The 105,542-nt window shown below is 43.0% G+C and overlaps 3 protein-coding genes across 7 annotated transcripts; all 3 read right to left on the reverse strand.

Moving 5' to 3' along the window:
- Positions 1 to 2,215: 2,215 nt before the first annotated feature.
- On the reverse strand, positions 2,216 to 62,787 carry smurf2 (SMAD specific E3 ubiquitin protein ligase 2). 2 transcript variants are annotated; one of them, XM_083932020.1, is made up of 19 exons: positions 62,450 to 62,787; positions 38,079 to 38,117; positions 34,910 to 35,018; positions 29,568 to 29,701; positions 26,202 to 26,267; positions 25,032 to 25,116; positions 24,720 to 24,803; positions 24,044 to 24,258; positions 22,118 to 22,202; positions 20,679 to 20,837; positions 20,497 to 20,550; positions 14,423 to 14,624; positions 12,658 to 12,761; positions 12,267 to 12,381; positions 11,055 to 11,233; positions 8,951 to 9,209; positions 8,631 to 8,832; positions 4,640 to 4,715; positions 2,216 to 4,534 (listed from the first exon to the last, which is right to left on the reverse strand). In XM_083932020.1, the coding sequence occupies exons 1-19, from the start codon at positions 62,499 to 62,501 to the stop codon at positions 4,435 to 4,437; spliced, it is 2,319 nt and encodes a 772-aa protein (XP_083788146.1). In that variant the 5' UTR covers positions 62,502 to 62,787; the 3' UTR covers positions 2,216 to 4,434. The 2 variants fall into 2 exon arrangements, with proteins under 2 accessions (XP_083788146.1, XP_083788145.1); XM_083932019.1 differs by having other exon boundaries at positions 29,562 to 29,701; positions 62,450 to 62,671.
- Positions 62,788 to 65,260: 2,473 nt separating this feature from the next.
- kpna2 (karyopherin alpha 2 (RAG cohort 1, importin alpha 1)) lies at positions 65,261 to 68,870 on the reverse strand. Its single transcript, XM_083930825.1, has 11 exons — positions 68,859 to 68,870; positions 68,511 to 68,622; positions 68,266 to 68,406; positions 67,784 to 67,872; positions 67,404 to 67,672; positions 67,209 to 67,303; positions 66,790 to 67,053; positions 66,195 to 66,428; positions 65,870 to 66,052; positions 65,602 to 65,751; positions 65,261 to 65,506 (listed from the first exon to the last, which is right to left on the reverse strand). The coding sequence occupies exons 2-11, from the start codon at positions 68,565 to 68,567 to the stop codon at positions 65,417 to 65,419; spliced, it is 1,572 nt and encodes a 523-aa protein (XP_083786951.1). The 5' UTR covers positions 68,568 to 68,622; positions 68,859 to 68,870; the 3' UTR covers positions 65,261 to 65,416.
- A 774-nt stretch (positions 68,871 to 69,644) lies between these two features.
- On the reverse strand, positions 69,645 to 103,215 carry bptf (bromodomain PHD finger transcription factor). 4 transcript variants are annotated; one of them, XM_083930697.1, is made up of 32 exons: positions 102,491 to 103,215; positions 100,517 to 101,339; positions 98,703 to 98,923; positions 95,533 to 95,694; positions 94,427 to 94,609; positions 92,455 to 92,646; positions 92,232 to 92,317; positions 91,032 to 91,387; positions 88,828 to 88,959; positions 88,578 to 88,707; positions 87,802 to 87,937; positions 87,418 to 87,705; positions 85,480 to 87,307; positions 84,598 to 84,722; positions 83,999 to 84,127; positions 83,699 to 83,849; positions 82,644 to 82,767; positions 82,265 to 82,517; positions 80,730 to 80,897; positions 80,221 to 80,354; positions 80,014 to 80,119; positions 79,734 to 79,912; positions 78,530 to 79,565; positions 76,915 to 78,425; positions 76,229 to 76,311; positions 75,887 to 76,112; positions 75,257 to 75,780; positions 74,992 to 75,168; positions 74,618 to 74,810; positions 73,453 to 73,537; positions 73,172 to 73,358; positions 69,645 to 70,484 (listed from the first exon to the last, which is right to left on the reverse strand). In XM_083930697.1, exons 1-32 carry the CDS (start codon positions 103,002 to 103,004, stop codon positions 70,445 to 70,447), a joined length of 10,482 nt encoding a protein of 3,493 aa, XP_083786823.1. In that variant the 5' UTR covers positions 103,005 to 103,215; the 3' UTR covers positions 69,645 to 70,444. The 4 variants fall into 4 exon arrangements, with proteins under 4 accessions (XP_083786823.1, XP_083786824.1, XP_083786826.1 ...); XM_083930698.1 differs by having other exon boundaries at positions 69,645 to 71,390; XM_083930700.1 differs by lacking the exon at positions 94,427 to 94,609.
- Positions 103,216 to 105,542: the final 2,327 nt, after the last annotated feature.

The following is a 105,542-nucleotide window of genomic DNA, read 5'->3' on the forward strand; positions in this document are numbered from 1 at the left end:
AACATCTGTGCAGAGTTTTATATATACGTACAAAGGTGCAGTTTGAATGTAAACATCTGTGCAGAGTTTTATATATACGTACAAAGGTGCAGTTAGAATATAAACATCTGTGCAGAGTTTTATATATACGTACAAAGGTGCAGTTTGAATGTAAACATCTGTGCAGTGTTTTATAAATACGTACAAAGGTGCAGTTAGAATATAAACATGTGTGCAGAGTTTTATATATACGTACAAAGGTGCAGTTTGAATGTAAACATCTGTGCAGAGTTTTATATATACGTACAAAGGTGCAGTTTGAATGTAAACATCTGTGCAGAGTTTTATATATACTTTCAAAGGTGCAGTTGAAATGTCAACAGGTAGGTTGGTATAAAGGCTTGGTATAAAACATTATACTGTATATCATCTATGTGTAAACACCTGTGCAGTATTCTATATATACATACAAAGGTTAGACTGTAGCTGTAACTGTGAGTTTTTTAGTGCTGATACTCAGTGTAGACAGTCGGTGTCAGTGTTTGGCAGTGTTCACTCCTCATAAGGCTCTGGGGTAGAAGTTGTGTTTGTGTTTGTGGTTTTTCTATGATTTGATGGACCTGATGGACCGTCTAACAGAGGGCAGCCGGTCACACGTTAGGGTCCAGGGTGCGATGGGTCTATTGAGACAGCGAAGGCTGAATAGATCTTCCAAAGGGGGCAGGGAGCAGCTGATGATCTTTTCGGCAGTTTGGTGACCCTCTGAAGGGCCCTCCGGCCCGCTGCCGCAGCAATACAGTACGCCAGTCTTCCTTGTACCAGGTTCCCTGTAGGTTGTCTCATCTCCTCTTGAGGCGAGTCAAGCCACAAACTTGATGATGGTGGAAATGAGCAAAGGTGCAGTCGTGAGTCTCGATTACTTAGAAAATGGGGTTCAACATAGCCTTGTGGGGAGCTGGCGCTGAGTGGGTGGAGGAGAGACAAAGGCCCACTAGTCTAGCAGTCTGGGACTGGTTTGGTTGCCTGGGATGATGGTGTTAAAGGCAGAGCTCAAGCCCATGAAAAGCATCCTCACATAGCTCCTCTGGTGCTCAAGGTGAGCCAGTGCACTGTGAAGCTCCTGGTGGTGGCGATGGCGTCCTCTTGCTCTGTAGGCAAACTGGTTTGGGTCGAAGGTGGGCGGGAGGCTGGCTTTGACGTGCTGCAGGTCCAGCCTCTCGAAGCATTTAATGATGATTGGTGTGAGTGCTACCGGACAGTGGTTTAGGACACCGTTGGCAGTGGAATAATTGTGGCTCGTGTGATGAATTTCACTTAACTTCTGTTGTAATTAGTGTACAAGCAAACGTAAAGGAATGACTGCTTCTTTTAACTTGGATATGAAAGCTAAACGGTGCACCAAACAGACTAAACTTCCAGTGAGGGCAAGGTTTACTCACCCACTGAATTTTTAAAAGGCATTTTGTCTTACACAGATACAGCACGACAATATAAAACATAACATAGGGATCTTTTGATCATTGTACAGCTGTGCTGTGCAAGAAAACAATACAACTAAATTGTTCATAGGTGTGTTGCAATTGTTGCATTGTCTAGTTGCCTAGGACAAAATACACACACATTGTATCTTTGATATGTGTATTTTCTTAGCTTTGACATACTTATTCCTTATCCAGATAATGTAGGGAACCCTCAAAATATGAACCATTATTGTCCTGAAGTCTAACCTTCCATCCTCCTCTCAGTCCTACGGACACTTTTCTTCTCTGTAACATGATGCAGTTGCATATCTACAAAACGAGACAATTTGTACTTAACACCTATTTTCCAACAGCTTTATCCATTGTCCTTTCACCTCCTTTCCCTGCCCCCCTTTGAGCCGTCTGCCAGACGTTTTAATCCAGAGTATCAGTGGTCAGGGACGGGAGACATTCAGATGTAAAGTACAAGTCTTTGCATCCCCCACTTTACATGTACATACTCAGATCAATCTAATAGGGGCTTGGTAGTAGCACACTGGCTAATGTAAATAATTGCTGTATCAAAAGGACTTGTCAAAGCCCTCCTCTGTTGTGAATAACATCATTCAAACAGGAAAAAGGACAGGACATATCTTTGTACAAGGCCTTACATTGTTAGACAAAGGCAAGTTTAATTAGAACTAATTGCACACAAAAATAAAATACTCTTACAAAATGATAGTGTTAACATACATCAAATTGCATCAGTCAGCTATGAGAGATATAGTCCTGCTAGTGGATCATGCTATTAAAAAAACAAAAAAAAAAACAATAGCCGCATCTCTCAACTTTGACTTGTGTAATAAAAAGTTCTTCAATGAGAGGCAGCTGCGGGGCAATGCTGAGCAGTTTAGTGTAGGAGCACACAGTCGGGCCATCAGCTTGTGCACTGGACTTAAAGGCGGATGAATGTCTGGTAGAGAAGTCACCATTAAATACACATGAGACCTCTTCTTTCTGTTTGTGTGCAATTCCTCTTTTCATTTCTCTACTTAAGTTAAAGATAAATTACAGGTTGTTTGATCCACATATATGAACAATATCTTATTACTGTACAAAGCACCATCTGAGGACACTTCACTTTGCATACACTTGTCCACGTAGAAGAATGACAATGAACAGTTCAGTTCTTTTTTTTTGTGTGTGTGTGTATGCACATGTTTAAGAACAGTCCACGGTCATGGAGATTGCTAGACAGGCAGCATCTTTTGAAAACATTCAAGGATTTCATTTTTGAGTCGTAGAAAACAATCCCTCTTTCTCTGGAAAAAAAAAAAAACCCACGTCACCAACAGGACTGTGTAGCAGGCTAAAACAGGATTCATCGCATTCAGATCCCTTTCAACCAAAAGCACATATGTACACATGCAACGGTTACTGTGGGTTAATGGTCAGCTGTGGGCAAAACTATTTAAACAAGAGGACTTTTTAACCCCTTAACATTCAAGAAATCGAGACAAGGGATCAGTTTCTCTTCAGTCGTCAAATCAAAGGACGTTACAAACTACATGTGACATCTCCTGAGAATGTGGCTAGCTACAGCTCTTGATGACTTGGAAAGGTTTTGTGGCCACAGACAGGTATGAGCATGAGTAGTGTAGTGTGCACTTTAAGCAGTAGTATGTCAATGAGTAAGGTTGCCAATATAAGACTAACATTAATGCTATTTAGCACCACGCGGCTATAAGGTAGTAGAGGTTCTTATTTTTTTTAACAACGATGTGGAGGCAGCACAGAATAGATGATGATGTACTTTGGATGAGAAAAAAGGCGTAATAGTAGGGAAACATCACACTGTCATATGTAGCTCCAGAATGAAATCAGTAGAATTTAAAGGGTCCACTCAATATAAGCGAAGATTGATTCATTCAAAAAAATGATTATGGCACTCAGAGGATATTGTGTTTAAGGTTTTTTGCTCTTTAAGATACGCCTCTCCTCGTAAACAGTGTGAGAGAGGATGTCAAGAATAAACCACAGCGTTCTTAAGTGAAAATCACTCCTGTCTTCTCGAAAGGTCTCCGATCGTTTAAACGCTTAACAATTAGAGATCTTATTGTTCTGAAACAATGGATAGGGGCTTTCGGAAATATGACAGCAATAAATTATATATATTATATAGAATGTTAATGTTTTCAATTTCCCCTGTTATATAAAAATAACACATTTCAAGCTATTCATTTGTTTATTCACTTTCAAACAAAACTAGCTGTCAAATGTGGGAAATAGGTTTGTGGGAATGCAGCGCTACTTGTTGGGCAGCGACTCCGGACTCTGGAGCAGAGGTCCCTGCTGCTGTCGTCTTTGGAGAGGGTTGTAAACAGTCGGGCTCTGCCTAATTCAGTCTCTCGTCTTGCCTTCTCATCCCGTTTTCCAGCCTTTGCATTTCTGATAGCCCCAATGTGATCACTCTGAGGCACGAGTCATGCAAACTCTGCATACAAATGTAGTGTTTCCAAGTAGCTGTGGGAACCATGAATAACCCTGTGCTCTAGCAAACAAACCAGGCTTGTTAATGTCATTTCAGAGTGGGCTGACCGTGTGTTCTGCTTGGTGAGGTGGAGCATTGCTACATGGAATACAGTCTATTTTTTAAAAATGCTAAAATGAACTTAGAAAAAAGGGAAGAGCCAGTAAATTGTTCAGGTTCCACAAGTTAGTAAATAGTCTGAGTTATTAGCAGCTGAAGAGATCCTTTTCAGAGATAAAAAGACATAAAGGAGGACTGGAGGGCTTTAAAAAGACCTAGAGTCCGGTGACATTTTCTGCCCACCCTCCCGTAGCTTGGCCACATGTCCCTGGGAAGTATGGGCATCCCTGGGTGAAGCAACCGTGGATGACCCCCGTCTGAGTGGAGTGATTTGTAAAGGGGAGGTTCATCATGGCCAAACCATGTTGCTTCTGGTTGTTGCTGAGCTCTGCCCGCGTCAATGACTCACTCTACAGCAAAGCCGCACGTCTCCTCGATGGCAGTGAGCAACTTGTCGTACAGTTTGTCATAGTGCTCGTAGGGAGGAATGTCAATCCGGTTGAAACTGGGAAAACAGGAGGGGAGAACAGATTTTAGAAAACGTTTATGAATGACTGCACTGCTGCAGTACACACACTTTGGAAAGGTTACAACTTTGACAATGTCTCACCATGTGTGGGCTTTGGGCAGGTTGTTGGTACTGGCATCAATCTGGTGGATGGTAAAGAGCCGTGGGCCAGCAGCTCCTGTATAAACACAACGAGTTCAGTACAAATGGACCTTCACACACCTTTCATATTTCCAGGTCCCAGAATTCAAAATTGTTTTCAAGTTGTTCAGATACAGTTGGTCATTGTTGGATCTAGATTCAGAGGAGGAGAAAAGTAACATATGATAGATCAATTCCTCAGATTCTGTCTTAAATGGACAGCTGCTTAGTCCTGTTTAGACTTCAGGGTTTCCACTCCTTTCAAGAGATCATTTTCCAGGATCTGTCCAGGAGTTTTTCTGGAAAATACAGGACAGCACTTGCTCTTTAAATGGTCGTATAATCTATCGGTAGGTCTTGTATTGACACATTTAAGCCCAAACTCCTCTGATAATTCTCCTCGCAGCTCCGGTAAAATAGAGACTTGACACCGAAAAGATTGTTGCGCGTCCACTCTACAGATTGACTGACATGGGAGCTGAAAAAAGAAAAAGGAGCCTCCTGGTAAAGCTGCTTTGAAGTGATACACTGTGCAGACGATCCTACCAACAGTTGAGTTTCAAACTAAATACACACCTATGTTTACAAAGGCAATCTGAGCGAAGGTGTTCCAGGACACATGGGGACCCTTATGTATTGTGCTCAAGGGACTCGGTTTGTATCTTTTTCGGGATAACAACAGTATTTGTGCAATGTTTATGTTTGGCTAATGTGTATGTTTGGTTCATACTAACTTGTTGTGCCAAAATGTTTGGTTTATTGTGTATCAATGTGTCTGAATAAGCCTATGAGGGCTGGGCCACGTAAATGACCTTACAACAATCAAATATTCATTCATATGCAAAAACTCCACCCTAAAAATCCAGGTTAGGAAGGATGATCACACAAGTCTGGAACACAGGAGACATCTGCATTTGACTGCTACTTGGTGCGCTTTTGGTGAGAGAAGTCGATCCGACCTCTGTCCCATCCCCAAAAATGAAAAGTTGATTCGCAGAGGCCCTGAATTTTCCACTGAATTTAAACAACATCAATTCAGACATATTGTTATCTAAGTAAAACATTACAGTGGTATCTACTCTAAATGTAGACATTAAATTCAGTTTATTCAGTCATGGTTAAATTAGGATTTTCAGTTGCTCATAAATGATAATCAATATGGCCCTCATTTGATTCCATAAGAGACAAAAACAGCAGGTATAAGCTGCTTCAGAAGGAATCTAGACTGAGTTGTGTCATTTGTAACACATCTTTTTTCAGTTGACCTACATGCTGATGGTTGTTTTTCAACTACAACCAAACGATAAAGAAACAAAATCAATCAGTGATAGACTCATTACTTATTATTCCATTAAATGTTCAGATGCTTCTGAGAAGGATCCAACAATATGTACAGTTGTACTGTACAACATTTAGATACCAACAACACAAACTGAGTGGACTTTGTCCCTTAACTGTCACGTGTTCAGCTTTTTAATGTTTTGACCAAGAAAGGGAGGCTGTGTTATATAAGGTGTGTAAGGGCGCTGTCTGCTTGTGGATTATGGTGTACTCCTCATGCCTGGGTGCTCTGTCTCTGGGCAGCACTGCCTGCCAGGATGGACCCACTGAACCGCTGCACCACACGCACACTCAGGGTTCATCTCGGGTCGGAGGAACCCTGAGACACAGACAAGCAAAGAATCCAAAACACACTCCCTGCATCAGGGCTGTTCAAATGGCGGCCCGCGGGCCAACTCTGGTCGCCAATCAGTTCTGTTTACAAATGAAACTTCAAACCCAGAGGAAGAAAAAAAAATCATGCGAATAATGGCATTTGTCAGAAGAAATCCATCAAACGCTCCTGTGCCGTCAGTAACAGGCCTATAGCCCTTTTCACATAGAGATTCTGCAACAGCACCGCAATGAGGTAGCTGCATGTATGTGAGAGAGAGAGAGAGAGAGAGAGAGAGAGAGAGAGAGAGAGAGAGAGAGAGAGAGAGAGAGAGAGAGAGAGAGAGAGAGAGAGAGAGAGAGAGAGAGAGAGAGAGAGAGAGAGAGAGAGAGAGAGAGAGAGAGAGAGAGAGAGAGAGAGAGAGAGAGAGAGAGAGAGAGAGAGAGAGAGAAGAGGAGGTGGACTATTGCACGCAATGTTTCTGTAAGTTATTAATAACTTTGGCTAATCTGAATTCTGTTTTCCAATTTCTTGACCCTTCTGTGGGTCAACTTGTCATCACTACTGTGTCTTTCCGCTCTGCAAGCTTTCCCTTTCACACAGACTTCAGCTTGGTGCTGTTGCAGCTCTATGACTACCTCCACTGATGGCCATTCTGGTGTAAAGAAACAAGCACAACAACGAACAGGCTGTGTGAAAGGGGCTACTGACAAGATGCATTATTGATGATGAAAGCCGTCCTTTGCATGCTGCTGGCAGGCAGGGATGAAGATCTGACGTCAGGATTGGAGAGGGACACAAAAGTGTTTGTTTTTTGCCTGTATGCCACTCATACCATGAAACAATAAATCCCAACTTGGTAGAGGCTCACCATATCATGAAAAAAGTACTGCACATGGAATCATTGACTGTTCTTACCTTTCTTGTTCATTTGTCCTAAACAGCCAACATTGATCACTGCTTACTTCACTGTTTCTATATTAGTAATATTAGTAAATCATCATTTTAAGGGTCTCAGACATGTAACATCTACTCACTCTCTTCCTTGACTCCCAGTGTATGGGACTATTTAATGCATGATCAACTGATATGGTTGAATATGAAAATATGAAGCCCTTTTTTAAAAGCCTGCTGATCTTCAGTGTCTGTGTAAGAAACTATCGTTCGTTTGTGTTAAAGTGGAGCAGAGCAGAGGTGGAACATTATTTTTTCCACCATTTCAATCATTTCTTTTTAGATGTGAAGAAAAATGTGAAGTCTGAAATTTGTTCAATTTTGAATAATTTAGGGTATTTTTATGGGGGGGGGGGCAATTCATGTTTTTCAGAAATTGGGGAGACATGTCCCCCCTGTCCCCCCAGGATCTGCACCCATGGACGCAGGCTTAGTCCTCCCTGCAGGGAAATGAGCTGGCTGTTTAAAATATGTGAAAATAGTTAATTGAAGATGGATAAGTAGACAGAACACAAAAAATACGCCTATAAATATTTAAAGGAAATGCTGTGATAAAGTTAGGTAAGAGATGTCAGAATTGACTGTTTTAAATATGTGTTTACTTTTGTGGCGATACACATGCAGCTTGTGTTTCAAAGAAAATCAAATTGAGCATTTGGCCTAAAAAAAGTAGCAAGACCGTGCCCGCCTGTGAGTGCTTTGGGATGGGGAAGGGCTCACAGCAGCACCCGCTACTCAAGTCTCCACAAAAGTCTCCACTAACACCAGAAACAGTCGACAGATTTCTCTCTAGGATAGAGAAGGGTTTGGGAAGTTGCCAGATTTGGCAATAAATTCTCTGGTGTTTGTATTACGATTCTATACAACAGCGTCTCTCCCGTTGTTCTTCTCCTTGTTGGTGTATTTCTGTGGCAGTTACAGCGCCACATCCAGGCCTGGCATGTGTACTACAGCGTTTTTAGCGGGTTTCACTGGTTTCGTGTGACATTTAGATAGACAGCAGATATTTCTGTGTGGATGGAAAGCTTTTTAAGAACGATGGAGGAAAAAAAAGGTTGTTTTCAATCATGTGGACGCACCCTGAGCCCGTGAATGTAGAACACACAACAAATAACAGTGAAGACTGCACTACCACACCTATGTACATTATGTATCGGACATCGCATTAACATTCATTTGGTTCTCCTTTCAACTGCATGACCCTGGCTGATCTCACAAAGAGAGGCCATTCTCACCAAGCTGCTTCAGGAGTGGTTTCACACATGGGACTTTCTTGCAGAACAATACAGACATTTGCATAACAACACATTAAGCATGCACAGGTTTCATGCTGGGTGTCATTACCTTGGAGGGCCTTGAATCCTTGCAGGGGAACTCTGGATGAGCCGGTGACAAACTGCAGCAGCCGGGCTCTGCGCTCCTCATCAAAGGACTCTACAGCTTTCCAAAACCATTTGACAGAGTTGCTGTCTGAAGTGCAGTGTTTGAGCCGCGTGTTAGACTTCCAGTCGTTGATGTCGATTTTACCCAGACCACATACAATCAGCTACAGGTCGAGGGAAGAAGCAGATGTTTTTTTAACAGTGTGAAATCATTTCAATAAGTCGTACTTGCATCACTTTATCTATCTGGATGATTTGATAATGGGAAATGAATGAAAGTACCTCTAGCTCCTTCTCATCGAAGGCCTTAAGCAGGTGTTGGGGGATGACCTCATTGAAGCCCTTCTGCAGAGCCAGGAATTGGGCCTCGATGCCTCGCAGAAAACGCCAGTTGACGTAGAGCCGTACATATTCTTTCTTGGTGTCCTGGGTGACAGGGATGCTCTTACCGTTGGGCTTGAGCTCATGTTGGATGATCTCTCCATAGGCATTGTGTTCGACGCAGAAGGTGTGGTCCAGCACACCTGTGATATCATTGTCCCTGAAAATGGAGAGACATTGAATGACTTTTTGGGGACAACAACAGACTTTTGCACACTGTTGGTAAAAAGTAAAAAGTGCATGTCATTCTAATAAACCCTGGTAAGAAAGCTTTTGCTGTATGTGTGCTGGTTAGTGAAACCAGACGTACAGTGAAGCTGCGGTATAACAGTCAAAAAAAATTGTCCTATGTATTTTTCGAAACGCTTGTCTGTTTCCCATAGAGGTAAAGGAAACGTGGAAACATTAGATAAGAAGGGGATGAGCAAACTATTTCCTGAGGAAGCTGAGATCTTTCAACATGTGCAGCAAGATGATCTTCTTTCAGTCTAAAGTCAGTGCACTGTACTTTGCTGTTTCCTGCTGGAGGAGCTGAACTGATTAAGAAGGCTGGCTCCGTCATCGGCTGCAAACCAAACACATTTGGAGTTGTGGTTAAGAGGAGAACACTGAACAAACTGTTATCCATTATGGACAACCCTGACCACCCTCTTCACCACCTACTGGACAGACACAAAGCTGGTACAAGGACTGCTACAGGAAATCTTTCCGGCCCAAAGCCATAACTCTCTCTAAAACCTCACCTCTGTCTGGAAGATAATATCAGAAATCTCATCTATAGTTTCTGTCTGAACCACCCCACTCTGATTCTGCTCATTCAAAATCACTATGTGCATGTTGCACATAGTGATTTTACACATATTTATATTTCCACCCCTCCGTATTTGTTAAATATACAGTATATAATATATTATCTGTATATATTTTTAGAAGTGTTAGTTCAGTATAGTCAGAGTATAGTCATTTCTTATAATAGTAATTCTGTAGATGTACTGTATACCTTACATTTATAGAGTTTGCTATGCTATTGTACTGAGCTATTTTATTTATTTATTATTATTTGTTGTGTTTTTTCCTCCTTTTGATTATATACAGTATATTATCCTCTATGTATACATGTCTACTGTTTCTGCTGCTGTGACCAAAGAATTTCCCAATTTGGGATCAATAGAGTACATCCATCCATCTTTCTAAAAGACAACTGCGGTACTCAGAGAATCTCACTGCACTTACACTTGGCGCATCGGATGTTATTTAAATGGTTTCATGCAGGCTATATAAACGTGGACAACCCGGTGAACAATATTACTTCATTACAAAGGTTGGAATAAAAAAGGTAAACAGGCTTGTTGTCATTGTTGTCAAATTGAGAATGGGTTCTCGCGTTCACCCTCCTGTCCACTCATATTTATCCATGTGAATCCAAATTAGAACGATGGTGTGAAAATAACTGTTACATTTATGAAAAATATAGCAGGCATATCCTTTGTCATGAGCTGCTGAATGGAAACTTTAAATGCAGCCACGAGGATTTGTCCTCTCCTGGAAAAGGACGGTCCGGTGTATCCTATGCTACAGGAGATAAGAAAGGAAGCCTTGAAGCACCTTTCCTTATCATTTAAAGAGCTCTTATCATGGCTGTCACTTATACACTTCCACGTTATTCCACTCAGTAAGAAACCTTCCTAAGCGAGAGAGAGAAAAAAAAACACTATTCAACCACAGCCATGGTCTGAAAACATGTGCTTAGGGACCACTTATGTAAGATTTATTTAAAAACCCCAGGGGGCGCTGTAATCAAAGTACTGTTTTTCATATTAAATTTACACTAATAAATACTAATAACTAAAAAAATTGCATATTGTTCTTTGCAAGAAGACACAGCACATTCAGATTGTGAACAGGAATACAGAACACTTTGTTCGATGTGTTGTAATTCATGATCCATTTGCACAGAAAAGTCAATACTGTTATTGATCTCTGTAAAAACGTGTCATGTACGTACAGGATCCACACGAGGCTGTTGTGCAGGTCAGGGTCAACAGACTCCATGTCATCCAGAGTGATGGGTTTACCCAGCAGCTGCTTGTAGAAGGGCAGAGTAAAGCCTCCGTCTATGTAGTGGCCATGGAACACTGCCATCCCCATGATACGGCCCACAAAGTGAAAGTATGACAAGTGCTCCTGGGGGGGGAGACAAAACAGCTTTAGTTCCAAATGAAGACACAGTGGTGAGTTACCAGCAGAACAGATTGTGTAAAGTTGGTTAGATTGAAGAGGTTTAAACTGTGATCCGTCAGTCCATAGTAAGTTCAACCATCTTGACATTGAAACAGGAACCTCTTCCCGTTTAAATCGGAATACATTTTAAAGCTAAGCTATATATAAATTTTTTTCCAATTCATGATTTCTCCCTTTTTATTCAATTGTTGCCCTTTCAGTTGTCAGTCTGGTTGAACCATTGCAGTGTTTTGTATTTGTAAATCAGACTTTCTACAACCTAAACACACCAAAGACAGAGAGAGAGAGAGAGAGAGAAGAGAGAGAGAAAGAGAGAGAGAGAGAGAGAGAGAGAGAGAGAGAGAGAGAGAGAGAGAGAGAGAGAGAGAGAGAGAGAGAGAGAGAAGCGAGAGAGAGAGAGAGAGGAAGAAAGGGAGAGGGAGTTGTGTAAGATAAGACACCATGATGCGTTTACATGCACAGCAGCAACTGGAATATGGTCTTTGCCAGGTTAAGTGAAAAATTGGTTTATGCCACGTAGAATGCAAGTATGTTGAAATCCAGTAGAAATGAGTTCAAGTTCATGTAATTCATTGAAATTCATGTCACATTTTTGTCAGTGCTGTATGTAACAATAACTCCTAGAAATAGAATTAAATCAATCAACACGACCTGGTGCCTTTTAAGTTGCAGAAATAGGATGGATGAAATAACCCATTAAAAATATTTTTAATATTTAATAACTAAAATGGCACTTGTGCTTTGTGAACTGCTTCCCTATATAGTTCACTATTTAATAAACAACTATAAAGGGAAAAGAGAGTGAGTAAGTGAAGGAACTATTTTGTGTATTATTCAAATATTTGATTTATTTGGGATTTGATGCTTTGGGCAAATTTGAAATTGAAACGGCATATCATTTTTGAGTCAGGATGTCAATTACCATTGCAATACAATTTGAGTTTTGTTGTGTTGTCAGCAATGACTGTGACTTACAAGGGTTGACTGCAGAGTCTGGGTTTATCTGCAGTGTGTAGATGTCATCCCGGGAGTACTGGAACAGACCGTAGTACGGGTTCAGCATCTCATGAGACAGCAGATAGAGCCACTCCCTGCACACAGCAGCATACCGAGGTCAGCCAGGAGATCGAAGGGGAGTAAAAAGACTTCCAATACAGAGGATATAACTTGCTATCTCTGAGTTCAGAACATGCCTTACTAAACTTGTCAGAAATGAAACAAAAGCAGACAAAATGATTGTGAGTGAGTTGTGCTCTTTGGCTCCTCCACTAGGGGGGCAGACTGCTGTATAAACAAGTGACAGTATGTACAGAAAACAAAGTCTGTATGTTCCATGAACCATGCCCTTCTTGCTTTTGACTTCTTACCTGGCCACTCCTCCATAGTCGAGCCCCTCCTCTCCTCTGAACTTCACCATGAGCCTTTTCCACAGGTCCTTCGGCCTCATCTTCATCACCTGGCGATACGACTCCTAGAAAACAGACGCAAAAAAATAGACATGCCTCGTCAAAGACAGTGACATCATCAGTTAGACAGCTGTTTACTGTGTTTGCACTGCTAGCTGCTGATGCTGCAGAGGGGTCCTCGGTGGAGAATGACTTAAAGAGAAGCCCTTTATCAATTTATCACTGATTAGTTCTTAACTACTAAATGAATCTGCAAATATATTTGAAAAACGATCATTTTGCACAATTTTTTTGAAAAGAAAAATAAGTCAAAATTCTGATTCCAGCTCCTTAGAGGTGAATATTTTCTGCTTCCTTTCCTTCTCTTCGAAAGTAAACTGAATATATTTGAGTTGAGGATGACTCTTTATAGGCCCAACAACTAATCGACAGATTTATCAACAATGAAATTAATCTGTAGTTGGAGCCCTAACTGTCTCCAGGAAAACTGGATTTTTCTGACAAAGACTGTGCAGAAAAATGAAAATTTGCTCAAGAATCAATTAAGAAACAGAGTGCTGAGCAGATTTGATACTGGTATTGGTATCAATAAGATCTTATCAGTTTCTATCCTAAGTTACAGAGGTATTTTCAAATGGGTTCTCTGAGGCTGAGCTCTCTCCGCCTTAATGAGTGTTCATCCCACGTGCAGACAGCTCACAGCGTCAGGGGGAGGGTTCATTTAAAGTGGATTAGGGGCAGTTATAATAAACACAGCCATAAGACTATAATAACACAGCCAGGCTCCTCTATGCCCTGCAGAAACAGCAGACAACACAGAGGTGCTGTGGGAGAAATGGGAATGTCTTATCTACACCGAAAAGTACACATAAAGACAGGTCTGACAGCCCTCCAGCTAACACTTGCCTGTTCAGTCATAATGTAATGCTTCAGCTGGTCTGAGACGCTATCCAGTTATGTCTTAACCTCAAGACGTCCTCTGCACCCCCCCCCCCCCCCCCCAACGTTGAGATCAGCCAACAAAAATGTCTTCGTTCAGATTAACAGACGTGGCTGTTCCAGCACATTCCAGTGCATATTTTATGAGAGTCATGCAGTCTGTTGCAGGTGTTGTTGCTCTGATGAAGGCGCTGTGCCTCCAAGATGCATTAAAAAAAACTTCCCCAGCTGAGAAAACTTATTCCTCCTCCTCTTAAACAAGAGGTCTGCTTCAGATTTTAAACACAGTATCTTTGCACATCCCAGATAACTGTGTGTGAGAGAAACCATTGTCACGGTCAAACTGCTACGGACAATGAACTTTTTGGGAGTAGAAAAGAAAAACCTTCAGGGCATCTTTGACATGTGTACATTATTGTATTATTATATTATTGCATTAGAAGCAGATCTGCAGATACAACAAAACAAGATATTTTGAGGGTATAAGTGCACTGGCATTGTTTGTAAATTGGGGGACAGAATTGCTATTGTACTGTATTATATTATATATATTGCTGACGGTGGCAAATGTAGATTTATAAAATAAAACATTAGGGCAACTGGTTTTGCAGCGAGGAAATGTTAAATAATTTCCATGCTTTTCTAACATTTTGTCATGATTTATAATTAGTTTCGCGCATGCTCTGGCTGTGACGACTGAATATCCCTCTGGTCTAAATCATGTCCCCCCTTGTGAGCTTCGGATGATACGGTGACATGACTGAGCTTGTTTCTTTTCCATCCTTACCTCGAAGATCTCCTCACGGGACACCTCAATGCGGCAGTGGCCAGCCTGAGGCTGCTGCTGGGACAGTTCCTGGCGGAGGATCTTGAGCTTCTGAACAAGGTCTCTCTTGTACTTGGGCACTGTGAGGCACTCTGCCTCCTCTGGGAGCTGACCCGGGGACACCAGAGCCTGCTGTGCCTGATCCTTTAACTGGTTCTGACGACTGGAGGCGACAGGGAGAAGTAGAGTGGCATGGGATAGAGGTGGGTGAGAGAGAGAGAGAGAGAGAGAGTGAGAGAGAGAGAGGACAAGATGAAGGACAAAAACTGTAAGTCTTAGATGTACCAATCCTAAACACAAACAAGCTTACCAGTGAGAAAACAAGTAAGCAAGCACTTGCACAAAAACAACAAGAGGAATGCCAAGAAACTCAAAATACAGCTTTCCGAGAGTAAGAGTTCTTTCTCTGTCCTTTGCTGACTGCAGAGCACAAGGAGGAAGCACATTGAGGTCATCTGGGAAGCGCATCAAGTCAAACAGCTGCCTCAGCCCCTCACAGACAGACAGACATAAATGGAGGTGGGATTAGTGGTGGTAAAAAGTCTCACTCACTCACTGCCCCTCTAACGAACTCACACACACACACACACACACACACACCTTCCTCTCTCCACATGGCACGGAGCCCTGCTCTCACACAGAGATGAACTAAATAAAGGCTTTCTACGGGGGGAGCAGCAGAATATGACTGAAGGAGAGAACATTCTGCAAATAAATCTTCTGTTGATTTTGACTCATCATGTACTCTTGAGGTAATGAAGGGTCATCTAGGCCAGATGCATGCTAGTGCATTTTACAAGTCCAACAGTTTTCTTAACAGAGTGAGAGAGAAGAAAGGACAGGCACTGTCATAGACACACATAAATGCTGTAACTACATGCAGTATTTGGTCAATATTGAGTTACAACAGGAATCTGATTTATCATCTGTTTTACCAGATAATATAATATGAGGCTATATAATGTATAATTTTGTGAAACTAAAACAACTGCTCTGTGGTGGTATGACTCCAAGTCCAAGTTGCAGTTTAAATCCAAACTGTCCAGACTATGTACATAAACTATGTAGTGAAGACATTGAAGGAATTCAATAAAAAAGTAATAAGTGTATTTTTGGTGAAACGTGGATGCTTCAGACAGAAGATCTCTACAATCCGCACAGTTGGAAGATTACTGTCACCAATTTAGTATCTGACCAAATGTTTCCGCTTCTGTTCCTAAGTTATGGAGTTGAGTAATGGACAGAAACCTTATGATGGCACAGTGAAGTTGACCTATTGGACATTAAATGTCATCACTTCATTATTTTATCCTATCAGACATTTGTGTGAAATATTGTCAGCACTTTCGTAGGAATTCTTGAGTGTTGCCCGAAAACCTCGACCTCCAAAATCTCAAGTTCATCCTTGAGTCCAAGTTGCAGTGAATGTGAACGACATTAGCTGACAGGAAGTAAACAAGGAACAAGGCTGTTGCCTAGCAATTGAATTCCATTTAAAAAGGTATAGACCCTCTTAATGGAATTCCATTGCTGTATTTCATTCTGCTCTGAACTCTGGGCTGGCGGCCTTGTTCTGGCCGGCTTTAGTCTGTGCGAGTAGTAGGATGTGCGTGTCGTTTGGTCAACATTTTATTATTTTTTCCTTTATTCCATTTATGGAACTTTCAGTCACAGTGAAGGCCAGGGACAGGTCACTGAAAACAGGGACTGTCCTCAGAAACCCGGAACGTCTGGTCACCCTGACATAAGGCCTCCAGCAAAGGTTGTTGTCGGCGTGGAGGCATAAAAGAAAACTGTCACAGGGAGACAGACAACTAGACAGGAGAGCTGCACCAAGTGAAAGCTAGCTGGTGAGAAGGTCATTGACATTAGCTAAATGCTATCATTACTTAAACTCCTACTAAAAGCTAAAAGTTACCAAGCTTAGCAGGGCAACAGTATCCGCAGTATCTTAAATTTTGACTGCATTGGGATCCATGTCAATTGACCTAATATGAAATCAAATAAGGCTGTGTGATGAATTAACATCCAATATTCTCGACTAACACTCTTGTTCGTTCAATACTGTCTTTTAGCTCTTTTGGTTTCTGCCAAATCCTGAGAGAAATATTTGGCTCTTTAGCTGCTAAATGCTCCACGATGTTCCCTGTGTGATATGTCAGTTCTGTGCTACAAGGGATCCCTTTCACAGTGTCATTTGATACATTATTATAAAAGAACATTATAGCCAACTTAAATTAAATAAACAGTATATCAATTTGTTGTTCAATGTACCGTATGTATTAACAGTAGACAGACCAGCAGAATAGGGCTACATTTACTCCCTATTAACTGTGGACTGTAAATGATCCATTTTCTTTTCTTTTAAAGAAAAAAATCAACTAAATTCAAAGGGACCGAGTACAGTGAGTTTTCTGTTACTGCTCTCTGCCTTTTTAGATTAGTCTACTTTACTTCAAGCAAATAATTGAAACTGTTCAAACATTGCTGCCTTTCGTATCATTTCTTGTAACTGCCTTTTCACTTTATTGGCTACTCCAAAAGCCAAAAGTGCTACAAACAAAAGAAGGGAAGAAAGCAGCATTTGATGAAACATTTTAAAACACCAAAAAAGAAGCGGTTAACACAGTATCAATAGTGTGGCTGTGAACATCATCTGCGGTTAATGACAGAGGTCTCCACTCTGGCATTGGATGGGGAATATGAGTTTTGAACTAGGCGCTGTGTTTGGGAAGACAGCCTCAGAGGGTGGCACAGTAGAGAGGCACACAACACACACAGAATCAAAAGAGCCTTTATGGTGCCGGCACTAAAGGATTATTTGCACAGTGGCCTTTTGCACTCCAGTGGGGGGTAGCAGGCATGCTTGGCCCTGAGCGGGGTCATAAACACCACTCTAGAGCCGAGCACAGAGGGTGGTGGAAGCCATACTCACGTCAGTCTGTGTGCATGCGGTATGGACGTGTAGGCTACAACACTCTGAGGCTACATCCACACTACTACGTTTTCACTCCAAGAAGCTTCATCAGTTCATGTACGCACTGACCAGACTGGGTCCAAGCCTGGTCAGTGCGTACATGATGTTTTTGACTGAAATTGCTATGGCGATGTTTCAAAAACTAAAACTGTTTGACCTCTGTATCAGAAATCATCTCCATTCAATGTTACTCTGCGGTCAAAGATGATGGATGTATAAGTTGAAAATACAGAAAGTACTTTGGAGAAAAAACAATGGTGAAAACTAAGAGCAGAGATTTATTTGCATTAACCACCGACTACAATCCAACCCTTGAGTTTCCAAACTAAAACGGGCTCATGAGTGTTTCCAAACGTCTGCCTTTTAGGAGCTCAGCATTGTGGATGTTAGGCTGAATGTAACAAAAGATCTACGTTTTTTAAACAAAAATGTAGTAGTAAATACAAATGTAGTAGTGTGGATGTAGCTGAAGTGATGTCAGGGTTAAAATAAATAAATGAAATGGAGCATCCGGAGAAACTGTAACTGTCTGTCAGTTGGCCTAATGACAGAATCCAGTCTAAAATGTGTTGCTACTCTCCAGTATCTGCCCAACAACTTACATTCTCCTCTACCACAATGACAACTTCTCCTCAACTAAGTGACTGAGTTTGGTTTATGGTGTCTACTCAGTAGAATCCAGTTTGGCTTTTCAATCACTTCCTGCTATCCCAGAAAGCCACAGGGCCCCAAAGGACACTCGAGACCTCATCTTGAATCCCTTTATTTCCTGCAGACTAGACTCAGAGGGAGGGAAGGTAAGGGAGGGAGAGGAGACAGGAAGGGCACTCTCCTGACAGCACCCAAACACTGGAGACAACTCAGAGGGTGGGAGAGGAGGAAGGAGGGGGCATGGAGCATCTCTTCCTGCACTATCCGCCATAAATCAAACATTCCTGCTCCGTCTCTCTGTTGCTCTTTCTCTCGTGTTTGCCGGCCCCAGCGTTCTCTCTTCTCTTTCCAACTCCTGACTGATGAGCACGACTCTGGTGCATGTTACCTGAAGATGCTCACTGCAGGGACAAGTCGCCATAATAAAAGCAATGTTTTCGCTATGCAACAAATCAGAAGCGTCTGGGAAATGTCATATATATTTCTCATGCAACTGTACAGAGGGCAGTCCTTCAGCCAGGTCTTAAAACCAGACAAGGATTCAGTTACCTATTGAACAGTGATCAGTCAGGGGGCTTAAATTCAGGAGAAGATTACAACATCATATAACCAAAAACCCTGCTCTGGATGCTTAGGCAGTGTCTTTAGCAAATAAAAAAGGCAATAAACTGTAAGTTTGATGGACATATATATATATATATATCAAACATTTTTGTGGGATGACCGCACAAGGGTTGAATATTTCTAAAATCCCTGACTTGATAAAAGGCAGATGTCTTGATGGAAATCCATGACGACTGATATGTTTTCCAGAGTTTTGTCACGAGTGAGAAAGTCAATCCAAAGTTTATTCTATTAGCAAGAGTACAGCAGCTTCAGTTAGTACAGAAACGGAACCAAACCAATCATCCACTACAGGGTCAGTGTAATTAGAATGGATCGAGGTAGACTCATTAAACATTACTCATGCTAAACAAGTTATTTCATAAATCCAAGGCCAAAGTCCATGTGTCCTTGAACAGCCAGGATGTAGGCTACAGCACTCCACAGCTCAACTCTAACACTTTGTGTTGGTTCACTTTTATATAAATGAAACCACATAACAAAAATGGGCCGTCTACACGACATTAATAACACTAATAGAGACGCCAATGTTTTTGCCTGTGTAAAAAGTAATTCCTGTGATATTAACTTAAAAAAAAAACATGCCCACCTCCTGGCTTTGATGTGCACTAATTATACTACCAGAATACATATACAATAGGAATCTATGCATGAGATTTTCACACATCTGGGCATAGTCATGAAATGATTCCTACATCAAAAACAAATGTGGCATGCCAGGCTTAATTTTTATAAGACGTTTCAGAGGACCATAGATGAAAAAAGCAAAAGGAATACAAAATCCCAAACACGTTCTTTGATCCATCAGAACAGGAAAAAAAAGGAAACCTGATCTCTCCATCGACGCATTCCGTCGCTCTCTGCACGGAGGAGGAATGAGGTCAGGCGGAGGAGGCCCACCAAGGCACCCTTACACTGCTCCACCTTTGTGGAGCAAGAACCTATTGGTAATTCTATGGCTATCGCCGCACACTATGTGTTTGAACAGCTGCACAGGGGAAGAAATTCTGAAAACGTGCATCCATGCACGCAGGCATGTACCAAGCACAGAAGCATGAACTAACACACACGAACCCACACACACACACACACACACACACACACACACACACACACACACACACACACACACACACACACACACACACACACACACACACACACACACACACACACACACACACACACACACACACACACACACACACACACACACACACACACACACACACACACACACACACACACACACACACACACACACACACACACACACACACACACACACACACACACACACACACACACACACACACACACACACACACACACACACACACACACACACTTCATTGACTTGGGCATCAAATTTATGCGCCGTTTCCTGAATGTAAGACGCTCCTCAGCCACAGACACAGCAGCCTTGGTTTCCACTCAGCTATCTGATGTCTGGCCAAAGCCAGCTTTGTGACGGATTGTGTGCTAAAACGCCTTTATGATCAAAACCTCTGCGGGGCTGAGGAATCTGAATTTTTGTGTGGAAAGAAAGTCTGTGGATGAATGCACTGTGTATATATTTCTGTGTGTGTGTGCGTGCACGCACAAACGTCTGCTCAGCAGACGGTTTACTGTGAACCTCTACAGGTGGTGAACACACCTTGGCACAGGATCCCATTGTAAAACATCGACTGAGGGGGAGGCAAATTGAGTGAGTCTGTGAATGTCTGAGAGAGTGCGCTGCTTGTGTGTGTTCCAGTCTACTGGCATGCAGCCCAAAGCTTACCTGACATTCTGACTTTCGATGCCTCCTCGAGAACCATTGGGGCTCGGGCTTGGACTACAGACGCAAGAAAAAATGAAGACAGAAAATAAATCTCTCTACTTTTATACACTGGTTTTTTTATGTACCGTCTTATTTCTTTTACTTTTACATTTTTTCTGGCTCAAGATTACTGCAGTACTCACTTTAGAACTAGATGCAGGTTGGCGGAAAGGCGTGGGTCGGTGAACTGCGTGGTTCGGTTGTTGTGGTCGACAAAATAAACCCTCCCGGTGGCAGTGTTCCGTATCTCCCATCCAGGAGGTAGGGGTCCCAGTTCCTCGCAGTTCACATTACTCAGATCTCTGAAATGCAGCACACAATAAAACATTAGTGCGCAGGAATTTAAGAAAAATAGAGGCAGCGTAGGGTGGGAAAGGGGAAAAGAGAGCACACACATCAAATTCTAGGTATAAAACATACCAAAGCACTGACTAACTGGACTCAAGCGGACAGCAAGATTCCGAGATGTCTGAGAAATCACTTTTATTCTATTTTTCTTCTTCCTCCCATCTAAATTATTTACTGCTGCCCTGCAACCCCTTTCAGCTGGACTCCGTGGAGACAAAAAGATTTAGAAATTACAGCAGGCTCGCTATGCTGGCGCTGAAGTTTCTGTTCTGCAGGGTTAAAGCCAAAAGAGGACCAGAGCCTCACAAGTGATGAGAGCTTGGCAGCTAAGCCATCTGCTAATGTTGGAGCTGTCTAAGGAGCACCCGGTGAGGTGTGGCGTGACCAATAGCCTCCTATCAAGAGCAATAAAAATATCATGTATCACTCATATACTGATAGAATGCAAGCAGTGGCCAGGTATTATAATATGTTTTATTGATAGCGTCTGGAGTGCACTGAAGCCTGTCTGTGCACATGTAGACCTGTGTGCATGTGCATCTCTTTTGCAATATGGTAATCCAGAGGACACACATGCCCGTCTCTCTGGTATGGCTGATTGAGACCCATGTGCTGTTTGCCATGTGTCCCAGACTGAGGCCTTTCAGCACTCATGCCGAGGACCGAATCGCTCAGAGCCCCGTGACATGGGTCTTCTCACAGCATGTCAGGCCCATAATCAGCTGCAGGTTTATGGCAGACTACAAGGAGACCAGGACTAAGAGACCATGAAACAGGTTATATGTCAGTTGTCAGTGACGGTTGGTGTATTCAGGAGGACCGTAAGGAATAATAACTGATGTAAGCATCTGTGGACAGCTCAATTTCTCATGTACACATTTTATTATTCTTGTGTTTTATATGTTTTGCCATTTATATGGTGGATAGTAAAGCAGCAAAGCAAAACAGTGAAAATGGAGAACATCATGTTGGGATGTTGTCTGCCTGAGGCCACAGACTTGGTTCCCAAAATTTTTCCCATGACTTTTCAAAAACTCATTGTGAAATGTACATGACCGCTCACAGCGTATAAGACAAACACAACTGTATAATATAATTTAATACAAATATTAATTAGTAAGCATTCATATCTGGCACCTACTTTCATGCATGAGGGGAAACAGATCTAATTGTTCTATCAGTGTATTTGATTGTTACACGGAGAGACCCTCCAAAGATCCCGTTGAGGACGTACCTTGGTACTCTGGGGTCATGCCACGTGCTTACACCTGTCTGAGTGTGGAGAAAGTACACTTGGCCTTGCTGTGTGGTCCTCTGCTCTGTAGGAAGACATTAAAAACTGAATTAATTAATGCAAGATCAGGAGATACTACTTGGTAATATGTTGATTTGACTCCGTAAATGGCAGAGCTACAACACTGTGTCAACAAGGGTCAAATGTTTCAATTATATGGGAACTGCGTTGAATTTGGAAGCCACACACAGAAAGATTGTGTCTGTGCTCTGTCTGTGAAAAAGAGAGATCACACAGATGGAGATAAAAGGACTGTCTGAGTCAGTAGAGATCCCAAAAGACAGCCAGGAAGAGGCGGAGGAGGGGAGGTGAGAGATGGGGTGAAGAACATTGGAGAGGAAAGGAGAGGAGAGATGGGGTTGTCTGACTTTTGAGTTGGTGAGCTCATTCATCAGTGCCTGACAGAGATATTTCCATGAAACGGCCTGCCAGAACTCTTTTCTGGCATCCCTTTGGATCTGCCGCCCTGCTTCAACATGCATGTACACATAACCTTCTAAACCCGCCCCGATGAGTGCACGATATACGATCGACACACAGGGTGACACATCTTGGCTGCTGACATGAGGAGAATCAGAAGTGCTGATGGGTTTATAGGAACTGCAGAGAATTAAAAAAGTATGGACAGAGAGAGATAGAGCAGCGTAGTTCTATGGCTCTGCTCAAATCCTACAAATGATTTTACTATGAGGTTGAACAAAACTCCCTTGGGCAGTGTGAGGGATCGAAGCTTGTGTGTCTGTGTGTGTTTGCTTTTAAATGAATGTGTCTGATTGTTTGATTGTGCGCAGAAAGGACAATAGAAGGGGGAGTAGATGGCCCCGCCAGCCTTTAACAGCCAGATCAACTCAACTAGATTGTCTGAAATGGAGCCAGTATTTCAGGCTCATCAGAGGGCCCTCAATAAGAACACAGATTATCAGGGTTACTGAGCTCAGTGTTGAGCAGGGAGGACAGCAGAGGCGAAGCAATTAGCATGGCAGCATTAAATTGTATGCACTTTATCCTTGATATTTGTGTTTTCTTTGGTTTTTACTGATGTTGATGTAAAGCACTTTGTAACCTGTGTTACAAAAGCTATATAAATGAAGTTTTATCGTCTAATTAAAATCAGTAGTAGTAGGGCTGAAACAATTCTTCGAGTAACTTGATCACTTAAAATCATAAAAATTCTTTGCAGAGATGTGATGGTGTTGATTACAAAGTGGAAGAAGAGAGAGAAAATAGCGAAAGAATAGAGAAAAGATAAGCCAGAGAAAACGACAGAAAAGTGTCCAAAGTTTGGGATAATTTCAAGCTGAAACTTAAAAAAACAACAACTCTGTAGTGTGTCTACTAAAACAACTATTAGCACAACATCAATGTTACAGCAGATCAGCAGAAGGTCCATACAGTCTCCACGGAGCAAACCGACAGAAGGTAACCTTAACAACGTTACAAGGTAACGACATTTTTAACTTTCAAAGTGTCATTACTTTCAATTGGCTCCACCTGGGCAGCACATGTAGATGATGTGGAGCTCCACTGAACTAAAGTCTGATGCAGCGGACCATATATGGCACTTTGCTTGCTTGAATATGACACTTAAATGCACTAAATGAGTTTATTTTGCTGACATATAATATTATATTATTGTAAATTTTTCAAAAAGGAAACCAATCAGCTCTTTAATAAAGCAAAACTATTTCTTATCCGATTATTTGATTAATCGATAGAATAATTGGTAGAATACTCGATTATTCACATAATCAACAGCTGCAGCCTTAGTTGCCTTATTTTGATGAGGGCTGAGCAATAAACGTTCATTCATATACACAGTATACTCTGTACTATAGGTGCACTCTGTGGTGCTGGCTTCACACTAACCATATCCCTCGGGGAGGTCTGGGGGTGTGTGCAGATGTGTTCGGCTCATGTAGTTGCGGTGCCTCTGGGAGCGGACCCGTCTCTCCTGGGCCCGCTGGTCACAGTCAATGGGTGGCAATACTGTGGTAGGCGTGGCACCGTTTGTGCTGACAGGTGTGTTCTCATCCACTATGCAGCTGAGGGGCCGGCCAGGGCTGGAGTACTCTGAGGCAGGCCTGAGGGGGGCGAGAGGGAAGGACAGAACCACAGAGGAGATCAAGAGGAAAAAGGTAAGGTAATGGTACATCAATGTAAAAAATGGAAGTGGGAAATCCATATAAGGGAGCACACAAAGACAATCAAACAAAAGTACTGGGACTGCCTGAAGTAAAGCTTGGTAAGCAGTGAGTGATTAATAGAAACATAAGTACAAAAGACGGAGTCAGAGACGAGGGAAGAGATGCCTCTGTTTCCTCTCCTGTCAACTCTGTAACTTCCCTGGCTCTTCCACATCATTAAACACCACTGTCTGGAGCAGTCTGTCTGTCACCTTTTTTTCGAGGAGCCCACCCCAGTTCTGGACAGACTCCCCCAGTTTGGGAGCACTGTGGCCAGAGTTGCGGTCTTCCATCGGCCTGCTCCTGTTTGATTTAAGCGGTCTGGGTTTGAGTTTCTGTGGGCTGCAGAGTGTACTCACCTGGTAGGCCTCTCCCACTGTGTGGTGCGTGTGATGTGGTTCAAGTACTGGATTCGTCCAGACGCTGTCCTCCTCTCCTCCCAGCTGGCAGCAGAAACATACACAGACGCAGCAGTGAGCGGACATGGTTAAGCAGCCGCAGAACCATCTAGTAGTGTTCTGTCTCGCTGCTCTGTCTCACCACATGCATATATCATGTTCCGTACATCTTTACCCGTGGAGTTGACGGCTGCATTTATTGTTTAGGCTTTGCTACAGCCTCTCCAAAAAACTCCTGCTGAGATGATAAGAGATTTCCCAAAACTCACTCACCCATCTGGGAGATCATTGTCAAACAGCCGACTGCAGTCCACCACAGGGCCTCCTGTGCCTATCCGGTCCCTTGACTGCAGGCTCACTGCAGCAACACATGGCAGACAGATGCACACACTGTTACTAGCCAGCAGATTACGGTGCAGGCACAGATATTCTATCAAAGCACAACATTGAGCTATATATCTTTATGAGTAGCAGGGATGGGGTTCAATTTTATCAGTATCCTGGAGGGTCTGGTTAAAGGAAGTTGCATTTTCATATTTTCCCTCTGCAGGGAGGGTCTGGCATTATGAAATCTAATACGAAACTTTATATGAAGCCTGTGATAAATTTGACAGCTTTTTCAGCAACGAGAAACAAGACATTTGGTGGACTAGAGCTTTAGAACACTTTCTCACACTCAAGAGGAGTATTTCTGATATACACTGTATGTATGGCCTTTAGCTGCCATTGGTGGTTACCACTTTTCAACATATAAAAACATGGACAGCAAACAGAAATATGTTCCGGCCAAAATGAATGCATTTTTAATATTGTTTGACTGTGGGGTTAAAAAGACACACACACACACACACACACACACACACACACACACACACACACACACACACACACACACACACACACACACACACACACACACACACACACACACACACACACACACACACACACACACACACACACACACACACACACACACACACACACACACACACACACACACACACACACACACACACACACACACACACACACACACACACACACACACACACACACACACACACACACACACACACACACACACACACACACACACACCTCCATGATTACTACAACAACGGTCACGTAATGACAAGATAATTTTAAGGAAAATACAGAAATGGATTTTAAATAGTTAACCTTGGCTTTAACCTTGTTTTTGTACTCTAAATGCTGCGCATTAGTGGTTAGTATGCCACCCTCCTTCAATATGTAATTCATAACGAATGAAGGACAACTTGCTGTACATCTGACCTCATGGTGAAGAAGAGTCAGTGGAAAACACCCCAGACGGACTATTTTATGTTTCTGTGTAACTTCTATTTACTTTCTAATTAAAGCGACCCCACACTATTTGTGCTACCAAATGCCTCCTTGTTATGCGTGTCCATCTGTACTCACCCACTATCTGGCCTCTGACTGTGTCACTGTCATTGGGACTCAGCTTGTTCAAGTCTAGTCTCTGGTCTGTGGAGAGAAAGAAAGAAGAAGTGGAGTGCAGAAGTAAAGAGAAAGAGACAAACAGGAAATGAGAATAAAGAAGAAAGAGTAGAAAAGACAGGATTCGTCAGTGTCAAGCATTTACATGTAAACTAGCATGTGCAGGGATGCATTCTTTTCCTCCTTGGACAAGTCCCATTGCTGTGTATCATTTACATCACAGTCAATTCCTCTCTCCCTCATTATCTGTCTTTCATTCTTCTGTCTGCAGACCACAGCTTGGCTGTGCCCTGGAACAGATGGTCTGGTCTGTGGAACAGCCACGGGCTGTAAAAGTCTCCCTGAGCATCGGTACAGAGCAGGCTTGAGTTCAAATGCAGAGGTCAAACATTTGACAAATTTCAGTACAAAGCCTGCACTATTCCACCAAGTCTTAGCATGGACATGAACTTCTGCCAAAGTCTGGAAACTCTTTGTCTGAACTTCTTAAAGTCTGCGGAATTTGAGAGTGAGGGAGAAAGAGAGAGATCAGGCGGAAAAAAAAAGAACAGACAAAAAAAAAATGTCCAAGTTGCCTGCAGACAAGTGAAATGCCACTATCTGCTCTCTGTTGTCTGGTTGTCATGCAGATCAGCTCAGGATATCTGTCTAGACTAAACAGGGACCAAAACAGGCAATGGTCAAACTGTTACAAGGCTGGCCGGAGGTCAGCAACCACAGAGAAAACAGAAAACACACACACCCACAGACAGTAAAATGCAGAGAAGAGCACTCACTTTGAGATGCATGAAAGTACATATATTTCAATGCAGTCATATACAGAATGATGCAGACTCTGCAATTACATATAAACGTTACAGTCAACCCAAGACACTCAATTATATACAAATGTTTTTGTCAAGCCAGTGCCCTCTCTAAGGCCTGTGGAGGGGACAAAGCTGAAACCGCTGGTAAATGCACACAAAAAACAAAAGAATGACAAATACTCACAAGGGGGAGAGTGACCACAACAGAGTGAACGCAACAAATCTTACACTTTAATAGCTCTACAATTATGCACGTCTGCTTAAAATGACCAGTTGTCTAGATCGGCAGACGGAGATAGAGGGAGTTAGTCACAATGGCATTTGTGTGTGTGTGTGTGTGTGTGTGTGCACATGCTGCCAGTCTATGGAGGAGACTGAAGGGGAAACTGAGGGGTGAGGAGGAGGCCAGGAGAGAAAAGGAAATGCAGAGGCAAACCACTCACAGCTGTGGCACGCTGTTCAGGTTTCCTGTGTCGCTCCAGGAAAACAACAGTTGTCAAAGGCTTCTAGGAAAAGCAGTGGGATTCTTTTCTGCGTCTGCCCTACGAGGCTGCGGGCCCGGCGAACAGGTAACAGCTCGCCATGTAGAAACATCAATGCAGAGGGCTTTGCTGAAGCTCCAACTGTCTGGGAATGCCTTTTTACTAAGGAGCCATTTACTAAAGCCTCCATCTCATTTATCCAGTTAGCTCCCGACATGAGACTTGTTTTTTTACTGTAATTACAGGGTGATGGTGATTGGCTCTTCCTGTTCTGGCAGGGGCAGAGTGTTGACCCCTCTCACACACAGGTCTGACAGAGGCCAGGACACTAAAAAGGAGCTACTCTATGTTCTGTCACTTTGGCCTGACAGCAGCACTGTGGTATTAACTTTGGCTTCTTATCATACTATAGGTATGAGGCTGGCCTTATGAATACAGCCTCATTTTACCATTAGAGTCCGAATAGCTGCAATTAATAACTCAAAAGAGTTATTCTCCACCGCAGTAGACCGAATAATGAACTGAGTAAAGTACACGACAAATAAATAGCTTGCTAAAGTAAAACAAACAAGTCATATGTGTAGTTTGGCAACAAAAGCTGTGCTGCAACTAAACTACAATTTAATTTTCAGAACAAGACAAAAGAGCATCTGGAAGAAAAATAGTCTGGGCGTCAGCACTCTATTACAGCTGACTCTCTCCACAGTGATTTAATCATCAGTACAATAACATACAGTCCAGCTGTAAAACAGCATCTTTGGAGTGTAAAAGCTCAAACTCTGAGTGTGTTATCTAAAAGAAATACAATTACAGCATTTTCATGTACTTTTTCATGCCCAGAATTTTAGGCTTTTTAAGAATCCAAAAGGAGGGTAATAGATGGGACACAAACTTTGAACAATTTACTCTATTTATGTTCTCCCCGTGTCTGCGTGGGTTTTCTCCTGGTTCTCCGGTTTCCTCCCACAGTCCAAAGACATGCAGGTGTTCGGTTCATTGATGACTCTAAATTGTCCGTAGGTGTGAATGGTTGTCTGTCTTGAATTGAATTGAATTGAATTGAATTGTCTCTGTTCGTCTCTATGTGCCCTGTGATAAACTGGCGTCCTGTCCAGGGTGTACCCCGCCTCACGCCCGATGTCAGCTGGGATTGGCTCCAGCCCCCCGCGACCACGACAGGGACAATCGGTTGAAGATGAATGAATGAATGAAAATGGTACAAGAATGTACTGGCTCTCCAAAAAATATTCATTCATCATTCATTCATTAACATGCAAACTCCACTAAGAAGGGCCCCGAGGGCTGGGATTCGAACCAAGAATCGGTCATGGTTGAGTTATTTGATTTCTGATACGGGCATCTTATTTAAAGTAGTGTCGTTATAAATTGATTTTGTTTGTACCTTTCTTTGACAATAGCTGACTGTAGGCTATATTTAGAACTGTAGTTTCACTTATACCTTCACGGGGGATTGTGCATCTATAATGAGCATTTATAATATGTAGATTTCCTTGAATTGCGTTATCTTTAGTCAAGAGAATCTTTGATTTACATAGACAGAACTCCCTGGCCAATGACAACCAAGTTAGTTAAACGTGGTAATGTCATAAGCTTTGCCGTGCTCCGCTGTAGCTACCATACAGTCTACGGTCGCTAGTGCAGTTAGATAAATTGTTGAGAATCCCAACCTTCACGATATGATTACATTAGTTTCACTGTCAGTATAGGATCAATTTGGTCCTGATAACATTTTGGTCAAGAAGAGCTAAACGCAAACCCCCCCGATTCCATGGAAATCAATGCAATGTTAGCAACAAAGTAACTAATTGAAAATTCTCTCTGATATCAGGCAAGGTACTACCAGAAAAGTGAGTCGAGTCGTGCAGAGTCGTACCATACAGTGGAAACACATTGCTCATTGCAGTGCTATTGGTCCAAAACTTTAATACGCAACATGGCTCCTTCCACTACTAACAAGAGTCATATTCAGCTTAGAAATGTGAAAAAATGATAATAAATGGGGTAATACTGACACTTACAGCCTGTGTCTTTAAGGCGGTTGATAGCGTTGGACAGAAGGCGGACACAGCCCAGGAACCCAGCCCCTTGCTTCTTGTGAATCTTCTTGTGATTCCACACGCTGATGGTGATAGAATCTGATTTTCCGATGTATCTGAGGGGATAAGGGAGAAGGAGGAGACATAATATTTAATAATGCTCTCTCATAGATACCATGACAATCACTGTGTGAAACACAATTGCTCATCTAGTTAAAGCTGACGTACTGGTAATGTCAACTTAAAACAGCTCATGTGACATGAAGAGACTCACTCAGGATGCCCACAGTGACGCAGGGGAGACACACATCCGCAACAGAGGCTACCACTAAGTTGCCTTGTCAAGGACACAAGGCGACACAATTGGGACATGGAGGTGGAAGAGGAAGAGGAAGGTGGGGCAGAAAAGAGGGATTTTCCAGCCAGTGTGTGTGAATGTGTAAATCTGACCCTGAGCGTCTGAGAATGAGACAGAGCACCACAAGCAGACTGTGATCCTGTGATTCATTTATTCACAGCAGCCCTCCCCACATACCAGCAGGAGTGAGAGAGGAGACACACAGTAGAGGGATATGAAATGTAGCTACAGTGACGGGATATGCAGCAATGAAAAGCAACTATGAAATTACTCTAAAATCATCTATCAGACTGTACAAAATGAATTACCATTTGTTCTAAAAGATGGCTATTTATATTAGGCCAGAGCTCAGCTCTCGAGCCCCTCTTGGTGTGTTTATTAAAGTTACATTTTAAGGGAAATAAAGGTAGCTATTTCTATCTAATATATGAAAAACACAAATGACCACTCTGATTAAATCAGCTTAATTAAAAATGTAATTGTGTACGAACAGTCATCAATTATGCTCTGAAATGTGGAGGGTTTTAATATTAGTTATATAATTCAAGGTTTATTTGCCCCTGAGTAAACTATTTTGAAGCTGTTTAGGATAAGTTTCTAAACTACACTGTGAACATATGAGACAAACTGCATGCACGTCATCGGCTGGAAGTTCTTTTTTTAAATCACACTTTGTGCTACATAACAGGGCTCAATAGGGATTGCTTGATTGTCTGCAGTAAGTAAAACTACACGTTTACCACAACTAACAAATATAGCAAATTAATTACTCAATCAGGCAAGTGATAAAAATTATTAAATACATAGTTTTTTTCAAGGGCTGATGATGAAAGTAGCTAAAGAGAGAGCCACCCTTCCCCTTCTCATCTCTTTTGAGAGCTGCACATACGCAGCACCAATTGGAAACTAATTCGAAAATGGGGTCAAAAGTCACCGCCGCGGAGCGGGGAGCATGCGCTGATGAGACACCCAATAATAACCCGAGGAAGTTGTTTACATGCGTGAATAATCAGGGAACTGAAGGAGTCATCTAGGTCTGTTAACCTGGGTATGAGAACTCATGTTTACATGGTGTTTGAGAAACCGGTGTATGCCCTTAACCTGAATATAAACTGCATGTAAACGAGTGTTTGTTGCTTCGCATTTTTGACACACTGTGTACTTGTTCTGATAAAGATTGAAACATGACAATTAATGTACACCTTTGTTGTTATTTGATAACAACACTTATGTTATTTTGTAAGGGGGCAAATTCATATTGAGGTCCATGTACCCAAATTTCAAAGGTGTACCTTAGCCACTATATACTTACTGTTGCAAATTCACAGTTGTTTATCATTAAAACCATTAACCGTTTCATCCCTGGTCATTAGTTTCGCAGGTATTTGTTCATATATCAAGTTTTACTAGAGGAAAAGGGATCACTAAAGTACGTATGACTCATCCTCTGGGGACCACGAATATCTATATATTATTTATTCTATTTCAGTCTGGACCAAAGTGTTGGAGCAACCGACTAACAGAGCAACATTGTCATTCCTTGAGCTGTCGTAGTGCTCACATGGTAAAAAACAACAATGTTAAGGGAATAACGTACTCTTATTTTAAGAACATGGTCAGCTGACTATACTGTATTCGGACAGCCAAAGATGTATAGTGAATAAGATGAGACAGATATATTATTCCCTGACTGCCTGTGTCTCCTCCATCCTCTCAGGCAGGGCCAAGGGTGTGATAAAATCTCACCATGTGAACCTGTTGTGGCACATCTGCTCGGGTGGGCTCCCTCCCTCAGTCTAAAAACTAATCATCTGTATAGTTCACAGAACTGCATCCCACCGTAATTATCATGCTGCTTACCAAAAGGGATATGAAACAATGGGGCTGTGAGTAAGACGTCTGGACATTTTGAGTCAATGCCAAATGCCTGTCTGGGGTGCGATGTGAGAGAGCTGCAATGTCAGACAGACGTGACGGGAGGGAAGTATTACAACCAAACCCCAGTCATCTGGATCATCCTCCATGTAATAAAATTCATTAGTCTGGCTCAGATTTTTAATGCCAGTTATAGGCGCACTCACACGCACATGCACACACACATGCACACACACATGCACATGCGCGAGACAAAAGGCCAATGGCAAAAAAAGGAAAAAGCAGCAGAGTTAAAGAGTCAGATGTGCTTTCTAAATACATCTTTTACTTGGAAGTCTGTATTCATACATGAGGCATCTTTGGCAGTGTTTGTACTAGCTTTTTCCTGCAAGTCCCTACCAAGAACATACGGTCAAAGTAGGAGAAAAAACACTTTATTACAGCAAAACTGAAGTCAAAACCTGATATATAAACTGAACAAAAGCTAAGGCCTGATAGTCAATTTGAGGACATCAGCAGGTTCCAGTCCCAAGTAGTGAATGTTATTGAGAGAGGCTTCCTCTGCATCGTTTTTCCTGATTCTACTACACAGTAACACTAAGCATCTAATAAAGCCATTAATAGTGGCACTGGTTAACTGGGTGCTTGGATGGTGGGAAGAAAATGGCTGGATGAGTGGGCGTAAATAATTTGAGTCTAGACTGGGTACTTAATATTGCACATGGACAATTTAATAATGTAATATTTTAGGAACTCCTAATTAACCAAATGCGATTAAGTGCACACTGGAGGGAGACTCAGAATACGCTTGAAAAGACTTCATAACACTTATGAAGGTCCTCTAAAAACATTATTTTATCCCTACTGTGAATATTCTCATTTGTCCAGGTAGTCAATGGTAGTCATTTAATCATTAATAATCACTGTGTTCTTAGGGCTAACGTTTCCTTAATTTCAACTCTATCCTGCAGTTGTTAATCATTGTCTGTTTTAAACACTTGGTGCCGGGCAGAATAAGCGCGAGAGGCAGGCAGCCAGATGGACTGTCTGCAATCCCTGGCATGCCGACCGCGTCCTGCAACAATGCTGAAGGGTCACAGTTCATAGGCCAATTTGCTGACTGTGACCAAAGAAACCCTGGACATACACAAACACACACACACGGGATGTCACAAATTTTAATATCCCGATTATTGTCAGAGGAAATTTCCCGGTTTACCTTATTTTCATGATTAATGAGGGAATTTATTATTTGACACTACTTTATATTGAAAATAGAGGGCTATCCACAAACTCATAGAACTGACTTTACATCCAGGTAACTACTAATCTCGGAATCTGCAGCAAACATTTGGAAAAGGAAGACTTCATAATTCCTAGAAGAGCTTCTAACCTAAAGAAGACGCGCTTGAAGAAGAATGCAGAGTGCAGCAACTGACTACGGATAGACTGGAGGTAAAGATATTTAAGCAAACTTACATAAAACACAATGTTTCCGTGTTTTGCAAGAATAAATCATCAATGGGCTCTCTCCCTTTGGATTGTATTTGTAATTTACTTGAATGGACTTTACTCTGAAAGGAGCCGGTCGAGTAGGTAAGTCTTTCAAAACACAATAAACTCTGATGTCACGAACTATCTTGTTGGTGCTTCGTTTAATGTGTAAGGACTCTTCTCATGCTACTGTAGAGGTTTGGTGTTATTTGAAGCAGTGTTAGTGGTCAAAAAAGACGTTTGAAGCGTTCAACTCAACGCCCCGAGCTAATCCGTGTTAGCCGGATTTCTCTGTTCGTGCACAGGAAAAATTGTCTCGATGGCTTCTTTGATGAGTGTATTTGCCTAAAAAGAGCCTGGGATGATTTTACACCTGAATTTCACTTAAAGTGAGCCACACACACAAGCACGCACGCGCACACACACACGCGGCAACAATGCAGGAATCAGGACAGTATAGATATCGCAGCTTTAATCGGTTATTCTCGACATCCCTAACCCAACCTGAAACATTATTTCTACGTACACCCTCAAATGGAAAAAAAGATTCAGTGCCAACAGCTTTAATGCAACAGGCTGTAGTGAGAACACCAGGTGTTGCAGGCCCTATTTTAATAAGTGTGACCCAGAAAGACGGCTCTCTAGCCTGCTCAATTAAAACCTCTCTCCTCCAACACACCACCTGTGAATCCTTCTGCTGGCCTTGAGGATAAATACTACAGACAGTAAAGGGGGCACACTGTTAAATTTATCACTGGCACAGAAACACCAGTAATTTGCACAGAAACTGCAGTCAACCACGTCGGCGGGCTCTTGGGGCAAATTAGCGCAGAGAAGCTCCACTGAGCCACGAGTCTGGGTTCTCCTCTCCATTGATCCATCTTTAAAAAAGGTGTGCGCACACACACACACATGTGACTTTTTCCTCTCTTGTCAAATGTGACCCGAGCAGCGAATTTAACAGCCATGTAGAGAGAGGGTCCTGTATCCCCAGCAACCAAACAAACGGAGACATGTGCTTCCTCTCGCTGTTGGCTATGCATGACCGTTGGATAAACACCGGGGCAAATACTGGAAACTTTCACTCTCACATTTTCACTCACGCGCTCCGTCTCGGTTTTTTTCCAGGTTACTTCCACAGGACAAACCATCTTTGGGAAAGGCCATCAGGGTACAACAAGACATGCACGTGTTTCAGTCAACGAAAGAAAATACTATTGGAGACGCCCGCCTTTTTGGTTTCTTTAAACACTGCTCCAAGTGACGTTTTTAGACTCTTTGCTGGTGCAGAGGGGTTATGTCATTACAGAGTATCAAGATGAGTGAGACCAGCTGCAAGAGCTGTTTACATCTGTTACTGTTTAGGTTCTGTTAATGACAGCCTGACACTTCTCACTGTGCTCACTTATCGAGGTTAAATACAGAAAGACATCAAAATTGTGAGGCATTGAAATATCCCGAGCAGTTCCCCAAATTACTGTTTTTAATCAGATTAAATCTTTAAGAAGGTGGGAGGTATTCAAAAAACCCTAGAAGGAATCTCATTTTCTTTTGCCTTTGAAAATAGATGAGAGATGTTAAAGTGTCTGGGACTCACAGGTCATAGTGTTGATTCCACTTGGGGTCAAGTGTGTTCCTCACAGTGTCTGTGGAGTGGCATTGCCCTGAACCGTCCACAACAACCTTGGCAAAGGGATCAGGGAGGCCTGCGGGGAGAGAGGAAAACAGCATGCTCAACCTCAGCCACGTTCACCAAGATTAATAACACATTACAAACTATTTCACAAGACACAAATGACAACATTACTCAGCGGTGTTAGCTTGCTACATGGCAGATGGTGATGTATACAGCTGACACAGATGCTTAGTGGTGTCTACAACACTGTTGTTGTGCTATGGGACCATTCAGAGATTAGTTTTGTGTATGTTGCTTCCAAAATGAGGTCCTTTGAGACAAAGGACAGTTGTGGATAATTGAAGACGAATTTCATTTGTTGCTCTCTATATATTAAGCCGGTCTGGTGTGAAAATACACCTCATGATTATTCAATTTAGTAGCAAATTAATTGATTAGTAACATGAAAATGTGGCATCATGCAGTATGAGTTGACTTAGAGTATTGTGTAAAGGCGTTTGCTAGTCACAGTTTTATATTATTAGAAGCAGAATCGCTGACACAAACATACAAGCGAATTTTAGTTCACAAATAATGACACACAAATCCCTATGGTTTCAGTGATGCTCTCCACCAACTCCCTAACTGAATGTTTGCTCAGCTCCTGAGCGTTGGAATGGCAGGAATGGGCACCACAGAAACCACCTGAGTGAGCAGAAGACCTTTACATGCTCATTCACCATGACAGCCTGACCCAAACACACCAAAACACTCACAGCACTCAAGACACCCACACATGAGTTATTAAGTCTTAAGTGGAGAAAGTTAACTGGCTGTTTTATGCAAAGTGGTTGCAGAAATGCTGTCCCAAATGGAAATTTACTCACAGAATCTTAGTGACATTTTACAGAATCGTATTATAGACACAGTAGAGTGTACAGTGTGGTTAAAAGGCCTTATCAGGCTTCCCCTTTCAAAATCTCCGCTTTCCATTTTGCATTGGCACCATCGCTGCATCCTGGGCTTTACACCGCCCAAGCCGATTGTGATTGGTTTAAAGAAATTCCTATCCCAGAATAACTCATACAACCAGAAAATACGCTCCAGGTGCTATGCCCAGGATGAAGCGATGGTGCCCTTGCAAATACACAAAATAAAATACAAATACACACTGGAGATAGTGTAAGGGAAGGAGAGTGCCTGACATCATGTCAGGCTTTATCTGCGCACTCTACATCCAAGTAAGCCAGACAAGGCAATACAAGACTTTAAAGTGATGGGGAACTATGTAAACAATTCTGTCCTACTTCCAAGGCCATATGTAGTAAACCAACCACATCTGTTGAAATGGCTAAATCAGCGACTCGCAGTGTGTCGTTGAAGGGAGGCAGCAGCTCGTTCTAGAATACACCGTCTAGTGCTACTTGTTAATGGCTCCAGTGATGAGCATGGGGTCATGGGGGGGTTTGCATCTTTAATCATCTGACACCCTTGCTCAGGCGACCCAGCAGGGGTTAATCACCCCCTGACTCTCCAATGACAAGGCCCTTCAGAAGCCTCCACTGTTCTTGGCGACTTTCTGCACTGTAGTCTTTTGACTCCAGGGAGTTTGAGGGCGCACTCACACTGTCCGTCTGTACTGTGCCCCATGCTTTAGGGTACTTGTCCCCCCCCCCCCCTCCCCCCGCGGCCCAGGCCTGTTTGTACTGACACTACCTGGGCCTTGCGCGAATGCTTCTTGCCTGTCCACGTCATCACACCGTAACACGTCAAACGCATTGATGACATCATCGCGATGCGTCGCTTTGTTTACAAATCTTTCCACAGACCTCTGAGTTTTTGTGCGTCTTGTCGACCGTTTTGGAATATTTTCATCCGCCCAAATCTGCAGTACACACTCCAACGTGAACCTTTCGCCGCCATTGTTTGAAATGTTCCCGCATGGTCAGTCTTTTTTTTTTTCCCTATGTCCGAATAGGCGCACACAAAATGACGTCAGAGCCGCCGTAGACCTCGTGCTCGTACATGTGCGCACTCGTGCTCGTACATGTGTAAACGCGCTTACAAAAGCCCACCTCTCCCAAACAGTAAGCAAGCTAGCTTCAGCTAGGTGCGGTGCGGTTGCACTCAGCCTGGTCAAACAAACTAGACTTGTAGACTTTAAAACCTGTTTGGGTACGGTACGGATGGACAGTGTGAGTGCGCCCTGAGAGTCATTTCTCCAGCACTCTGCACTACTGTGGCTGTATTTAGCCATTTTGTGCTTGTTGGCTTCTTCAATCCAGTCATCCCAGAGGATAGTAAGGGCGTGATCACACTGTCCTTTTGGCCGCGGCCAAAACCGGTTTTTCAGCTAAAGTCTAGTACCTTTAAGTAGTGTGAGCGCACCCGTTCCACGCTCAACTGCGGCCAGCGGACCGTCCACGGCCCACTTGAAAGAGGTGGGCTTTAGCGGAGCCGTTTGCACATGTACGAGCACGAGCGTGCGCACGTGTACGAGCAGGAGCCCTACGGCAGTAGCGTTATGTCCGCCTGTTCGGACATGTAAATAGAAGGACGGACCATGCGCGGACATTTAACAACAACAACAATGGTGGTGAAAGGTTCACGTTGGTGTGGTGCGGAGGTGGAGTGTTTACTGCAGATTTGGTCGGATGAAAATATTCAAAAACAGTCGACAAGACGCACAAAAACTCCGAGGTCTATGGAAAGATTTGTAAACAAAGCCACACACACGCGATCAATGCGTGTGACGTGTTACGGCGTGATGGCGTATGGACAGCAAGAAGCATTGGCCGAGGCCCAGGTAGTGTGAGTACAAACGGGGCTGGGGCGCGGGGGGGAGAGGGAGGGGGGACAAGTACCCTAAAGTCCGGGTCGTGGTCCGGGAGGACAGTGTGAGCACGCTCTAAGTTAAAGTAGGACCACTTGCGTCGTTGACTCTGATGTTAACAACATGTCTGGTCGGAGAGAAGTGGTTGCGTTGTCTTTGCCAACTTGAGCTGCCATTATGAGTCGACTTGGGGCTCCCAGTCCCTCGCCCCTAGCTCAACTTTATCAGTGACCCACATTTCTCAGTCTCAATAGGTGCATCATATACCACAAACACACATAGGTTCATCATAAACAGCTGTGATTGGCAGATACTTACGGAAGAAGTCCTTCTTCACCAGGTTTTTGGCGCAGAGGACTGAAAGAAAGGAAGAAATTAGTGTAAATTTAACATAAACGTTAAAATCAAGTCAGGGTTTTATTTATGATTTGTTAACCTTTTACTTATTAGAAGACTGGTGGGGGTGTACATGGGTAGGCAGCAGGAAACAATTTGTCCAGTTCATTATTCAAGTAGAAAAAAACAACTGCATTGCAGCCAACTTTGGAACAGATTACACGAACCATCTCTTACCTACAATTAGATAGCATTTAATAGAACACAATGTTTATCAAGACCTCATCAGCAGCAGTAGAGCCAGCAACTCCTTAGCTATTGGTTTAAAGTAGAAGCTTTACAGTAATTAACACTTATGTACAATTAAAATAAAAGCACTTGGATATAAAGCACATCACTGATTAGCCTTTGAGCTAGAGGAGGGGATGTTGTGTCTCTCTCCTTCACAAAGCAGCCAAGAGGTGGACCCTGTTGGTCTACTCTGACAGCCATGGAGGTGGTTGCTGAGGTGATGAGGCAGAGCCACTCACACCCTCCTTCTGTGTATGTGTGGATGGATGAGGAAGCTCAGTCACCACCTGAGCGTCTGGAATTACAGTTACAGCCCATGAGTCAGGCACATGGAAATCGAGTTTCGGCTTAGCTTATCTCTGTGATAACATTTTCTGAGGAACAGAGACTAATTGATCTAGATATTGATTTGCCTGACTCATTGGTTTGAATAGAGAGACTAGAATTGTGACTTTACTGTGTATAAAACAATGAATTATAGTAGAGTTTCACATTTAACACTGATTCTGTTTCTAATAATATTAAGATGTAATAGAGATATACTGTAATGGGCAACATCTGCCTGACTTGTACTTGCATGCCTATAAATAGTCAATGAAATGCCCCAAAATTAGTATTCATTCATACGGAAATCATGACAAACGCAGAGAGGAAAAAAAAAAGAAGCCATAACCCTCAATGTGAAGTTGACGTTCTTGTTGGAGAGGTGGAAAAAAATCATTGATCACAGTGTGTAAACATTATTTGTAGTGTTCCATTATTAATGAGAATAAACTCCATAACATTTCCCCCCGGGGATTATTAAAGTGAAATCAAATCAAACATGCAAGTATTGTTTAATAATATCCGAACATGTTTATGAGTTTGTATTATATTATATGAGATCTATTATATTTATAAAGGAAAACCGGCTTAGGATGGCGTGTGCACTGTTTTATTCATCTGAATATTTTTGTGCGCACACATGTCTTGTGTTTCGTCCGTAAGCCACCTTTTGAAGTGAATCCTATGCACAGTTTTATAAATAAGGCAGGCAGGCCAGTCTAGTACCTGCACTCTTTTACTAAAAAGCCACACTGTTGAAACAGGTGCAGAATGTAGTTTGGCATTGTCTTGCTGAAACAAAAACAAAAAAGACGTTGCTTGGACTGCATGTTGCTCCAAAACCTGTATGAACCTTTCAGCATCAGGTGCCTTCACAGATGTACAAGTTACCCATGATGACTGCAAAACAAATGTCTAACTACAGAGACGACCAGATTTAGGAACTTCTGTCATTAGGTGCGTTTCCACTATGGTCGACTACCCTGAACGAGGCGGGTCTATCTCGCCAAAAACAGCCCTAATTTAAATGCGATTCGCTCAGGGGGCCTTTTGACCGAGTAGAAAATGGCCCTGTCGGAGAGCAGGGCCTCTTTTGTCACCTGAGATTTACCCGATTGCTGATTGGATAACTTTAAGCGGGATGTGACCTGCAAAGCAGGATGTGAGGTGGTACTCATGCCACAACACTCTGCGCCATTTTGAAAAGCTGCTGAAGCAGTAGCAAGCACACTTTTTTTCAAGAATATGGAGCAGCAAAAATCAACGAGCAGAGTTATCGATAGGAGGACCGACGAAGAGGTCCGGGCCATGTTGGTATGCTCTGCTACTGATCAGTGATCGAAACCCATTCAGAGTGCTATGTCACCTCCGGAGTCTCGTAAATCGAAACACGGCGAGTGAACGGCCGCTTGAGGCGGAAACTTTCCGAGTGGCCACTCTATAGGGTTAATGGAAACATGACTATTGAGGACCGACGCTGAAATCATCAGACAAATTCAAAGAATGGCAAGAGACTCTGTTGTTTTTGACCAAATTATGAAACGGTTACATGAACGAGGTGACCCCTCGCCTCGCTCAAACTGCGTATTTCCAGTAACTGAAAACACATCTGACAGAGAATCTCTTTGTGTGCTGTGTGTGGAAAGGGAAATGCTGGACTATCTCCCGAACTGATTCTGCTGACACTGTCTGGAGTCTGAAAACTGAATCTCTTTTTCGGATCAAATAGTAATAATAACGTAGCAATTGTTTAGAGGCATTTTTCACAATTTTATGACATTTTAAAAGACCAGAAAATAATGATTATTAAAGAAAATAATGTGCAGATTGGCCGCTGATGAAAACAAATGGAAGTTGCAGCCCTGTCTGGCTGTTGTCCTGGTTTGCCCACTTCCCTTATGTGCAGGTGAGAATGCTCAGACTTCACTTTGCTAACACAAATAGACAAAGCCATACCGTCAGTGGTAGACTGCAGCTATTCAATCTGCCCCCACACCCCCACCACCACCCCATGCCACACATACTCAGACACACACACAGCATGTCAATTATCACCCTGAATCGCTTTAGGTCTGAGCTGAAACAGTTTTGCCCACCAGGAAACCGTGCCGTGTCGCAGAAATTAAAAACACAAATCATCAGCTTCACCGGTGTAGAACACACCAACATCTACATAGTGTTAACAGATGCACAAGGGACGCACACATATGCACATGAGTTTGTGGGTTTAATGACAAGAACCCCATTAAAAAAGACGGAGGGAGCAGTGAAAATCTAGTACATTGGATGCATACTCTTCTGGGGGGATGAGGGTGCAGAACATGCTCGACAGATGAGGAAGAATGTCTTTCCGCAAACATCCCTGGGAATGTGTTACGTTCCAGTGAAACCCACCTCATTTCGAAAACATCTGGTATGCATCCCTTTTGGTCGCGCATGCACACGCACACACACACACACGCACACACAATTAATTATTAATGAGGTGCAGAGGAATAAGTGTGGACATTTGAGCGCACTTTGAAGCTTTGAAGAAGGTGCAGTAAGGTAACAGGTGACCGTTGTCTTTGTTTGCACAATGCTTCTGCCCTCACGCCACAGACAACATGTACATAATGTGCAGAAGAGCTTGACAGTGATTTGATGGTGTTTCCAGAGGGGGAAAAACACTGAGCACTATGTTCCCCAGTCTAGAAGTCACAATGCAATAAATCCACAGGAGGTAAAGAGAAAGAACAGTGAAGCACTGGGAATATGACCCTGAAGCAAGGTAAGACCACGGCAGCAAACGATGAGATTTTGATCATGATTATAGCAGAGGAAAAATCAGGGTTTCACTATTGTCCCAATTATTAATCAGGGAATTTATTATTGGACACTATGGAAGTAAAAAGACAGAGCATTCTTTTGGTTCTGCACATAAAACACGGCAGTCTACTTATTTAAAACAGAGGGTTCAACACAAACTTATAGAACTGGAGTTACATCTAAGTAACTACTGCATATCATTGCATTGGAAACCTTGTATGTCCATCATTTTACAGGAATGTGAGGTTTGGCTGACAGAATGATCTTGAAAGAGAAATCTTGTAACCCCATTGGATCGATAGAGTGACAAGATTTAGTCACAAGCTCTTTTAATACTTTTCATTTGATTTTAGTTTCTTTTTACCTTGACTTGAGCATAAATGGGTGGATGATTATCTTGAAGACTTTGGAAAAGATTTGAAGTGTTGAAACTCTTTGCACACTTACTTGTGTGAAGAAGAAGAAAAATATCACCTTTTGGGACTTTAGGGGCTCTGTAAGAATTCTGTCTAACATTTTTACAGTTCTTCTAAGTGCTTTAGGTAAGCGGCGAGTTTCTCTCACACACTTGTTATGTGACTTGCGAGAGGAGATTTCACCGCACACAAACAACGTGACTACGTTTTTGCAGGAATCGGGACACCCCAGATATTGTAGCTTCTACAATTCTTATTGTTATGAAACCATGACGTCATGAAAGCTCGGCTACAGAAAAATGGGTTAATCTCAACGTCCCTAGTCCAGACAGGAACAAAGAAATTACAATGAGACCAACTGAAGAGTAAGGCAAGACTTGACATGGCCCACACTACGGCCAGATCAGCTTAAAGCAAACTAAGCGGGGTAAAACCTGCAGACCCTCCTGCGAGTGCATAAGCACTCCTCAGCTAGCCACAAAGCAGGAAGGCAACACTACAATTATACCCATATAGGCTCCTTATGAAAACATACAAGGGGCCGGATTACAGCTGAAAATGGAGAAAATGGAGAGCAAACCGCTGGAATGGTACGTGCAGGGAGACAATGATGGCAGGGAAGCCAATTAGGAGTCTGAGGCTGCAGAGCAGGAAGAAGGAGAACATAAGGACAGCAATCGGGACGCAGTGGAATCGAACCATCACAATACAGCTGTCATTACACACTGACAAAATGGTCATTATAAAATGTTAGGATGATATACATAAACTTGAGTTGAGCTTTAGCCTATTTTAAACAAAAGATGACATTTGTAGGAAACCGTCAGAGCTCGGTAAAGCTTTACACTACCATTTCAGCAGGCTTACCCTTCAAGGACAGACATGAAGATGCAAATGTGTCATTATATACGCACGCAAAACAGCAGCTTGAAAGCAACTTGCCAAAGTAAAAGGTCGCTTTTACCACAGCTATGTGAACCCCGGGACAGCATTATGTAGCACAGAGCAATTCAACTGTTTGTTTGGGGAGGACACAACGTCCACTCTGTCTGTAAGACACTTCCATATATGAAGGATAACACCGTACCTATGCCACATGCGCATATGTGCACGTGCATTATTAAAATGTAACACCTTTTCTAAGGTTGTGTAACCTACTGTGACAAGTCTACATAGACCCAATATGAGTCAACTGTATAAAGGCCTTTACACACCGGGGGAGTCTTTTTCTTGCGATTATTTTGCACTTTAATATATTTTTTAATTTGTTTTTCTCATGAGTACTTTAACACAGAACATGAAAAATACACTGCGAAAAAGTGATTATTTACAGATCAAGGACAATTTTACGGGGCATTCCACCGTGAATAAAGTCATAAAACAATCAGGTTGGTTTTTTTTTTACTTATGAGGATTATAAAACAACAACACAAGTCTGCTGCTAGACCTCATTCATCTATGGATCAGATGGAAAACTACTACTTACTTTCAACCTCGACAAAGGCAAAGCAGATAGCTTTATTTCTTCTGTTCTTATCTTTCACAACAAAAGCTCTAAACACACATTAAGTAGTTAACTGTTTACTTTATGGAACTTAAATTTCTCTAAAAGGAAACTCAATTAAATATCTTACAGTAGCTCCATTTTATCTTTTCTGGCATCACATGAGGGGACACTCAATTTTTCCTCTGGCCGATACTCAGAAGCAGAACACATGCCACTCCTCCTTCAGACCTTTAACATTTGCATTGCTGCCGGTGTGAATAAAGCCACTGTCATACAGTCTTTCCCCGCTATCGTTCAGACTTTTCCCGCTCTTTGACAGCTACCAGAAATTTTAAGGTGGAATGTTTTCATTCATGTTAGTTTATGAGTTGAGGTCTTGAATAAAATCGCAACACCTTAAATGTCAAAATGACAAAAAGCCATTTGTTTTCATCATCTTTCTTGAACGACATTAATAATGGTCGGATCTTGAAGTGCTCAAAAAACCTCTATGAATGTCACCCAGATTATTCACACTGCAACTATTTTGTTTTTCTCACTTGGAGAAAAAAGTGCCAGAGCGCTCCGGCAGCACTACACCACACGTCCGGACCACCAGGCTTTTTTGGAATTTGACAAAATGCCCATTTTTTTTCATTTTCTGTTAGTCTAATTTCCCATTTCCTTATGTAAAGGGAGACATGGAAAATACAAATAAGTCATAAAAATAAATTAATTCATAATTTACAGGCATATTTTGAAAAAAAGAATCCACTTTTTTACTTAAACAGTGAAAGAAAAAAAGCTTAATGTTTTGATGAAATCATGGCACCAAAATACTTTACTTTAATCCCCATGAATGAGTTGAGCACAGCCAACAGACTTCAGTGAAATGTCGAACCCCTTGCAGTGATAAATTATCAGTAACTTAATAACCCAACATAAAATAAAGGGCATCAAAGTTTGACACAAATGCTTTATAGAACGGTCTTAATAGAATTGGTGGGGCCTCTTTGCCCGCCAGTACGCAGACATGCCCCAAAATGTACCCCGTTATGGGAATTGGAGTCGTGATGACAGAAGAAAAAGGGAAGTGGGCGAGCTTGCACCTACAGGGCAGCATCATAAATCTGTTGTTTTATTGGTCACCCTGGAACGCCTCTAACATGCTCACACACCGACAAATATAATTATGTGCTCTCTCTCTCTTTCCTCATGCATTTAAAATGGAAGAGAGACACATACGTCAGTCAGCCCTGCAACATACACATGGCCCTAAGATTAAACAAATGATGGGAAACGTAGAAACATTAAAAGCTCATTTCAGACGCCAACTAGAATCACCTCATTTCTGTTCCATGGCTACACCGTACACAATGCTGTTCTCAGGGAGAGGCGACCAAATAATGGATCTGGTTTCCAGAGTGGATATGAGGTGAGGGGTTAGACGGGACAGATTCAGAGCTTGGATCTGAACTGCAGGGCTAACCTTTATGAAATAAATGTGCGTGATAAATTGACTTATTATCCCATGAAAATGCGGTGGTGATGATGGAGGTATTATCCTGTCGTCAACATAAAAGCACTTTAGCTCAAACAAATTTTCCAAAGTATTTCACACTTAATACCATGGCACAATATTTCACAATACATAATATCAAAAGCCAGAAAGGGGCTGCATTTTATAGTTATGTTTTCCTTGGTGGGAAATATAAAAACCTTCTTTGAGCGGGTTTCAGCCTCGCCAAATAAGGCTACATCCACACCACTATGTCTTCATTCTAAAACAGGAATAATCTCCATCTTCCATTATCCATATTAACACAACTGAAAACACGTCACGTGACCATTAATGTCCACTGAGCATGTGAGTGCCGGTATAAACAGGAAGCAGATAGTCTAACGTTACTCTGAAATCATGGATGTAGAAGTTGAAAATATAATGGTGAAAAGTAAAACCAGTGGTTTATTCGATCGGACCGATGACGAGGTGGAACTGTTACTAAAGCAACATGAGTAGAAGGCTGTAACGGAGGTGAAAAACACATTGCAAAACAAATAAAGTGACATATTATCCATCACCAGAGGAAGCAATGGTAAATCAAATCAAATCAAACTTTATTTATAGAGCACAGGGAAAGGAGCACCCACACAAGAATAATGAAATCACAAAAGGTCTGTCAGCCTACTTAGTAAGTGACAGATCATCACAGAGAGAAGTCGGGCTCCGTGGATTAGTCCACTATAGGGTGATATGCCCAAAACCTAATATATAGCACGATATCCCGTGATGCCAATACACAGCCCTAAACAAAACAGTTGCTCATTTATTTTCTTCAGATCGACTCATTGATTAATCGACTTATCATTGCAGCTCTAATCTAGCAATTTTTCCCCTTTTACATTCGCTTGATATTTTCATTTGAGTGATTTGATGCATTTTGCACCAAAATCTAGGAGGAAAAAACACATTTAAACTTTTAACCATAAGAAATAAATATTTTTTTAAGAGTGTACTGGACAACAAAGTCTGTATGAGATATTGTAATCATTATATCATTACCCCCCTGATAGGCTTCAAACTTTCTCCTTCTCTGTCACAAAAAACCCAGAGACACTCCGGAAAAGCATAACCCTCTGCATCTCAGCCCATAAAAAAAATCCTCTGTCGTCATAGCGACGGCGGGTATCGAGGCGAAGCTGAGAGAAGGGTTTCTCTGTGTCGCCTGTGTTTCTCATTCCGGTCGCACTGCCTCACACAGCCGGGGAGTGCAGTGCTGAGACGGGGATAGACATCAAAAAAGACAATAAACAAAGAAAGCAACATTCGAGGCCTCTTCCACTTTGAGCCATACTTTAGAGCAGGATAGACTTTTGATTACAAAGCAGTTAGGTAGGTATCTGAAGTTGTCACTGAGTAATACTATTAACTACTTCAAATCGCAGCTACACTGAAAGTACATCTTTGCACACAACACTTCTGAGCAGGAACAAGTATCACATACTATTACCTCCATCTGATAAATGACCAAAACCTTTTAGGCTGAAGGCCCACTTCTATTTCACTTTAGTACTGTTAGTTTAATCGGACCACAGAAGAAGGGTAAGGTATTTGAGGATGGCAGACAGACAGCCTCACCCACACAAAAGGTTTAAACATATCAAAACATTGTTGAAAAAAAATGCAGCAGCATATAACAACCATTTGCAGCCTCACACACTACCACTGCTAGAAACAAATACTTGGCAAATGGGTCAGTGACTCAGTGGAAACATAACCTGCCTGGTGGCTCGCATAAGGAGCAGGGTGTCGTGTGTATGCTCTCGGTGGCTGCTCGGCTGACTGAAGCATATTAGTCACATAATGGCTTTCCACATTGCTGCCCAAACAGGGCTGCCTCCCAGAGGACAGCAGGGAAAGCTAAAACAAACACCACACAAAACTGATTATCAGCTCCGATTTGCTTAGCTCCTTCTTTTTGCCGGCCTGTCTCTTAATAAAAATCAATTCCTGTGAGTGGTGACAGCAGCTCTGTGCGGGCAGAGACTGAGACCTTTGGGTGAAGCTAAAGTTCCACCTGTGGGGAGAGGATGGGCCCAGTTTCTCACAAGCTGGCACACAAAGAGCCCTACTGTGCAGGCGAATCAATGAAGACCACCAGACGCAAGCCAAACACCTGGGGAGGGAGAGGTCACGTGGCGTCTAGGGGAGGGAGAGTAGGGGTCGTTGCCATGGTAGCAATCGCTAGTCGAGACAAGATGGAACTGGGAGTCTACTTTTGTCTGTTGTGGAGCGAAAGAGCCACTTTCATACACAGTGACATAATGAAGCATGGGAAAAGAAAAGAGCACCGTGGGGAAAAGAGGGTTCACAGTGCCTGTAGTCTGATGCTCTGTGGTTAACCATTACACTGGAGCCTATGAGGTGGAGGAAATGGGGGTGTGGGAACAGAGACAACCGCCTGGTAATATTCCACCATTACCCAAGTCAAAACTGTCTGGAAACACAGCCTATTAAGAGGGAGGGGGAGAGGAGGAGGCATTTCAAAAGAACAGTCGATCTACTCCTTGCTTGAAATCATAACTGCGTGTGAATCTAAACAAATCTCTTCAGACCTAGTAGCTCAGGTTGACCCCATTCTGAACCTTCCTTCCTGTCCACCTGGTTCCTCCAGTCCAGTGCACTGACCCAACCCGCCAGACAGTCTGACACATCTTCACGGAACAGTACTCCCCCCCACGTCCTCCCCACTCTTTCAGACCCCAACCTTTCCTCTGCCTGTCTGCCTGTTTGTCTGTCTGGCCTGTTTTGACTCCAGGCTCAGGACCGTGCATTCTCATGTGCAGCATTGTTCTTCTATAAACAAAAGGCTTCCTTTTCCCCTCTCCACTCCTCCCTTAACCTCTGTGGGACTTGAAACCTAAAGGGGGGAGAAAAGCACAGATTGCGACTGACAAGTGCTGATGGTTGTGCTGGCTAACCTGTTCTTTAACCGTCTACTGCTAATCTCTGAGCCATCTCCTAATCAATCTCCGATGACAGTATGTTGGGTAATGTTTTGTCTTGAACACTGCTTCCTGTAGGCTCCTGTCACCGGGGCTGCAGCAAAGGGAGCCTGACAGTAGCTGGGTGCTGAAGCTTACATGCATGGCAACCTCACAGACAAGCAGGCATTCAGGCTGACACAGAAAGGAAATAAGGCACAGTTTCCAAGTTCATTTTGCACTGAATTAAAAAAACAAAAGTGATACTCAAGACAGTATATAAATTAGAGTATAAGTAGATTCTTGCATCAGTAAACAGCGGTGCCATAATGGCTGCGGCCACAGCGGGCAAAGAACATGGATGTATTAAGAGGAATTGAGGATGAAGCAGCCTATTTTAAATCAGAGGTGTGGCAGCATTGTGGCTTCCTGAAGTCTGAAGGTGAGAAGACAACACACCAGACAAAAACAATGTGCAAATATTGCACGAGTGATTAACTACACAAACAGCTCCAGTCCAAGCCACGCTGACAAGCCGATTTACAATCCCGCTCGCCAAAACGAGTTAGGTTTCTTTACCCTCTTGGTGATACATCCCACAACACAGCAGCTTTTAGCCATTTTTCTTTCTTTTGCTAGTACACAACTGACAAGGAGGCACCCTCACACAATACAAAGTCAACGGAGAGCGTTGAATTGTTTCTCCTATAGTGTGGGCTTGGCTTTCTGTCTCTGTTGCTCCAGTGCATCATCAACCCTTATGAGCCCATGATTTTAGGCTCCGCCCCCCCAAAAAACTGAAACCCAAAATCCATCTCCTATAGGAACCAAATTTAGTCCATGGTTCCTCCAGTCAAAATGCAAGAATAGTTCCTGAGTTCCTCAAGAAGTTTCTTGGTCTCCCCACACCAACAAGGCTAAAAGTAATCAATTAGATGGAAGTTCCAATTGATTTAATATCTACTTTCATATTCTGAGACAATGTATAAAGTGGAAGTACAGCAAAACCCTTATCTCTCAAAAGCTGATACCAGACAAACAGCCTCTAAAAAGGGCTTTACGGGCTAGTCCAGTGCATTTGCCACAGAGGCAACCACACCATCCGTTCACATTCAGCACTGCCCTATTCATGACAAAAGTGGGTTACTTTTTAAAGAGCTGGCTACACCACTTAACTTTAGCCCTTAACTGCAGTCAGGCTGAATAGAGTGAGGAATCAGTGTAGAGTTTCAGGAACTCTTCCAACTCTTCACGGGGTGCAGGCTAACTGTGGAAATGTGGTTAAGGCAAATTGACTTGTAGACACTGGGAAATATCCCAGCTTTGGCAGGATTCAGATCTTAGCAAATCCGCTTATGTAATATACAAATCTGATAAGACTCTTCTGGTCACATAATACAGATATTAGAGTCATCGGTGGCAGGGTGATCATGGAACTACTAACTGCCAGGAAAATCTTCTAATACCTCTAAACAGACCTGCATTTTCCAAGATTTATAAAATTAGAAAGGAAAAAGTAACAAAATCTCCTTGAGCATCATTTTTAGACTGAGAGGAAAACAGAAAGGAACACTTTAAAAAAAAGGAAAGGAAAAATACCTTGATTCCCTCTTTCCAAGTTAAAAAAAAACATGAAAGAGGCATTCAAAGACATGCTCCATCTCCTTCTCACATGTGCCCCAAGTGAGAGGAAGGACAACCGTGTCAACAATTGAGTGGAGAGGAAACCAGCAGTGAAACGTATTAAGAAAGTCATAGCCCCTGTGACGTGCATTAAATACCGCAAAGCAAAGACAATTTAGATTCCCAGGACTCTTGTTACACACTTGAGTAAAGGACGTCTGGGGACATCTGTTGCACCAACTTGCTGTGACCAAAAGCATGAAAAAACAGTGGATTTAAAGGAAAGACAGTAGATATACTGTATGTATTTATATTCAGAAAAGGATAGGATGCCATGACTGAGAGAAGCCATATCAATATACATCACACTCAGCACCTGTTGGGAATGATAGATCTCGTGAAACACATCGAGAAGCACAGATCTGCGAGGTGGTGTAAAATGACGTGCTACAGTAATAGATTGACGCAGCATCAAAGCCCAGTAATTATTAAGCATAGTTAATATCTGGGCAACCAGCCAAGATAAATAACTGTCTAGGAACTAGTTTCTGTTTTGGATTCATGTTGGTGCTATGATGCTGTAACCAATTGTTTTCTACCAAGATTTAATGCTGCCAAGTGACGGAGGAATACAGAAGCAAGGAATGGTTAGACAGTCGGGTCATGACTGACAATCAGGACGAGCTACAGCCGTGTTCATTCTGTGAAGAAGGCACTGAGTACTAGCCAATCAGATGCAGAGTAGGACGGGTCTTTGCAGAATGTGGATAGGGAATAAGCCAATCACATGACTGTAAATAACAGCCAAAGCCAACTTATCTTGCACACTTACTGCTAGTGTGCTAGTGTGTCCTGTGATAGACTGGCGTCCTGTCCAGGGTGTAACCCGCCTCACGCCTGATATCAGCTGGGATCGGCTTTTAATATTTACTGACTTCTCGGTCAAATGCATTTTGGTTGTGGACTGTAGATTGAACAAAACAAGACATTTGAAGATGTCTCCTTGAGCTCTGGGAAACTGATGGACAATCTTCATGATTTTTAAAATGAATCAAGAAAACTGTAGATTAATCGATTGGTACTGGCAGACTTTCAAGTCTGAAAGAAACATAACGCAATGCATTGGTAAGTTACTGGTCTCACCAAATGAAACGTAATGGACTGACCCATGGGAAACACTGTGATGTTGAATCAAGATTGCGTTCTAACCAAACCACTCTTTAAACAAAGAAAACAGGTGCTGATAGAAAGATGCAAACGTATAAGAAATCCAGACTAAGGTAAAGTAAAAAACAAAAACGTTTATTTTCTTTGGCAAAAACTTGTTTGACTACATGGGGAAACTCACCACACACATTCACACGTGAAAGGAAAGAGGCTGGCAACATTCTTAGTGTGAGAACATTTCATCCATCTAACGTCACCTTTTCCCTCCGTGATACAGTCCACTGTAATTGCATAATAGAGGAGTCCACCCCGACTATTTTGGGTTCCAAATAGTGGGAAACCATGCCACTGGCAATTGTTAGTGGCATTCCTGTTAGCCCTGCATAGTACATCACCGTCTCTTTCCACTCTGTGTGATACAACGTTCCTAACAGGGAGTCATCCAAGCGAGTAAAGTCTTCCACAAAACCTTTGCCGCTGCAGCTAAGTGAGAAGTCAAAACAGTGTGCAAATCAGCGCAGCTTAGGCTTCTGCAAGCTTGCACTACTGCTGGCCAGGACCCGAGTTGTTTTCAGTGGCTGCTCGGCTCTCCTAGTGTCTTGGCTCCTTTGCCCGCTCTGATGTAATGGAGGAGTGTGGAGGCCTGGACTGAGCTGCAGCGGAGAGGTTGGATAGTACCAACCTGTTTAACAGAAGTTGAGGACCACCACACGGCTGTGTTAAATGCCAGAAATGCCGCTTTGCTACTCTATTTTTCCCTCCGAATCCTGGGGAGCTTAAGTTTCTAAGAATGATTTCACAACTTCATGTGGAAGCAGTGTTACATCATTACATCATATTTTTTCCTTTTATACCACGTACCTTGCAAATGAATGTGTTGGACTGAGAGGACCCTCAGCCTTTTAAGAATCAAGACAATACGTTTTTTTTATTATATGCCAATCATTTTTTTTTAATTTAGTAATCGTTAGTTCTATGAAATTCAATTAATTTTTATTTACAGCGCCGAATCATAACGATTGTTATCTCAGGACACTTTACAGAGTAGGTACAGTCCCCACTATGACTTATTTATGATTTACAGAGACCCAACAATTCCCCCATTGAGTCCGGTGGCAACGAAATCCTTCCCATTAACAGGCAGGAACGTCAGACAGACCCAGCTCTGTGGAGGACAGACATCTGTCTGCACCGGTTGGGGAGGAAGAAAGAATAGAAAGAGAGAAAAGATGGACAGAGAGACAAAGACAGACACAAAGACAGACAGACAATCAGACAGTCCCAGAGATGCAAGCAACCACAGAAGTAACAATAACTATAATAATAGTTAAATTAATGTAACTATGACTTATATTTTATGGCAGTTGATAATGCAGAACAGCAAGAAACAGGCACAGCCAAGGTGACATAACATGACAATAACAATTATAGTGGTAAATATGAAGTTGAATTAGTAACATGCATTCATGAGACATGAATGATACAGACAGACGGGAAACATTGGAAAGTTTTCGATGGCAGACCCTGATGTGACCTCTTTAACTGTCGTGTTAAAAAAATGGAACAAAAGTCCAAAATGACTAACAAATCAACTGGAAAAAAATGTTTCTGTCAGACTTCCAAGTCTCAAAAGCCTAACATAAAACATATATATATATATATATATATATATATATATATATATATATATATATATATATATATATATATATATATATATATATATATATATATATATATATATATATATATATATATATATATATATATATTTATATACACGGGCGTTCCACTGAGCTACTGCTCAAGTAGGGCTGAAATGATTAGTCAACTGACAGAAAACAAATCTGAAACTATTTTTCAATTGATTTGTTAGTCATGGCTTTTACTATGTGCTGCAAGCCATGTTTAAATTAGATGACACTTGTCTATGGGACATACGTCAGAATGTCTGACCCAAATTCAGCTAAGCTTCGATAATAAAAATGATCTCTCAGAGCTCAGGTTGTCAAAAATGAAGCCACATTTTAAGACTGCTAGGGTTCTTTTTTAACATGGGCATAGACAAATGCTATCAAACTTGTGGAACTCAACAAATACTGTAATAAAATAGAAACCCTTTCAAAAATATGGAGTCTGGCTTTCAGACCAAGTTAAAAAATGTGTTGCTGTGTGCAGAATGCTTCATGTGACCATCACAAGCCTGAGCTTAGTTTCTTTGTTTATCCAAAACCCAAACAATTATTTCATTCAGTCGTGGGAAACCAAGGTGGAAATAACATTAAACATGTAAAATTCATCATCACTAGTATGCTCTTGTAGCCTTAAGCTGTTGACAGTAAATCAGTACATCAAGTGCTGCGCCTGTAATGATAATGATAATAATAATAATAATAATGATAATAAGCTTTGAGAGAGTAAATATTAGGCTATATCTCTGAACATTCCCAACATGACTGTCTGCAGCATCTTCCTGAGAGCTGAATCCCCAGACATTTGGCACTCCCACTTTTGTACTTGAAAGTTAGTTTCCTAATGAATATCTTGCGAATCAAACCGTGACTCTTATCAACCAGACAGTTACACATCAGAGACATTGGATGGGGACTACTCATGGGCCTCCATACATATTTAGGATTCTTCTAGTGCAAGAGCATTAAGGGAGAAGCAAAACCCACTGTTAAAAGATCACATTTGCTTCTCTGTGCATATGCGGTCACTTTTTTTTTTACTACGCAGGAATCCTGTGGTGTATTTGTCCAACTTCAGCAGAGGTGCCATTTGAAATGTGATCCAGTGTGAATATAAACATCTCTCTTCTGATCCTGTCTCCTCAGAGGACTGAAGGGGCTCAAACGTCAGGCCGAGGCACGGACAGATGCCTGCAGTCAGCTGTTGGCGTCTTGCGGCTTTTGCGCTAGACCCCCCCCTTATCGCACCTTCAAGGCGTTAACACTGGAGACTTGAGAGACCCCCATCTGCTTGAGGTTAGTCAGAGTTAATCGTATCAACCCGTGTCTATCTAGGCTTAAAGCAGAGCCAGCGGGTTCAAGAATTACTCTTCGGTTACCCTCCTCCATCAGACAGCTGGGCAGGGACGCTCTGACCGGCCTGCCTCCACCTCTGCTTCCAGGGAAAATCAGAGACTTTGGGCAAACTTGCTGAGTGATCTCACCTGGGCACACTGCTGAGAGATGATAATAATCACAGACATCCCTACAAACAAATGAACGTGGAAACGAGCTTAATACTAAAGATCAAAAGTGGAATGTGACAGGAGAGGCCTTTCTCTACAGACTGATCCACCTTCAGAGTGTATAACGATAGAAGAAAATGACTCTATGCTACCAGCACACCAACTTGTCAACTAGGAATGGGTGTGATGGTGGTCTCTCTTACCAACACGTTGCTGGAGCTGCACATGTATTGCATTTATCAACATTGGGGTGGGAATTCTCACAATAAAAACATGGCAGTAAGGGCTGCTTCATTCCTTGTTGCATTCCTGTCACAAACTAAAAGGTCTTGCGGTTTGGGAGCTGCAATTTCTGCTATAAAGTTGCCCATTTTTACATGGGGCTGCAGTGTTTCCCACAGACCAGGTAGCAATGAGTGGTAGTGGCAGGGCCGTACGGAGACCTTATGAGGGGCAGGGGCTCCGACCTCTCCCCTGACAACAGACTATGATAGATAGCACAGTGTTTCTTCTAGGGTTGGGGGGGCATATTTTCTTGTGTAAAAATTGTGTAAATACACGACCATGTAGAGACAGAAATAATAAGCCATTGTTTGAATAAGATAAATATAGGGGTTTCACCGAATACAATTTTGCTTGGCCGATCCCGATTGCCCATTTTGTAGAGTCTAACCTGCCTATACCTATTTTTGCCGATACAACTATAATTCACAGCATACAGAAACATTATTGGAACCTTTCTTTCTTTTATTATACCAAAACTATAACACAAAGCAGTATAAATACTGGTAGAACTTACTTTTTAAAATGTAACAGGTAAAGTAGTCTAAACAATAACAGATTAACATGCAAAACTTAAGGCACCTTTCAAATAATAAAATAAGTAAGCTTAAATCAAAAGAATGCAGCAGGTAATGGGACCTACAGCATTAATGATCTGTACTACATTTCTTTTCCAAAAAATGAAATAGTGACTTGAACATTAATGGTAGATTTTTCTTTACAAACAGAAGCGTCTCTGTCATTTCTGTCTTTTTCTTTTACGGTGTAAAAATCCCACAGTGAAGACACGCTGACTCACTGACCATGACCATAGGCCGGGACTGACGCTGTGGGTCTACTTCAAAATAAGAGTCACACATCATTGGTTTCAACAGCCAATCAAGTCTTAGCAAAGTCCACCGGTCAAGTCACTCACAAACGGTCAGATGGTTGATGATGATGTTATGGACAGAGGCTCAACGAGCGAGCGAGTGAGTGAGTGAGTGAGTGAGTGAGTGAGTGAGTCGAATAACAATGAATAAGGAGAGGGGGGCCCGCTGTTACCAGAACAAAGTAGTGAATCAGGGAAATAAAACATTATTTTCGCCGTTTCATCACAACTAGAAATGCAGCTGTAGAAGGTACCTCACTGTCTCTGTCCTCATTAAACTTCAACTATACAAAGTGAGGTCTCTCTCTCTCACTCTCTCTCGTTTAGAAAAAATAATTAATCAATCTGTGGCGCTCGGTGTTGAGTCTGTAGCAGAATTTTGCTTCACACTGATATGTGCTCGTCGCAGAGTAAACACACAGGCTAAACAGTGACAGTTAAACAAGCACTTCTTTGTCTATTCACTGTTGAATTGCTCGTTTGGTGTGTCAACTGCTAACCGGCGGTGGTGATTTGACCACGGATTTAACCAAAGTGAAACAATTGCAAGAATAACAACAGAGGAGGTGTGATGAAGAGCACAAAGTCCATAGAGTGGAAGCGTGTCGAGTGTTGTGACCATGTGCCAACAAGAAGCACGTGGGCAAGTCTCCCAGCGTGCCGGTATTTGATGCGCTGAGACAGTTGCACAGAGATGAGAGAGAGGGCAGCAGCCAACATCAGGCCATGAATAACTTTTTTACATAGGCGGCTTCTTCTCAAAGGGACAGTAAGGGCGCTCTCACACTGTCCGTTCGTACCGTGCCCAAGCACGCTTCACGGCTAAAGGCTAAAGGCACATTGCGCTTGCCGGACGGGGCCTGGTTGAGAGAGGTGGGCTTTAGTAAAGCACGGATGCATATGCACGGACACGAGCGTGCGCATGTGTATGAGCATGACGGTGTTCTTGATGACATCGCGATTGGGCCCATGGTCAAATCTCAAAAACTGAAGGTGGGCCAGGCTCACTTTTTTAAAGTGTGGTTGTTTGAGGTGTTACCTACAGTAGATGATAGTTAGCGCGCTGCCAGTTAGGAGAAGCAGACGGGAGTACCATCATGGAAGCTGAGCAATGTTCTGCTGTAGACAAGGGCAGCACACTAAAAGTATTTTAGCCACCTTAACACATCAATTTAAGTTTAAATATATACTACATTAAGATTATTTTGTCAGAAGTTTCCCCTCTCTCTCTTTTGGCTGTTCAATGTCCTTTTGCAAGCGTTTCTATCTTGTCTCCACAGTGAACGGTATTTTATCATTGCTGTTATAGTCACTCTCACTTTTCTTGCATTCATTTATTCCATTAACTGCGAAAAAGTTTGACTCAAACATCTAATCTGCGGGGAAATACTGTGCATGGCAATTTACCCTTGCATGTAGGAAACTGTTGAGAAAATGTAGTTTGATAGCAAGGTAAAGCAATAAAAAACAATTCTAATTATATCAAAAAACTTAAACTGATATTAGAATTTTTCTTGGTGGGCCTTTTTTAAAAAGTGACATAAGTACATTCTACTGCCACATCCACAGCAGCTTTAATGTTGGTACTCCTTACTGCTTGTCCACTGCTAACCGTCTCCCTACTGTAGAGAACACACTGACTATAGATGAGTACCTCAAAAAACCCCACTTCAATGAGCTCAAACTATCCCTTTAAGATGGACAGACCTTTAAGGTGGACCAGCTACTCTCATTATAATGACGAGCTCCTTCTCTGAGTTTTACTCAGCACCACGGACGAAAGCCAAAAAATGTTCAACTGCACACAATGTCCGCACTACCATGGCACACAGCTGTGTTTAAAACAAGTTGCCCATTCATGATCCTCACAAGTTACTTTTTCCACAGCAGCAGTGACAGTGACAGACAATACCAGAAGGCTCAGCTAATCAGTAAAACAAGCCACACTGCAAAATGTCTGATAACAAGTTTATTCCTTTTCAGTATAGACTCACTGCAGAAAACTAAGGGCATCTCAAGTCAAATGGGGTTCTAGCCTGCCCTCACATTGGATATGCATGCACTCGCCTCTGATAAAAAAAAAATACCCTCAAGTGGAGTTTCTAACTTCAAAGAGAGAACTAGTTTGGAAAATAGGCAAGAAATAGAGAAGCTAGGGCAGTGGGGGGGGGGGGGGCAGCATGGAGAACAGCCAGGCAGGAATGATAGGAGAAGAGCCTGCGGACAATAGTTCTCACTGGAGCCCCCCTCCCTCACACTCACCGCTAATCCAGTTTTGACCCATAAACCACCACAGCCAGGTTAACAGAGCAGCCCTTTGAGGAAGGTCTCCCCCAAACCACCCAGCAGGATTAGCACTTCTCCAAGGCCAAAGAGACACTCTCACTCTTTGCACTCGGTACTACTGGAGGCCAGTGCAAACATGCACTATGGCAAAGTGTATAGATCCTGAACTGATGTAACGATGTAAATGTGACTCATAGGACTCATCCTGGCTGAATACACTGTACTAATTTAAATTCTTTGTGAACTATAATCAACCATGGCTTCCAGCATACTGACTACATAAATCACAAAGATGGAAATAAAAGACTTTCAGGTGCGCTTGCAAAGGGTGGAAAGGCACAGAATGATATACCATGAGAGAAGTGTGTGTGTGTGTGTGTGTGTGTGTGTGTGTGTGTGTGTGTGTGTGTGTGTGTGTGTATTAAATAAGCCAGGAGGATGAGTTGTGGCTCAGACAGTACAGCTGATGTGTGTGAGATGTTCTGGAGTCTGCAGTTAACCATATACTTTCTCCCCAATGAACATTTAGGTGCACATAAATAATGTAAAACTATATAAAGCAGAAGTCTCAAAGATGGACGTTTTCAACTATTTATTACTTTTAGCTACCTTTTTAAACCATTTATCAAGTTTTATCCATCCAGTAGAACTATTATCATTATTCCCAGCTACCTACTTCAACCATTAACCATTATAGACTCAATATATAGATAAACTGTTTTTTTTTTATGTTTTTATATTTGAGCTACAAGCTTTCCACGTATTCCCCAGGAAGTGCGCAGGGCTTTGAAGCCAACTTCACATAGTTTCCCCATTGACTTTAATGGTGAAAGACATTTTTTTTTTGAGCGCCACAACCCCTGTGAAATTAATTGATTCACTATCAGAATTTGATTCATTCAGTCCGATTACATTTTACCAGTATTTTTAGATGCGGAAGTTGAACTTTTTTGGCAACATTTGCCACTGAGCAACTTTCATAGTAATGATGGGGGCCCCAACTCGAACACTGTATCCAGCTCTCTTTACACATCCATGGTATCCACTGCTGTAGGAAAGTCAAGTATAAACAGAGAGCATGGTAGTTTTTTCTCTGTTCTCACAGGCTCCAAATAAAACAGGATGTGTGGATACAGGAAAAAATGATGTGTTGTTAATGTTACAAAGCAGCCATTCTAAAGTGTTGATGCTCTACTCAGCAGGAAGACCCAATCTCCCCAAACCACACATGTCGCCCACTAATCAAACCCATGGCACACTGTTATAATACAGTGACAGAGCAGAGCTGTGAGCCACCCCGTGATACACGCTACACACAAGACACCTATTTCCTGCTGAGTTACAGCAATTTTTCACTTTATTATTACAGGACTGTTCTGTTCCCCACCTGTCAGGGGGGACGTTTGGACAAGTGTTGGGGTCTGGGGAGCACTCTCTCCCCCTGCTACATCTAGTCTCCTGTGGGCTGTTGCTGGCGGCCTTTGAGGTTAGAGCAACCGCAGAAGGCTTTGTCCTCATTGAAGAGCAGCTGAGGAAAGCAAACCCCAGCCAGTCAATAAATTGATGGAACAATTAAAAATTATGGGAGGCCCTCAGCAGGGGGAAGGAAAATGTTTAAAAATGCTTGTTACGCCCCCCCCCTTTGCTTCCTCCACCCCCATTTCTTTTTTTCTGGTCTTTTGCCGCCATTTTATTTGTTTTTTTTCTTGTTAAAGCAAAATGTGGAAATGGAATGCATGTCTATGTGATGGGCCAGTACAGTTACAGTTCACCACATGCAGCTAATCACTGTGTATTTACCATATATATCCTGTCTGAACACCCAGATGAACCCAAATCACTTCCATATAGCCACTCAGTAAAAACGGCTCCGTCTGTGACCACATGAATGTACCAAGAGCCGGCTCAGACCACATTAAAACGGTCTTGATCATCAGGTCCTGTGCCTCCACAGCCCCATCTGTACCCAGCTGTGGGGGTTTCTCCTTCAATTATCCAGCATCCAAAGACCCCCATCTGTAGACTACAGTCAGACCAAGCTGCATTGAAAAAGCAAAAGACTCATCTCGCACTAAAAAGGAGACCTAAGCCTTTCACTCAAAGCCACACAGTGGGCCAGTGTGAAACCCCAGGGTCTTTGTTGAGTCTTCAAAATAAAGTTTTATTCTCAGCAGCATCTGTGTCCATTCAACTGCCAGTCATCTTACAAGGGGAAGGAAAAGGGACATTCTTTTTGGAGAATCGGCTGAAGCGCCATCAAATCCTGTTCATTTGCAACAGCAGCTGATGAACTGAAAAGACTGACACGCAACTACCTGTAGAGAGTTCGTCGGACAGAACCAGTGAACGCGGAGGAAGCTCAGTTAGTGAGATTGGGAGTGAAATATGCTTTGGACTTGGTCTGGAGGGGAAGAGGCTTACAGTCGGAAAGAACAGGGGTGACTCAGAGAGGAAGAGGTGGGAATGCGAATGGAGAATTCAAGGGAATCCCACTGAGATAGCGCTTTTCGCTAGTCTGCACCGCGCCAAAGAATTCAGATGAGCAAACCATATGCTTAACAAGTCACATGTAAACTCCTAGCGAAGACAAAATGGGGCAATAAAAGTCAAGAATCTGAATCAGACCAGAAAATCAATCAAACATCAGTTAATGTATTATTCTGTTGCACCTTTCTGGGCAGGAAATGTATTCAAAGGGGCGAAGAGGGAACGTCTGTGACTCTTCCAGATTTTTCGGGGTCTAATTTCACTTCTATGTGACAGACAGCTTGTTGTGACTCACAAACAGATCGGAGGGATACGTTCCCTCTTCTGCAAAGTCTCAGTCATATTAGAGGGGACTCTGTGACTCGACATTCAGCTGTGCGTCATTAAATATATGGTTGCATGGAAAATGGTGCATATTACACCACGAGCTATGTCTGCACAACAGACGTTAAGAATGATCAGACAGAGCAATGAGCCGTGTTGTAATGATGTAATTTATGACACGGCGGATCATGTGCGTTATATGCCTTTAGCTGTGATTGTATGTCACATAATTTAGGAGTGATCAGCTGTAGAGTATAATGGAAACATGTCCTGTGTTGTCAAGGGGCAATTCTCACCCCAAGTGTTAGTTTTAGCAGCTCGCTTGCCATATTTTTCCAGTTTAATAACTGGCAAACATCTACAACATCTGGTTCAAATGGACAAAGGGGTTGTAAGCAAGGAGAGACGCCTACAGCACAAACAGCTACAGGGCTGTTTAAATGTAGCAAGTCATCATTCACAAACTGTCTGGAAACAAATTCACCTGCAGCTATGTAACAAAAATCAACTTGACTTCGGATGACAACATGCAGCTACAATGTTGCAATGCCACTCTCTGAGCACATTACTCCCTGTGCAGTAGTTTAATCAGCCTAGTACACACAGCTGCGCAACGCTACACAAAGAAACAAATGATGACAGTGTGTAGTGAAGCCTCTCTGCTAAAAGTGAGCACAGACGATGCCTTCCTGCACTGCACTGCACTCCAAGCTGGAGAGCGATAGAAAGGGAACACAGCTATGGGACAGAGACAACCATCTGGATGACATGGCAAAATATTACATACTTCTGAGAGAAATATGTCCTGAGGAGTGATTGTTCTAAAAAATCTAGACAGACAAAGAATCACGCAAAAAGGAGGGATGATATTCATTCTGGGAGGGGTGTAGCGTGTCAATCAGCATCAAGAGGAGAGGTGGTCTGTGAGGTCCTGCTCTCGCTATTTGTCACAGCGGATTCACATTCTCTGCATTCCACCAGGAGACCACTGCGGTCCATCTCAAACTGCAGCGACAAACTAACAGACTCGACATTTCAACATGTGTACACTGTACATACTCCTATATATGGTATACATATAATTCTATGAATTCCAGGTAGTGAATTTTTGTATCCAACTCTTTTTTTTCTATAATGAACCCTGAATGACTTCTGACAGCAATAAAAATGTAGCTCAAAGCTTGATGTCCTTGGCCATCCACCTCAAGCTCATTAAAACGTCCTTGTTGCTTCCACTTATTCCAATCAGAAACAGCACCAGCTTAAATATTTAATTTGGCCCTTCCTGGTAGAAAAGCCAGCCATGGAATTTGATTCAGGTCAGATCCTGGACGTACATCAAAAAGGGCAGCTGTCAGCCTCCCCTCCCAGTCAAAACAGTGTGCTCTCGTGTAAACCTTTATGCTGTTTGTGTTGAAAAGGTACAAAACAAACATCTGATGGAGAAGAGTGGATCATGCTGTAAAAGTGTGAAGTGCTAGTTGTTTGAGGCTGAAATCAGAGCAGATCTGCTTTATAACAGGTATACAACTTAATGGGGACCTGTTTTAACCACAATAACCATCCGAGGAGGAAGCTGTCTGTCAGTAGGCAGTTATGGGACACTGCTCACTGTTCAGTGGCAGTTGCAGACCCCTGTGACCTGTGGAGCTGTCTGTCATCTCAACCCAGGCTTGTCCTGGCAGAAAGCCTGCATTATAGCTGGCTGGTTGTCTGGCTAGGCTAACGTCGGCTAGCCAACTTTACGTGAACCCGTCTGTCAGCAGAAGAACCTTGTCTGTGTGTGTGTGTGTGTGTGTGTGTGTGTGTGTGTGTGTGTGTGTGTGTGTGTGTGTGTGTGTGTGAGAGAGCTGGCTCTCTTCCATTGCAGATACCTATAGGTGAAATAGACATGCGGGAATATCATCCCACATTCTGGTTCCATCAAGCGACAGCCCTCTCAATGCCAGAGCAGCACAGTATATAGCTTAGCTAGGATACCCCGGGACCCGTGTTATGGCTGGTCTAGTGGTTCCTGGCGACAATCACAGGGTGCAGACTATTTCCAAGAACAATATTATCCAAATTCAGACTTATCTACGGGTCCACCCGGGCAGTGTTCCAATATCAGCTAACTGTAAAAACAAATAATATTTAAAATGCATTTTAGCTGTTAAGGAAAGTATATAAATCACAGGGAAAAGAACCGGCGGTAAGCCAACTCCATGGCCCATGGGAACTATTCCCATCCAGCAAATACACGGAGCCTCCCTAGCTAGTGTGTATGTGTGGGAAGAGACTTGGGGATTTAAAAGCGTTGCTAGCTACCTGTTAGTCGCAGCTTCACTGGGCCATTCCGCCGGACTCCTTGGTTAGACATGTCCTCTTGGTTCCAGCCTTCACTGCACGTAATAAAAATGTATCGTTAACTGTAAAAAAAAATAATTACAAGGTTTATTAACCCCTCCGCCAGCTTTAGACAATAATGGAGTCAAGGCATTGTGGCCCGGATGTGAACTGAACTGCCATAGCGCTCGCTCACAAATGCGAAAAAAGGGGAAAAAAGGAAACCAGGAGTATACAGTGCTGCAAAGTGCATTTACTAAAAAAGACTCGTCCCTGGTGAGGTGTATAACGCAGCTGCTGTGGAGACGCGCTGTTCGCCTTCACATGTTAGGGAGCAGCCTCTGCCTCGGACCGGGTCCTCCTCTCCGCTCGTCGCGAGCTGAACTGTCGAGCCCTCCGCCGCGGATCCACTTCAGGAGCTGACCGCTGACGACAACACACTTTGGGGGAGTGAATCATTTCTCTAACATGTGGCACCTCACTGTAATTCACACACAAGTCCCAGTGTGTCCACGAGTTGGTGATGAGCTGTCCCGATTTTATTTCTTTTTTTTCTACCTAGTAAGTAAACACGGTTGCCTGCGTTTATGACCATTTATGACCTTTGACCATAGCTTTTGACAGGGGCGTAAACACAGTCTACAGATGTCTGGGCCCCTTTACACCACCTTTATTTCATCTGTCGCAGTTATGTTCTCTTAGTGTTAAGAAATTGAAGTAATATTATTGCAATATTTTTTTCACAGCAGGCAGGGCCAGAACCTGAATTATATAGTTTTTATCCATGTTAAAAAATAGTTTAAAATAAAAAGCTGTAGGTGATACATTACAGAAAGTTAAGCTTGAGAAATATATCAGAAAGTCTCTTAATGGCGAGTTAAATTATTGAATTATACAGTTCAGTTACAAGGAATCTACCAGGAATATGCAATTGAAAGGATGTGATTTTCAAATGTAGCGTGTTGCTGGGTCGTGTTGCATTGCAACATTGAGCCAGGTTAAAGGAGTAGTTTGACAGTTTCAGAAAAAAAAAACTAAGAATAAAGACTTGAAATGAGGTCCATACTAGAAAAAAAAAACAATATACGGCTGCTTCCATTTGTCAGCTTTAGCTCTTCAGATAACTTGTTTAGACAAATTCACCAATTCAAAGTGGCTCTAGTTTTTTTTTTGGGGGGGGGGATAATGGACATAGCAGGTGCGACTTCTCATGATTTATTGCGTGCCACTATACTTGCAGTTACTTACAGTTTTTCTCGATTGCTAAGACACATTTCTTGAAAGCTTCTCTCCTTTTCTCTAAACTTTGAACACAAACCCCAATTTTCAAGCTACATTCACAAAACCTCAGACTCTTCTTGCAAAACCAAACTTTCACCTCAAAACAGTTCAACCTGTGCCCAAAACTGAACTTTGTTGTCAAATCATGCCCCAAGTCATTCAAAATTAAAAACACTACTGAGCCGTCACTAAACACTACATAGAAAAATAGAAAACACAACGCTCAGGACATGAAGCTGAATGCATGTTGCAAAACAAAAAAACTTGCATTTAGCACTTTACACAAAGACAAAAAAACTGAAATCTTGTGCATTAACATGTAGCACTTGTAGAGTACAAAAAACAAAGATCTTTTGCATTTACAGTACACATATTATTTGTTCAAAACAAACAGAAACCGTATGCATTTGCCACTTGTGTACAGTTCGGCATTGTCCTCACGGACCATATCAACAATTAGGGGAGACCATACCTGTCCTCCCACCCTTATGTGACAGTCTTTCAATTCTACAAAAAGAGAACATGCAGTTACAAAAAATATACATGGAATACTACAGACAGTTAGACTAACCCTCCATTACAATACTACAGTACATTGGCACAGTGATGTACTGAAACATATATTTACTTACAGTATACTGTGGTACAGTATATACTGTAATATGTCATACAGTAATTTGCTCTCAACATTTACATACTTTACTATAATGTCAAAAAAGACGTGTTCTCTTCTCTAAATCTTCGGATTATGGTGGACACAGGGAATCTAGCGATGTTTGGTTGTACCCTTTGTCCGGCCCCCCTCATGCTCATGCCATGGACAGGAACATGGTCAATCACAGTAGCTCTGATTTCGTCAGATATTACTGTTCTTTGTCTTTGCTGACCACCTTGACCACCTCGACCTCCTCTCACACAAACTCTTCCTCTTAGATTTCTATCCATTGTAGTGCCTCACAAATCAGTGCTCTCTGAACTGGCTTTATATATTCCCTCACATCATTAGCCACAAGTGTGATCAATTTTGAGTTGTTGTGTTCAAGTAGTGACAACAGTGCTTTAATTGTTTGACTTTTGCCACCTGTGCTTACCATTATGCAGCACATGTGCATCACAATGAAAATGTGTTGGGAAGTTGTGTCTAAACAGGTGAAAAGTGCTCATGGTTTTGCCAAAAGAGTGATTGATTCAATCAGTGTGTTCAAGCAACAGAGAAATTGGTTCAGACAACAGGGTTTAGTGTTTTAGCAATTGAGAAAAACTGTAAAAGGCAAGTATGGTCAACAGACAAAGTAGAATTGAGCTGGGATGAGCATGCAAGGGTAACTCATTTATTGGCTCATCAAACAAAAAGGTAACTTTGTGAGGGAAGACAATTACTATTTCAAGATACAATGTAGCAATTGATAGGCTGCTATTGTACTGACTGTAAATGCACTATTACCGACACTCCTGTTTTCGGTTTTGTGAATATAAACAGCGCAAATACACTTGGAAAAACAGAACGACACATATTATCTGATAACTTTATTTACAATCACGGTTTGTCATTAAAACAGTATGTACAATACATACAAAAACATCAAAACTTCACAAGGACACAGACAAAGGACAAACAGTAGCAGTGAGTGGACAGTATAGTTGAGAGTAGAGGCATTAGAAATGTGTCTAGAAATTGAAAGTGCTCTGGTTTTCACTGATTTGGAAAGCATAACCGTCATCGGTTGCCTCTGGGACCACACTCTGCACCACCTCCTCCTTTAAAAATCAAGAAAAAAGACACAGTAAGACCACTTATGGGCAAAAGAGTTCATTTTAAAATTTTGGTTCAAACATCTGAAAAAGACACTTACCTCGTCAGAGAAGTATTTCTCGATCAGATTGAGAGACGCTTTGTAGATCATTTCATTCTCATGAGACTGCAGCGCCTCGATCTTGTCCAGTCCGCCGCATTCTTCAACCATTAGACTCAGTTTGTCTGACTCCCCAATTTTATCCCCGGCCTGGTAGGAAAACACAGAAGTATTTCACAGCCATCTTGTCACCCCAATGATAAATAAATTGGACTTATTACATGTGGGAAACTGATAACGCACATATTTTCCATGAAAATGCACTCACCATGAAGATATTTGTAATAGCATCCAAGATGACGAGGACAGTTTTGCTGTCCTTAGAGGAGAGCAGATCCAGAAGAGGTTCAAGCACATTAGCTTGAACAAGGTAAACCACCTGCTGAACAGTGCCCCCACTGGTGAAGTTTGTGACAGCCCACACAGTCTCCTTCTGAGTTTTGTAGTCACCCTGCAGAGAAAAGAGAGAAGTCAGACATGACATCAAAAGTTACACTAATAAATAAAGTAGGCATCGGTGTTTGAGAGTGGTCTACTGGTTAAAATTTAGTCTCAACAAGTGAAATAAAGCCAACCGAATAAAAATAACATACCCGCACAAGTGTTTCAACCATGTATGGAACGAGGCCTGCGTTGATGACCTCCTGGATTTGGGTGTCCTTCCCTGCTGTGATGTTAGACAGAGTCCATGCAGCCTCCTTCTGAATGTTGGCTTTTTTGTGGCGCAGCAGCTGGGGGAACGTGGCCAAGGCCCCTGAATCCAGCACCGCCTGAGTCTGCTCATCTGTACCAGTTACAATGTTGCCGATGGCACGCAGCGCTGGGGTCTGAGGAAGGGTAAAAGAGGTCAGTCTACAACCTGAGGAGGTGCCAACTAGGCCTGTATATTCTAAGACTGCTACAATACTCCTTTTTAACCAACTCTGTCACTGCAGGACAGGCATCTGCATGTACGGCAGTGACTGAGCCGCTTTCATAATGCACAAAAATAGATATTTGAATAGTTTGAACATGTTTTTTTAGACGATTATGCAAACATTTCTGGCCAATTTTGAGCCTAAATGTCTACGCATTGTACCAGAGTACATGAGCTATGCCCAGTTGCTACAAGTCTCAGCCTTCAACTGTCTGATGTACACAATAGAAAAATATATACTATAACACTACTACTAATAATATTATACGTACAATGACAGACAGCCCTTCAGAGCCAAGCAGCTTCACCAGGCGAGGAACCAAGCCAGTCTTGACTATCACATCAATGCGGTCATTTGAGCCATCGGTCAGGTATGAAACAGCCCAACATGCATCCGCCAACACCTCCTGGTCATTGTGGTTTAGTAGATGAACTAGAGCAGGTAAGATCTGTTGGATGGCAGTCATCGGGGGGGAGGGGTTCTTGTTGCGACAGAGGTTAGACACAGTCCATGTAACATTTCTCAGGTAGGCAGTCTGCAAATAAAGCAAGTACAAGGACAGGCATTAGTTTGATACCAAGCAGCACTTGGTTGAGTTGGAACGACCCCTAGTGGTCAGTGAGGAGAATAAATTTGACCATTTTAAGAAAATTGCTTTCTGATATTACATGATAAAAAGTGAATACTTACATTAATTACAGACAGGTCAGGGACTGCCAGCAGACTGAGCAGAGGCGCCACAGCTCCATGCTTGATGACCCTGTCTCTAAGAGCTGATCCATCACCTAAATGGCAAATAATAAATAAAAGTTATGATCTTTACTTCCCACCAAACAGCCATGACAAAATAGGGAGAGAGAGAAATAAACAATATCTAGACGTTACCAGCTATGTTTCCCAGGGCCCAGACTGCTTGCTCGCTGATGTGCTGGTGGGGGGATGTGACCAGGCCAATGAAGGCAGGAATGGCCCCACCCTCAACGACTGCAGCCGTCTGATCAGAGGTCCCAGAGGCGATGTTTGTCAGAGCCCATGAAGCCTCAAACTGGATTGGAGCGCAGTCTACCAGCCCCAGGAAGGCCACAAACTTGGGGATGAGGCCAGCGCTGATCATCTGGTTAATGGGAGGATTCTTGTCACGAGACAGGAGTTTCCTGCATTCAGGACAGTACAGTAAAAGTGAGTCGTCGGGGCAGTGATTTAGAACTTCGATTGTGTAGTAAAGCTTAAGTCACATAGATAAGAGATATTTCAGGAGTCGTTACCGTGCGGCCTGTGTAGCCTGGAGCTGGGAGTCAACATCACCGCTGGTCACTCCTGCGACAATCTCTTCCACTGTCCACTGTCTGAGGGCCTGACAAAGGTCACACCAAATGAGTATACACAGAAGGTTGGCTATACATCACAGGCAATATACTGATTAGTTTTAGGGATGTTTATTTTGTTGGAGACTGTCTGAAAAAACGTTGCTGTAGTAATTTGAGGGTGGGGCTGGTGGTGTTGCTCCTATTTTGACCGACCTAAAGTTGGACTGTCAATATTTACACAATATTTCACCCTAGAGCCGGATAAACTTCTTCTAACAAGTCCTCACCACATACAGCATTTTTTATACAATTATGGTGGTGACTCGTTGTGCAAGTGTTCATCCACTGGATCCATTTTAATTCGTGCAACAGCATATTGCACAATAGAGTAAAGACTTCCTGAATTGAAACAAGGGATTTCAATTTAAAAAAAGGCTTACTTGACAGTTTTGGCTTCTTTCCTGCAGAGGAGACGTGGGCTCGTCATCAAACGCGGCCACATTTCTTCTTTTGAACATCTGGTCATCTTTCTTCGCCTTGCGGAGCTCCACGTTCACCTCCACTCTCCTGCGTCGAAGTTCCTGCGTTTATTTCAAATTAAGTCAGACATTTTTTCCCCAATGCGACTCGACGAGAAGTGAAGCAGACATGATGTTTGACATGTTTCGAGTATTGCTTTACTCACGTTGGCATCTTTGCCTTTGTTCTTAAACTTGTTCAGACGTTCCACGTTCTCGGACATTTTTTCAAGTGACAGGTAGGCTCAGCAGTGAAAATGAAGTGTTGTTGTGTTGTTCCTGCACAGGAAGTGTAAAAAGTTAGCCGGGAATGAGTTACTTCGCTGCCTCGTGAGCCTGTCGCGAACGACCAAAATGTCAAGTTAAACAGACCGTGGGTGTGACACTAAAACAGACACTGACAGCTCGCTAAAGCTGGAAATATAGCAAGAACCACACTGAAAAACAGATTTTTTTTCCAAACAGAAATGACATTCCTGTAGATAAAGCAGCATGAGGAGCTGACACTCGCTTACCTGATTCTCGCGCAAAGGTTATGGTGCAGAAAGTGCCGCACAGACCTTTAAATTCCTGCAACTGAGCCTCCTGATTGGGCCGTTCGAGCGAAAGCATCCAGCCGCCTCCGCTCATTGGACCGTTTCAAAAAATCACAACGCACACAGGAAATGTCGTCACTACGTTATACCATCGCGATATATTCTTGCACATGAATGAGAATCTGTTAACTCTGACCCTGGGTCGGTTTTTCCGCCGTGTTCGTTTGTTTCGTCGGTGGAAATTTGCGAGGGACTAACTGTGCCCGGATCCGCGCATTTCCGTCCTAGTGTTAAGGATTTGAAAAAGCGTTTATGCACGAATTCCCGAGTAAATGTGAAGACACGTTGCTTTCATGGCCATTTAATAAATCTCCAATGTAATATTACACCTGTGTCTTTGTTAATATACTTTCTGAATATGGTTTATTTTTTTTTCAGCTCTCCACAGAACGGTTATTAAATACAGTTATTCTTGGATAGGGGAGTGTCATATTCTTAAATCAAGAACAATGTTCCCCATTTCAGACGGTTTAAAAATTGATTTATACAGTTTTTATGCATTCCTTAAGAGTGGTATAAAAACCCCAAAAGACTGCTACTGAACCAGAAGGAATCATAACCCCATTTAATGTTTTGTCACTTCTATGGCTGTTTCGGCTTTACATCATAATTCTTGAGCTGCTCTGTAAACGCAAACATTATACTAAACCATTTTACATAATAGTCAACAACTTCACCCGTCTGCCACAAACGCACACGGAAGAAATCAGTCTTTTCCATTTTATTAAGTTCCATATACATCAATAATTCTTCAGATGTAATACAAAAAAAAAAAAAAAAGAAAGATCATGTCAATATTTCTTTTTACAAACAGGGCAGGAACCTTCAAATACATCGTTTCAACCTTCTCGGTCAGTCACTACTGCAGAGCCATTCCTTTACAATAGCTTATTACTGTACTTTCAGTAGGTTATAGAAGTTTAACCAGGCACACTACTGATGTCCAGATATTTCGTACAAGTGTCTTTCATGCCACTTCAGACTAAACGACGAGTGGAAACGGGAGAAAAAACATTGTTCCGCAGATCCAATTTAGACACAAAGCTCTTGATACATTATGCTCAGTAAAATTCAGCCATTGTATGTCAGTATTCAAATTCTTATTTCTCATTGGACATGATGACCACAGGGATGGCCTGACGGGGTTTAACAAAACAAAGTAAGAAATAATAAAAAGACTGAGATCAAAAAATAAACATGGAAATATGAGAGCTCCTTAAGAGTCTTTTCTCCGAGGTAAACTTTCTTCTGAAACGCCTCAGGTGCTCACGCTCCACAGTACAGTCCCACTGATGAAGACGGGTCCAAAACGGTCCCTTTAGAGCCCCAACGGGCAGAAGGCAGCTCTGCCTGAACGGTTCTGTGAAAGCAGCAGTGCTGGATGCACCGACAGTCAGAGGAGCAGAGCCCAAACACGGGGTGAGGCAGGGTCTGTCACAGAGTTACAGTTCAGAAAAGCCATATTCTTGGCAAGTGCATTTTGTTTGAGCAATGTGCGATGCTTTCTAAGAGGCTGCCGAACACTGTAGCTTGTTGTTATGAGACCTACAAAATGAAGAGAGGGGAAAGTTGAGAGCCCTTCACATTTATTTCGTTTATTGTTGTGACATCTCGACAAGCAAGACACGGGAGGATGCAACGGGGGTTGGCAGAGGATCCTGCAGCCATGTTGGTGTGATTTACCAGGAATGCCTTTATTACTGAAGAAATCTTCCACAACTAACAAACTGAGGTTACTTTGTGAAGCGAGGAACAAGACACGCTCAAATTCCTCGCTCTGTAGTACATTTTAGTCTCACAAAATACTATCTAAAATGATCTGTTTCATAATTATTTAAAACATTCGAACACAGATATATCATCTTACAACCACTGTACATGATAAAAAGTATGTACATTCAAGACAACCACCTTAACAACCAGCTCAATCAAACTCAAAAGGGATGTAACATACAAAACTTCTCATAAATATCTCTATATAATAAAATATGCAGCTTTATATAATGTTTTTTTTTAATCTGGTCAGGTCAACACATGATCCAATTCAACTCAGATAGAAAATAAATACAAGTTAGGAACTAAAATGCATTTAAAATCCCACTGAAAACACTCCCGCTACTTTGATGGATAGGGCCAGATTTAGGAAAATGATGAGAAGAGAGCATGTCCCTCGCTTACATGATCGAACACACGTCAACAAGGCTGCCGTTCTGTGATTCAACTGAATATTATAATGGTTACCAAAAATGTCAAATCGGTGGCATTTACATGAAAGCACATTTGGTGTTTGTGTGTGCGTGCGTGCGTGTGTGTTTTTGTGTGATTTCTTTTTTTATTAACAGATTTGTTTGCCGTTCTGGGAACAGAACGTTTCCCCATGTCATAATTACTAGAGAACCCAGCATCCAGTCCAGACTCCAGCTAGACTGGCCCACTTAAGAATCTGACAATCTGTAAGACAGAAGAAAATGGGATGGCATAAATCAAAAGGGCATGCAGCAAAGGTGAACAGACACAAATGCAAGATGACACACGATACAGATGTAACAGCGCCAAGTTCTGTTAAAACCTCGGACATAATCAGGGTTCCGCTCTTCAGAAATCATTTCCAGGAGTTTTCCTTGAAAATGCAAATGTTGTATAATTTAGCAGCACATTTAAGCCTAGTTTTATTCCTCCCTTTTTAATGATGCAGAGTTCATTGTAGGTGGCAACTACAGCCACACGCTTGATCAACAGGAACACCTAAATGTTCAAGTTCAATTTCAAGTGTGACGGACATTTATTTAAAGCTCACATTTGTGCTGTGTGTAGTTTTCAGGGGCTCTATTCATTTTGGCATAACATCTTATTTTATTCATTATTTTCTTAAAGTGTAATTCCAACGTTAAATCATCTCATGGTCTTTTTCGGCACTGACATACATCAAATAAGCCATCGAGACAGGTTTTTTCGTGTATGAACTATTAGCGGAGAAATTACTGTAGAGTCGCTAACACTGATTAGCTCGGGGCAGTTAATTGAAGGCATTCAAACGTCTTTTTTAACCACTAATACAGCTCAAAATAACAGCAAACCTCTGCAGCAGCACGAGAAGACTCCCTACACACAAAACAAAGCACCAATGGGCTCCTTCCTTTGGGATTGACTTTGGTTATACACTTGAATGGACTTTACTATGAGAGGAGCTGGTACAGGGGCCAGTAGGTAAGTCTTAAAACACTCTTTTAATAAACTCTGGGTTCACTAACTACGTTGTTGGTGCTTTGTTTTATGTGTCGAGACTCTTATCATGCTACTGCAGAGACGTTTTAATGCCTTCACCGTACTGCCCGAGCTAATTAGCCACGTCTGACTGTAAGCAACTACCGTATTTATCCCATAATAGTTCATACACAACAAAAACTGTCTCGATGGCTTATTCGATGTATGCAAGTGCCGAGAAAGACCGTAGGATGATTTTACGCCGGAATTATGCTTTGAGGCACTAGATTGATGAGCAGGAAAAGTAAATGCAGAAGTTTACTTACAGAATTTTTATATGCATTATAGCAATGATGCTGCTCATAATAAAACTCAGAAAAACTATGACTATCTACAGCATTTCCACTGGGCTTCAGAGAATTTGGCTCCAGAAAAAAAAGTCTTTCTGTTCCGCAGAGTGACTGACACAGGAGCTGAAAAAATAAGGTATCGTTCCGACACTTTAGAGTGTCAGAGCGCTCCCTTATTGTGCAGCTGATCCTTCCAACAAGTCGAGTTTCAAACTAAATACACACCATGGTTTACGTAGGTGTTCTGAGTGAGGGGCTAAAATAACATTACATTTTTACAGGACAACATAGATTATTTCCAGGAATTTCCATAACTGGAAAACTAGTTTCTAACTTCCCGGTTTTTCGGCGACAGAGGGAACCCTGATAATGTCTTAACGTTTGTCAGCTCTGTTGGTTTTAGTACGGCAAGCAACAGTGACAGATTTAAGCCCACTCTGCTCTACAAGTAAAGCACATTCTTCTGCAAAATGACACTTTCTACACATGCTAGTGGGATAAACATAAGTAAAAAGGTGAATGATAGGCATAAATGCATAAATCAAGAAAAGACTGAGAGTGACAGCCGGTGTGGCCAGAGTCAAAGCTTTACAACAGGTAAACACAAGCATGGAAAAAGGAGAGAGAGACTTGGGGACCTTGAGAGTCTGCAGTAGTGGTGGGAGCATGTGGCCTTACCTGCTCCCTTTGAAACCTTTAAGCTTCTGTACAAAGAAGGCTTCAAGCACCTCAGCACACTGAAAGAAGGGCGTGTCGTTGGGGTTGTAGTAGCGACAGTTGTCGAAGATTTTGGTCACGTCGGCCACAAACTCTGTGAGCTTGTTGTAATGCCGCTTTTGCAAACGGGTTTCCATTGTGGAAAAGTCTACAAGGGACAGAGAAATTTGTTTTTTTATATTGAATGCACACGACACAATACCATGAAATAAACAGCATGGAGAGCCAGTCATCGTTCTTACCCATTGGCTCCTTGATAACACGATAGTAATCAGGTGCGTCGTGGGGATCCACTGGTTCAAGGAAAGGCCATGCCATTTTGTGAGACTGTTGAAAGAACAAGAGATGATTACAGAACACATTTGTACACACTTGGTTGTGAGAAACTGATGGCCTGATACCTGGATGCTGAAAAAGCTTTTGACAGTTTTTGTTACATATTTATGGCTTTGGCACTGTCATGAGGCACATCACATGCCGTGTGCGTTAAGAGCCAATGAAGCTGTACGGAGGGATCAAACTTGTCAGATGTAACTTCTGATGTGTCCCAACCTTTCCCTTTCAATATCACGCGAGTTATCTGGCTATAAAGTAAACCGCGGTAAGAGTTGAAGAGATTCCCTTGAATCAGTTCACATGAAATCTCTTATCGCCTTTAAAACAATAAGAGAAGAACTTAAAACACTGCCTGTCTCATAGATCATTATGGGGCTGAGGGCAGAAAATGTAAAAACTACCGTGAACATCTTTGTCAATTTCTGCCATAGCCACCTGCCCGTTTCCACCAATGGTTTTAAAAGGTCAAAAGTATATGTGGTGGGAATAAAAAAAATCAAAAAGGTATGGGTGTCCCAGATAGGTTCCACTACGAGTTTATAATATCCACTGTCTTGGGCATACACAGCACAGGGTAATGTGAGGTTTATATTATAGTTGAAGCTGCAACTTGCTATTATTTTCATTATGGGTTATTCTGTTGAGTATTTTCTTGATTAATCGATTAGTTGTTTGGTCTACAAAACGCCTGATAATGGCGAGAGAAAGAAAAGCCAAAGATGATGTTCTCAAATGTCTTGGTGATCCACAATTCAAAAGATATTCAGTTTACTGTCAGAGGTGGAAAGAAACCAGAAAATATTACATTTGAGAAGCGTACATCTGAGAATTTGGACATTTATTTGAAAAAAATAAAATTGTCAACCGAATGAATGGACTAATCAATGCAGCTCTACTGATAGCGCTTATATTACTATTGTAACTTTCTTTGAATTGGATCATTTTCATACATTAACGGCTTCTTATTTTCTCGCCTTCTTTGAAAGCACTTTTTAATTTTGTTTTTACTTTATATTTAAGGTTAATAATATTATATAAATAAATATATCCGGACAAACCCAGGATCCATACCTGTAACGAGCGTAATATTCTTTTCAACCCCTCATAGTCTTTGTCGGTGAGCGGCGTGAGGACCGTCATAGCATCTTCTGTTGACTGACACTGCGGGCAGACATACAGGTCTATGTGATTGGCCTCGCTCTGCAGGATGCCGACGCAGCGCCCGTGGTACCAGTTCTGACAGCGGTCGCAGCCTATGTAAAATCTGCGGGTAGAAAATGGGATAAGCCCTGGTTAGTTCACAAAAGCATGCACATCCAGACGAACGGGTATAGGACAGAGGAACAATGTCTGCACCGCCTTTGTGCTTTGTGGAGAATTATGGACACCAAAGGTTCTACATGCAAGAAGATGACAACGGTTATGTCATTAATGAGGAGCCATACTGTGATTCGTCATATGGAGTCCGGCAGATGCAGTACAACTCCTCATTGCTTCCTGCCTCCTGACCACGTTTACAGTCATTGCACACAAAGTCCTCCAGCTTCTTGGCCTCTTTCTCTGTGATGCCGACACACGCGCCATGGAACCAGTTGGAGCACAGGTCACACCCTATGTAAAACCTGAGGGAAAAATCAGTTTTGACTCACTTAAATCGACATCACAACATCACGTGTCATTGCAGTAGTATGTAGTAATGTAATCACTCACTTTGACTCGTCGTAGGCTGTTTTGCAGATACAGTACAATTTGGTGTCCTTCTTGTGGTCCTTTGAGGTAGAAGAGAGCTTCTTCTTCTTCTTGTGTTTTGACGCACTGGGATCTCTGTCCTTGTCTCTGTCTCGGTCCCTGTCCCGGTCTCTGTCCCTGTCTTTGTCCTTGTCTCTGTCCCGATGTCTGTCGCGCTCACGGTCTCTGTCTTTCTCTCGATCCACATCTCTGTCTTTATCTCTGTCTTTACATCGGTCTCGCTCCTTATCCCGGTCCCGCTTCTTCTCGTGGTGCTTGTCCCTCTCTTTGTTTCTGTCTTTATCGCGCTCCTCTTCCCTCTTGCGCTTATGGGATGAGGAAGGGGAGGTGGCTGTGTGGGTGCTGTGGGAGGAATGTGTAGAGTGAGAGGGATGGGAGGAGTGGGAAGAGGCTGCCTTGACAGTTGCTGCAGCAGCCTGGACAATAGCAGCTCTGGCTTTGTCCTGTTCTTTCTGTAGCCTGGCTATGTCCCGCCTCAGCTCCTCCTGACAAGGAGACAAGACATGTAATGGAACGTTTAGTACCTCCTCTTTATTTCACACCCGACAAAGAATGATTCCTGGATATCTTATGCTCTACACATAACCTCACCTGTACTTGCAGCTGCAGTTCCTTGTCCAGGAGGGCTCTCTTCTTCAGGATCTCAGCCTTCAGCTGTTCCTTGTGCTTGTACAGCAGTGCAGTCAGCTTGGTGGCATTCTGTTTGGAGCGTTTCTGCTCCACCACCTCCTCCTTCTTTCTCTTCTTAGCTGCCTGCTTCTCGTCCTTCTCAATCTTGTCAAGGATGAATTTCATCACCTGGTTGCACACAATCATTCTGAAAACAGAGGACAGCAAATCCAGTAAACTTTTAAAACAGGATACATGAACAAGAGGGAGGTGAAATGCAGTGAATGTCATGAAAATACACAGGAAAATAACTATGGCCCAAACCTCTGGTTCTCCTCTCGCTCAGCTGCAGCCAGGGTCTTCCTCTGTTTCAGCTGTTCTGCTGAAGCACTCTGCTTCACGACAACCTGTCAACAAAACATTTTGTCAATACTAAGTTTCTAATGTTAAAGTCCCCCTCCACACAAGAATATGTTTTCTTCTATTCTCCTGCAGTTGTGTGTGTGAGCTTCACTGTGCAGGATAATGCTTAGGTTGAAACCAAAAGGCTGTTTTCACATCTATCTGCTGAAAGTGGAAAGTTTCTTTGTGCTTATTGAAAATCTGATTTTAAAAGGGGATGGGCCTATGAGTAAGATTTGTGACATCACAACTAGTTTGGAAGTCAGTCTTATACAAGTGTGATGTGAAAACCGGAAGCTGGCAGCTCACATACATTTTTTTAAAAGATTATTTTTCAAGGCGTTTATTTCCTTTTTATTAGAGCAGCTGAAGATAGAGTGAGAGGCCACCTCAAGATTCTGGGATGCTTAAGGTAGAAGAAGAAGGTGACTTTTTAGGTATGTTAATGTGGAATTTATACTTTTTTTGCAGAAAAAATATCAGACACATTATTTTCAAAGGCGAGTATTTGTATACATGTATTAAAACATGTCTGGGGGGGGGTTTAGTTTCTAGATACTGAAACAAATGATGTTGAATCATTGTGAATTGTTCTTTTTGAGTCCCACCTGTTTTTGAATGCCGTCCCCAGGGATAACTGCCTGCAGGTTCTGCTCTTTCTGTTCCCTTTTAGCCTCATTGTGTTTCTTCTTCTTTGGTTTTTGTTGTTGTTGCTGCTGCTGCTGCTTCTGCTGTTGTTGTTGTTGCTGTTGTTGTTGTTGTTGTTGTTGTTGCTGCTGCTGTTGTTGCTGCTGCTGCTGTTGATGTTGCTGCTGCTGTTGATGTTGCTGCTGCTGTTGATGTTGCTGCTGCTGCTGCATCCTTTGCAGCTGCTCCTGGACGCTCGCTGGTGCCTGTATGGTCACCATGTTCTGGATCTGGTGGGCCTGAATCTGCCCCCCTGTCTGCTGGATCTGGATAGGCAGCTGCAGTTTGATCTGCTGGGGAACTGTGCCACCCTGCTGCTGTGCCTGTGCCTGGATCTGGGCTTGGATCTGGGCAGCAACATGGGGTGGTAAAGCTGAGAGCAGCTGGACAGGCTGTTGGAGGCCGGGAACGGTGATAAGCTGATGCCTGATTGGAGACTGGACCTGAAGCTGAGGCTGCGCTTGAGTTTGGTTCTGAGGCTGGAACTGGACTTGAAGCTTGGCTTGGACTTGGGGTTGGGCTTGGACCTGAATCTGTTGCTGGACCTGGGTCTGCTGCGGTGACTGGACTTGAAACTGGGGCTGGGTCTGGACTTGAGTTTGAACCTGGGGTTGTTGCAGGGCCTGTTGTGGGTGAACCTGGCTCTGTTGCTGGAACTGGACCTGAACCTGGGGATGGAGTTGGGTTTGGATCTGGGGCTGTAGCTGAGTTTGAGCCTGAGACTGAACCTGGGGTGGAGACTGGACCTGGGGCTGTCGGTGAGCCTGGGGTTGGGTCTGAAGCTGTGTTTGAAATGAAGCCTGTACCTGGGGATGGTACTGAGGCTGGACCCTTGATTGGAGCTGGGGCTGGACCTGGGGCAAGGTTTGGTTTTGGGACTGAAACTGCACCTGAGGTTGACTTTGAGTGAGGGGCTGTATTTGGACTTGGGGTGGTTGCTGAGTTTGTGGTTGAAACTGAACTCGGACCTGGGGGTGGCTTTGGGCTTGTGCTTGGGCCTGAATGTGTGGCATTTGGACTTGGCCAAAGGGCTGGACCTGAATCTGGGCACGGATTTGGGCTTGACGCTGAGGCTGAAGTTGAGTATGGGTTTGAGGCTGGAGCTGAGGTGCAGTAGGCCTGACAGTAGTAACAACAGAAGAGACTGGTAATCCCATATGAACCTGCACCGCTGAAACTGGGATTTGAGACACCTGCTGCATGGATACAACGGTAGGGTGCTGGACTTGTCCTTGAGCTTGAGGAGAAAGAGATGCTTGAGGCAGAGGGGAAACGGGTGAATGCATGGAGACTGATGCAGAGGTGGGAACAGTGGCCAGGGCAGGTGTCTGAGCAGGGGGTGCAGCCTGCTGAGCCGGCTGAACTGGAGTCTGAGCTTGAGGTGAAGCTGGAGTCCAAACTTGGGGCTGAGCTGCCCTCTGCTCTATTAGAGCTACAACAGGACAGAGAAGCAATGCATTAAAGAGAGTAAACCGTCAAATATGAACAAAATGACTAAAACACAATGTTGTTGATGAGTGTTTGTGGGTTCTTTACCTGGCACTGAAGGTGTTGTAGAGGTGGCTGTGACTGGTGTGACAACGGCATTCGCTAGGGCAGCATGAAGAGGAACAGGAGCTGTGGCCTGGATTTGAGTAAGAGCTTTGGCTGGGGACGGGACAGCAATTTGGGTGGACACAACAGCTATGACAGGAGCAGAGACAGGAGCAAGGGCAGGGGTTGGAAATTGGACAGGTGAGGGAAGAGAGGCAGATGCAGGCATTTGGGCAGAGTTAGTGGCGGCTGCTGTAGCAGTAACTTGGGCAGCAGCCTTGAACGTGACAGGGGCTAAAGCTGGAGCAGGGCTGAAGGCATGTGTCTGGAGCTGTGCTTGAGGGGCAACTGGTCCTGGGACAGGTAGCGACACAGCAGTTTGGGTTTGCGTAGGGAGTGAGCCTGGGGTAAGGGTGGAGACTTGGGTTTGCACCATCACTGGGACTTGGTTTTGAGCAGGGGTTGAGGCCGAGGTGAAGACTTGTGTCTGAGACATAACTGTACCTGCATTTTGTGCTGGGGAAGGCACAGATCTTGCCACTTGGGGAAGTGCGGGAACAGAGGCTGGTGTGGAGGATAAAACATGTGTCGAGGCCTGGGCTGCAACGTGTGGCAGGGCAGGCAAAGGAGTGGAGATCTGATATTGTGCAGGGACCGATAAGGGGGTAGTGGCTGCAATCTGGGTTTGCACAGGGACTGTGGGGGCCAAACTAGGCATTTGTGTTGGGGCAGGTACAGGGGCAGTCATTCGGGTTTGGGCTAGGGCTGAGGGGGTGGTCTGGACTTGTGCAGGGGCTCTGGCTTGGGCTGGAGTTGACATTTGGGTTTGAGGGGTCTGAATGGGTGCTGTAGTTGAAGCTAATGAGGATGCGGGCATGGGAGTGAAGAGGAAGCGCTGGACCTGGCCATTGGGCATGGCTGCCTGCATTAACTGCTGACCGGGAACAGGGATGACTGTTACACCCTGTGGGATGATTTGCAGCTGGCCCTGGGTCTGGCCCTGACCCTGGATCACCACTGTGAGACCTGGGTTACCGCCCTGCAGAGTTGGAGACAAAGGGAATCTTGCCTTCAGGGAACACTGATATATTTCACTCTTTATACACCACCATTAGTTATGATCTACTTTACAAGGGCAAATTAACACCAAAAGGCTTTCACTAAAGGATGAAAACGTGTAAAGACAATAGGAAAAATGTGCTCTCACCTGAGCACCCTGTGTCAACTGCATGAGCTGTGCCATAGTGAGTTTAACTTGACCCTGCTGTGGTCTGGGGGTAGCTACGGGTGCAGGTCCAGGTGCAGCACCTGCTGCTCTCTGAGCTGTAGTCGTCTGCACAGGTGTAGGACCAAGACCTGGTTTACCAAGTACCTGCTGAGGCTGGCCTGGAGTGGATGAGGAGGGTGTAAAGAATGTTATTTGTACAGCATGAGCCAAGAAGGCTGAAGATACACATTTGCAAAAAGATATGATCAGTTAGACAGACCACTTTGTTGAGCCAACGCTGGACTTCTGATCATTGCTGTGCCCACAGAGGCAGGTGACTGGCTCATAGACGTGCCAGGCTGCGTTTGGCCTCCTGCTGCGACGACCTGGAACACAAAGCCAAAAGGTGAAATCATCAACCATTGTGCTTAATATTTTCCCTAGCTTCAAGTAAAAATCCTCAAGGACAGGGTGAAAGACAAAAGACCTGCTGTTGGGTAGTCGAGGAGCTGGTGGCTCTGAGGTTGATGTTGCCCGTCGTAGGATGCAGTGTGCTGTATGTCCTAAGGTTTGCAGGAGGCCCAGAGGGGAAGATGCCCAAGACTTTCTGCTGGACTACACCTGATGATAAGAACACTTAGGTAAGGAAAGAAGCAAATACCCACTGGGTGCATGCAGTGATACAGGTCAAGGATGTACAGAAGCAGCGAGGCATGCACTGTGTGTGGGGAAGATCTCCAACGCAATTGAAAAAGCTTCAGGTTATGGGATAACTGTAGGTTATACACAAGTCGAAGAAAAGCTCAGACAAAATACTCCTATCTAACGTTTGGCCACATCCATCCAATGTAAAAATGTTTTAAATAAAAGTACAAAAGTAACACCGGTTGCATCATTCATGCTCAGTGCCAATAGCCTGCCACAAGACAATCTTCCATCCATTTTGGCAAGTGTAAGCACAAACCAGCGGAAATGGATGACGCTCGTGTTCCCTACCTCCTTGAGCGGTTGGCATGTTGAGTGTGACAATCTTGCTGTTAGCGGGGAGCGGGAGTTTGGTGGCGAGGACCTGGCCAGCAACAGTCACTGTGCTGCCAGCGATCTGGAAGGTTTGCTCTGAGGTGGCGATGCAGCTAGCCACGGTGGCCACCGAGCCAATGGAGGCTGCAAGACACACCATGCCACCTGCAGTCACGCATACCCACAAGGGCCACCACGACAGCCAGTCTACGGCTGTGGTGTCCACTGGCAGGTTTGAGTGACAAAGAGGCTGATTTTGGTTTGTTTGAGATCATTGCTTTGCCGGGTTTTGACTTTTTATTTATTTTTCAGTAACTATTACAATGAACAAAACAACATCAATGACAAAAATATATATAAAAAGGGGGGCACTCAGCTCTCTTTAAAACCTTTGATCCATTCTTTTCAGACCAGCTGAGACCACAACCAATCTTTTTCTCCTGCTTTAGACCTTAGATATTAAGTACATCTCCTCTACAATGTCCAGCCAATGTCCTGGTTTTGAGGGGTCAAATTCCAACCAGCTCCTTGTGGCGTTTTTAAGGGGGTATCAATCCCAGGTCCACAATGCTTGGGAATCTTGTGGCATACAGTAAATAGAGTCTAAGTTCTGAACTAACTTGTGTTTTATCCTTTTCTCCTCTTGACTGGATTACTCAGGTTATTCACACTTAAGGTAGCTATTCTCAAGTTAGGTGACCCCGCATACATTAATATTAATAATAATAAATGAGCTAGTAGCCCCCAAAAACTATGAAGCACAAAAGTGAACAAACCCCCAAACGAGGAAGACGAGGAGGTTAACTGGGACCATGGGTGGATGGAGGGTGAAGCCTCTCATTAGGAGATGGCCCAGTGATAAAGGAGCTGTACTTGAAATGATGGGAAAAAAGGCTAGGATAGCCTCCATGAACAGGTGTAGTTGCAGCAGGACTGGCTACCAAAACAGAGGAACTCACACCAAATACTTGTTTGCTGCTATATCAATGCTCTCAATGTTTAGTACAGCTACTTTAAGGATGGCTGATGAGTCAAAAAGAAGTGACTTTGTCATCCCATGTATCCCATATCAAAATTAACTTCACTACAAGGCCAAAATGCAAAGCTTTCAGAGTCATTTTGCTTTCCCATGTGTTTAAATTGTGAGGATACACAGACTCTCCTGTATCCCTTTAGGATAAAGGACTCAAAATTGAAAATCCAGTTTTAACAGGATTGAAAGTGGACACCACGAGCCACAATGATATTACGGCAAGTCAATCACATTTACTAATGTGGAACACTGACACACAAAAAACAGTTGTGGAAAGTCATGCCAATGATTGACTTCTTACAAACTAATATGGCTGTCAAATATTTAAAAACAAAACCGGGAACACCAAAGAAAAGTATCGTGACAAAGTGGTTTGTCTGCCTGCCTCTGACAGAACATGATGGATGAGAGGGAGCACAACACTACACCACTCTATGTAGGATATCAGATGCTATCAAGATCATTCAAATGATCTTACCTGAGCCGTTGTTGGTCTGACCTTGCTTGACCCAGGAAGCAAAAGACTGATGGAAGTTTTTGTCTTGCTGGAAGGGAGCAGGAGAGCCCAGTTTGGAGGCCAGGACCAACTTAGTGCCAGATGTCATCTCGCCTGTCTTCTGGCCAATGGACACTGGGGTGCTCAGACTGCTGGCAGTATTGGGAGTGCTGGCCGAGGTGGTGGTGGTGGTTGTTGTGGCAGGTGTACCTGGTCTCGGCTGCTCCAGACGCTTCTGTGAAAAAAACATTTTTAGGCATATAGAGTTTGTTGAAAAAGGGGCTTGTTCAGGGCTGGGTGAGTTTGAGTGTGTGTGTGTGTGTGTGTGTGTGTGTGTGTGTGTGTTGTACAGTGCTCCCACCTGCTGGGCAGCCAGTCTGGCCTGTTTCAGCTGATTCTCCAAATGGGCCTTGACATCCTCTGCTGTCTTCAGACTGCTACCAGTCTTGGAGGAATCAATTCCCTGTGACTTCTCCCTCTCCAGTCTGGAATAGGAAGTGACAGATATGGTCAGGTAAATCTGTGCTTTACCAGAATAATTCAGGCTACATTCACACTACTATGTTACATTTAAAAACCTTTTAAAATTATATTTATGTTATGGAAAAAAAATACTTTTTCTCTTTATGTCCAAGTGGCTCATGTGTGTAAAGACATTACAGACAGATTTTGTGATCGCTTTGAATTAAGGACCCTGTAATGTGGTTTTATTGTGATTATTTAGTGTCTCACGTGACATATTTCCACTGCTCTTGTACGTTCTTCCGTTTTCTTAATTACAGAGACGTTTGGAAACGCTGCTGAGCCCGTTTTGGTTTGAAAACTCGGAGGTTATGTTTTAGTTTAGACAGAAATGGAGAACTGATGATGATGTCTGTCCAAGCCCATCCAGTCAGTCTTATCAGTGAGACAGGCTGACAGACCACATGTGATTTAATCCTTCTTGTGTGGTTGTCTTTGCCATGACTTCCCCCAGTGATGGATAATGCTCTAGTATGTCGCCGTATTTGCTTTCCAACAACTCTCAATCTGTGTTTCTGCCTTTGTTTCCTCCGTATACTCGTGTTACTTTCAGTAACAGTTCCACCTCGTCGAAGCAAAGAAATCTCAGCCCTTTCTTTGCACCAACATTGTTCTTCCTCCAAAGAACTTGTTGCATTTCTAAAGACTATACATCCAGGATTTTCAACTGCAGAGCAACATTTGACAACCTGCTTCATGACTTTATTGTTCATGTGATTAGCATTATCAGGTGTGTTAATATGGATGGCGATTTCTAAAGCTCAAACAAATGTGTGGACGGAGATTGTTTTTTTTTCTGTTATAGAATAATAAGGCAGTGGTGTGGATCTAGCCTCATAGTTTCCCAAAACAATCCTATTTGAGGCCAGATGAGGTTTCCTGTGTCTTTCTTACTTTTCTGCAAAGGCCCTGATCTCCCACAGCTCCAGGTCCTCTTCAGGCACCCATGTCTCCACTGCTATAGGCCCAGTCAGCTTGGCTGGCTCATGCTTCTTGGGCCTCAGGGCGCTTGAGCGCAGGCCTTTCCTCTGTGGAGTTGGTGTTTCTACTCGTGGAAACAGAGAATCAAACCATATGTTATCGACACTTATAAAATGCTGACAAAAGTCTTTCAGCAATCTTAGTCCTTCGTCATGTGCAATTTTTGCTCCTTTTTTTTCAAATCCTCCATTGTTTCTGATGTTCAGCCTTTACCTTTGGGGGCGTCTCTGTTTCCAAGGGGACAGATGATCTTCCTGATGCAGTATTCTGAGCGGATGCCGTAAGGCCCCACGTCTCTTCGTTTTATGATCTCCGTTGTGATGATGTCTGTGTCCGTAGTTTCTATGGCGAGATTAAAACACATCAGCACAATTGTTAAAGCTATGGTCTACGATTTGGAATATTGCTAATTATTATTAACATCGTTAATACGACGATTATGGTCCTGTTGTCCGATACACACAATATGAATAGCAAAAAGAAACAAAAAAACCTGTTCAGCCTATCAGCCGTAGGTCTGCATAGAAATTGACCAAAGAGAGCAAAACGATCCGAGGCTTGGGCCCTCCATCCAATCTTCTCATCTATCATCATCTATCCTTATCTCACCTGCTCCGCGTCATCCCGCCTCGTCCCCTCCCACTCCCTCTCTCTCTCTGTAAACTCGCAATCATTACTAGTCACATTAATACATACACTCATCCAAGAATTTGAACGAGGACACACCACAGTTTTGTTTTCAGAAACAGAAGAGATAACATCAGTAGAAAGAGGTGTACGAGTGAAGATGCCAGTGTACAGCATGCTCTCACCTTTGCGTGTAGTCCCTACAGCAGCAGAGGGCTTAACCGCCATGTCGTCCCACCTCAGGCAGGCCCACAGCAGCCGCAGCATCAGGCTGACCCCAGCCAGCGACCTCACAGTCTGGAGACGGTACCTGAATGGGACACGGTCATGAAAAATATGAGCTACTTATTCCAGCAACAGGAATTATGTTTACAAACACACTTTAATTTACTGCATTAAAATTTTTATATCTTGGTAACATAAAATTGGCTCACAAAAAAAATCAAACATCGTTCTGCTCAAGATTTGCAACCAGTTAAAAGTGTAATTTGAGAACTATGACTAGATAAATATTACACTATTAATTCAAATATGACAATAGTCCGAGTCCAATTAGCCTTTTGTGATTAAGACGTGGGAAATGCTGATATTATTCAGAGCAATTAATCTTTTGTTTATTTTACTACAGTTTGCGACCGTTTATGGCTTACGCTTAGCTCTGTGTGTTGCTATGGTTGTACACATATCAACAAGGCTGGGATAGAGATGCATGCGAAAGAAAAGGCCACGTTTCTGGTTGAAAGAAGAAACACAGCAGCGTTTAAACATTATTAAAGACATGGATGTTGGATACACCCAAACATTGGGCTTTTCAAGGAGGTGGTTGAAGGAACGAGGGGAGGCTGTGTTTGCACGGTCAAACAAGACCCACACTGATGGAAGACTGACCAAAAAACAAATAAATCAACATTTCATGGCTGCATGTAAACAGGAGTATTATTAAATTTTAATGTTCATTAGCAATGTGAACGGCTTAGTAGGCATAATGTCTTTTTCGGAATACGGGGGGAAAAAAATGAATTTTTCATGCATGTAAACGTTATCAGCGTGATCAACGTGTTACCGACCTCCACGTGATCCCAAAAGTGGGTCGAGGTGAAGGGTAGGGCCATATATCCAGGGCGGGCTTGGCGTTGTAGTTGAAGATGGGCACCTCTCTAATGCCCGCTCTCCTCGCCATTCTCTTCAGGTCATCGTTGGGCAGGATGAAGATGCTCTTCTTGCTGCTCTTGGTGACAAACTTGCGATAAGATGGCAGGGCTGTCCCCGAGCGCGCCTTCTTGAATTTGGAAAACCTGAGCAGGCTGACGCGGTCTTTGGTGGAATACTCTTTGCTAATTGTCATGCAGCTGGTTGAAGTACCCATCTTGGTGCCGGTGACTGAAAGTTTAGTCTTCTGAGGGACAACGGCCCTGGAGCTGGTCTGGGTGGTCGTGGGAGGAACAGAGGAGACTGTGCTACTTCCCGCTTGAGATGTCACATCAGACGTACTGGACAGGGCAGCTGTCGGGACACGTTGAGTGTCGGTGGTGGCGGCATTAGTGGTGATGGAGGTCTTCAAACCTTCCCTAATACTGTTATTATTGGTACTATTACTATTCTGGCAAGAAGGGCTTGAGGATGGAAGCTCGGCAGGTACTGTCCCCTCACCGTCCATAGCCACATCCGTAGCGACAGAGTCTCCTTTCTCTGTAACATGGTTCTCTAATTTTGGAACTTTCAGGGGAGGTTGGTGACATATGTCGGAAACATCATTTTGCGAGAGGTTTCCATTCATCAGAGACTTGACGGGCTCTTTCTGGTGCTCTAGAATATCACCTTGGACTTGACTGTCTGGGTCTGCAGATTTCCCATTCACCTGCACCGCGCTGCTCTTGCTTTGGTCTTCCTCCATGTTCTGTCCACTGCCTTGCTCCATTTCCTCATACCCACGTTTCTTAGCATTCTCTCCCACTCGAGCCACTTCTGTCTTTTGTGTTTTTTCGTTGCTTTCTATTGCATCTGATATGCAATTTTTTTTTATGTTGGGCTCAGTGCTTGACAGGAGTCCTCCATTCACTTCTTTGTGAGCTAAGGTCTCCCCACAGTTCCCTTGCACAGCATTTACCTCAGTCTGTTTGCTGTGGTTGGCTTCTGTGGTTTCTGATTTGACATCCATGTCTGCCTTTATCACCGTCTGCTCCTTCCCAAAGTCAAGCTTTTTAACTACGTGGTCTTTCACTTGAAGGTCCTCCTGTGTCTCTTCTTTTACAGAGGGTGTCACCGCAGGCTGCTGCTTGCCTACTGTGGACGCTTCAGTCTTAACTGCAGAGATATGCTTTGTGGCAGCCGTTTTGGACAGCTGTGTTGCCTGTCTCATACGCTCTAGCCTCTGCTTCTCCTCCAGGGTGAACTGTTTTACCCGCCGCTCCAAAAGCCCATCCAGTTTGGAGGGCTTTACCTTCTTCTTATAAGCTGTCCGCAGCTGGAATCCCTCGCTGACATTCACAACATCATAGTAGAGCTTTGATGTGGTTGTCTCCTCCTTGAGTTGGTCAGTTTTCTGGACTGGCTCTTCACTCACAGGCTGCACTGGCTCTTCCTTCAATGGTTGAACTGGCTCTTCACTCACAGGCTGCACTGGCTTTTCACTCACAGGTCGGACTGGCTCTTCACACACAGGTCGAACTGGCTCTTCACACACAGGTCGAACTGGCTCTTCACTCACAGGCTGCACTGGCTCTTCACTGACAGGTCGAACTGGCTCTTCACTCACAGGCTGCACTGGCTCTTCCCTCAAAGGCTGAACTGGCTCTTCACTCACAGGCTGCTCTGGTTCTTTACCCCCAGGCTGCACTGGCTCTTTACACACAGGCTGCACAGAAGGTGAGGGAGAGCCTTTGTTTTCAGCATTATCTATATAAAAAAGAGACACAGAGGTCAGTGAATGATGAATACATATATCATTCCACAAATAGCATCAAGGGAAATCCAAAAGATAGAGAGGAAATTTAACAAACATTTACCCTTTTCGTCACTTGAACCAGTAGTTTCTGAGCAGTGGCCAACCTCCATTTTTTCATCTTCTTTTTTCTCTTCAACAATCTTTCCCTGCTCCTCCTCCATGGGTTTTTCTTCCTCTCTGGAGGTCTGAGGTTTGCGGTCCTTTTCGGATGAGGTCCTCTCAGATGACGCAGTGATGGGAGCTTGTTCACTGTCCTCCCCAGATGTGTTCTGAGAACTCTGATCCTTTGTTTCCATGAGCTTTTTCTGCTTATTCATGCAAGCTGCTGCCTTTTCCTTCTTCCTTTTAGCTACGAAGACAGCAAAAAAAAAGCAGAATAATATGAGAAAGAAAGTGCCATCAGCAAGATAATAAATGAAGGAAAAAATACCACTTAAGCCCTTACCCTCCAGTTCTATGCGGTAGTTTACGTTTGTGTTCCCTGGTAGCTTTGGGACAAACCGCGGCACATGAGTCTTACTGACCCAGCTCCAGCCACCATACCCTGTCACTCTATACTCCTCCCCCTTCTGCTTCCACACCTGGATAGAAAAACATGACATAAACAAAAGTGAGGAAGATAACGAAGCTTTAAAAGAAGCTTCCAGACAACATTAATACATATTCAAACTGAGAAACAATATCAACTGTAAAGCCGCCTTTAAGTCAAAATAAATCCATGTGACAACATCAAGATATTACTGATCAGTACTACTTGTACCCCAGGACGCACTATTGCAAATGTCAAGGGGTACAGCTCAACACAGTTTGTGAAAACTAAATTTCAACAGAGAGGTCTAAACAGTTAGCTCGGAATAATGGATAACAATTGAAACAGTTCGCTAAAAGTAAGATAAATCGCTGAAATTGTAAGCTCGAGGAAAATGTTACCTAAAAGTAGTGATTAAATAGTTGAAAGAGCTATCTTAAAGTAATGGATAACCCTCTGAAATTGTTAGTTTAAAATAGCAATTCAATAGTTAAAACAGCTAGCTCTGGGTAACAGATACAACGCAGAAATTGTTAGCTAAAAGTAACAGCTAAACAGTTGAAATTGTTGGCTTTGCTTAAAGTAATGGCGAGTTAATCGAACAGGGTCGTGAAGGTCGTGAAGCACTGCTCTAGATCAATATGTATTATGTAAAAACTCTGGATGACAGATGAAAACAGCCGCTGTTGTACCTGGTGCTTGATGGGGATGGTGTACTTCACCCAAGTGGCCTGTTGCAGTGTCTCCTCATCCTCCAGCTTTTTCTCTCGCTTTTTCACCTTCTCTTTGTCCTCTCGCTCCATGGATGTCATGCGGTGCAGCCTGAAGCATACGGGCAGTATTGAAAAAGAAAAGTTACTATTAAGTGTGCCACTTGTTTGGTTAACAACAGCACACTACATTTTAATGTCATTTTTGTATGTGTAGTCAACAGCTGTTTACCTTGTATGTCCAAGAGAATCTTTCCACACAGGCAGCGTGACCACTGGTTTGATGGCACACTCTAGTATGGCCAAGGCCAAAGCAAACTCCCGGGCCTTGCTGCACATCTGCACTGCTTTGTTCCAGTTGGTCCTAGAAAAAACAGAGAGAAACTGTATGAACAATTGAAAACACAGCACACCTGTATACCTGTACTTCCATAAAGCCTAATCATATTTGAAACTGTTACATCAAGTAAAATTGATCATATTTTGTAAGAACCAAAATTAATTAATTTTAGTGTTTCCCATGCAAAGACTAATGTGTGGTGACGCCACAGATTGTTTTTTTTCCCAACGCAATATTGAGACGGTTAAAAAGCGATCAAAATGTGTGAAGATTCAAATTGGATGACGTTTGTTGACTTTTTCTGTCAGCTGTCTTATTAGCGGTTGAAAGATGGCGGCGGCCGCAGAAGGTCGCACTGGTCTGTTCAGAGGTTCTAACTCAGTTTTGTCTTCTGGAAGTGAAAGAAGTTGTGTATCTGCATCCACTGATTTCCTGTCCTCTGTGCTGTTAGTGACACAGGCCTGCAGCGGTGCGGAGCAAGTTAATACGTAGATCATTTCAGGAATGCCTCAGTACACTACGGAGGGGTGTGTGTGTGTGTGTGTGTGTGTGTGTGTGTGTGTGTGTGTGTGTGTGTGTGTGTGTGTGTGTGTGTGTGCGTGTGTGTGTGTGTGCGCGCAGATGAAGAGAGACGGAGGATGAATTTAGAGCAGACAGCTGGAGCTGATGATGGTCAGAGCAGAGAACAAAGTAGCAGAGAACAAAGTACCGACTCTGTTGTCAGAGTCTGTACAGAGGAGAGGTCAGAGCCCCTGCCCCTCAAAAGGACTCTGTACGGCCCTGCACCACACATTGCTACCTGGTCTGTGGGAAACACTGAGTTTTGAATCCTTAAATGATTAGTTAGAAACTTAGTGAAATAGGCGTTTGCTCTCTTTAGAGATGGATGTGATTTATACCATGTTCATGTCTGTATGTTAAATATGATGCCATAGCCAGGAGCCAGATAGCTTAGCACCAAGACTAGAAACACAGGCAAGAGCGAGTCTGCATCTGTCCGAGAAGTAGTCTGGCACATAAACTCCTGGAAAACCACAATTAGACAATTTTTGCTTCCATTTTTGAACAGATTTAACAAAACAATGTTAATAAGTGAGCTTTAGAGGTACTGAATATATCACCTGTGGAGCTAGGCAAGCAGTTTACTTCTGTTTTCAGTCAGTTCGTTTACATGCACAGCAGTAACCCCAAATGGTCTTTCCCTGGTTAAGGTAACAATCAGATTAATGAAATTCCCCAAGTATACGTGAGAGGGGGTTGAATGGGAAAATGATGGGAGCAGCTCGAACTCTGGGACAGTAGGTGGTGCTCTGCCAACACACAGCTGGTCGGAATACGGGATTTTTTCTGGTTCACCTTTGTCAAAATCAAAACAACTTGGAAAGCAGGGGAAAACGTATAACTTTTGGACAGAATTACGTCAAAAACGGGTCTCCTTGATAGTGATGTTAATTGCCATGGCGAAGTCCTCCCTTGTTTAAAAGGCAACGCTCTATTGTCGTTGTTTTTTTTACATTGTTTTCGGCGCCCTTGCTTCCTGGTTTATTCTATTTCCGGCTAAGAAAACCACTGCCGCAGAGTGGGGAGGGGGAGTTATAGCAACCGGAAACCCCATATTACTGCGGGTAAGATGTTTACATGCATGAATACTCCGATTTCTGAAGGAGTTCTCTAGGTCAGTTAACCGGGTATGAGAACTCTGATTTTACCCGAGGCACTGCGTTTACATGGTGTTTGAGAAACCTGGGGATGTCCTTAACCTGGATATCATCAGCTGCTGGTGATAGCTTCATTCACTGAACAAAAATACAAATGCAACATTTTGGTTTTTGCTCCAATTTTCCACAAGGTGAAATAAAAGATCTGACTTTTCCCATGTTCACAAAAGGCCTCTTTCTCTCAAATTCTGTTCACAAATGTGTTTAAAGCTGCGTTAGCGGGTACTTCTCCTTTGCTGAGATAATCCATCAACCTGACATGTGTAGCATATCAAGATGCTGATAAGACAACATGATTATTACACAGGTGTGACAGCTGGACACAATAAAAGGCCATCATCAAACAAGAGCTTCACATTAACTTGATCGGAGTTGTACCTGTGTGATGCCCAGTTAGGATGCATGAATGGTCCAGGGACATTGGTCTCCAACTGGATGATGGTCAGACGCAGGGTGGACACAGTCAGGCTCCGCGAACCGTAGATAGAGCCGTTCCATTTGAACTCCGACGCTGTGGTGAGGCTGAACTTGTGGGACAAGTGCCGTCTTTTGTCGTGGTCCTCGCGGTGCTGATGTTTGTTTAGGGCCAGGACGTTGGTGCTGTACTGGTTGTGGTAGACCCTGTATTTACCCTCCTGGCCCAGTTTGAACAAGTTGTTCAAATTCACCGTCAGGTCTCTTTTCAAGTAGCTGAGACGCAAAGATTCACCATCACCGGAGCGTACAGGAGAGGACTGAAACATGAGAGGGAACATCACATTAGGGCGCACTCACACTGTCCTTCCGCACCGCGCCCCGTGCTTTAGGGTACTTGTCCCCCCCTCCCTCTCCCTACCCGCGCCCCAGCCCCGTTTGTACTCACACTGCCAGAACCTCGCGCAAAAGCTTCTTGCTGTCCATACGCCATCACGCTGTAACACGTCACATGCATTGATCGAGTGTTTGTGGCTTTGTTTACAAATCTTTCCACAGACCTCGGAGTTTTTGTGCGTCTTGTCGACTGTTTTTGAATATTTTCATCCGACCAAATCACCAACGTGAACCTTTCACCGCCATTGTTGTTGTTGTTAAATGTCCGTGCATGGTCCGTCCTTCTATTTACATGTCCGAACAGGCGGACATAACACTACTGCCGTAGGGCTCGTGCTTGTGCTCATACACGTGCGCACGCTCATGCTCGTACATGTGCAAACGTGCTTTACTAAAGCCCACCTCTTTCAAGCGGGCCGTGGACGGCCCGCTGTCCACAGTTATGCGCGGAACGGGTGCACTCAAACTGCTTAAACGTACTAGGCTTTAGATGAAAAAACGGTTTTGGCCCGGTACAGAAGTACAGTGTGAGTGCGCCCTTAGACTACACTACGAGACATAGAAATAGAAGCTGCTTTGATCAGGATGCGTTCAACTTAAGTTGCGTAGTCAATACAGTGTTTATTTTAACATAAAGAACTTTGCCTCAGTAAAATACAGAATCCTAGATGCAATGGAGACAAGTTAGTCAGTTCTTATGTTTTAAATTTTAAACAGATTGATAACCCGTTTTTGTTGGACACTGCATTTGAAAAAAACATGCCTCACCTCTTTGCTCTCTCTAGGTGTTTGGTTATTGGATTCCTGCCCGGCTGGTCCCCTTATATCACTCTTGGCCCTTTGGTTGTACTCATCTGTCATTCAGAAAGAACAGGACACAAATTCAGCATTGTTTCAAAGAGAGACAGGGACAATTAAGCACAACTGAAGTGATTCCATAGTCGATGTGCATCTTTTTTTCCGAGATTTTTTGAGTCTCAATCATGTTTACCTGTGCCATCCTGGCTGGTAAATGAGGACCGAGAGGAGCGGTCAGCCAGGTCAGGCTGCTCTGGTTTCCTGAGGCCAGAAGCCTGGCTGCTGCCACTGCTCTCCTGTGGTTGAGATGACTGCGGCTGTGGCTGATCTTGGGCATTACCAGGGGGCTTGTCTTCACTGTTTGACTCGGCTTTCACATCCTCATCTGCAAAGAAAAATGATTGCAAAGACTGAGTACAGGTGTGAAAGCAAGTTGTGAAACTGAATGACATTAATAACCAGCAATATGCTTTTAGCCATGACAGCAGCTGTCTAAAGAAATATAATTACAACAATACTGAAATTCAACCTCTCCAATTGTTAAAACCTGAATGTCACTTGGCCAGACCATGTCCAATCTAACACCAGGTCTGAAGACTTTACATATGACCCAACTGTTCAAAAAAGAAATCTTAGGACCATTAAGTGCTTCATCACTTCAGTTAGGCCTCTAAAATCCGAACCCATCGTGGACAGGAAAGGCTACACAAATCCAAAACAAGCTGTGCACTCTCAAGCCAAATCAAGACACCAGCTCTTCCTTTAAGAGAGAGTCCTGCATTTATATGCAGCTCTTTGTTGACGAGGTAGCAGGTGGGGCTTCCAAGCAGAGAGCTTTTTGTCTGAGCAACAGGAACCCACCCAAATACCCAGAAATTGGAATGAGAATAAGGAGCGGGCACTGACAGACGTGGCGTGGCGTGCGAGCTGCTGCCAGGGCTACCATCTACCACAGTGCCAAAAGCGTGCTTTCCATTACTGTGAGTGCAGGAGAAGACATAACATAACATAACACAAGACAGGAAATTAAGCACCAAAAATAAATGGAACATTTAGCTACCAATGTGGGTTCTGACTGCAACAGCTTTAGCTTCATGTTTAAGAGTAGGTCAAGACATGAGGAACGGCAGAAAAACAACTCAAGGTCTCTCAGGAACAATTCAAATGCTTCTCATGATTTGATGTTTACTGAAGATAATGAAGAGAGGCTGTGAAATGATCCGGCTAATTGTGGTTACTCAGGTGTTGCAAGAGTGGTGATGGCTACACAAAAAAATGAGGACTTGAGTCTTTTGCCTGAAATTGTATTTTTGTCCAGATTAAAGCACAGAGACCTCTTTCACAGTGTGTGCCATCCACGGAGGATGATGGAATCAGAAATTCAGCTGAGGAAACATAATTCCCTGCTACGGAATATGAAATATAACATGGTCATAGACACGCGGTGCCCTGTTTGAAACCGTGTAAAACAGAAGAGGAAAACACAAGTGTTCCATTAACCAGCAGCCAGGGAACACAAACAAACCGCCTGAACAAAAGCAAACTGAGACCAAAAAGAGAATATTTATGCATAGCATCAAAACCCCAAAGGAACGACACCATTCTGTCAAACAGAATGCTGGACCGGGATTTAAACCTTGCAGACATAGCAGAGGTATAAGATGACAAAAATAAATAAACAGTCTGAATTTAAAGCACAGGGAAACCTATAATCACCTCCATATTATGAAAGCTTTACAAGGGATGGTGTACACTGCCTTAATTATTGCCTAATCCAATGTCTTGGTGTTCAGTTTCATTATAATCGATCAAAAAAAAAAAAGAATGTCTCCCCGAGTTTAATTAGAAACAAACAATGACAACAAATCTGTCATTCAAAAAATTACCTTAAAGCAGATTTAGTGTTCTGCCCTGACTCTAAAGTACAAATGTTTAGAGACTGAAAATGAATCAGTGCAGCCAGAGCCTTACACCCAACAAGACAAACGAGCATGGCGTAAAGAGCAGGGTATGGTTAGTGGTAACCAGCACAGATCAGCAGGCAGATGAAGATGGATATGCAGCCAGGCGGCAGGGTATGAAGTGGAGGGTGAATTGAATGGCTAGGGATGCTGCTGATAGCTGGACATCGGAGGGAACAGGAGTCCATCTTTCACTCTGAGTACCTGTCCTTTCCTGCTTTGCCAGTGGAGGAGACCCCCCACTCTCCTGGCCTGCAGAGCGAGCAGGCTGCGTTTCCTTGTTAGGTTCAAGGGACTCCGCTTTAGGCCCGGCTGCGTCCTGGGGGGCCGAGCCGGGGTTAGAGTCGGGCATGAAGCTCTCCTCTGCAGCAGGGGGAACCGGGGCTGCTGTGGTATGACATACATACACAGGGCGAACAGCACCAACAGTAATAATGTGGTTTAGCAGAAAGTCAAATAGAGGTTACGGTCTTGATGCTGCTGCAGAGACATCGTTTGACACAGTTTCACCATACAACACGAGAACAACAGCACCAAGAGAACTACACCTGCTGTTACCAGTACTATTACGTCTTCCGTAGGAGTTCATTACGTGTCAGTGTTTCCCCCAGGTTTACAGCGTTAAGGGGGTTGTGTAATTGTTTTGTGTTTAATTTAATTGTGTAATCACAATTATACGAGCAATAATCAGAGCCACAATGCAAACCCAGTTTAAATCAGTGTATTGCACAATGAGCTACGCTCAGAAAATGACTTTGAAATAATTGTCCAACAGAAACAGTCCAAAGTTAAATCAAAAATCACTTTACGGTTTCAAGCACAACAAAATAAAGAAAGAATTTCAGTTTGTTTAATTCAGTTTTGGTTGTTTTTTGTAGGAGTGAATCTTCTTCTCAAACTAAATAATAAAGGACTTCTGATAAGTTTCAGTTTCGTTTTTCCTGTTAGGAGTGGAGCCTCTTCCCAAACAATTTAACAAACCATCTTTGAACAAGTGAATCTCCAACCTGTCGGAGTTTTCTGAGAATTATAAACACTCAACCATGTAGAGACAGAATTTACATGCAGTCGTGTAAATAAGATAAATAACATAAGGCTGTTTAGTTTGTTTACTGAAAGGACAAAGGTATAGAGCTGTTTCATAGGAAAGGGTTCCTTTAATGACTCCTGTTGGGATCTGACGCTATTCAGAAAATACAATTAAATAAAATAACTTGACGTTCAAGGGGGGCGGGGGATGCCGTTGGGGGTAGAGAAGTGTAATTGTGTGTAGACAATTACAGAATACTGTATACAAAGTTCACATTTACCTTGTGAAGTAGCATCTTCCTTGGCCTCTTTGTGCTCTCCGTTGTCGAGCTCAGCAGCGTCCTCCGCTGTCTTAACAGAGCCTGCTTCCTGCTTTGCTTCCTCTCTTCGACTCTTTGCTTCCTGTGTCTCCCGCCTGATCTTCAAGCGCTCCGTCATGACATCTAAAAGGCAAAAGGAAACATATTGATTAAGAAATGATAATCACATAGCACATCCAGAGTCTACAAGTTAGTTAACCCAGCAATTATCTCCTAACATTAAGGTGCAAAAATAAAGAATAAGTAGTCTTTATATCAGTATCGTTTAGCTGCTCTGTCATAAGGCACGGATGCAGAGTACCTCTCCATGGTCTGTGCGGTGTTACAGCTGCAGATACAGATGCTGTTGGTTATGCGGGCGAACAGCCCACAGCTGTAACGTTACTCCAAAGGGTGAGAGCAGCTAAGGTGGTAAAATAAGTTTGTTGTATTACCAGTCTTGGATGGGGACAACGGTCTTGAGTAATTTGCAGACAGTATTGGTCTGACTACGGTCAGGCTTAAAAACTGCCATACTGGACAGCTGACTTTTCCTGTTTTATCAACCATTTCCTTGCTCACTTCTGCACTCATTTTCCTCTTCTCACGCCACACTGGTTCTGTTATTCAAGAGTCACACAGGAGACAACGAGACGCACAACCAAACTTGATACTGTTACATGATTGGCTGTTAGCGTGTCACCTCCCTACGCTGCTAGGTTACCGCAAAGCTTGTGTCTTGGTTCATGCAACCAACCTTGCTTAGCAACCTCTAGTTTCTTCCAATGTAGAAAACAAGTCATTCTATCAAATGCATTTTCTATTGACATTGATTGTGTGTCTATCGCGATACAGATGGTTATTGACTCATTGGCCAGCTCTACATGCAAGAATGAGTTATTCACATCCACACCGATTTTCTGTGGGAATTGTCTTTCCTCCGAAGGCCAAAATCACCAGATGTAATCTCCTGTCTAACCACGCTTCAAACTGCAGTTTTCACTGGGAAAGAAAGAGAAAGCTGTGTCCCAACCATCAATCAACCATAAATGAAGAAATGGAAGGCGCAGGCAGCAATGTGCTGCAGCAGCGGTTGGTTTTTAACAATGAAAAATACCAGCCCATAGATCACTTATGACACCTCTTCTTCAAATTAGAACTATAGAATACCCATCAGACCTCTAGTCTTTTACAGGCACCAGAGGCATGTCCCACAAATAAAACATAGATGCTGCCTTTCTCAGAGCTGAAATTAAGCAGTTTGGTGACAGACACAGGACAACTGTTACCAAAAAGGATATGGCAAACACAAACGGTAAGTGTTGGTAAATAATCAAAAGCCTTCTAACCAGTCCTCTCCTTGGAGGGATATAGTGGAGTGCTTGCTGTCTGGGAGAGTGTGAAGCAGGAAGAAAAAACCGTCATCTAAAAACTGTCAACTGTCATCAATGCAGAGCACCGAAGCCTGAGGGGAGAAACTATGTTATCTGAAGCTTTGACGATCGGTTTCAGAATGTAACACTGCCGGAAACAAACACAAAGCTATACAGAGCTGCTTTTTCTTAGTCAAACAGTCGACTAATTAGATGAGTAAGATTTCTTTAGTCGATTAGTCATTTTTTCATGCTGAATGACTCATTTCCAAGAAACTTACGAGCACATCTCTGATAAACAAGATTTAAAGTGTTGCTTTTGCAGGATTCTTTGTGAAGAAACTCATTTTTACAGATGTGTCGATTAAATAAACGGATTCACATTCACAGCTCCAGTCACCCCTGCTCTGATCAGTAGTTGTCGAATGAATTTTCCCCTTCAAACTCTGCTCACATGAACATCATCCTACTCACATGCATAGAGACGGGAATCAAGAAGCGCTAACAAATTGGAATCTGAACCGGAATCGCGTGTGTCCGTGCTCATCGATACCGTTTATCAATACTGGCATGTTTTTCTGACGGTTGTGCATTCCACAACTATGACCTCAAACTCACGTGTACAGTACTACACTACTGGAGATAGGGCTGTACGGTATTGTCTAAAATGTATATCCCAATATTATTTGAAGCATAGATGGTAACAGTATTATATCAGGGTATATTAATTTATCTTAAAATGTCTGTTGAAATGTTTCTGAATTATTGGACTAAAGTCCAAGTTTGAGGCTCTTGTTTTTTACTTGAGTATTTTCTTTCCATGCTACTTTATTCTTCTACTCTACTACAATTCAGTGGGAAATATTCTACTTTTTACTCCACTACATTTATCTGATCACTTCAGTTACTAGTTACTTTACCAATTTGGATTATTGTTTCACACCGATATGCGCACATTGCAGAGTAAACACACAGGCTTCAAAGTGACAGTTATAAACAAACTTCTCTGCCCATTCACTGTTGAATTGGGTTTTTTTCTGTGTCAACCTTTACTTTTTTCAAAGCAGAAAGACACATCGTGGTGGTGATTTCACCAGCGATTTAACCAGTCCGAAACGAGAGAAGAGCGTGCCAAGCAGAGTGTTGTGGCCGCGCGCCTACAAGAAACACATGGGCAAGTCTCCGAGCGCGCCGCTATTTGACGCCCTGAGACAGTTGCACGGAGATGAAAGAGAAAAAGTAATTCATGCCATGGCAATGAATTACTTTTTCACATGGGCCAGTAAATGTTCCCTTGCGGGCCGAATCCGCACACATTGTGTGGTTACGTCAATGCTGCTCTGCCGGTTGCACGGTAGAGTCAAAATCCATACCGCAGCCAAATTCCTACCATCCTACCGTCTATACCTTACACCCCAACTGGAAAGTTGCAAAAAGATGGGGTCGCGGTAAAGAGGAAGAAAAGGTCCAAAGCGTGGTGTTATAATAACTCTAGCCCCACACAGGCGGGCTGAGCAGATTTCTACTTTGAAAAACCTGAAAATAAATAAAAAAGAAAGCTGTACAAATATTCTCTCATTTCATCTACACTGTGCTCACACTCTGATAATGAAACTGGCGTGTTGATACTGAGAACCTGTTGCTGCAGGACAGGTTTCTGCATCGGTATTAATAAAATCTTATCAATTCCCATCCCTGCACATGCACCAGAAGTATATCATACTATTAGGTTCAAGTGCTTCTCTATTTTAGGGAATGAAGAGGAGGGCAAATCCGTACCTTTGAGAGCAGCGAGGTAGGCTTTATTGTTTCCACGGGCTTTGTTGGTAAGGTCCTCTGTGATGTCCATGTGAGCTTGCACTTCTTCCTTCATCTCCTCCAGGGTGGCATGGAGGTCCATCTCCCAGTACTGCTTATCCAGAGACTCCATGAGCTCCTCCAGCTGTGCCCTGGTGCTGTAGTACCAGATCTTTTTCTTCTCGTGCTCCCCGTCCTCCTCCCTGGAGAGTGAGAACAGAATACGTTTTTAGGTAGAATATGACAAAAAACACATTACTTCTGCCATCACTTCACGAAAAAATATTTTTACAATATGATAAACAACATAATATGATTAAAAACTTCTTCACTACTGGTAATACCTTGTAGATTGTTGTGAGTTTCACCTTTGGTTATAGAAACATTATACTTTGGATTAAATAAACTCTGCACTCTATAAAAAGACAAGGGAAACCATGTACGAGCAAGCTTCCAAAAATCTGTTTCCATGCAAGAATTCAATTGCAATAGCAAGTCACATCACTGCCAGTAAAGATTAAGGGCTTGAATGAAACGTCTTTGTTATAATCTCTAAGTTCATGAAAGCATGTGGCATTCTTCCCGCCAAGTTCTTTACCACTGTAACTTTCAGTTTCACTATCCAGTCGTTTCAGATTTTAGCGTCTGGCAATGTGAGATTCCCTTTTAGGACTTTTAACCTTTTGAGATCGAAGGTTTCATAAGACTATTATTGATTATTTACATGGGTAACTACAGAACACAGCTGCTACTTTTTCATGACTATGGTGACATGTTTGACACAGATCTTAAAAGTACTATCATATATGTGACTTACATTGTATCTTGTAAGCTATCTTTATAAAAAGTACAAATTCTAACTGAATTTGTTAGAAATTAGCAATATGGCTGAAATCATAACCGGTATATTAATAACAATATGATTCTGTAACAGGATAAAAATATACATTGCCATATGGCAAATAGAGTGCTGCAGGAATGAGTCCTAAAACCCAGTGAGTTAGCGTGTTTTCACTTCCCTAGTCTCCAAGTCAGTGGTTTTTTTTGAATGGGTTTTTGGTTAGATAAGACCTGTGGTTAACAGGCTTAAGAGATTTTAACGTTGTGTTCTACGACATCTAAAAAGACGGTTGCTAACGTGGCTAAATGAGACTACAAAGGCCATTACGCTGTTCATGCAAACTTAGTTGGAAGCTTGTGGTTGGTGTAGTCCATTTATAGCCTAACGTTAGCTTTTTACTTTAGGCGATTGCCTTGAGTTTATGTTATGCAATAATCCAAAATCCAATGGAAGAATCCTATCGTTTCTTTGTCGAGGGAACCAGGGTGATGCTAACTTCTGGGTCGGCATACAAAGATACGTTATACATGCAGCACTGCCAACTTTACGTTTTACACACTTGAGTGGGTTACAATGTTATGTAATCACGTATATCAGTAAAAAACTTCACACATTAAAAAAAACTAAAAAAACTCTAGTTTTGTAGAAATTTTCAAAACAACGATTATTACAATACAACTCCACTGAAAACTGATATATGCAACAGTGAGTTATTGCTCAACCCTTCCTGCCTGCTCCCTCATCTTTGAACAACTTGTAAAAGGATTGTAACATGGCGTTGTGTTTACACAAGTTACCAGCTGGGTGCCACTGTATTGGTTGTTGTTTTTCTCTCTTTTTCTGTTAAATGTATATGGAGATAACATCTGTATACTGAGATCAGGAAATAAAGCTGTTGGCACAGAGAGAAAGGTAACTGTAGCTGAGCAGAAAGGCAGTGAGGGTCCTAACTTACACAATAATCCTTCTGTTTAGAAACCAGTATTTCCTCTGGTGGCGGTCATATCCAATGGGCTCCTGGCGGATATAAGGCCTGTTCCTCTGCGCCTCTGTCACACTGTCCGTGACACCCGGCACCTTGTGTGCCACACAAATCTCACACTGCCACTCGTCCTCTGGTACCGCCTCCAGTGGTGGTTTCACACACTCCAGGTGGTAGACGGCTGTGCAGGTCTCACAGCACAGCAGGTCACCAAGGCGGTGACACACACGGCAGTGGTCGTCATACTGCATACTGCCGTCGGACATCAGCTCCTCGCGGGCAATGTTGGTGGTGAGAAACTGGTCCACCAAAAACTGTAACACCTTGATCTTACTTTCAAGGGGACTATAAGGATACTCATCCACCTCCTGATACGGCAGGACGTGATGGTACTCGCGGTCGCTCTCACAGTACGCCCGCAACACCTCAGGCCATGTCATGCCGTCAATAAAGAACAGAGTGGAGTTGACGCTGTCCTTGAGGTCAGCAGGGCCAAAGGTAGTGTTGGAGGAGTCCTCCTCACGTAGGATGACCTTCAAGAGGGATATATGAGTCTCTGCTATCAAAGTGCACTGCTCCTGGCCTACCAGTGCAGCACAGAAGTCCTCAAAGCGGAACGGGGAGAGACGCAGCACCGTGCTGAAGTTCCGTAGCACTTCGTAGATGGAGGTTGCATTGAGTAGCTCCTCATTAGGCACCAGGAGATCCTCAGAGGTGTCAGGAAGCTCAAGAGGAGGAATCTCCTTCTCCTCTAGGATGGGAGTGCGAGGTCGGGGAGCTCGTACTTTCTTCTTCCCTGTAGGACACACAAATGATATATTAGTAAACCATTATTGGATCGCCTTGGTCCATGAGCCATATTTTTTTTTTTAAATATAGATGAGTCACACTTTAAAAATTGTCACACACACACACAAAATACTTTGATGTTTGATCTTATGAATATCCTCCTGCTCTTCTGTAGGCCTATAGGGCAATACCTTAGTTAGTATAGCAATATCTCTGACATGCAGCAAGATATAGGGTGCAGCATTTTTCTAGTTCTGCGTTATTCTTAAACCTAAAAGTGAAATTATTTCACAAAAAGCCAAAAGTCATCATAGTAGCCTGGTTTCAAGTGTGTAGCCAGTTTTAAGTGTGCTGTTTTGGCTGAGCTGGCTCAACACATGGTCAGTGTCACTATTAGCTCTATGAGGCTGGGTCGTCCTGCTGCATCCAGGAAAACATTAGCTGCCCAGGTGGATAGTCACACCAATGTTACACTCACCGCATATTAGAATGTCCCTTTCTTGGAGTTGCACGGTGAGAAACATTAGCTGTCATTTTTTAGTGACTTTTGGAGTGATTAAATGTAAGGTTAATTAAGTTGAAAGGTGCCAAAGTGTAAAAATGACAGACGTGCTAACTACGCTAAGCTAACTAGCTAGCTATCTTCTTTATATTTGTGCATTTCAATGCGAAACTACAACGTATCCTTCACCTATAAAGCAGTGAGTGTTGAGGGTAACGTTGGCGACAAGTAGCCTTCGTAAAGTCACGGTTAGCTAATGCTCAGACTTCAGGATGACAGTAAGCAGCGCGAGCTAATTTGACTAGCTTACGTTAGCACGCTAGCAGCTACGCTATTAGCACTGAATAATATTTAGAGTTGGGGGTATACGCAGTTATTCTTATAATGTGTGGATGGTTTAAAGGACGTGCTCTAAGACCTATTGACAGAGTGTGATGGCGACATGGCAAAGTAGTGATAGAGCTTCAGATTGAGTCCACCTGCAGCAGCACTGATGAGCTGCCTGCGGCCTGTGTTCATTCTCCATTTTGAACAATAACCAAACTGCTTCCTGCACTCATCTAAAACAATAATCTGCAGCATGTAGAGATGCATTTTTCAGCCCCTGCAGTGTATTTGAAAACACGGCAGCCACCGCCGGATCCCTGTTTATTTACCCGGAGTGCTGGCGTGTGTGCTCTGGCTCTTAAAGCTGCTCTCTGTGCAGTAGCTGGCATCATCCGCCACCTCCTCCTCGTCCTCCAGCACATCCTCTTCAAGGGAATCAGACTCATCTTTGAGGGCCTCATCCTCTTCGGACTGAGGTTCCTCCTCAACAAACTCGTCCTCCTCCGACCTCAGGCTGACAGCATCGTCCTCCTCGTCACTCTCGTGGTCGTCGTACACGATTGTTTTGGACGCGGCCGGTCGCCTTCCTCTCCGGCCCCCTCTACCTCCTCTCCCTCCGCCGCCGCCTCTACCTCGTCCCCTGCCCCGTGTCGATGTGCCAGATCCCGCTTTCCTCTTTTTGGCCGACTTGGGGCTCTCTCTTGTGGGGCTCTCGACGTCCTCATCCCCGCTGTCCCTCAACCTGGGCTTCAGATTCCTCCTGGGTCTCAAGCCTCGGGCCGTGGCTGGGGACGAGTCCTCGGTCTGCAGCGGTTTGGGCGGCCTGCCTCTTTTCCCTCTCATGATAGGCGATATCTATTATTTTAATATCCAGATTTCTGCGTGTGTCGAGCCTACACGGACGCGAGCCAAAGTGGCACCCGTGCAAAGCTGGAGCGGTGGGGATTCAGACGGCGCAGTTAGCCCGCGGAGACCCCGTGTCTTCTCGGATGTGAAAGCTCAAAACGTTAGCCCGGCGTCCCGTCTCGGTTCGTCTGTAGCCGCCATTTTTCTTCCTTTCTGCCTCTCTGGCTGGGCTGAACAAACAGCAGGCTCACACTAGAGGAGTCACGTGGTGACACTGCTTCCAGCTCAGTGGCAACAATGACCGAAATGACAATTACTCCTTATTAGTTTTGTATTTAAGTCACAGGAGCCACTTGTGTTGTATGTATGTGTGCGTGTGCGGGTTCAGCTTCAATGGTCACTGTGCAGAACACCTAGATGCTGCACCGCCGCAGTTCATAGCAGCTTCTAGATGGAGCAGACGAATGCACATAATACCCTGCTAACAAGATACCACATCGAGGCACACACAGACCTGTAGGTGGAGAATGTGTGGGAGTTTGTCCAAATGTATGGAATATGTTAATGTTGTTAGATATGCTTACATTATTTATGCATAATAAAGTCAATCAAATACTTTGCACTATTTGGTCATATTTACTCATATTTATTCACTCCATGTTATATTATTACAAAACAAACAAAAACAAGAACAACTGCACTATATCATGTGAATATGTACATATTCTCTATTTCTATTTCTTCCCTTTTTAAATTTAACTTTATTGCTTATTTTTTAAATCTTTTATCTTATTTTATCTTATTTGGTAATATGTTCCTGCTTGTAATATTCTGTTGCTGCTGTGACAAACGAATTTCCCTGTCTGCGGGACATTAAAGGTTTTCTGTTTCTGATTCTGAAAGGTGTTTTTGTTGTTGTGTGTCAATATGAATTTAGACAGATGACCATGCTTATATTGCACATATTTTCTGTCCTACTGTAAACGTGTTACACGCCCACGGTAAAACATGTTTGCACCTCCTGCACAAAACTGTCTTTTCATGATCTTCTAAAAGTTATATTGTACACATTTGTTATAGTAATCTTTATTGTACCTTTTCTATTCTATATGTATTGTCTTGGCTGTGGCAGTGTTTCCTTAAATGTGTTTACTGTATGCTCCAAACACCAAGGTACATTTCTTTTTAAACCTAACGTTAACGTTACTCGGCAATACATTTTTTTCTGACATGAAGATCCATTTTCATGTGTTATTGTTATACATTAATAAAGATAAAGCTACAATAGTTCTTTGCAAAAGAGGAAGGTTGACACCACACAACGGAGGTGAGTTCAGTCCCCCACCCCCCTCCACCATAACTGCCAGTAGAGCTGTTGTTACATATGTCATATCCACATCTACGCTGGCTACATTATCATATTAATCTGAGTATGAATTGACACACTATATGGATATAAATATGAGTTGTCGTGGCCGAGTGGTTAAGGCGATGGACTAGAAATCCATTGGGGTCTCCCCGCGCAGGTTCGAATCCTGCCGACAACGATTCATTTATCTTTTTGCTTTTCTACTTCAGTAACAGGGTCTCTTGCGGGGGAAGCTCCACACTTATGCAAAACTAAGATATGGCAGCGAAGTGTTGAGTTCATGGCTGATAATGAAGGAATACAGGAAGTGGCCGAAGAGCGGAGGTCACCATTGTAATGGTTTAAATTAATGAAACAGCGCCCCCACTGCTTAGCTACGCGACGTTGCAAGGGTTTTTATTTTATTTAGAAAGATGAGAAGACACTCTTAACCATTACCGGAGGCATGGGTTTGAAAGGCCAGGACTCTAGTGGAGCCTACCCTGTCACATTATTATTATTATATATAATAACATTTTGTATTTACTGCGCATGTATTGTCATCACTTGTATTTTTAAAGGATATATCTGAGGTCTTGCAGTTTCTTAGATATTGTAAAGGTTTGATTGTTACGGTCACATTTATTATCTGTATCCTAACATCTAACTTGCATCGCCGCTTTTTATGCTGTTTAATGAAATATCTTTGTTGCTGAAGTCATTTCTCTGAGGATGGAGCCTTCAGAGGGCGATATGATTCATTACACTCATACAAAGCAGAAAATGTGACCACCTCTTAATGTGATGCAGTGTGCGTGCCAACATAATGGGTGTTTCATCTGATTATTATAATTAAAATTAAAGTTGGCAACACAAATACAGCACATCTTGATTTCTCCAGGGAGGGTGTAGATCAGCCAGTAGGTGGCGGTAACAGACCATACATGACTGAGTAGAAGGTGAAAATCCGAACTTCAAAAGAGTTTTCCCATGTTTTCTGGGTATTTGTGCGACATTTGACAGCAGCAGTAACAGACTAGCTGAGGTACAAAGAAACCTTTGTTTGCAATAGGCTATTTGCATGAAGAGTGGTTAAAGAACACCGCAACTTTCTGAATACAGTATGATAGATATTTCTAGAGGCACAGGGCAGCCTGTGCCTTAAATGTAGCTTTTGCATTGCAGAT

The sequence above is a fragment of the Echiichthys vipera genome, assembly GCF_963691815.1.
Source record: "Echiichthys vipera genome assembly, chromosome: 17".
NCBI classification, from domain to species: domain Eukaryota; kingdom Metazoa; phylum Chordata; class Actinopteri; order Perciformes; family Trachinidae; genus Echiichthys; species Echiichthys vipera.

Bases quoted from the DNA above. Each gene is read 5' to 3' on its own strand.
- kpna2 (XM_083930825.1), bottom strand. From the start codon at position 68,567: ATGTCCGAGAACGTGGAACGTCTGAACAAGTTTAAGAACAAAGGCAAA. The intron at 67,873-68,265 runs GTAAGCCTTTTT...GACCTTTGTCAG, and splicing joins AAAGAAGCCAAAACTGTCAA to GCCCTCAGACAGTGGACAGT. The intron at 65,752-65,869 runs GTGAGTGCATTT...TTTTCCTACCAG, and splicing joins CTATTACAAATATCTTCATG to GCCGGGGATAAAATTGGGGA.
- bptf (XM_083930697.1), bottom strand. From the start codon at position 103,004: ATGAGAGGGAAAAGAGGCAGGCCGCCCAAACCGCTGCAGACCGAGGAC. The intron at 82,768-83,698 runs GTAAGAAAGACA...TTCCTATTCCAG, and splicing joins ATCAGGGCCTTTGCAGAAAA to ACTGGAGAGGGAGAAGTCAC. The intron at 73,359-73,452 runs GTAAGAACGATG...TGTCCCTTGTAG, and splicing joins TGTTATCAAGGAGCCAATGG to ACTTTTCCACAATGGAAACC.
- smurf2 (XM_083932019.1), bottom strand. From the start codon at position 62,501: ATGTCTAACCAAGGAGTCCGGCGGAATGGCCCAGTGAAGCTGCGACTA. The intron at 35,019-38,078 runs GTAAGTATCTGC...CTCTCCCCGCAG, and splicing joins GGTGAAGAAGGACTTCTTCC to GCCTCCCTGATCCCTTTGCC. The intron at 4,535-4,639 runs GTGAGACATTGT...CTGTTTTCCCAG, and splicing joins CTGCCCAAAGCCCACACATG to TTTCAACCGGATTGACATTC.